A 129,240-nucleotide genomic window follows, 5' to 3' on the forward strand; every position below is an offset into this window, starting at 1 on the left:
TTCAGATCCGGTAGTCGTTGAAGGATTTTTTGAATGCCCAGGTCATATGCGTAAAGATTGGTTGTCATGGAATATGACAAGTCTTGAATGGTTTTTTTAGTTTGTTTAATTTATCTATTTTTGTTCAATCTCTAAAGCTAATTCAAAGAGAAAAATAAAGTACTTTAATTCATTTTAGAGATTCATTTAGATATTTTATTTGTTATTAAGATTGATTAATAACTCAAATAATGTTTGAGCATGATGTTTTAGAAAATTTGACCAAATTAACTTATTTCACTCTCTTTTTTTTAAAGAAAAAAAAAATGGTAACAAAACATTTAATTTTACATAATAAAAATTTAAGAGTAAAAGTAGTATATTAAAATATTGTTTCATAATATGTGGTTTTTTTTTATTTTTTTTTTATTTGTGGTTTAAGTTGACAAAATTATTATAAATAACAATTCTGGTTTAAGTGCCAAGATATGTCATGCAAACATAGCTTTACTTAGGCAAGTAAATTAATGCAAATATACGAATATACAAAGAGAGCGGCCAGGCCAATCAAAACAAAAAGGTAATTCATTTAGTTAGAATTCCAGTTTATTCCAAACACATAAATGAAATTCCAATCCAATTCCTTTTCCAATTTTAAATCCAAATCCTTTCCAAACAGAGCATAGGCGATTTAATGAAACTTACAAAATCTCAAGCGTACCTTTACTTTTATTCGTTAAAAAAATAAAATCCCTAACATGTCCTATTTAAAAGAACCCTTCTTCTTTCTCAACATTACGCTTTGCCTAAGCCTGAAGTCGTGAACCCCCTAACAACAAAAGTAAGCAGCTACAAAATCCTCTCTCAGATTCTTCTCAGGTAAAACTATTTTCTCTCATTTGTTCTTCATTCCAACAGTACGAAACTCAATTGATATATGTGGTATGTGGTTGTTAGTATCTCATTATAAAGATTAATTTTATTTATATACCAAATAAATATTTTCTTTTGTTTTTCTTATATTTTCTCCCAATGCCACCGGCAGCCTCCACTATTATGAACGAATTTCTCATATTCATCATATTTTACATACCTATTTATTTATTTATTTATTTATTATTATTATTATTTTTTGTGATTTTGTAATTGAGTTTTCCAGTTTGAAGTTGATTTTGATGATAAGATATATATATATATATATATAGATAGTGTGTATGTTTTTTTATCGGTATACAATTTAGGGTTGATTAGAACTTCTGACAATTGATTTTGATAATAAGACTCTTCTAAACGTAAACGAGCTTCGAGTCGAGCTCGAATTGCTCTCGAATGTCGCCGCCGAGCCGAGCTCGAGCAAATCACTAATTGGCTCATCTCGGCTCGATTGCAGTATTATCAGTTTCATTGGAACGACACCGCCACGTTGATACGGCACCGTTTTGTCCACCAACGAAATATTTAATCGTTATTTGTTGTCCTCGCAAGACTCTCTCCCCTCTCTCTGAGTCTCTCAATCCGGGAATCAAATATCGGAAGGTAAAAGCCCTAATCTCCATCTTTTCCGAACATCTGTATTATGGTTTTGATTTTCCGATCTCAGTCTGGCAAACAACTTTGTATTGGGGTTTGTTTCTCTTACATTTCTGCAATAAATTTCAATCTTGTAGGGATTTCTATTTATTTATGCTCATGATTTACAGTATCTCCTTAGGATTTTTCACCTCTAATTACTCAACTTTACAATCATCAACCACTACTTATACTTATGAATACGATCCATGAATGATTGTATAATTTACCATATGAGAACCCTAATTTGGTTCAACTTGTAAATATTAATCGTAGCTTTCTTGTTCTTTGTTTTTTTTTTGGCTGTTTTATTGTGCAGTTTTTGTTGCTTATAAGCATTTGTTTGATTGATATGATTTAAAACAATAGTTGTTTCGTTTTTGACAGACATCTTGAGGGTAGTAAGAAGACATGACGACTGCAGCTCGACCCACATGGGCACCTGCTAAGGGGGGTAACGAACAAGGTGGTACTCGAATTTTCGGCCCCTCTCAGAAATATTCGTCCAGGGACCTTGCAGCTCACACAAATTTAAAACCCAGGTTTGAATTTTAGTGAACTATACTCTCTATGGATATGCTTGTGTCCTCTCTTAAGTTCATCACTATTTTTTTTTTTTTGATACCTTTAATTAATGTGTTGATGCGGTCTTAAGGCAATGATCCCAACTTTTATTCACACCAGATAATTTATTTGTGTATAATTTATAGTTTTAGGGGAGTCAACCTTTATGATTTTAACTGAGTTTTGGTACTGTTGTAGATATGAATTAAAATTTATACTTGAATAACCCGTTATTTCTACAAAATATATGCAACTAAGTTACTAACATTTGTGTGTTTTTCAAGTTGCATCCAACTAGTCATCTTCACTGCTTTTCCTACTGATCAGGAGAAGTTGGGATTTGACAATAGTAGCCTAAAAATTGTTGAAGAGAGGAGGGATGGTACAAGATTCCATTGTTGAATTTCATCCCCCTTACCAAACGGAGCATTAGGAAATCTGGTGAGCCAAAATTGTTAAACAATTGTGTGGTTTCCAAAACTAGAGAAGGACCATATATTTAGCTTCTGTCAAGTAGCCTATTATGTTTGGAATTTGCTCATCTTGAATGTTTACTCAATTTGGAGAAGTTTGTTGTCACTTTTTTTTGCCTTGTTATGAAGCATAGAATATCCAATGGAAGTAACAGAACCAGATGTAGAAATGCTTGGGGGGTTAGGCCTTGATGGGTCTCTAACTGTAGCTAGTAGGTTCTACGTGTAAATTTATGTTCTAGACCCTCAGGTCAAACCAAGGCCAACCATCCCAATTTATACCAATCTGGTTTTGGTTATTTATTTGCAACTGAGGAATCACAGTTGTATTACTACTGACATGTCATCACGTGCGTATTTGGCCATTTCTCTTCCTGATGCTTGTCTTTGAGAACCTTTTTCTGACCGATGTGTGTTGTTACAGAAAGGAGGGGCAAGACACCAAGGAGGAATTGCAGAAGAGGAACCTCCGTGAGGAGTTGGAGGAGCGTGAGCGGAGACATTTCTCTTCGAAGGGTAAGGGCTATGTTGGTAGAGAAAATATTTTCCTCTCTTTTTTGTTACTCATATTTTCCTTTACTCTTATTGCCTATTCTGCTGGTCACTAGCATTTTGTCCTTACATAAAATTTAATTGCATATGGTTGCAGAAGACAGAGATCGTAGAAAGGGAGGGCATCTTCTATTGGAAGGTGAATGCTATTTGATCTTTTGGTAGCAGTGCCAATTAAACTATTTATCTGTGTGCGTGCGTGCCTGTGCACATGCCTATCTTATCAACTGACTTTGTACTTTTTACAGGGGCTAGGAGAGATGCAGAAGACCGAATCATTCCGCGCAGTGCAGACGCTGATGATGCTGATGTTGAAGTCAAAAGTGAGGACGAAAGGTGCCACTCTTTGCATATATAACTTAATTAAACACACTTATGATGGCATATTCCTTGTATTTCTGACATGGTTTGATTATATAGCTTATGGCTCATATGTACTTGTTAGTTGTTTTACTATTCCTGATTAGATTTCATTGGCCTTTTCATATTAGCCATTGTATTCATTTGCTATTTGGATTCTGTTGTATTAAAATTTTACTATTTTGTGATCAGTGATGACGAAGACGATGATGATGATGAGGATGACACAGAAGCTCTTTTGGCTGAGCTAGAACAAATAAAGAAGGAAAGAGCAGAAGAGAAACTCCACAAAGTAAGTTTGGTTTCATATCTTCTATGTTTTGGAATTTTTTACTGAAGTCATGAATTTTCAATAGGATGTTTTGTAACGTATTTATGGCAATGTGCTTTTTTTGGGGCACATTATTACAAAATCCAAAAGTTGGCACCATTTTGTTTTTGAGTTTAAATCCAAAAATTGACATTAGTTCATGAGAGTTTTTCCCATTTCCTAAGACAATTATGATAATCATCAGTTAAGGATCACGCCTAACAATTTATGTTTTTGGGCAGTAGTTGAAATGTATTACCACTTGATACTAGGATTGGGAAGATTAGGGTTTGAGATGCAATGAGTGAACTAAAAGAAAAGAGCGAGAAGAAGGTTAATTACGTGCTAAATTATCGAATATTTGAATATTCGGACACTCCCATTCAGTGAATATATCTAGTTCCCAACTAGCATATAAAACGAAAAATTCTACTAGTCAAACCTTTAGTGAAAACATTAGCCAAATGTTTCTTTGATGGATGAAAGGTAGGGGTGCACATGGTCCGGTTCAGTCCGGTTCGTGACGGAACCGGAACCGATCTCAACGGTTCCTTAAAAATGGAACCGGAACCGTTGAGATCTGGAACCACACCGAACCGAACCGGCATTCACGGTTCGGTTCCAAGGAACCGTTGACTGTTGTTGACTGCTACAATGGAAACCTAGAGTTTCTAGGAGCCTTGCAAATCTCCGGCCACCCCTCTTCCTTCCAAGGCTTGATATGAAAGGTCATTCTGGTACACAAAAAAAAAAAAAAATAGAAATAGAATAGGATTTAGTTTGCAAAACAAGAATTACAGTCTTACAGTTTTACAGACCTTGATTAATTGATTTAGAAAAAAAAAATTTAAAACAAAACCCATACATACAAGTTAGCAGTTGCAGAGAGAGGGGGGCAAGCTTGAGAGTTGAGAGACAGCGGCTGAAGCTTGCGAACGGCGAACCCGAACTGGAACAGCGGGCGATGGAAACTGAAAGATATGGGTTTTGATTTTTTGAACAATCTGAAATGATATGCCGATATGGGTTTTGAACTTTTGATTCTTGCAGACAGATAGATAAAGTGAAATATTTGGGTTTTGAACTTCTGGTTCTTGTAGATTTTGTAGTTTGCAGTTGCAGAGAGAGAGAGAGAGAGAGAGAGAGAGAGAGAGAGAAGTTCAGAGTCGAGAATGAGAATAGAGATGGAGGCGATTGGGGAGGCTGAAATGATTTATCCGAAAAATATTTTGTTTTTTTGGTTTAGAATTACTAATAATATAATCAAATATATATAATATATATATTACGGTTCGGAACCGGAACCGAACCGAATCTCAACGGTTCCTCATTTTAGGAACCGGGACCGGAACCTGAACCGTGAGAACGGGAACCGAAGTCTCGGTTCCGGTTCCAGTTCCAGTCCTCCAGTCCCGGTTCCACGGTTCTTTTGTGCGAATCACTCCACCATTCAACTCGGCTTTGACAAAGTGCTTGTCAATTTCAATGTGCTTTGTCTTGTCATACTGAACTGGATTGTGTGCAATATTGATGGCTGCCTAATTACCACAATATTCCATTATCAATGCTGATGTCAGAATGATGTCATCATATGGTCTGATATCAGCACCCCTCTGCTATTTAGTAACACACTAATGAGTATTTTTTTTTTGTCTTTGGGATGGCTTTGGGACTTAGATTTAGGCTCTAATACCAAGTTGAAATGACTTACTAATATACTAGGCTTGGGAAGATTAGGATCTGACATACTAGAGAGAGTGAGAGAAAAGGGTTCAAGAATATTTCTGACATCTCTAATCTGTACACCTCATCTATTTATATAATTATATTATTGAATGACCAACAGTTACAAAAATACTTCAAGTGCTAACTGAATATTTGAATATTACAACAGAAATGAAATTTTTGCATAAATGGCAACTGTCAAGTCATGACAAGGGCAAAATAACCTCGTAAATTCATGCCTTTAGTTGAATTTATTTTCTGAATACATTTGATGTTGCATAATGTAGCTTATTGCTGCAAAACTGCTAATGGCATTGGTTTTTTGCAAATAATTGTTGACGTGCAGGAAAGACAAAAGCAGGAAGAGGACCTGAAAGTGAAAGAAGCAGAATTGATACGAGGAAACCCTCTGCTAAATAATGCAACATCTTTTAATGTCAAAAGAAGGTCAGTTGCCTTAAGATCTGACTACAGCTCTGGTTCTTTAATAAAGTTTAAAGGTGCGTTTATGAATTGAGTCCGGTGCTGCCCTGACTTTATTCTTTTCTTATTCTCGTTGGTTCAGGTGGGATGATGACGTGGTGTTTAAGAACCAAGCTCGTGGTGAAGCCAAGACTCCCAAGCGCTTTATTAATGATACTATTAGGAATGACTTCCACCGCAAATTTCTCCAGAAATACATGAAGTAACTCCATCTATTTAGTGAATGAAAGACAAACTATGGTGTAATGAAGTTCAAAGAATATCTGTTCTTGATTGTTTGTATGTACTAAAAGTAAGCAATGTTTCTGACTAAGAATTTGGTTAAGAATTCTGAAAGTCAACATCTGTCTGACTCCGTGGTTGGATGTTGCTGCTCTCTATGGAATTGGCAATAATTAATTTTATCTTTTGGATTGGTTATATTTGACGTGCATTGGTTACTTGTCTTGGTCAGCATTTACCATTGCTTTTGTACTGAATTGGATATTTGAATGTCGTTGCATTGTGTATAATTTGCAACAATTCATTTTTTTTAGGGGCCGACTTATATGTTTGGCCTTGGTATATCGGTGCATTGCCGGACACCTTTGTGTCACCGGTGTTTTCTTTCCCATGATTTTTCCTTTAGGAACGGGCATGTATTTTGTGATTGAATCATGATTCTCAAATGTTTAGATGTGGAATTCTGAGCATGTTCGGTCAGGTTCTTGATGTGTTCTGCTGCATGGTGATTGTTACTAGCATTTCTTGAAATGAAAAATCCAATACTTACCAAAGGGCAAATAAAATGGGAAGAATATAAAAAACTTGAGAAAGTTGATCATAGGGGAGGAGATTGAGTGCTTAGGAATACTAGGCAAGCACGAGGAGAAAAGAGAGAAAATTATCTTATGCAAATAAATCCATGGAAAATGTACAATTTTTTTGAATAATAAGAGACTACACAACTACTATTTAACACACTAAAAAGAATGGAAAAATAAAAATTTTAAAAGAAAGAAAGAAGAAAAACAACCCAGAGACCAGAGAGAGAGCATATAATCAATAAAACTGGACAAACATGCTATGTAGGAGGAGTGGTTCTGGGAACAGATTGCCAAAAAATTCAAGCCCCTGAAACAACAGCTTCTGCATTTCTTCTGTAGTACAACCCAACATTTCTTCTTGTAAAAATACGCATTAAACTTGCTGTGCATTCTATGTGTCATCTTCCGATGGTTCTTCCAGAACAAATTCCACATATAAATCCTTAAGAGCGATCACAACAGTGGTTATCAGCGGCCCCATTATTGCTCCCTGTGTAGCGATAGACACAAGCCACAATTACCAACATCAGTCACAACATTTTAGTTCACGTTATAGATTCAGTAACATATAAGCCTTCTTTTAGACCATACAAAAATTACCAAATATTTAACTCATAAAGCAGCAAGTGCAGACCATCTATAAGAGAATAACATCTTCGATAATCAACAGTCTTAGAAGATCTAATTCATCTACCTGCACCTTATTCTTCCGCAAGTATTTAAGTCCTCTTTTTCAAGAAATTACAGATGAGATTATTAACTTCCCGTGGCTTCTAGAACACCTAATTTTCTAGGCAGAAAGCCAGTATAATTTTAAAGGTTGATCATTTTTTATTTTATTTTTTTGTGTAAACTTCTAAAGGTTGATCCTTAACTTTATAGATATAACTTCATAGTTATTGCTCTCTGTGTAACTTCATAGATACAAGGTTACAAGCCACAGTTGCCATTAATCACAACATTTTAGTTCACGTTATAGGGTCAGACACACATAAACAAATCTTTTCCTTCAGACCATACAAAAAATATCAAATATTTATACTCATAAAGCAGCAAGTGCGGACCATCTATAAGAGAGTAACATCTTGGATAATCATCAGTTTTAGAGAATCTAACTCATCTCCCTGCACCTTTTTCTTCTGCAAGGATTTAAGTCTTCTTTACAAGAAATTACAGATGAGATTATTAACTTCCCGTGACTTCTAGAACACCTAATTTTCTAGGCAGAAAGTGAGTATAATTTTAAAGGTTGATCCATTTTTTCAAGTCAAGTCTTCTCTACAAGAAATTTCAGATGAGATTATCAACTTCCCGTGACTTCTAGAACACCTAATTTTCTAGGCAGAAAGCCAGTATAATTTTAAAGGTTGATCCATTTTTAAAGTCTCAAGTCTTCTTTAAAAGAAATTACAGATGACATTATTAACTTCCCATGACTTTTAGAACACCTAATTTTCTAGGCACGAAGCCAGTATAATTTTAAAAGTTGATTATTGACTCTATAGTTTTAACTTCAACACTCATTTGGAAAATGACATTCTTAAAACTGTTTAAAAAAACAAAAAAAGAAGAAACTAGCTTAGGGAAATCACAAAGAGCAACTAATCCATGCAGAAATGTGATAAATAAAAAGAAAAAGAAAAGAAAAGGGAACAAATTATTGGCAGTTTACCTCCAATGCAGATGGAAACAATGTCATTCCACCAATGATGCTAAGCCCGGTAATATATGCACTATGACCGGGTATATCCTCTTGAATTTCGGAAATACCGTACTCAATAAGCACAAGATGGATAAAGGACAAGCTGATGGCCAATATATATCTACCATCCAGTACCAACTGCAAAGCCGCCGGAATTGTTGAAAGCCAATAAGGGAAGATTGGCAACAAAGGACTGATGAATGCAAGCACAGTAGACACGTACAAGAAGTGTATCGAGTATAATCTAAACAAAAGCCAAGTGAGACATCCTTGAAAGAAAGCAATCTCAGCAGTAGCTAAGAGAACACCAGAAATAGCTTTATCTAGAACTTCAACACATCGAGTCCTAGCAGATTTTGAAATGGGAAGCATACACATCACTTGCTCTGTTACCCCACCAGACTCTGATGTGATCAAATAATACAAAACCCAAAAGAAAACCATTGATGAAGACACAAAATTGAAGAGACCTGCAGCTCCAGACACAATGGATTGACCAATCGAGAACATGAGCTTCGCGCTGCCACCAAGAACCGATGTGCTACTAGTGAACACACGTTGTGCAACATCCGTTCCTTGACTGACAAACCCTTTTGTCTTCTCAATCAAATCCTCCCTGGTGATTGGTAATTCTCTAAAGATTGCATCCACTTCGGTATAAATCCCCCCCCATTCGCGATTTACAACCCTCTTCCTCAAGCTAAGAAGTTTATCCGTGTATCGGGAAGGAGCCATCAGAGCCTTAGAGCGCCCGGAAGAGTTCAAAGATGGGTTTACCACAAAATGCTTGATACCAGTCACAAACTCTGTCAAATTGTACTGCATTGCCAAACTATCAATCTGCACAAACACAGTCTCATATAACTTGGTAGTGTACATATCCATCATTTCAGGCACATCATTCTCTTCCATCCATTTCTTAACGCCAATCTTCTCTGCATAGTTACTCTCTTCTACATGAGATTTCAGTGAAATTACAGCATCCTTACCCTCAACTCCTATTTTATATGAAAAAAAAATCAAACCTAACAACGATCCGACTATCATCCCAACAATCAACCCAATAGCCACAATTGTCTTCAACCTTTTCAATAGCCCTCTGGTGAAAACTGCGCTCATCGCGCTGCGACGAAAGCTCCGACTCCTTAATGATGAAACAGTAGACATGGTGGAGTCAACAGTATTAGAAGTAAACATGAATCCCAATCCAAGAAGTGATAGTGACCCAAAGCTACCAAATTCTTCATAAGCCACTACAAAAACCCCAAATGAAACAAGCCAACGAATCAATCTCGAGAACCCACTTCGATTCCTCCTCAGACCATCCGATTTCTTCCGTCGGAGAAGAAACCGGAAGCACATTTCACGAATATCGACTAGGGTTCCCACAACGACCCTAAATATTGCTACAGGGATGGCCAATACAGTCTCTGTGAGCCCTAAATTCAAGGGCTCGAACCAAAACCCTTCTAGGGTCTGTTGAATTCCTCTCAAAGGGATGGAACAGAGCACGGCCCAGAGAATGGGTCGCAAGTATTCTCCAAGTAATTTGCACACAGCGTACAGAATAAAGATGGTGAAGGCTAGGCCGGCGTGGGCCATGGCGATGTAGAGAGCGAGACGTACCTGGGCGTCGCCGGAGAGAGGGCTGTGATCCGACTCATGGTTGGTTTTTGTGGACGGCTCCGGCGGCGGCGGTGGTGGCGACGCGTGGTTTTGAGGTGTGGCCTCGGGTTTTCGAATTGAGGCAGATCGGAACATGTCTTGCCATGGGACGGTGGAGGAATTTGAATTGGAGTTGGGGTCTGAATATGGCACCAGCTCCATTTTCGACATGACTTAGAGAGAGGGAGAGAGGCACAGATAGAGGAGGAGGAGGAGGAGGTGGTTTAGAGAGAGAAACAGGGAACAACTGCCTCAAGAGCCGACAGAACCCAGAAACAAGGGGATTCAAATATTCAGATGCAGTTTTATTCTGCTTAGTTGTAGAGAGAGAGAGAGAGAGAGAGAGAGAGAGAGATAGAGAATTGGGGAGGAGAGAGAAAGTAACAGTCAGTCTCGGGGGAGCTGGGTTTCTTCTGCTTCCTGGAATGTGTGGGTGTCATTTGTCAGAAAGCACTTTTGACCAATGACTACAGTGTGTGTGTGAAGTGCACCCGTCGACTGTCGAGAGAGAGAAAGTTGGACCCACATTTATAATAATTGGCTTCGAATTTTATGAGTTGGACCCACATATAGGGTTTTTTATTTATTTTTCACTACTATATAAGATAAGATAACAAATTGTAAATGGGCAAATGAATTTAAACTCGCGCCAATTAGTCGGACCCATGTGAGTCCCAAAAAATATTTTTCTTTTTTTCCGACAAGGAATAACTTTGTCTAAATTTCCCAAATGAAAAAGTGATTTTTTTCTTTTCTAGGCAAACAAAGACAAAGCTAAACAAGATCCGAACTTAGCACATCAACTAGACCGGTGGAAATCCCAACCAAGGTCATTAAGGAAGAGAGAAGAGCCTTTCGACCAACCCAATGTGCCGCTCGATAGTTACTAAAAGTGATTTGTAATAACAATTTGTTTTAAAATTAATGTAACTGCACAAAGAATGTAACTAACGTAATCATAAATAAATGGAACTAATTAAATCAAATAAAAAAACTATTTAGTCAAGTGTTTTTTTCGTAACAACATACATATATTTCAATTATACAAATAGCGGCACGTATCAAAGTTCAAAATATAGCATTATTACAAAAAAGTCATCTGCATGTCAAATAAATCTAAAACTTAAAATGTTGATACCAAATTGATTTGTACCCAATAGGGATAAATATTTATCAAAATTTTTATTCAAGTGCTATTTTATTTGTTAACTTGCTTTCATTTAGACAACCAATAACTTTAAATGGAACTAATTAAACCAAAAAGAATAGTTATTTATTAAAATTTTAATTCAAGTGATTTTTTTATTTGGTTTAATTAGTTCAATTTATTCTGCGTTATGTATCATTACATTATTTATACAATAACTTTAAATCGTTTATGTGTGTTACATTGCTATTACGTTATGTACCGACAACTTTAAATGGTTTAATAAATAATTGAAATGTTTGTATGCTATTACTTCATGTACCGATAACTTCAAATCGTTTAATAAATAATTTTTTTATTTAGTTTAATTTAATTCAAGTGCTTTTCCATTTCTTACCTATAAAAAAAAAATAGGACTAGTAATTAATGTTTACTAATTATGTGAGTTTGAAAATTTCAAAATTTGATTTAATTTTCTTTAACTAAATTTGAACAACCAATTAAATATGAAATCTTTCGTAGTCATGCACAAATTTAGTTAAAAGACCATCCAAATCGAATACTTTTTCGGATTAAGTATTCCACTATTAGAAAAAAGTTCATTACGATTAGAAAATCATAAAGGATAGAATATATATATACACACACACACACATATATCATATTTTTTTTCCCGAGCCGTCCCATTCCATTGCTAGAAAAAGAGAGTGCTCTTGCAGAGAGTAAGAGCTGTCTGCATTAACTAGAATTAATAGTAGTCGAAACAAGGGGACCATGTAGTAGTTCAAAGGAGGTATGCTAATCAAATTATTAATCATCTACTGATCATACATTTATGTAGTGATGTGTCTTAATAATGGAATAGTGTGTATATATATATATATATCAAATTGAATTTAGAAGAGCTCTCTATTGTGATCATTGTCAAAGGAAAACAAAGAGATACTTGAACCATGTGATATATTGTTTGAACTTTGACATTTCCAATATGCAAGACCCGTGGTCGAGTGATCTAGTGATATTTTCTCTTCTTTTAATTTAAAAAGTAAATGAATCGAGTATTTCCAAGTACGGTGTAAGAGTTGATTGTCCGGGGAATAAAATATTTGTATGAGGCCAGTTGTTGAAAGAATTGTTAGGTGCATATAAAAGGCAAAAGTAAACTAACTAGCAGTACTCTGCTGGGATTCCCTTTACACACACACACAAACACTATGCCTAGTGTTTCTGTTTCTGAGAATTTCTTTGTCTCTTCAAGTATTGGATTAACCAGTTCATAAATTGTTTTTCATATTTTTTCAACTATAAAGACCACATTTTGCTAGTGTTCTTCCTAGTCTTACAAAGAAATTGGAACTTCTACAGATTCGGGAAAAAAAAAAAAAAAAAAAAAAAAAAAAAAAATCACTTAAATTACATCAATAATAGTTGCAATTGTATCATTGAATAAAATAAAAAGGGAAGTCACCAAGGTAGAATCTCTAGGAAAATGGCTTTCCATTTTGTGACACCAAATTAGTTGTTCAAAGATGGCATACGTTGATCTTTCTTCGAAGGCAAAGGTAAGCACAAAACCGGTAACCTAGTGCCATGGCCAATAGGACCCAAACTTCCTTCAATCCACCATTCAAGTTCACCGTGTCAAATGAGGGTGAACTCTGCAGAGTTCTGCATCCTCCTTTGCTTTCACACTCGTACAGTTCATCTCCGGAATATTGCACCTTCAACAAGAGTCTAAAGCCATAGAACATGAAAGATAGGTACTTCAGCCACTGCATAAACGGTGGTATGTGCTGCAATGACAAACAACATATCGTCGTTAGTTTCATTCTCGTGTCATGGAGCTAAACCTTGTGAATACTTGCCATTATCGTTTTTTTGCAGAGCAATAAGAACTATGCCAGGAATGTAACTGGAAACAATTTACATTTTTATTCATGTTGAATGCAGATTTTTCGTAGAGCACCTAAAATTTGTTAGCAACCAGAATACTTTATTCCTAGAACAACTCCACTTGTGGCATGCCAGTGATTTATAATTTACAAACAGTCTAAGTCCGGAAAAAGGAGGATTGCAAGCTTGTTAGCCAGCATTAACCTTTTTTTAGTACTATATGAACATTATAACCGACTCCAAATAGTTGGAAAAAAAGCTTTGTTGAGTTGAGTTATATGTTATCATGACTATGGACTTTAACATTTATGAGCAATGAGATAAAAAATAGTCGTTTTTCGTCTAGAAAAAACAAAGAAAAGTAAAGGAAAAACAATCCCTTTTTTTTTTTTTTCAGTAACAGAAATTTGCTTTCACAGATTTTGAGTACCTGAACATAGTAACCTCCGGTAAGGAGAAAGAGCATTAGTATGAGAGAAGCAATCATCCCGGCCCTTTTAATACTCAGAACTGCAGCTCCAAAGAGTTCTCCGGCCCCCTAATTAGAAAAATGATTCAATTTATAAGGTTTTTCCAATGGAACAATAAAATAAAATAGAAATAACTTAGAACTTACTTGGCTTGTAATAGCGATTAACAATATTGCTGCCAATGTTGAGAAGAAGGTAGGGATTGTTCTCTTGAAGCCAGCCATAAAGTATACAATGGCCATGAAAATGGTAGGATAGAAAACATGAGCCACCATGTCACACATGGTGCTGCACGCGTAGTACACGCTTAACCTGTACATATCTGCCTTCCTCTCTTTCACCAAATAGATCTTCTCAAATGGGAAGACGTACACAGCTCCAAATAACGACGAAGATGTCCAGAAAATGCAGATGTAGAACATCAAACCAACCTGCATTTGGGAACAAAATGTCATAGTTTTTAGGTAGAAGGACTGATTTTTTTGAAAAAAAAAAAACCATAGTATTTGATTAATTTTAAGGATTACCTGATCTCGTAGTTGAGCCTCAGTCTTAGTTGTGGACTTCCACCAAAGAAGACCTAATAAGACCGCCACGCCAAGTGCTTGAATTAGTCTTAGCCTATCAAAGTAGTCTCTCCATCTCTCTTTAAATGTTCTCTTGGACAATATCCTGAATTGTTCCCACCAAGTAATAGTCCAATCCTTCTTAATCTGAACTGCTAAGCGAAGATGCTCTGCTGTTTCTGCTGTCCGATGATTCTCCTCCTTTTCTTTTGGCTCCAATTCAATTTTGTATTTGAGTTGTAGATACTAATTTGCCATAGAAATAAATGTTGAAAGAGTGAGTAAAAAGATATAGCAAAAAATATTTGAAAATGAGAAGTGACAAGGCATGTAAAAATGTAAAATTCTCACTTTGATAACAACCCTCTCACATTCAGCAGTGTCTTGTGGTGCATGTAAATCTTCCGGGACCCTAATGTCATTCACTTGTCCGGTTGCTAAATCCAACAAGAACTCAGCAGGATTCATTGCTATTTCTGGGACGAATCTCAGAGACGAGAAGTACTCCATGGAGCCTCTAGCATTACCATAGTACATTGGGTAGCCTTCTGATATCAACAGAACCTTGTCAAACATGTGAAACATCCTGCTCGAGGGCTGGTGGATCGTTGTGATTATCGTCCTTCCTGCCTATAGACATTCTAAATCTTTAGAACATTTCTCATTCATGTCAAGTTCTGTTTTTTGGATTGTTCAGTTGCATGAATAAATCAATTAAAGAAATGCATGCTAGAGGATGAGAATCAAAAAAAGAAGAAAATGGTGAAAACTAGTCACATGTTTTGACTTGCATATACTGAGAGTTAAGTACTAAAATTCAGTATTTGTGAAAATTGAGGAGAGTTTAGTACTAAAATTTTCCGAAAAATAGAATATAATGCAGAAAATTTATGTGGATGTTGATTGGAACTGCAAAGAGCAAGATTCCTATACCTTCGAAACTCCTTGAAGAATCTGAAGAAGTCTATTTGCAGAGGTAGAATCAAGTCCTGAAGTTGGTTCATCGAGCAATAATAGCGAAGGATCAACAAGAATTTCATGCCCTATACTGGTTCTTTTTCTCTCTCCCCCGGATATCCCTTTAATAAATCCTCCTCCTATTCGCGTGTGACGGCATCTAATTTACATAAGAAATTCAGAAATGTATCACATACTTTCATTATCATCTACAAACAAAAATAAATCAAGCCAAAGTTCCACACAAACCTTTCAAGGCCTAATTCCTTAATGATCATCTGTACTCTTTCGTATTTTTGTCTTCGGCTCATACTGCTCGGAAGCCTTAAAAATGCAGCAAAAACTAAGGTTTCTTCCACTGTCAGTTGTGGGAAGAGCACATCATCTTGTGACACAAATCCAATCCTGTGAAGTGAACAAAATGGTAATTGATGCAAATACTATAAATCGTGAGAAATATAAATTATATAGTTTGCTAACCTCCTCTTAAGAGCTGGATTATAAGCAATGTCGTTGTAAGTTATAGTTCCTTTAACATTTTCATGTAACCTCCCTCCTATAATCTTTAGTAATGTAGTTTTCCCGCTACCGGAAGGGCCCATCAGAGCAAGAATTTCCCCAGGGCCAATACTTCCTGTTATACCCTTCAATATCTGCTTGTAATTATCTTGTTCCATGTTCAGCTGTGAGGCCACCTTTGACACTACTGCCTTCACAGGGTTGGTAGGAGAAGATTGGCTAATTCTCACCTTATATTCCACATCTTCAAACTGCAATGAAAGGAAAAACAGAATATTTGTGTGTCTATATACATATATATACACATGATCTAGTAATTAATGCAGCAATTTAATATAGTTATCATATTGTAAAAAGCACAATTATGTACATATGAACACAAAGTGCATTACAAATTGATTTTCCAAAACATTTTAGGCATAATTCCTAGTGTCGTGTTGTCTAGTATTCTGAAATTTACTTATCTGCACAAAACCATCAATATTTTGGCTAATATCTTGAAAATAAGAAACCAAATGTAAAAGATACACAACCTTGAGAAATATAGGAAGGGAATGATCTTTATTTGTCATTGAAATTTACTTTTTCATATTGTAAAAGGCACAATTATGTAGAGATAAACACAAAGTGCATTACACTGTGAATTCCCAAAACAATTTAGGCATAATTTATGGTGTCATGTTGTCTAGTATTCTGAAATTTACTCTCCTGCACAAAACATCAATATTTTTGACTAGGAAAAAAGATGTAATTGACACCAACTGATTCCCCGACCACTCACATGGCTATACAATATGGTAGAGTTCACATATGCCTTTGTGAGTAGTCGGGAGAACCGACTGTCCTCAAATATAGCAGTACTCTTTTTGACTAATATCCTGAAAATAGGAAACCAAATGTAAAGGCACACTACCTTAAGAAATTTAGGAAGGGGGTGATTTTTATATGATCATATATGTGTGTCCATATATATATACATACATACATACATACATGATCTTGATATTGTAAAAAGTACAAATACGTAAGCATGAACACAAAGTGCATTACAAATTGAATTCCCAAAATATTTTGATAATTATTTCTGGTGTCATGTTGTCTACTATTATGAAATTTACTTGTCTGCACAAAAGCATCAATATTTTTGACTAATATAATGAAAATAAGAAACCAAATGTAAAAGACACACTACCTTGAGAAATATAGGAAGAGGGTGATCTTTGTTTGTCATTGAAGTATCATCTTCAATATCAATCTGAGAGTTCCTATTCCCAAGGTAGGTTTGAGACATGAACTCAATGTTGTGACCAAAGGCATTGCTCCCTGCAATATGCAAAGAACCCATGGTTGGAAGGGACAATGCAAGGTCTTGAATTTCATCTTGTCTCTCCATCTCCATGTTTTTTAATAACACACTACTCAAAGGCTCAATCTTCTTTTTACTTAACAGGGGTCATGAAAATATGGAATGTGGGTAGTAGTGAATCAATTGTGACAAACCAAAAGCTTGCCTAAATAATGAGGAAGAAAGTTTGCTGTTGAGCCACATGCTTTCTGTGCTTTGACTTTAGGAACAGGATCTTAAAGAGGACCCCCCAAAATTAGAAGGAAAAAAAAATTGAAACATACCCTTGGTACCCCCCATTTCTTGCCTTGAGAAAATGCCAAGGACATGAATAGGGAAAAAGGAATATCTATATATATATATATTGGGAGTATTCTGAAAAAAATCTAACTAAACTATATTTACCATGGTAGATTGTGAAATTTATTTCAATCTTAAATTTTCATAGTTATTAAGTACATAATGGTTACAATTCTAATTTTATAAATAGAGCCTCCATAATCTCATGAACCAGATATTATAGAGCATAATATTATAAGCAAAATCTACACAAATATAAGTCCATAGAAGAAAAGAAAAAAAATACAGGGGGAGTGAGATTATACCAGGAAAACTCCAGAAACCAGAAGGAATTTGCAGATATTCATTGCATACGCAATCAAATAAAGTTTTATTAGTCTATCCTGTGAACATTACCAATGGACATCTACGGCAGAAGACCTACTTAGATTTTGAATTTTAGTTGATAGGAAATAAGGAAAGAATGATACTGATAGTATATTATAGGGTAAAATGTACAAAAAAAAAAAAAAACAGAATCAGCAGTTAATCCTTGAAGTATGCATTTTTGTTGCACCTAGTCCCATCTGACACTGTTCCGGTGGGATCTTACCATTAAAGTGACCCCATATCATACAATATAATTTTAATGACCATAATACCCTCGTGAGTATAAAAAGACACTAATGTTCCTTATTGTAACTATTAAACTCAAACACCTTCTAAACACCTCAAACACACCCTTATGTCTACACACACACACACACACACACACTAATAAAAACCATGTGCGATACACGTGATCAAAAGTTATTTTATAATTTTAATTAAAAATTATAGAGAATTATCAAAATAAATTTTATTTTTAAATAATTAATTAGCAACTTGTTTGAGTAATTACAATTTTAAATATTAATGAAATCAAATGTATTATTATTATTTTTTTTTGCATATTCATGAATCATGAGTAATAGATAGTATTCTAAGAGGAAAGATTAAAATTTAAGGAGTTACAAAATTTTACTTAAATAATTATTAACTATGATATAAATACTAGTTTTAGATAAATATTAAAATTCATAATTTTTAAACCATTAGTCATAATTGTAAATCATAATAGGTCAACAACATAAAATGGTAAAAGATAAAAAGTAAAACTTCTTAAGTAACTATAAGTGTATAAAATAGTTCTAACTGCTTTTTTGACTTTGGGTGTGAAGTTTTAATAGATTTTTTTGGTTTTTTTGTTTGGACAAGGTAGCTCTAGGGACTTTTTTATTACAATATAAGTTTGACAATGGAGTGATTTTACTGGTGATAATTTAAATCCACTATTTGTGAATGTTGAATTGTGAATAGCTGAAAAAATGAAGTATGAGACAAATATTGTGAAAAAATCACAAATATAATTGAATTTGTGACTTTGTGTACTTTGATTTGCACATATAAAATGTAAATAAGATAATATGATTCATTTCTTTGGTTAGGAGATAATTCAATTTCAAATATAATTATTGATTATAATTTTCATATAAATTATAAATACATCAAATTAAAAAAATAAAGTTCCGAATAGTATTGAAAAGAAATATATTGATTTTAGTGAACTATATTTTATTTAGTGAGAGATTAAACTTGTAACAGTAGAAAATAAAATTACTTTTTGGATTAAATTAAGTAAAATCATATAGAAAAAAAAAAAAAAAAAAACCTTGTGTCATAGTTTAAAAATCTATATTTCCTTTTAAGAAATGCAAGTTTATACTAATTCCTTTGTGCATGGAAAAATCAATAAGAAAACAAAATTTGAGAGATACCTAATATTTGAGATTGGCAAGATTCATGGTCAAAAAAAGCCAGCAGAGGAAATTGAAATAATATTATTTGATCAAACTTGATGGTCGTGTGTATATAAATGATATGCCATATTGGTGGAACGAGTTCTATTGTTTAAAAAGAGTTTATCTTTAAGTAGAATTTGGGTTAAATTAATAGTTAAAGAAGGAATAAATATTAATTATCTCATTTAATTCATATAAAAATTATAATAGATGAAGAAATAGGTTGTTAGAAAAGTAAATCGTAATAAAGAAGCAAATTGGTAGGAAACGAAGAAAATTTATATATATGTACCGATCTCACCAGTTTTTTTATATTTTATTTTATTTTTAAATACTATGCAAATTTATAGTAAAATAATATAATTAGGATCCTACTCTATCCCTTCTATCTCTTTTATGTTGTAATAGAAACTCTTTATTATTTATTATTTATTATTTATTATTTATTATTTTATTTTTATGTAAAATGTATAAATTTGTTATGTATTATATTATGGGAATAATTTATAAAGAATTCAATTATTAAACTTTTTATATATTTCCTTATCTAATTAGGATAAACTAAATTATTTATTTTCTTTATATATTTCTTTACCTAATTTGGTTTCCTTTTATTAAAAACCTCATAATAAATAGGTGATTTAAGTTTTATAAAAATTCTTATAAACACCATATATCAAATAAATAAAAAAAATTCATAATAAATAGGTAATTTGTGTTATAATTTTAAAGAGATAAAAACATTATTTTTTAATTAAACTTTTTAATAGGAATTCAATTATTAAACTTTTTAATAGGAATTCATTATTAAACTTTTTATATATTTCTTTATTTTATTTTCTTTAAATATATCCTTGTTTAATTATTATTATTTTATTTAAAAACTCATAATAAATAGATAAATAGATAATTTGTGTTAGAATTTTATAGAAACTTTTTTAAAAACTCTTTTTATATCAATTAATAAATATTTTTATATATTAATTAATAAATACTAAAATACTAAAATATTGAAACTCTTTACACTTTTAATAATAGTATTAATATAGATATTGATATAGATATAGATGTAAATTCATGATTGGGAAAAAACTAAAAAATAAAAATATTTTTATATATTAATTAATAAATACTAAAATATTAAAACTCTTTACACTTTTAATAATAATAATAATAATATTAATATAGATATAGATATAGATATAGATATAAATTACTGTTGACCATCTTCCCAACGCGCATGATTGGGAAAAAAATAAAAAAATTCGTGGTGGAATTAAAAAAAATTCAGAATTGGGACTGGAATTTGAAGAATTCTTAGACAAAAGCACATAATCGTTATTGTGCGAAGATTTTGACAATGGCTTATATGCTTTAACATGTCCCCAAACCCTAGCCCTTGTATATAGCTCCCTCTTTCTGTGTGCGCATATATATATATATATATAGCTCGTGTGTTCATGTAAATTGCAGAACAATGGAAGGTTTTTTTAGAGGAAGCTAAAAAAACATGTACAGTACATATAACTGTATATATATATATATATATATATATATATGAATTGAAAAAGATGAACAGTGGCGAAGGGCATAAGGTTGTGTTTGGGTGTGGTTATTTTTATTTTTGGCTGAAGATAAGATTTGCTTTGTTGTCACTTTTTGATTGGTTTATAAAATTATCAACAAGAGTAATTTTTTATCTTTTAATATTTCGGATCAAGTAGTAATTTATATAAGAGTAATTTTTTATCTTTTAATATTTCGGATCAAGTCGTAATTTAAGGGGCTTGTTGTAATATGCCAATAACTCACGAGATTAATGTCCAAGTTAAGCACGCTTAACTACAGAGTTCTGATGGGTTCACGGCCATCACGGCTTTAAAACGCGTTGTGTCACCGAAGGGTGTTGAATCTACATATAGTACTTGCCCCATCCACACCCAGACGATGTGGGATTGTGCACCTGTAGCTCGCCCAGTGTGGTAACTTACTGGTACCCCCTGCACACGCTCACACACACTCGCCCACAAAATCGCCACATATATATATATATATTTTCTCCAAACAGTAAGCCTCAAGCACAAGAGGAAAAATCCTCGTTGAGGACAGAAACAAGCCATGACGGCCAAACTTGCAAATGCAAGTCTCCCTCCCCTTGATGAAAAGCCCACTTACCCACTTGATGAGTAACTTTGTTACATAATCTAGGACACATAAGAGTTTAAATCCTAAATTACTAAATAACAGAGAGTCAATATTCTGAATAATAGCCATACAAAAAGAGTTAGATGGTCGCAAATTTACCACGAATTGACAATTCACTTCAACGTCAACATAAGCGTAATCGGACTGACAAAGCAACTGCAGACCTTTTCTTAAGACCAGAGCTTCCGCAGCCTCTGCACTGAAAACTGTATCAAAAAACACGGATGCCACCTTGATAGCCTCTCCTTTTGCCCTACATTATATATGGTATATTGTATTAGCATATAAAAAAAATTTATATATGTACCGTATGGTATTTATTAGGAGTATATTTACGGTAAACGTTCGGTAACATTTTTTACTATTGTTGATGGAGTGAGGACTAAACTGACGTGGCTTAATCAGAGCCACTAGTTACCGACTGGATTTTTGTCGCTGTGTAAGTCCAAAATTTGCTCAATCGGTGTGCATCTTCCCAAACTCTGATATGGTTCTCATACGGAGTCAAACTCAAATCCAAATCCAAATCACAACAATTCTCTTCTTTTAGTTGACAATTACCGTTTGGTTAACGTCAAATATCCATAAAGGAGAAAAATGAAAGTTTCCAGGAAAATAAAATTTCCGAAGCTAAAATTTGTTCGTACACGAAAATTCACTTTTTTACAAAAATTGTGCATTTTATATATACTTTCCTATGTTTTGAATTGTTTTATTTATTTATTTATTTATTTATATATATATATAAAATTATGTATTACTAATTTAATTTATATATATATATATATATATATATATATATTTATGTCTGCATCCAAAATTAATTAATTTTTTCTTTTTATTATTGAATTAATTTTTTTCATTTTTTTTTCAAAATGTCAAATAAGTAAGATAAATATATTTTTTCTATATATTGATATTGATAATGATTAAGAGTTACGTTGATAGTAAGAGTGTGAGGTGAAAACTAATCTATATTATTTTATCACAATTTGTTTCATACCTAATATCAAACATTATCTTGAAATGAATAATTGATGATTCTTAAATAGTCTACTTAATCAGTCCACTTTTAATTTTCTCAGCTCCTGTGAAGTGAAAAAGTTATAATTAGATATAAAGTATTAAAGAAAAAACAGATATTTGAACTTTGATGTTTCACTTTACCTAAAAAACTTATTTTTTTAAAATAAATATTTGAACTTTGATCTTTCATTTTACCAAAAGCTTATTTTTCTTACCTTAAAAAATAAAATATCAAGAATTCAACTCTACACATAAAAAAGTGAATATAGAGAGAGAGGAAAAAGCAAAAAAATTATATTATGATATAACATACTATTCTATTCCATATTTCACTATTTTTTTTGCTAAAATAAATAATTAAATATAAATAATATTCATCTAACATAAATTTATTTATTTATTATACTATTTTCTAATTTATTTATTTATTATACTATTTTCTTGCTAAAATAAATAATATTCATCTAACATAAATTTATTTATAAAAATATTTTCGATAAATAGAAGATATCAATATGAAAGGAAAATGATTCTTGCACCAAATAGTTCTAGTGAATTATTAGACTTATTCTTTTAATTGATTAATTAAACTATCACTTAATTATGTTTGATATAAATAATTAATTAAAAATTCACTTCAAGTATTTAGTATGAGTAGCATTACTCATATGAAATCATACAAAGGAAAAGGAAAATGTGACGGAGACACTATACACGTATAAATTACGACAGAGACACTATATAAGGACAGAAGGAAGTAAAATTGTCAAATTTGTTTGGTACGGTGGCAAAGAAAAAATAATTGAAAAAAAAAAAAGAGTTGGAAAATATTTTCATAAATTTATTATTATATTTTTTTATATTTAAAAAAATAAATTTATAGACCTCAAAATTTATAGGCCCATGGATGATGGGCACCAGAAAAACAAATAAATTTTTAGGGCAAATAATTTCAGCCTCCCCAAACACCTCCATCTCTATTCTCGTTCTCAACTCTGAACTTGCCCCCCCCCTCTCTCTCTCTCTCTCTGTGCAACTGCAAATTACAAAATCTACAAGAATCAGAAGTTCAAAACCATATATTTCAGAACCAACAGTGAAGTAGTTAGGTCCGACGGCTTCCATGAGTGGTGAGGAGGTCTGGTCAGCCACAAAATTGAAATTAGCTCCATCCATGTAACTATCTGCCACACTTGATTCATCGCCGGACTGAACTTCGACGCCCACTCGCCGTCACGCGCGCATGCGAGTAGATCTAACGCGTCTTTCACGCGCACACGCGAGTAGATCCAACGCGTCTTTTACGTGCTCTCGCGCCTCTTCTTCTCCGGCGACAGCAATTCTACTCTCAACATCAACTCTTGGCCATCTAGCACCAGACCCGAAACTGGTTCGGCCTCAATTCCGCTCCTTAACGCAAAGGTTGCAGTGAATTTTGGCGCCCTAAAATCAAGGGTAAATTTGGTATAACATTAGTCTCTCCTGCTCACTCCTTCCCTTTCCATCCATTTCCTCCTATTTTTGGGAGGTTTACAAAAGTTACTTTTAAGTCTATTTCTATCTCTCCAAAACCGTCTATTTTCTTTCCTTTCCTTCCAACTTTCAATACCAAACACTTTTTTTTATCACCCTCCATAACCTTTCTTTTTTTTTCCTCCCATTTCTACTCTACCAAACTGGGCCTTAGGTTTAGGGCTCTGTGGGAGGACGAAAGAAGACGAAAGGGGCCGGCTTTCTGTAAGGTGTTTGTTGATGGTAGTTCGTGAGCAGGATGAGGAGTTCGTTCCACGCATGCCAAGAGATCTGAGATCAGTATCCAAGTGGAGATCCAAGCAACACAAAGGATTCTCTAGGTACGGAGATTGAGAAAAGAAAGGCTGACCTCGGTACCATGCAAACTCGAGCTTGTCAGAGGATAAGTATTAATGTGGTGGTTCTTCCTGTTTTAAAGGCTGATCAACACCCCTATTTATAGTGTTTACTTCCTCGGTCAATGCCTTTTAGTCCTTTGGCTGAGCCTGCTTTTATCTAAAGGTTCGATGGCTTCTTCGTCAGACGGATGAGACATTGATGGATGGGCCGCGACGCTTTCCTCTTCGATCAAAGGAGGTAACGGCGCTCCCTAATTAATGCGGGTCTTATCAAATATCTTTCGTAATTAATGCATTTCTTATCCTTCATCGCTCGAGCTTAGGTACCGGGTATCTTTTCCCCCTTGTGCTGGCCTCGGACTGAGGCGACCCCTTAAATCTCAGCTACCTATCCACATATCCTCAGATTCCTGTGCTTCAGTGGGGATAGGCCCCTTTCGAGGTTCTGCCTTCATGACCTCTCAGGTTCCCATCCCAGTTCTATCCCGAGGTCTTCTTTGCAAAGAAGGGAAATGTGTAAACAGGTTTGTCGAGGTTCCCCTTTCAGAAAGCAACCTTAAGCGAGCCAGGGGGGGAGGAGCCCATCCGACTGGAGCGGGGCACGTCCGCGGTAGAGGAAGGGTAGCGACCCCTTCCTCGGCCAGTAATCTCCGTTATTGGATTGGTAGCTCGAGAATACCTAATCCACCTTGGGCACGCCAGGTCACTGGCCAGTCGTGCCTATGTTGCAGATGTGGCGCCACGTAATCAGGTATTGTGGCGCGGTCATCAACATTTTGCCCCCTGCTCGAGGTTCCTGAGAGGGGAGCTCGAGCAAGTTACTTTTTTTTTATCCTTATTACTATAATTTCTGTCGAAGGGTCACATCATTTCAATGCCGAGGAGAAATGTCGGTTCAAGAGGTCATGTCGCTTCAGTTTCCTAGCTTATGTGTCAAAATTTTATTGGCACGTCGAACTGTGACGCTTCGGATACCGAGCCCTATCGCTTCGCCAGCAAGGGGCGCGACGCTTGGGGTGCTGGGCCCCCACTATTTAAACCAAAACTCATTCCTTATGCATAGTGCAAATTATACCCCTTCTCAAACTTCTCAAGACCCTCACTCGAAAAAAAGAGCTTCAGTCATGGCCTTGCGTGACGATGTTCCCAATGTTCCTCCCTTGGCAGAATGGCGAGTCGCTCTTTACTTTGGCTCGAATGATACTTTTTGGTCGAACAGTGATGAATTGAGCGAGGTGGACAAGACCCCAGGAGGCATGTTCCTTTTTGAGGGCGAGCCTTACGCACAGGTAGGAATGCCCATTCCTGCTAACTCGGTGCTAAGGTTCAGAGTTGAGCGCGGCGACTTTCCTCATTCCAATCTTAGCTTTACCAGCCAGACCGGCCACGGCCGAGGGTGGGAGCAGTGGACAGATGCCGTACTTTCTGATGCTGAATTTTTTGAGACTTTAAAGGTCTCCAAGATCACTGATGCAATCCGCAACACCCGCGAGTTGACCATTCCGCGAGACATCCATGATCTCGCTCTCCTCGTGTCTCGATGGAGCCTCGACACCCATACTTTTGTCACTTCGTGGGGGGAGTTCACCCTTACCATAGAGGACGTTGTGCAGCTCATGTGCTTAAACGTATTTGGTGAGCACAACCCGGGCTCCTGGACACTTTCTGAAGACGAGGTCAAACTTGCTACCAAGCTACGCAGTGGCGTTACCGCTGTCGGCAAGATTGCTTCACGTTACCAAGATGATGGTCTTCGCGAGGAGTTTCTGGAGATTGGAAAAAAATGCACTTTTGTGTCGCTCCTCCGTTACTACTTTCGGGACTTTCCTCCTCCAGACTAAGAGGGAGATGCTTCCTTCAATGGTCCTAAGTGTAAAGACTTGGCTCGCCTCGTAGCTTTCCTCCTATCTTGGCTATCGAGGTTCATCTTCCCAGGTCCCCCCGATGATGGCCCCTGTCCTGATCTCATCCCCTTAGCCGTGAGATTGTCCTATGGTAACAGCTTCCCCTTGGCCTCCTTGTTCCTTGGCACACTCTATCATGAGCTTGACTAGGTCGTATGAGTGTAGTTTCTCTTGTTAACACCATCTTCCTGCAGATGTTCCTTTATGAGCACTTTCCTCGGTATGGTCCTCGCCCAAAAGCGCTTCCTCGAGACAAGGGGCTGAAACGATCCTTTCAATGGCACAAACAAACTACAAAAAAGAAGCTGGTGGAGTACATTGACCGCGAGAGTTGTTACCTAGCTCACCCTTACATCCATGGTCCTCAGGTGGAATGCTGCGCCTCGAGAGATGGCATGGTTATCTCAGGTAAGTCATTAAGGTGTACCCCAGCTTTGACAATCATTGCCATGTCTTCGGCGGGTTACCTTCCCGCCCTTCTTCCTCCTAACTCTGGAGTGGGTAAGGTTTACAATCCCCATAGGGTAGCTCGACAATTTGGGTTTGATCAGGGGCTTCCTCGGGACTATGGGTATGGAGCTCGCCAAGATCATAGTACTTATGCCCTGGGCTTCTTACGTTTTCTGGATTCCGAGGAGGCAGAACTCTTGGGGGATCGCCAAATCCTTCACATTCCTTCTTCCTCGCGGGTAAGGCGATGGGGGCCTCAGACGAGAGCGTATTGGAAGGAGGTAATAACTTCCTTTAGGTAGTTTGTGAGTAGTACTCCAACCCCTGTTCCCGCTCGCTCTTTGCTAAAAGGCGATACCTCCTTTCGCTCTTTTAAGAACACTTCTATATCTGCTCGCAGGAAGCTTTGTAATACCACTGGCCTACTACCTCTGGTCCCTCCAAGTATCGCGGCGTCTACGATAGCTCTCCGGGCTACCAAGACAAAGCGAGACAAATGCAAGATTGATCAGGACGTCAGCTCTTTTGTGCCCGCGATCACCTCTACTAAGAGAGCCAAGGTAGGCGCAAGCATTCTTTACTTGCAACTTCTTTGCACTTTTTAAATTAACCATCTCTTTATATATATATATATAGGGCACCACCAAAGAAGCTCCCCTCGCTCCAGTCTCCATCCCTTCCTCGGGGGCTTCCGTCCCCTCAGCTTGAGCTGGGGTTGCCCTGAGTACGAGGTCTCAGTCCGCGCCCCTTGAGAAAGCTCCGGCTGCGGCCGCACCTGGTAATACTATAGTCCAAGCTCTTGAAGCACCTGCTGGCTTAGCTATTCCTTTCGATCCCCTCCATACTCTCGCGAGTGTCCTTGAAGATCCTGAGCAAGCAGCACGGGCGGTACTAGCATCTGACTTCAACCCTCCCGTGCTTCCTCGCCGCGGGGTAGGGAAGGAATTAATCCCCTTGGCTCGAGGCTTAGGCCGGCTTAATGAGGACACGGGAGAGGTTAATACGGATGCAGACCCTGCCATGGGGATCTTTAATTTTGAAAGGAGTCAGAGCCACTCTCCTTCTAATGCAGGTATCGTTCTTTCATTCCTATTCTTCCAACTCACTTTATTCCTATTCTTTCAACTTACTTCTGCATGTACCACAGATGTCGAGGCAGCCACGTTTGATGCAGCCGAGGCCGCCGTAGGTTCTGAGGGTCATTACTCCGGCCGCGATGATGAGAACAGCGATACCAGTTCACAGGTCAAGGTCGTCCATATGTTGCCTCGAGAACCCATTGCCGAGTTGCAAAAGATGGTCGAATCGGCTCTCCAGTCCCTTCCTTCCTCTGAAGATGATAGTCTGGACAAGACTGGAAGCTCGAACTTCGGCGGTTCTTCCAGAGATGAGGTCTCGGGCCCTCGTGGTTCAAAGCAACCGGGGGAACAGGGTGCTGGTCAAGTTGGAGCTATAGTCGCATCCGAACCAGAGCTTAACACGATTCCAGACACAGGGAATTATTCTGGTGAAGAAAGGGAAGAACCCGAACAAAACATTGTTGGGCTAGATCGTGGGGCACATGCTACCTCGCACGTGTCGTGGGGTGGGGCCAATGTTTCCCTAAGTGAAGCGGAGATCCTGGACGAGGTGATGGTTAAACATCCTCAAACTTTTTGCAATCTCGAGGGGATGTTGCTTCTATTTCTGGAATTCACATACAAAACAACGTGCGAACTAGTGGTGAGTCTTCACGAGGCCAGGGGTCGTTCTTTAAGCAAGGAGAAACTCAGTTCCTTAAATCGCCTATTTACTAATCTGAAGTGAGCACAAATCGACGTAGCTTGGGCTGAGGACATTTTTGCACGAATCAAGGCGTTTGTGGAGCGCAAAAGAATGGTGGAGGAGATTAAAGATCTTCGTGATTAGACCGAGGAGGAAAAAGAGATTCTTCAGTCCAAGAGGGCTCGACTGGCCGAGTTACAAGAACAAGTGAGCGTGCGGGAGCAACATATTATTTCTCTAAATGCCGAGATCGAACGCCAGCTATCCTTGCTCGGCCCCGCTACTCTAGTGTTAGATGATTTGCCTTGAGATTGTAAAAAAATTTGTAGTGAGAACCGTTTGTAGCCCATTTGAGGGCCCCTTTTATGTTATTAATGAACCAGTCTTTTCTTGCTTTGTTCCAACTTCCCCCCCGCTTTTTGTCGCAATGCCATGGAAGTTATTATAAATCAATTCTCTGCCAGTTTCTTTTTTTGTTTTGGGGTAAACTGTAGACAGACCTTCCCTGGGGAGAGGTGATATTGTAGTTGTGACCTCTCCCCAAGGTGAGGTGGGTAAAGGATTTTTAAACGACCTCTATCATAGGTGAGGTCAACCAGAAGTTTGATTTGTGAAAAGAAAGAAAAAAGAAAATCATGCTTAATCATTGGATATTAAGTGAACAGCAAACATGATTCTTCTTACAAAAGCAGGTTTGATGTTACAAAAGCCACTTACAGTCCTAGGACCTCGAATGAGGCTTACAAATTAAGAGTAATACTTTTTCAACCACTTGGCGTTGAACGTGCCCAGTACCTTGTTACTCCCCATTCTTCCATGTCATAATATCACTGGGGTTAGCAGCTTTGACTTCGAAGGGGCCTTCCCACTTAGGGGTAAACTTAGGCGCGGACAAGTTTCGCATCACATGTGTTGCGGTCTTTAAGACTAGATCACCTTCTTGAAACGCCCGAGGACGCACAGTGGCGTTATACGCCCGAGCCACCCTTCTTTGATAGACTACCATTTTATTCCTTGCCTGTTTTCTCTGCTGCTGAAGCGCCTCGAGCTCACCTACCCGGGGGTCGAATTGTAGTTGGCTTCGCTTAACCAGACTTCCAGATGGAATTGCTATTTCGATTGGGAGCACCGCCTCTGTGCCATATACTAATGAAAAGGGGGTAGCGCCTGTGGCTCCCCTTGTGGTAGTTCGGTATGCCCATAGCGCTAACGATAACTGCTCATCCCATTTGTTATGTTACTCCTTCAATGTTTGTGATACACCTCGGATCCGAGACACGGGTTGATCAAGTCCGACCCGAGTCTGAGGGATATCAAACAATTAAAGTATTTTGAATCGAACACGGAATACAAAATTGATTTAAGAAATAAAAATTTAAAAGCTGAAAGGAACTAGAAGTAAATATCCTCCAAATATAATTATAAAAATCCAAGCTTCAAAACCTCTGTAATTTTACAACTCGGGAATCCATCTATTGGACCCCTTATAAAATTCTCAACTAGGAGTTTAAATCATAGAAATAAATTCTACAGCTAACATAGAGAAGATTCCTTCATAGTCGGAGGAATGAATATCTGTATCTGCTCTGCACGTCCAAGCTCTAACCCTGGAACTGACGAACACCTGAAAAATAAAGGAGTGGGTCAGGCCCACATGCAAGTCCTGATCTACTACAATCCAAACATTAATTCGATACGCAGATACATCCTAGAAAGACTCAACAATATCTAGAGTAGTCCATATATGTATAAGTACACACTATAGGACGCTCACTAGTCCAAAAAGGTCTGTCTCAGCCTGAATAGAGATACCATGCAAATCGCACATACTGTGGTCATGTGTATCTAGACCTACCAGGGAACAACACCTCTGTCCAGCTATCCATCCTAGGCAATATACGCACCCTAACCATGGTCCTGAGACTCAAGCTCATACCATGGCCCATATAATAAATATATAAAGTTCGTACTCCTAATACAAAATATCATCCATCTGTATAGTGGTCTGATATATGTATAACAAATCCATCCTGAAACCATGGTAGGTCATTCAATTTATTTGGTTGACATGACATAAGTAGGTGATGGACTTAACCTTTATGATTAATCCATACCTTAATCCAATTTGGGTAGGACTTAGTGTTTTGAGCTAATCCATTCCCAATATGACACCGTCCCATACCGGTTTATATACATCCATTTAAGTAGGACTTAACCTTTGTATGGTTAATCCAACTCCTTCCAAATTAGGTAGGACTTAGTGTTTATACTAATCCATACCTAGTATGCCACCGTCCCATACCGGTGCATACAATCCTCCAGTTCCATAGTTAATAACACAGCATAAACATGTATCAACTAATTTCCAAAAGAAACATAAATATAGTTTAACATATTTATAACCAATTTATGCATCCAATATACCATTTAAATATCACATTACAGTGCTTTATATATATATGAAAAGACTGTACATGTAGTTCCTCCAGTTAATATAGTTGACGGAACAGTAATAAATACCAATCCACCATACTTCAAGATTTGCATATAACAGTTTAACATGTGTACAACACATTAATCATCCTACATAAGGTTTAGAAATCCCTTTCCAGTCCCATTTTATTGAGTAAGACTGAAACCTACCACTCCTCCTGCACAACCATATCTGATGCAATAGTTGATAAATTTAAAACATCCATTAATTCCATTTAAGCATACTTAATCTTCTAGATAGACAAACATATGTTTATAACATAGTTGAACATGCTTAACAAATTTAAACATGCAAAAGAACCCAAAACTTTGCTCAAAGCAGTAAACAGTTTACAAAGATTTCAAAGACAACTTCACATATGCAGTTTCTTCGTTTAACCTTAGGTTGCTTCAAGGTTCAACACAATACCATTAACAATACTTCCAACCATTTTTACATCTCTGGAACTATTATACAACCCAATTTTACCCACTGAAACAACCCAGTCATCTTCCCATAGGTCCAGAAACAACCCAAAATCACGCAGAAGCAAGAAAAGAAGCTGGAGCCGCCTCCAGAATATTGGAGCCGCCTCCCTTCTTGGTAGAGCCGGCTCCTCCCTTATTAGAGCCGGCTCTACCCTTGTGGAGCCGGCTCCAATCCCTTGTGGAGCCGGCTCTCACACCCCTAGAGCCGGCTCCCTCCTTTGGTGAGCCGGCTCTCCTCCTTTGAGAGCCGTAATTCCTTCTCTGGTTGTCTTCCTCGCCTCCGGCTAAGTTCAAAACCTATTTAGTATTTTAAAACCTTGTTCCAGTGTTTATACACTATCCTAGATTACATGAGAAACCCCCCAACATGCATCAATAATCCCAATTAACCAAGCTTGAACCCAAGACACAGCATGCATCAGTTCACAGTTCTTTAAAAATTTGCACAGTTTGATTCACGAGATTTATTTCCGTTTGAACATGTATACAAGATAAATTTAATCATTAATCTGTTTTTAATCTTGGTTTAATCCTTAGAGTCTTTCTAAGCCTGTACAGAACACAGATTAAAGGGATAGAGTGGAAACAGAACTTGCCTTCAGTTTCAGACTGTGGAACTGTAGACCTCTGTCAACTCCGGCAACGATGGTTGTCTTAACTCCCTCTGCTGCTCCTAATTCAATCCCCAACCTTCTCCTTGAATTCTTCCTTCAATCCCTAAAGGTTTTCTCTGAAACTCTTTGTTTTTCCCTCTCTGAAAACCTGATACGTGAGTGCAGGTTGTGTGATGTTTGTTTGCTAAACCCTAAACCCACATGAAGAAATATATTTATAGGCTAAATTCTCCAACCCTAATCCGTATATAGCTAGAGCCCTAATGCAAGCCCTTAGTCGGCCCATGCAATTGTCCAAGTTACAATACACGGCGACTTAATACAACCTAGGTCGGCTACAGTAACTCCAACCCTAACTGACATATACGTAAATCAACTTAATTATATAATTTAACATTTAAATAACTTCCACAGAAATATAATCCTAATCTAAAATAAATTAACAGTTAACTTAACCCAATTCCAAATAATCCAATAACAAAAACAATAATATTAATAAAAGAAAACAATTAATTCAAATAAAAGGACAAACAAGCAGATAATCAATTATCAAGCAAATAATCCAATAAAATGACACATAATAAAATAAAATGCAATTAAATACAATAATTAAATTCCAGAACTGTCCTTTTAAAATTAGGGGTATTACAATGTTCTACTTAGGATTCGAATCAGTGTCTTGTTAGTGGTCTTTGCTTGTCCGTTACCTTTAGGATAGTACGGAGTCGACTCACGGTGGGCCACTCGATACCTTTGAAGGAGTGCTCGTACCTTGCTGTTAACGAAGGGGGTTCCATTGTTTGATACAATGACCCGAGGTACACCGAATCGGCATATGATGTTTTCCTTAACAAAGTTTACTACCACTTGCCCAGTCGCTGTCGACAGAACTACCGCTTCGACCCATTTGGTACACACTTCTGTTGCTACAAGTATCCATTTCATCTTTCTAGACTTTAGTGAAATGGGTACTATCAAATCCATTGCCCATGTGTGAAAGGGCCAAGGAGCCTCCGTGGGCTGTAGTTCCACTGCTGGCGCGTGGATGGCATGACTATGGACTTGGCATTCTCGGCATTTTTGGGCGTAGCTTCTACTGTCAGTTTGCATCGTGGGCCAGTAATAACCCAACTGTATAATGCGATGGTATAGCCTCTTCCACCCTTGGTGTTCGTCCTCATGCACTTGCTTCAGAACTTCGCGAGCTTCGGCTGAATTGACACACCGCTTAGCTCTGCCGTCAAAGCCGCGCCTCATCAACTCACCATTACAGATAAAAAAACGATTGGCCTCCCTCTTTAGCAGCGCAGCTTCTTTAGGGTCCTGTGGGAGCGTCCGCTTTTCAAGGTACTCCACATACTTCAATCTCCAGTCTTCTTCAATATGGCTACACAACGGGATCCCTAGAACACTTCTCGGCTATTAAGACATGCCTTTTGTACAGCCGCCGCATCCTTTGCCATGCGCGGCCAGTAATACCCCTGCCTTTGTATTCTCTGGTACAAACTCAAGGAATTGTCGCCGCAGGTGTGCCTGTGAATTTCATCCAATACTTTTCCCGCCTCTTATTCTCCGATGCATCTTGCCAAGGTTCCACCAGGCGCTCTAAAGTACAACACTCCAAAATACAGCGCAAAATTTTTTAGTTCCGACAAAGGAACCTCGCCCGTGCCGCACTTCAGCTACGATTCATAGTGAGTTTGCCAATCTTCCTTGTCTTCATTACTCGTGCATTTTATATCGTGTAGACATGACTCATTATTCCTGTGAATACGGATGTTTACTGATTCCCCTATAATCTCGACCTTGGATGCCAGAGTGGCCAGGGCGTCCGGATGCCGGTTAGCAGCCCTCGGTGTGTGGGTTATTCGGAGCTCACTAAAATGACCATTGAGCTTCTAGATAATGGTTCTATATGCTGCCAAAGCCGGCTCTTTGATAGCATAAGAGCCATCTAGTTGTTTTACCACCAAGTTTGAATCCCCTTGCACATGCAACCGCTTGATTTTAGCTTCCCGGGCTGCCAAAAGACCCAGTACCAAAGCTTCATACTCTACTGTGTTATTGGAACATCCGAAGGTGAGCTTGTATGAAAGATTTCGGGCTTTCCCCTCTTCAGGGGTTAACACTAGTCCTACGCCGCCTCCTGTAGAGGTTGATGATCCATCAAATGACAAAGTCCAGATCATGTTCTCATCCACACAACAAATTGACTCGAACTCATCGAGGGGAAGGTCATCCTGCACCGGCTCAAAATTTCCAGAAGGGAATTGGGCTATCAGATCTGCCAAGGCCTGACTTAGGATGGCCCGAGGTGCTAGACATTGGATATCGAACTCGGCTAACATTAAAAGCCACCGTGCCACTCGCCCCGAAATGATTGGTCGCGAGAGCAGATATCTCAATGGGTCACACTTGGTGATGAGATGAATGGTATGGGCTAAAAAATAATGGCGGAATTTCTTGGCTGCAAAGGCGAGGGAGAGACAATGACGCTCTATCAGAGAATAGCGTGTCTCGGCACCTTGCACAACTCGGCTGATGTAATACAGGGGGCGCTCTTGACCGTCCTTTTCCTAAGCGAGGAGCGCCCCAATAGAGTGCTCTGTCGAGGTAATATAGAGTCTGAGGGGAATCCCTATCTGAGGGGCTATCATGGTGGTTGGCGAGGAGAGCAGTTTCCTGAGATGATCGAGAGCTTGTTGGTGTTCCTCGTTCCATCTGAACTCGGATTTTTCCTTCCATCTGAACTCGGATTTTTCCTTCATCAGAGTGCCAAAAGCATGTGTTACCTCTGCGAGCGCCGATATGAAGCGTCGTAAATACGAGGCCCTTCCTACTAAACTCTTCAGTTGCTTGAGGGATTGCGGCGGGGGCATTTCTATGATAGATTGGGCCTTGCTTTGCTCGATGTCGATCCCTTGATGATGCATTATGAAGCCCAAGAAACGGCCAGCCTCAACCTTAAAGGTACATTTCAGTGGATTCATCCTTAGCTTAAACTTCCGACATCTTTCGAAAACACTTCTCAGATTAGTCAAATGCTCACTACGAGCTCGGGATTTCACCACCAGATCATCCACATAGTCCTCCATTTGCCTGTGCAACATGTCATGAAAAAAAGCTGTCATGGCCCGCTGGTAAGTAGCCCCTGCATTCTTCAAGCCGAAGGGCATGACTGTAAAATAAAAGTTTCCCATTGGGGTGCGGAATGCTGTTTTCTCTGCATCACACTGCGCTATTCTAATTTGATTATATCCGCTGTATCCATCCATGAACGAGAACATTTCATGCCCTGAGGTTGAGTCTACCAAGTTGTCAATTATAGGCAGTGGAAAATCATCTTTTGGACATGCTTTGTTCAGATCTCTGAAGTCAACACAAACTCTAATTTTTCCATTCTTCTTTTTCACTGGAACCACATTCGCCAACCACGTGGGATGTTGAATTGGTTTGATAAAGCTGGCACGCAAAAGCTTCTGCACCTCCTCCTTTATCTGCAACTCAAGCTCTGGCCGAAAACTCCTTTGCGCCTGCTTAACCGGGCGTGCATCCGGTCTCACATTAAGGTGGTGAGCCACTACCTGAGGATCTAGTCCAGGCATTTCCTCATATATCCAGGCAAAGACATCTTTGAATTCTTTGAGCAGGGCTACCAGTGCCGCTTTTTCACTTCCTTCCAACTTTTTATACACATAGATTACCCGAGAGGGACCGTCGTTGGCTAAATTAACTTCCTCTATTTCTTCTTGACTGAGCCGAGCAGATTCGCCTGACTCCATTTTGGCCTTCTCCTCAAAGTTCGGAGATTCTACCTGACACGACTCCACTCGGGGGCGCAATCTCGCCCTAGATAGTGCCCTCCGACACCGTCATAAGCGGTATGCCACTCTCCCGTCGGCCAAACATATCCTTTTGCAGACAGCTGGCTTCCTCCGGCTAGTAGCCGCTCCTGGCATTTTCTCCTCCTTTTGTTGGTCAACATCCTCCCACTTCGGTAGAGGAAAGGCCCTTAATGGTTGTGGTTCCTCTGCATCTTCTAACTTGTTAAAGAATCCAACCTCTACCATGTGAGACTCTCTTTTAGTAAATAGTCGATCAGAGCAGCGGACCATCACCTGTTTCCCGTTCCAGAACCCCTTCATGCATTGGTGATACGAGGATAGTACAATCCCGAACTTGTGTATCCAACTTTGACCCATGAGCAAGTGGTAAGAGGTATCCAAATCAATGACGTGAAATTTCACCGAACTTTTAAACTTCCCAATGGCCAACTCGGCCGTCACGTGCCCTTCAGTTATTCGAATATCACTTCCAAACCTGGCGATCTCTATTGGCCTTCGGATAAGTTTCTCGTCCAGTAGACCACTGCGACGAAAGACTTCCAGAGGCATGATATTGAAGGACGAACCATTATCCAGAAACGCCCGCTTGAGCTCGACCCCATTGAGCGAAGACGTGATGTACAATGGCCTGTTGTGAGGAGTAGGGGCACATTTGTCTTCCTCTGTAAAGACCAAAGCTGACCCAGTTGACCTTTGTGATACAGGGAGTGACGCGATAGACGCCACCTCCTTGACACCCTCCTTCGCTGCTAGCCACAGAAATTTTGCTATTTCCTTCTGGGCAAAAGGAGAAAAATCCATCTTTTGGAGAATATTCTCGACAGGAGCCACTTCTAACAAGTGAAAGGCCTCGAGGTCATCTCCCTGCACTAGCGCGATCTCGGCCGCACCACCCTTGGTCCCTTCCATTTCGGTCTCCATGTCGGACACCATCATTGCCACTCCACGGTCATGCGCAGGGAAAGGCTCTTCCCTCACATCTCTGGGGGGAAGAATGAGTTCACCGTTAGCAATTCGTCTGTGAAAGGTATTCCGCAACGCCCAGCAATCATAAGTAAGATGACGAGTATGCCGATGATACATGCAGTACTTGGGGTGGGCCATTTCTTCCGTGGTGGGCTCATGAGCGACCTCTGGCAGCCTGATGTCTCCGTGCTGGATCCATTTCTTGATGACGGTTTCCACCTCTTCAGGGGTACATGGGAACGGGGGAGGCGCTTCATCCGGATTCTTTGCTCGAGGGGCCCGGGATGGTCTCGCGTTCTTCTTTCCGGGGGGCTCGTCTGCGGCCGAGACTTGGGGTCTACGTTTACCCCGATACTTTTCTTGCGCAGCACCCTGCGCACAAATAGCAAGATTGCTTGCCAAGTTTCGAAATGCCTCAATTAAGTCAGCAAAGGTGAGGAGCTTCAGATTAATGAGGTGAATGCGGTAAGACCCCTGCATGCCTTGTATGCAAATCTTGGCCAGCGCTTCCTCTTCATGCGTTTCATAACATTCCATAGCCCGATCATGAAATCTGTGGACATATGAGAGCAAATCCTCCCCAGGGCCCTGGACTTCTTTAGTCAGGGAGAGGGTTGTCACCCTCTCTTCTGCTTGAAAGAATTTGGATTGAAAGATGGTAGCCAGCTGGCTCCAAGTGGTAAGTGACCCAGACTCCAAATTCGCGTACCACTTGTAAGCCCTATCCGTGAGAGTTTTTGAAAACTCCCTAAGACGTAGAGTATGATCATTTCCGAAGGGCCCCAAGGCCTCAATAAACCGTACCACATGCTCTCGCGGGTTCCCTTTCCTTCCATCAAACTTGCTAAACTTAGGGGTCAAATACCCCGGGGGGTAAGGGAGAAGCGCGATGGATTGTGCGTAAGGTGGTTCAGGGGCTGCCTCCTGCATCAGCACATTCTTTTCATTTTGCAACAGCGTTTGCAAGTCCGCCATAGTTACATATGGCGACCACTGCACATGGTCCTGTTGATGTCCGAATCCTTCCGAGCTCGTGTCTCTGTGACGAGCCTCCCTCCGACCGGTACTCGGCATACTTAACCTTGCGGGTGCCGTGAGAGGAGTACTAAAAAGGGTTCGGCGAGCCCGCGGCGGTGTATCTCGCGACCGCCTGCGTCGACCGGTGGCTTGTCTTGCCTCGACTGATGACGAGAATGTCTGTCGCGCCGGATCGCCCGGGGTTGCATGTTCCCCAGTAAGCTCATCAGGGAGGTTGTCATTCGGATTTGCACTTCGCTGAAGTGCTCCTTGGTCAGCAATCTGCCGCAGCAAGGTCACTACCTCCCTCTGAGTGCTTTCGAGCTGCTCCATTCTATGCGACAGTGCGTTATGGGCTTCGACTAGTGCATCAGGGTAGATAATCCTAGTTCCAGGGAAGTACGACCCAGGCATACTTACAGACCCATCGTAGCCCTCGCTTAGGGCAGGGCTGGTTTGAGAGGGCGGACTGATCTCTCGTATGCTTGACATGGGTGAACCGCTCCTCCCTAGTGAAGTCGCCAAAATGTTGATGGTAGTTCGTGAGTAGGATGAGGAGTTCGTTCCACGTATGCCAAGAGATCTGAGATCAGTATCCAAGTGGAGATCTAAGCAACACAAGGAATTCTTTAGGTACGGAGATTGAGAAAAGGAAGGCCGACCTCGGTACCATGCAAACTCGAGCTTGTTAGAGGATAAGTATTAATGTGGTGGTTCTTCCTGCTTTAAAGGCTGATCAACACCCCTATTTATAGTGTTTACTTCCTCGGTCAATGCCTTTTAGCCCTTTGGTTGAGCCCGCTCTTATCCAAAGGTTCGATGGCTTCTTCGTCTGACGGATGAGACATTGATGGATGGGCCGCGGCGCTTTCCCCTCCAGTCAAAGGAGGTAACGGCGCTCCCTAATTAATGCGGGTCTTATCAAATGTCTTTCATAATTAATGTGTTTCTTATCCTTCATCGCTCGAGCTTAGGTACCGAGTATCTTTTCCCCCTTGTGCTGGCCTTGGACTAAGGCGACCCCTTAGATCTCAGCCACCTATCCACATGTCCTCAGATTCCCGTGCTTCAGTGGGGATAGGCCCCTTTTGAGGTCCTGCCTTCATGACCTCGCAGGTTCCCATCCCAGTTCTATCCTGAGGTCTTCTTTGCCAAGAAGGGAAATGTGTAAACAGGTTTATCGAGTTTCCCCTTTCAGAGAGCAACCTTAAGCGAGCCAGGGGGGGGAGGAGCCCATCCGACTGGAGCTGGGCGCATCCGCGGTAGAGGAAGGGTAGCGACCCCTTCCTCGGCTAGTAATCTCCGTTATTGGATTGGTAGCTCGAGAATACCTAATCCACCGTGGGCAAGCCAGGTTAGCACTGGCCAGTCGTGCCTATGTTGCAGAGGTGGCGCCACGTAATCAGGTAGTGTGGCGCGGTCATCAACAGTGTCGAAGACGAAGCTTTCTTGTAGCAGCTGTTAAAATGCGAAAGAAGACGAAAGGGACCGCCTTTCTGTAAAGTGTCGAAGTCGAAGCTTTCTTGCGTCAGCGTCAGTCCACCAGTAAGTTCTCTCTTCTTCTTCTCAGTCCACCAACGCTTCGATCTCTCCCTTTTTTGGATGTTAATCGGAGTTGGGTGGGACGGGGATAGGGATTGGGATTGAGATTTTTGAAATAGGGATTGGGGGCGGGGATGGGGTTCCTCTCTTAATTTATATGATTTTTTCTTTTTCTTTTTTTGAATGAATAATATATAAAAAATAGGAAAAATTAAAAAAGGCTGAAACTTGATAGCTTAATATTTTGTTGGTCCAAGGTTATCTTGTTGAACTGCTTATATCTTAATATTTTGCTAATGTGCCTTGTACTTGAAAACTCTAGCGTCTTTGTGTTCAATTGCTCTGCACACTCAAAAGGATAGTTTCTTGATTAGATTTTTTTGGATAATTTATCTTTGTTTCTGTGTTTTAATGAATTGTATGTTGCTAAGTGATCTTTTAAATATATGGAAATCAATTTCACTAAACATTATTTATTCATATTACTCAGAAGACCGTCATAATTGCTCTATCTTTGGCCTTTTAGAAAGCCCCTTCTATTACAGTTTCTAATTGCTTCGTCTTTTGTAATATACTACCATGAAGTTTTTTTGAAACCTACTAAACTGCCTGCCATGGTATATATTCCCAAAAGGTTTTAAATTGTTGGATGCTCTAGTTATATTTATGGATCTGATCCATTCACCTTGATATTTGTTTTCACTAAACATTATTTATTCATATTACTTAGAAGACCGTCATAATTGCTCTATCTTTTGCCTTTTAGAAAGCCCCTTCTATTTCAGTTTCTAATTGCCTCGTCTTTTGTAATATACTACCATGAATTTTTTTGAAACCTACTAAACTGCCTGCCATGGTATATATTCCCAAAAGGTTTTAAATTGTTGGATGCTCTAGTTATATTTATGGATCTGATCCATTCATCTTGATATTTGTTTGTTAGTGCTCTTCTTTATTTGAACAAGATCTATGATAGTGCTCACCAATTTCATGATTACTAATGACTTGGCTTGATTCCCCTTTTTCTTCAATTCCCTTTTTCTTCAATTAAGATCTATGATAGACATTAGAGACCTGATAGACATAAAAGATCTCTATCTAATGTAGTGTTAATATGGTAAGTATTATTTTACAAGGGTATATTTTTAAAAAAAATTCAGCTAATTGTATTAAAAAAAAGATTTCATTCTTTATGCCTGAAACACTAATTGTTTGGTTTTTATCTATCATTTTTATTGATATTGATAAAAATTGAAACATAAATTCTCTTTTGGGACATTAACTACATATTGTTATTTTCTTGTAAGTAAAAAGCCCTTGGAAGGGAGCTATCCCAAAGAACAACTGCACAAAAAAATTACATCTCAACAGCCTCAAACTATCCCAAAAATCAATAAAATCATCCCTATAACCTGAAAAAGAGAGAGGGATCAGAATATGGTACTTTATCGCCCATTCCAGAGCTTCAACACCATCTAAGACCACCTATTCATCTCACACCAAAGCCTCCACCAAACACAAAGAGACCTTGCCCTCCATCATTCGAAACCTCAAGCACTTCAATCGGCATGACTCATGCACCACAAAGATTTCAAAGAATATAACCCGGACACATCTTTTATAAGATTAGATTTTAGTGATATATAGAATAAATTCTCTTATGGCTCTCTCATCAGCCTTTTCGGATATGATTAAAAGTCTCTATTCCAAAACTTTCAGGCCATCTCTAAAAATGGATGCTCTCCTATACTTTTTTAGTGAGGTGATTTACGTATTCGTTTTCTGTGTTTTATTTTTTCTTTGTATGTAGACATATCATTTATGTCTTAAAGACTTAAAATTGATTTCTATCTTTCTAATTTAATTCAAGTGATATCATTAATTTTAAACTAGTAATATATATACATGGTCAAAAAAAATTATGACATGGATAGACCTTACCTCTTTAGTTTTTTAACTATCTTTTTCTTCCCCACCCCAATCTAGAGGCTCAGCCACGAAACGGAATGTTAAGCAGAAATTAGTATACTTTATTTACTTTTAAGCATTACACATTTTAGGTTGAGGTGTAATCATACCTGGAGATACAATTTTTTTACCTGGTAGGTGGTGATACAAAGTGATTTAGACTTTGACAAAGATATTGTTTTGTTATTTTATCTAGCCACCTCAATAAAATCTTGTTCTACGTAATTGGGTTTGGGTTTATATAACTTATAAAAGGTATAATTTTTGGTTTTTATTGTTTTCACAGATGGATCATGAAAATCAGTGTACCATGCAACTTTTATCTTGGTTGTTAGTCGAGTTCAACAATTGCAGACAGCGCTATAATGGTAAGTACTTTATATTTCTTGCTCGAATGGTTAAATTTGAACTTTAACTATATACACAAGTTAAAACATATTATTAGTCTATAAAATTAAACGCTCAAAAAGATTTTCAACTAAATATAATTATTCATAAAAAAATATTATCTTTATTGACAATCGCATTTTGCTATATATGCCTTTCAGACATATTATATATTAGTATGATATTGATGTTACTTTTTATGTTATCAAGATAATTTATTTTCCTTGAAAATTACTAAAGAAATTAAATCATCAAATTTGTTCTATTTGTTGTAGAAATGTTAATTTCTCATGCACGTGGAATCCATCGCAAAAGGGGTTCGAAGTTTTGAATAAGAATGTGGAACTCCAAAAAGAAGTTTATTTATGTGCTTAGTTTAATTATTTCAATTATTTTTTAAGACACATGTTAACTTTTTATGGGTCTTTTTTCCAACTGGGGGCTTAGGCGTACCTTAAGCTTAATTGAGTTGTTGGGAGTGAATGATTTGTGGCCTCAAGCTTGTGATTGAAAATTTTTCACTCCGCCAATATATATATAGCACCTATTACTTAATGCTGCTGTTGTCATTATCAGAGTGAATTGCAAAAGACAGTTATTACCTAAAGGACCTGAACTACATTGACCAGGGGCGGAGCCAATTAAGGCTCAAAGGATACGTGGCCCCTCTGTCTTTGCTCCAACTTACTATACATAGGTACATATTTTTACTATATATATATATTTATTTATTTATTTATATGGTAATTTTAAATAGTACCCCCTAAAATTTTCAAATTCTTCTAATTTTCTTTTGGAAAAAAAAAAATTACATATATCCCCCTTCTTCAAGTACATCATATATTTTTCCTTTTCTAATTTTTGTTTCATTTTTCAAAAAATTTCTTTTTTAACTTATGTATAATTATGTATTTTTTTATTTTTTTTTCACTTATTTATTTTTATTGATGACATTTTTATTGTATTTAATTAAAATATTATTAATCAGTATTTTGATTATTATATTTGTAACTATATTTTTTTTACAGTATTTATTTAACATATTATTTTACAACTATTTTTTTTTCTTGTTTGTCTTTTTTATTTAAAATTAATAATATTTATTATATTTATTGATTTTTTTTTCAACAAGTGCATTGTGCCCCCTTTGAAATAAAATCCTGCCTCCGCCCCTGACATTTACGACGACGAGCAACCGCTTGAATTAACACAATTGCTTACATATAGACCCTCACCATAAATTCTCTGACAAAAATATAGTAGAAATAAATCCTCATTTGCTGGGTACATTTGATATATTTTTATTGTTCAGGAAAATTTTTTTATTACAAAATTAACTTTTTGGATTTATGTAATTTTTGTTTTTGCTGTGTTTAATAGTTCACCATACAAGAATAATTGTGTAACTCAAATTTCCATTTGCCACAATTTTAATACTTTTGGGACATTATTAACCTTACCTTTGAGCGCAGGATATAAAGAAAATTCTTGGCCGAACATCCATTTCCGTCACTGCCGTCAGGTTACTTGGGTTTTTGCCGAGTTCTCGAAGTTGTAGATTTGACCCACCGATTAGGGCCGTATCTTGCTTATCTTGGAGTAAAAAATATAAGTTGAAGCTTCAATCATTGATCTCCAAAGAAGGTCGGCTCCGATTAATTCTGCTATTGCTGCTTCTTTTGTTTTTGTTGGGATGTATATGGGTTTTAAGTCGTCAAAATTGTATAAGAGCGACGAATTCAAGTGGTTTCGGGATAATGATAATCATTGGAGTATGATTTTGGGGTTGGCAATTCATTCTGGCATTCTCTTCATACTATAGTACCAGTGGTTACCATGACTCATGGGGATCCTAATAGGATGAATGCTCAGCACATGTCTACGTTGAATGTCAACACGGGTGGTACTGGCCAGATTATCATCACAGTTCCTGAAGGGTGTTCTATTTTATATCCTCCGGCTCCTCAACAATCTGGGACGGGTGCTATGAACATTAGGAAGGAAGTTCTGGTGCTCTTCAGGCTCCTGTTGAGGAACCATCGCAGCAGGATTTTAAGGAGCCACATTTGTCTCCTGTTGAGGAACCCCTCTCAGCAGGATCTTAACGAGACATATGGGCGACAATTGGAGCCTGAAGAGCACCAGAACTTCCTTCCTGATGTTCATAGCACCTGTCCCAGATTGTTGAGGAGTCGGAGAATATAAAACAGAACACCCTTCAGGAACTGCGATGATTATCTGGCCAGTACCACCCGTGTTGACATTCAAGGTAGACGTGCTGAACAATCATCCTATTAGGATCCCCATGAATTAAACCAATGCCAGAATGAATTGCCAACCCCAAAATCCTAATCCAATGATTATCATTATCCCGAAACCATTTGAATTCGTCGCTCTTATACAATTTTGACGACTTACAAACCATATACATCCCAACAAAAACAAAGAAGCAATAATAGCAGAAATTAATCGGAGTCGACCTTCTTTGGAGATCAATGAGTGAAGCTTTAATTTATATTTTTTACTCCAAGATAAGCAAGATACATTAGGGGCCTAATCGGTAGGTTGAATCTACCGCTTCGAGAACTCAGCAAAAACCTAGGAAACTTGACGGCAGTGACGGAAGGGGATGTTTGGCCCCTGACAGAGACGGGGTTGGATGGTGCCTCCTCGGCAGAGACGATGGACGGTTGACGGCGAAAGGTTAAGGATCCAGCCCCTCAGCAACCGCCATGATCAAAACACTCTAGCACAAAATTTGTTTAAAAACCTAAATAGTATATCGAGTACTCAAACCCTAGGCTCTGTTTGGAACCAAATCCTTTATTTGGATTTAAAATTGGAAATGGAATTTCATATCAAAATTTTATACTTCTTTTACTCTTAAATTTTTTATTACTATTATAAATATAAATATATACATAAAAATATACAAACAATAATATGTAAAATTACTTGATGTTTTGTTACCATATATATATATATTTTAAAAAGAGTGAAATAAGTCAATTTGGTCAAAATTTTCAAAAAATTATGCTCAAACATTATTTGAGTTATTTAACCAATCCTAATAACAAATAAAATATCTAAATGGAGTAAAATATTTTATTTTTCTCTCTGAATTAGCTTCAAGATTGAACAAAAATAAATAAATAAATAAAACAAGCTAAAAAAAATTCATTCAAGACTTCATAGTTATTTTCCATGACAACCAATCTTTATGCATATGAACTGGGCATCCAAAAAATCCTTTAGCAGCTACCGGTCTGAAATTAGAAAATCATAACCAGCAAATAAAAATGTTTTGTCAATTCTCTCCATCGATTGTAGCTCTGAAAACACTTCTTCTTTCGAATAAAATCGTCGTCTGTCTTTCTTAGCCACCGTATTTGCTTTCTCAGCCACAACATTTGCTTTATCAAGAGCACTTGCAATTTTGTTCATCGTGCCTGTAATATTTTTGATATTGTTGTTAAGCCCTTTTTGGTTGTCTATTTTTCTTTTTACCCTTTGACGAAGTTGTAGATGCAGATGGAACATAAGCAGTAGAGGATTGTTGAATTGTATATTTGTTTTCAAAATTTTCAAGATCAATCTGCTTCTACCCAGTGAGTCATCAATGTCCTCAATTGTCTTTCCTTCATTTGCCAAACGACGTTCCTTTTCTTCATTTGCCCAACAACAATTTTTTTCTTTTGCACTTTCAGCTACTCCCCCGTAGCCCGATCTTTTTCAAAAATTTCACAAAGCATATTAAGGCATGGAAGTGTCACATTGCGTACTTTTTTTGCATCAGGACTAGACTGTTATTATAAAAATACTTCACAAGTTAAAACTATAGTATCAGAAAATTTGTGTTGCAGCTGTTATTATAAAAATACTTCACAAGTTAAAACTATAATATAAGAGCACTTTATCTTTATTCACTATCATAAGAAATCGTGTATGGATGGCATCAACAGCTACATCATAAGCGGAAGGGTTGAAATTCCTATCAGGCTTTTGTCGTCGTAGTTTCTATTCATGCAACTGTTCAAAAAAATACAAATCCATTTGAAATTTCCACACCAAATATCCATTTGAATTTGTTCTTTCATCTCCTTCTTATATATCCATTTTTTGGGCTGTTACAATCCATCATCAATAGGTGTAGGCTAACAAATCATGAAAAGATAAAAAAAAAACATTCAATGCATCACTCTCTTAAAAGATTTAAACAATTCTATGTTAATGTCAAACAATAACTAAGAATTATCATTCATTTATTGACTATAAATAAAGATAAATAAGAAATTACATTTAAACAGGTGGAGAAAATTAAAATTTGATACCAAACAAATCAAAAGATTATTTTAATATATAAAAATAAGACTACAACTAACAAGCCAACACAATTTCTATTTGTGTCTCAAAGCCATATTGTGGTTCAGTACCACTAGCCAAAATTGTATTTCTCTTTTTAACTATGCCGAATACTTTTTCAATTGCATTACGTAAAGAAGCATGTCTATAGTTAAATATTTCTCTTGGTGTCTGTGGTCCACGAGTTGAGTATTCTTTTAAGTGATAACGCGTTCCTCGATAAGGAGCAATAAATTTGAATTTCAATGTATATCCAGCGTCAACTAGATAATATTTGCCTAAAAAAAAAAAAAATTTTAAATTACATATTTATATTAGTTGTAAAATAAAAATAATAATTAATTTACCTTTAGAACCTCTAATTTGTCTTCTCTACTTAACACATCATCCAAAATTTTAGATCTAGCCACATCATGTTTTGAAACTTTGACACAAAAGTGTGTTCCATCAATAGCTCCAACGCAGTCATATCATATTGGATATCTTTAAAATTTTCAACCAATGTAATGTAAAATTATATAAAATTTAATTAAATTTTAAATTACTTGAAAGTACGGATAGAATCTATTGTTATTCCTTATTTATGGAGAAATTATTGTTCCATCCGGTTGGATAAAAAATTTATCTTCCAATGATAGTATAGCCCTCAAAACCTTGTGAAAATGACGACTAATAGTCTTAGTAGATCGATGAAAGAAGAATCACAATTGTTGTGTGGTTCCTAACATTATGAGCTAGAATATGAAGAAACTTTGCCACCTGTTCCTCAATGCAACTATATGCGTTGTCGGTAAGGCGTCTAGTTCCTCGAAGAATCTCAACTAACTTAGCAAATGTATTTGGCCCTATACGTAAAATGTCACGACTTCTTTCATTATTAATTATCTTTTCCATTAATTTTTTTCCTGACTTATTCTCTCTCTCTCTCTCCAGCATTTTTCAAAATTGATCTATTTAAGTAGTTTGCATGTTGATAGTATGTCAATCTAGATGGGCCACACAAGCAACCATCACCCCAACTGCCATTTGCTTCATTCGTTTTGGTTCTTCCATATTATCCATCTACAAATTTTAATCGAAGTAAGTAACATAGTAACAAAATAAAAGTACAACTAACATCACTTACTCTTTATAATTTATTAAAATTACAACAAACTATGTAGCAAGAACAGAGTCCCATTGCAGCACTCTAAACTTTACGAACTGGCTTCCTTTTTCAACATTAGAATACTGGACTTATCTTTCTTATGGGGATATGAATGAGCCTAGGAAATATTAGATGTTTTGGTAAAATTAAGATACTTTAGAAAAGTTGTTACTCACTTCGTCACAAATCCCATGAAATTTTGCCAATTTTTCCCGGATTTGTTACAACTACGATATAAACTATCAAATCCGATGAAATCTAATTCTTGTTAGAATTCCTTCATTTCCAAACAACATAAATTCCATTCTAAAATCAAACCGTTGGTGCCTAGTTTTTTTATTTTCCCCGGGGTTTTTCTGATGCTGGCATTTTAAGAATTGGTTAAAAATGAATAACTAATTATTTACTTATATTCGTACTATGTATACAACAACCCTAAATATATTAATTTTAAAATTATCTCCTTTTTTTTTTTTTCTTTCTTTTTTTTTACCTCTTTAAATTCCTTTAGTTTGGTTAGGTGAAAACAACTAGAAAAGAAAGGAAAGAAAAATTTAAATTTTTCTTAGAGTTTGGATAGATAGAAAGACAAACCTAATGGAAAATTTAGTTTTCGTATTGATTATTTTCCCTCAAAAAAATTTCCCAAAAAAACACGCAAAATTTTATATTCACGTGAAAGAAGCGCGACTATTTATTTGTAGTTCTTATTTTACCTAATAACTTAATCGTGGAAAGTTCTCTCAAAACAACTTCTATTTGAGGTAAGTTCGCAACGCAAATTATACACTTATATATGCATAATATTAATGATAATTTGGGTAAACTTGCTCAAAATAAATCCTGCTTCTAAATAGAATTTTTTTTTTTTAATTATCTGTTCTATATTGCAATTCTAGCCACCCATGATCCGTATATATATATATATATGGTAAAATATTTGATTTTTCTCCCAAATAGTAGTATTGCCTCTTCATCCCTAATTTTTTATTTTTTAAAAATTTATTTATCTTAAACTAATAATTAGTTTTACCTAAGAAAATATTATGAAGCCTTATTATAAATATAAATAATAGAAATGAATATAAACAATTACATATTTGAATTTAATAATCTATCATTTTACTTCCTAAGGATAGTTTTGGTATGCATAATCACTTTCTTTTCACTTTCATGCTATCCAAACTAACAAACTAATATTTTTTTACAATTTTCTTGGAATTAGGCTCCTTTTAGTTAGATGAAAAAAAAAAAATGAAGTGAATGAAAAGAAAAGGGATTGTCTAGCATGCATTTAGTTATGATAAAAATTTATCCAAAGAAAATTGTAGAAAAATATTAGTTTGTTAGTTTGGATAGCATGAAAGTGAAAAGAAAGTAGATTGCATGAAAGTGAAAAAAAGAAAAAGAAAAGTAATTATGTATACCAAAACTACCCTTATGAAGGAAAATGATGGATTATTAAATTTAAATATATAATTGTTTATATTCATTTCTATTTTTTATATTTAGAATAAGGCTTTATAATATTATTTTAGGTAAAACTAATTATTAGTTTAAGATAAACAAATTTAAAAAATAAAAAATTAAAGATGAAGAGGCAATAGTACTGTTTGGGAGAAAAATCAAATATTTCACCATTTTTAAATATATATATATATATATATATATATATATATATATATCCAAACGGGATTATGAGCGACTAGAATTACAACATAGAATAGACGAATAAAAATAAAAAATAAAAAATTCTATTTAGAAGCAGGATCTATTATAACCAAGTTTACCTAAATTATCATTGAAATTCTGTATATATAACTATATAATTTGCATTTAAAAATTTTCTCTTTCCTTTCTTTTCTAGCTGTTTTCACTTAACCAAACAAAGCCAATCTTTCTAAAAAAAAAATAAATTTCCCAATGCTCTAATGCTGAGTTTGGTGTACAAGAATGATATGTTTATTCCAACCCTATGTAATTTAAAGTGGGAATGACCATTCCATTGGAATGAAAATCCATTACATAACCAAACATATGGAATGGCCTATCCATTCCCAAGAATTTTTTTTAAAAAAAAATCAACTTTCCAAAAAACCCTCATGTTTTAAGTTTAAAAATCACCATCACCTTCCACCTTTCACCACCACCACCACTACCATCACCTTCCACCACCATCACCGCCCACCGCTTTCCACTACCGCCACTGCCACTGCAACTGCTTTTCACCACCGACACCACCTTTGCCACAACCACCGCCACCATCGCCTTTCACCACCCTTACTGCCGCCACCACCACTGCCGCCATCGCCATCCATCACCACCGCTGCCATCGCCCCTTCCATTACCACTATCTTTCACCATTGCCACTATTTTACACCACCGCTACCGCTACCGCTGCCATTGCCTTTCACCACCTTCCACCACCACCACTGCCACCACCACTTTCCACCACCACCACCGCCATCGTCTTCCACCACCTTCCATCACCACCACCGCCACCACCTTTTACCACCTTCCACCACCACCACTGCCACTGCCTTCCACCATCACCGCCACCATCGCCTTCCATCAACACCACCGCTACCGCATTCCACCATCGCCACCTCCACTGCCTTCCACTACCACCACAGTCACCTCCATTAGCTTCCTCCACTGCCACCTACACCACTATCTCTTTACACCACTACCACCACACTAGTTCCACCGCCTTCCACCACTGCCACTTTTCACCACCACCTTCCACCACTGTCGCTTTTCACCACCACCGTCGCCACCTTCCAACACCACCACCTATACCACTACCGCTTTCCACCTCCACCGCCACTACCACCCTTTATTTTTAAAAAATTATAGAAGAATGTCATTTTGTTAATTTAATTTATTTGTTACTAACAGAGATATCTTGGAGAACTCAATTTGAAATTTATTCAATTCTAAATTTAAAATTGATTCAACCAAACATTAGAATGGTTATTATTATTATTATATTTCTACGCATTTTATATTTACAACCAAACAATAGAATGAGAATTTCCCCTCGGCCATTACTTCTTGTTATACCCTTCAGTATCTGCTTGTAATTATCTTGTTCCATGTTCAGTTCTGAGGCCACCTTTGACACTACTGCCTTCACAGGGTTGGTAGGAGAAGATTGGCTTATTCTCACCTTATATTCCACATCTTCAAACTGCAATGAAAAGAAAAGCAGAATATTTGTGTGTCTATATACATTTATATACATATGATCTAGTAATTAATGCAGCAATTTAATGAATTTGTCATGTTGTAAAAAGCACAATTATGTACATATGAACACAAAGTGCATTACAAATTGATTTTCCAAAACATTTTAGGCATAATTTCTAGTGTCATGTTGTCTAGTATTATGACATTTACTTATCTGCACAAAACCATCAATATTTTGACTAATATCTTGAAAATAAGAAACCAAATGTAAAAGGCACACTACCTTGAGAAATATAGAAAGGGGATGATCTTTATTTGTCATTGAAATTTACTTTTTCATATTGTAAAAGGCACAATTATGTAGAGATGAACACAAAGTGCATTACATTGTGAATTCCCAAAACAATTTAGGCATAATTTCTAGTGTCATGGTGTCTAGTATTCTGAAATTTACTCACCTGCACAAAACCATCAATATTTTTTACTAGGAAAAAAATGTAATTGACGACAACCGACTCCCCGACCACTCACATGGATACACAATATGGTAGAGCCTACACATGCCTCTGTGAGTAGTCGGGAGAGCCGACTGTCCTCAAATATAACAGTACTCTTTTGAATAATATCCTGAAAATAGGAAACCAAATGTAAAGACACACTACCTTAAGAAAGTTAGGAAGGGGGTGATCTTTATATGATCATATATGTGTGTCCATATATATATATATATACACACACATGATCTTGATATTGTAAAAAGTACAAATATGTACACATGAACACAAAGTGCATTACAAATTGAATTCCCAAAATATTTTGAGCATTATTTCTAGTGTCATGTTGTCTAGTATTATGAAATTTACTTGTCTGCACAAAAACATCAATATTTTTGACTAGTATAATGAAAATAAGAAACCAAATGTAAAAGACACACTACCTTGAGAAATATAGGAAGAGGGTGATCTTTGTTTGTCATTGAAGTATCATCTTCAATATCAATCTGAGAGTTCCTATTCCCAAGGTAGGTTTGAGACATGAACTCAATGTTGTGACCAAAGGCATTGCTCCCTGCAATATGCACAGAGCCCATGGTTGGAAGGGACAACGAAAGGTCTTGAATTTCATCTTGTCTCTCCATCTCCATGTTTTTAATAACACACCACTCCAAGTCTCTGGCAGCTCAATCTTCTTTTCATTTAACAGGGGTCATGAAAATATGGAATGTGGGTAGTAGTGAATCAATTGTGACAAACCAAAAGCTTGCTTAAATAATGAGGAAGGAAGTTAGCTGTTGAGCCACATGCTTTATGTGCTTTGACTTTAGGAACAGGATCTTAAAGAGAACCCCCCAAAATTAGAAGGACAAAAAATTGAAACATACTCTTGGTACCCCCATTTTGCCTTGAGAAAATGCCAAGGACATGAATAGGGAAAAAAGGAATATATATATATATATATATATATATATATATATATGAGTATTCTAATAAAAATCTAACAAAACTATATTTACCATGGTAGATTGTGAAATTTATTTCAATCTTAAATTTTCATAGTTATTAAGTACATAATGGTTACAATTCTAATTTTGTAAATAGAGCCTCCATTATCTCATGAAGCAGATCTTCTCTTGTGTCGTTTCATTATGCATTGCGTCTTATGTTTTTACCTTGTTTATGTAACAAATTATATCACTTACGCAACAAGTTAACAACTACGTTATATCGCTATTTCATAATATTGCACCATGATGCATAGTATTGCACTAATGTGCTCATATATTATATATAGGTATATTTTCCATCATACTCTTTTTCTTTTACTATTTTAATTTGTGTGATTCTAGGCAGCAAAACACATATAGACTTCGACAAGTGTAACTCAACCGAACCGAATCAAGCTTCAATTTGTGCAAGTTTGCCTTGTTCCTTTGTGGTTCAACTTGGGATTATTTTGAGCTTGAATAGCATAGCTCTGGCTCAGGTCATCATTATTTTTAATAAGTTTAAAATTAATTTGTCATTATCTTAAAAAGTTTGGGCTCGACTCAACTCGGCGCATTTAATTAAAAAAATCAACTTCGATGTCATATTCATATTTGGGCTCTATTTGAAGTTGAACAGGTATTTAAAATCGCTTTGATTGATTCATCATGAGCTTCACGAGCCCGCCCCCGTCCCCCGACCCCTTATCCTTGTCCCCGCCCCATCCCCGGCCCCGGCCCCGATTAACATATATTATTTTTTTAAAAAAAAAACATAATTTTTCTTACTTTCATATATATACTAAATCTAATTTAGTAATAAATTATTAATATAAGGGTATATTAGTAATTTAACACTTAATCGGGACGGGTTTATCCCATCCCCTACCCCGTTCCCGACGGATTTTGAAAATTTACCCCCATCCCCATCCCCGTTTACATAAAAGGGTCCCCATCCCCGCTTTAAACCCCGGGGGGGGGGGGGGGGGCGAGGACCCGACGGGAATGAAGAATTTGCCATCCTTAGTCATGAGCCTATATTTATAAATACATACAAGTCTGCATAAGTTTAATGTTCACGAGTCAAGACTAATGATGTCCGGAATTGACATGTTTACTAAATAAATTAAAAAATTTAGTTTGAATTCAACTCGTTTACTTGATTAATGAACTCCGGTTGAGTTTTAAACAAGTCGTTCTTTAACTATTCAAACTAACATGATTAGTTTGTAATAATAGGATAGACGCTCACCTATAAGTGTACAGGGAGAGGACAACTATCAACTTTTAAAGGATTTTTTTTTTTTCCCTTGTCTCTTTATAATGCCAACTTTCTTTAATTAATATTTATTTTAATTTATATTTCTATCATTCATTTCATTGTGAATTTCATCTCTTAATTTTGTTTAGCTATGCTCTGTGTACATGCTATGTGTCAAGAAGAGAGTAACCCAACTTGTAACATTTTAATATCCAATATATTGCATATATAACTAATAACTATTTGTGCTTATGATTTGTTTATTTTTACTGAATTTTTGTAATGTATATTTTTTCCTTTTTTTGAAAAATAAAAAAATAAAGGATACTCGTGTGGTGCTGCTGTGCTTTGTGAATAAAACGACGCGGTATTAACTACCACCGCGCGCACATACACAGAGAGAGGAGGACGGACCCTCTTCACACAGACACAGAGAGAGATAGAGAGAGAGAGAGGGGAAGGAAGAGAGAGGAAAGAGAAATGGAGGAATCGCAAGAAATTTTGTTGAAATCTCTGGCGAACTCTGGGGTTACAATCCCAACCGGCGTGTCTTCGATCCGAGACCTCACGCCGGCCACTTTGGCCTCCATCTGCGCTCAGTCACTGCGCCTCATCGACGATACGACGTCGTTCCCCACCTCTTTACCTGACTCCACCACCCACCAGTTCAAGCTCTCTTCAGATCTCGCCGACGCCTTCAAAAACCTAGGTTTCGTCGGAGACATGAGTTTCCACAAGGTATCATCACCATCTATTACAATTATCCATTATATATATCTATATAGAAATCGGTTGTTTAGAATTAGATTTTCTTTTCTTTTCCTGCACTTTTTCGGCAAACAAACGAAAGATTAGTGGCATTTATTGGATGAAATTCAAATTTAGAATAACTTATTAACTTCAGTTACATACTTAACTTTGTTTTCCAGTTTCAACAATTCCATTTCAAGAATGGGTAACAAATACTTCTGCACAAAATTATTCTCTAGTTAGCAGCCATGTCCATAAAGTAAACAAGAAATTCAGATGTCTGCAATTTAATTTCATTTTTGAACAACTTGCCTTCCTTTTCTCATAGAATTCAAGTCTTATAGGATAGAATTCCTCAAGAACTGCAGAAGGAAGAAATGAATTTACTATACGGCGAAGTTATAATATAAAAGATAAAGTAAATTAGCCTATGGTATTAATTTCATACTTTGTATAGGGGTGTCATATTTCTTGATCACGCCTTCTCGGTTGAACAGGCCCATGTCACTTGTCTTGATCGTAGTAGTAAGCTTAAATTTCTCAAGCAAACCCTCAACCTTTGCCATGCTCAAGTTCTCCGCAGGTAAGATGACTTCAAAATATACAGTTGTGACATCATTGCGCTCTATGTAATCCTACAACATGAAAACTTTGCTATAATTATTCCAATTTTCCAGTACACTTTTTGTTTATATTACTGAGAGAGAGTTGGGAGTGTTTGTACCAACAATAAGAAAATAAAATAACAGAGCCTTGTATCCCTTCCTCCCACATGATAGTTCAAGGTGTTCAACTTCCTATTGGGAGGTTTGTGTGTGTGATACTGTGTGAGTTGTAGTTTTGGTACCAGCAATAAAGGAAAAAACAATACCTTGATGAATGAATCATTCCCTGTCATCATCGATCCCAGAAAGTTTATATAATCTTGAGTCGATACTCCAAATTAGAACAAACAAAATTAAGTATCTCTCTTATAAAGACAAGGAAGAACGAACAACTCTTTATACTAAACCTTAGGTTTAGAATTAGATTTTCTTTCCCTTTTCCTGTTTGTTTTTTTTCTCAGCAATCAAACAGAAGATTAGTGACATTTATTGAATTAGATCGAATTCAGAAGAACTTATTTTAATTGATTATTTTCATCTTGAAACGATACCATTTAGGACTTAAAGTTTTGTTTTTTATTTTGATTTCAAGGTTAATGACTTTGAACATAACAGGGATATTCAATTGTAGCTCTCTTATAAAGACGAAGAAGAAAAAACAACTCTTTATATCAAACCTTAACAGGCATTATCCCAAATGGTTTGATCTCTCCCCTTTGAGAGTTCGAGCCCTGCTAGGGGTAATATAGTGGGTGTGTGCGCATTTACGTGAACTTTTGGTGAGAGAGAAGAAAAAAAAAAAAAAAAAAAAAACTTAATAGCCATTATGATTCACAAATGTTACCGCTGTGTCACACTCACAGTGACTTTGATTTCGTCTGCATTCAATCTCTTTCTTCTCCTACTAAGTGTGGAGGGAGATGGTGATGGGGTTCTGACTCACTGCCTATTTGGTTCACTTTTCTGAAAACAATTTTCTGTAACAATTTTTTTTTTATTTGACGATGTTTGAAAACTTTAAATTAAAAAAGAAAACGAAAACGAAACAAGGCTTGTTTTTGCAGATCTGTCTGAAAACTGCTTTCAGATAACTGAATCAAACAATCCCATTGTTTTTCTTGTTTTGCTTATTGTGTAGCTATGTATGTTTAATTGGATTTACCATATTGGGCTGATTATGCTTAAATCCACACTTGTTGGCAGTGCCTCCTTTTATTCTGAATCTGGTTATGATTGTTCTTATTGTTCTCAAATTATTTTTAATTACAGAATATGTGTGTTGCTTGCGGCAGTTCCTGTATCCATCTGAAGATGACTTGTATAAGTTGGTGAGATTCTTGGTGGAGAAGCTTTCTGAATTATCAGAAGTTGGAGAATCTGCTGATACACCTGGTATCAATACTAATGCAACAACAAAGGAAGTTCACTTTAAAGAAACCCCGAAGGACTGGATAGAGAAGGCTGATAGGCAAGGAGTAGATCTGAATGAACGGGAAGTTAGAACCAGACTAAAAGATCTGGGTCTGCAAACTGAAGTGCCAGTCCCCTCAAATTCTAAAGCTGAAGATGCGTTTGTCCGTGGACCCTGTGAGACTCATCCTATGCTACAAAAGACGGATGAGACAGCTGCTGTTGACATACCCAGATACAGGATGCAAGATTCCAGTGAGGAGGAAGCGATAAGTATGATAAACAGCAAAAGTTCATTGGAAGAATTGGAGGATTCAAGAACTAATGCATCTGTTGATGAAGAAACTACAGTTCAAAGAGATGATGACCATGTTTCTGACCCTGAGCAGAAACTAGTTTCTCTAAGAGAACAGGCCTGCAAGGTATAAATGTGTAATATAACTATATACATATTTGAATTATTATGAACTCGAAGATGTACATGAGTGACTAGTATAGCTCTGGGCAAGCGGATGAAATAATGCTATGTTTTTTGTTAGGGTATATACTTTCTGTCAAGATGGAAATGTGTGTGTGCATGCATATGTATGTATATGTTGACAGTTTTTAGTTGCTTGATGCTTAATTGTACAGATAAGATGTGAGATTGAAAAATTACGAAGTCAAGAAAAAGTGCTCAAGGGGGAGGTATCCGCAAAGACCTTAGAATCAGAGCATCTAGAAGAAGAGCATGAGTTGTTGAAAGCAGCGGCAGAAATGGCATTTGATGAGCAACATCCAGCTGAGTTTTACGTTGTGCAGTTCAATGAGCAAATAGATGCAAGGCGGCAAAAGCTTGTGGAGCTGGACTCACAGTGGTAGGATATTATTGTTTCTATTCGTGTTCTTGAAAATTTAATCTCACTTCATTTCTGTACTTGAGAAAGTGATGCTAAATATGACAGTGAGATATTTCTCCCTCCAATCTGCTTTGCTGGGATTCTAGAATGTATAGAGCCCCCAAATTATTGTGCGGAGACTCTCATTGCTCTATGTTTTTGTTATTTTTCTGCTTCAAAATCATTGTAGTGAAAACAAGTTATTGACTTTCTAACAGAACTAGGGCTTCTTACCCCTAGTTTGCTAGTTACCATGGACTTACCATAAATATCCGTTTGTTATTTTACAAATTTGATCTGTTAAGGGTATTGACCTATTTTATGCACAAGATACGTAAGTTTCGTGTGTTGATATATATATATATATATATATATATATTAATCTCAAGATCAAGTGGTAGTGAGTGGTTAAAGTTAATTTTTTATAGGATATCAATTTTTTTTAGCCTTCCTGACCTCAAATTGCAGTAATAATTTGGTGCTGCGTTGTGATGCTAACAATAACAGTAACATTTGGCATCAAAATATCTTCGGAGCTTTTTTATGATGCAATTTTCACGGGTATGGACATAGTAAAAAAAAATTATTCCCTTTTCATGGAATAATAAATGTAGGAAAAAGTCAATAACACTTCATTTGCTCTGAATCTCATGGCGATCCTTCTTCAATAGAATTTTTTTATGGTTTCTTTTTCTAATCTATCATGGGTCTAGCCATGAAAAATAACGCTTATAGAGAATGTAGCATATAATGCTAGCTTCACAAGTTCACATGCAAGTATTGACTTGACCTAAACATATACTGCAGGGATACCCTTAGAAAACCTTTGGAAGAGAAAAGGAGAAGTCTTGAGGAGGTTCTTTCTGCAACAAAACCAGAGACTCAAGAAAAGCTTCAAAAATTGAAAGATATTGAGCTGGATATACAGCATGTCTTATCTGAAACTAAAAGGAGGTATGTTACTGACAACCAGGGTACTATTTTGGATTACTGAAATGTGAAATGTTGCCAGTCCAGGTTTTGATAGCTGCGTTGATAGTTCGGTTTTGAAGTGGCTTAATTCCTGGTTCATCAAATTAAACTTACACTTGATAAATTTTGAGTTTTGTAGTTGAGATTAGAGAGATCTTATGGGCTTTATTGTCTTAATGAAGCCAAAGATAGGTATTTACTTGGTAAATGATAACTACAATGGAACAGCAAAAAATAGTTGGAGAATGAAGTTACTTAACACTGAGAAATCTTGTATTAGGCACGAACATTTAGCACTTATCTTTTTTGCCTATTTAGCACTTGGACCAAATGGCCATTTGTAGCAAGAGGTCTGATGGTTTATCTTGGGTAGGGACTATTTCATTCATTCCTTTCCTGTGATATTTGAAGTATTTGCATGATTGTACTTTTAAATTTTGTGTTATTCTTGTGTAATGAAAAAGACATTTCATTGTGAGATATAACCATAATTAGCAAACATTCCAGACTACATGATAAAGATGGCATTGAAAGTAAGCCCTCCATTGGCTGACTGTATCTTTGTTTAAGTTAAATAATCAAAGTTCCACATCTGTAGTAATTGGTCAATGTAACTGTTCCTAGCCTGGGTGTCACAGAGAGGAGGAACATTGTAAACTTTCAGCAGACCTTCAGAAAAAGCCCAAGTTGGCATCTAGGAGATCTTATATTCAGCGGGTCATGGAGATCACTAAGAACAGCAGGAAGCAGGATGCAGATATAGAGCGGATTCTAAAAGAAACGAGGGAGCTTCAGTTAGAGAGTAACTCTATTCAAGAGCGCCTTCATCGAACTTATGCAGTGGTTGATGAAACCGTGTTCAGGTATCAACTGTGCAATGGTGCAGGTTTTGTTTTATTTCCCTGTCCTAATTTTGTTTGTGTAATTTAACTGGTTTTCAGAACCATTTTTCGAGACTACTTCCTTTGTCTGCTTAACTGAAAACTGAAAAAAGAAGCATTTATAATATGTAGGGAAGCAAAGAAAGATCCAGTAGCACGGGAATGTTACAGACTCCTCACCAGCATCCATGAGAGCTTCGAACATATCTCAGAAAAAATCCTCGCCACTGATAGGACGCAAAGGGAAGTGGCTGAACATGAAGCCAAACTTGCAGCTTTGACCTCCCGAAGCATAAACATTGACAAGCTACAAGCAGATCTTGATGCCATCAGAAAGGAAAACGAATTCCTTGAGCAACATGATACTCAAAATATTAAAGCTCATCCTCTCTAAAACCTTTCTTTCATCTGCAAATAGAGATCAATACTTGATTGTAATCATTTCAAAATATGAATAACACTGTAAACATTTTCATTCCCATTTATTTCCACAAAAAGAAAAGAAAATATAAATTATGAATCCGCTGATTAATTCATTCTCATTATTTGCAGAAATTTTACGTTCTCACTTTTTGTGAATTGATTATGGAATGAGTTAAATTGAAAACTAGAGTTTTCCTGAAATGCTGTTTGGTTGAAAGTAAAATTTATGTCATGAACATGTTTGACAGTTTATTACTCTCTTTTGAAAACTTGAAGTAAAATCCTGTCGTCTGCATGTTTGACAGGAAAAGGACCTTTCTTGTATTGTTTGACACTTTGGGACTGTGAAAGGAAAAGTGACCATTCACTTTGAACAGTGTAACCATGAAAATCAACAAAGTACATGTGACATCCTAATTTGGCTGGTTCTAAGAAAAGTGACCATTCACTTTGAACAGTGTAACCATGAAAATACATGTGACATTGGCATGTGATTGCTCTAACAAAGATTGAATGGTTGAGAAATTATTACACTGTTTGAGATTATTGGTCCGATCAATTAGTAGATAAATAAAAACTAAAAATTAATACATTTTTTTATTTATCAGTTAATAAGTAATAGGTCCGGGATCAATTTCTCGCAAACTATACAAATGTTCTAGGAGGGTACAAGTTATGTAAATTCACATAGGACCGACCTATTTACAATGTATGTGGTTTTGACTGTTTCTTAAAGACCTTAAGTGCCTGACAAATGTCTGCATAATCTCTGCATTCTGTACAATTGAGTTTTCACTTTAACCTAAACTCTTGGATTATAATATAAACACTAAAGTTAAAATATATCTTTATTTTTTTATATAAGATATTTTATTATTACCGACCTTTTGAGGATGTAACCAATCATGGGTCGCCAATAGAACCATGTCATTTTACAATTGGTCTTTGTTGTCCAATATGCTAACACCAAGGTGATTATAACAAAGTTTATATTAATTTATTGATTATTCAATTTTTTTTTTCCGGGAACAGTGTCCTCCTCCAAATAAACCTGTTCCCATTATACTTATCTCCTCCTTTCTTCTTCTTCTAATTAACATTTTCACATTTTTTTCTCATCAGTATTTTGTATTCATTGCTAATATAATGGTTTTTTTCAGCTTAATATTTTCTTGACAGATGCTTATCATTAGGTGGGGATGGGATTGATCAACTCTTTGTTTGGGAAAAATGTCAGAAGATTTATCAAGCGAAGAGACAGTGATGCAGGCGAAGCAGGTTTTATTTATGTATTTATTTTTTTATGTTTTTTATTATTATTATTTTTTGTTATGTTAGTTATATATATGATATATATATATATATATATATATATATATATATGATTGAATGTGTTTGGCAATATGTACAATGTATTTGATGTTTCATATGTTGTATGGATTTGATTTGTTCAGAATATCTAGATGCATGCATAGGTTTATACATTTCTTAACACAAACGAGATTTTGGTTCTTATTTCTAAAGTTTGAGATCATTTCATAGTAGGCAGTTTTTTATGGGTTATTTACATTTATCATTCTTGCTACTATTTTAGTGGAATGCTGAGCCATTTGAACGAGTTCGTTAATTTTTTTTTTCTTTTATTCATAACCCTCTTTTTTTTTTGTTTCCTCTCTATTTTTACTTCAATTGATTTCCACTCTTAAGTTATCTTAATTAGTTCTTGATTATTTTATTAGTTCATATTTAATGCTCCACATCCCATAAGATTCTAATAATTTGATGAAAAGGGTTTTGCTTGCTTGAGACATAATGATTGTATTTTAATCTTCTTTTGATCCAAAATGTTACGGAGTACCTTTTTTTTTTAACTTTAATCTTTGGCTTTCATGTAAAATTATCATTTTTAATGTATGTTATTCATATTTATTCTTTTAATAGTGGGTAATGGTTGCTCATAACCTAGACATTGACGACATCAATGGTCCATATTCCATATGATTCTGTTAATTCGATAAAAATAGGTTTGTGAGTGAAATCTTATATATTTTGATCTCATTTTTTATTTTTTCTAGTTTTTGGTTCTTATGTGTGTCTCTGTCTCTGTCTCTCTTTTCTTTCCTTTAATTCTCATTTGATTTTCTTATCTTTTTTCAACATATCATTATTATTTTTTTCAATAGTGGGTACTAGGTCTCATAATCTAATCAAATTAATGGCATTATTTTGTTGTTTTACCGTAAAAAGTTTTTATTGAATTTCATATGAGAATTTTAAAGGTTATTAAAGGTTTTAGGATTTTAGGTTATTCAAGAAAGCAATGAACACTATGCATGGTTTAATTCTTGTTGGCCTGGTAAATGAAAATTTGTTATTTTGAGTTCATGTTCCATTATATAAATTTTTTTTGTAGAATATATCACTTTTTCAGATTTAAAAATTTCAAGTTAATAAAAAATTTCAAGTGACTTTTTCATTGCACTAGTTGGTCTTTTTCTAGTTTCCTTTCTGTTTGGAGATATACTTATATATATATATATATATATATTTTTTTTTCTTCCCTTTTTTGGTAAGCAAGTCACTCGCACACGCTCACAATTGACTCTTCTCGGGACTTGACCCCTCAGCTTTTAACTTAAAAAGTAGACGAGATACCACTGAGCTGGAGGTAAGCTCTTTGTGGTAATTTTTGCAAAGGATTTTAGATGTGCAAGCAGCAAATAAACGTCTGTGAGATTGTGTTTTACTCACTGCTCATTTTCTTCTTCTTCTACTTTTATTTTACTTAAAATCATTCCATCTCAGGTAGAGCATTGGAAGACCTCAGAGGTTCTCTTTATAATGAACTCCGAACTTCAGAAGGAGCCAAGCGTCAACAACAGAGATGTTGCGGGCCTGTTGTGGCAATGTCCTTCAATTTCATGGTTGCAGTCGGAATAATTATGGCGAACAAATTAGTTTGTACTCCTTCCTTTTCTTCTTATTTGTGACAATTTTTTGTACCCTTTGGTGGATATAGCAATGTACATTGTTACCGGAATAAGAGATTGAAATTTCGTTTAATGTTCATTCAATCTGATATATATATATATATATATTTTTGATAAGTCATTCAATCTGATATATATATATATATATATATATATATATATATATATATATATATATTTGATAAGTCATTCAATCTGATATATGGTTTCATTGGTGCTTATAGGTCATGGGGAAAGTCGGGTTTAATTTCCCAATTTTTTTAACATTAATCCACTACGCTTCTGCTTGGCTTTTACTTGCCATTTTCAAGGCATTCTCATTGCTTCCGGTATCTCCTCCTTCTAGAACTACTCCTTTCTCGTCTCTCTTCTCGTTGGGTGCTGTCATGGCTCTTGCATCTGGCCTTGCCAATACAAGTCTAAAGCATAACAGGTTTTAATGCCGACCTTTTAGCTTAACATTTTCTGAATACACCATACTTAATATCACTTTTTTCGGTTTTCTAACGATTCAGCTCATATGCAGTGTTGGTTTCTACCAGATGGCTAAAATCGCGGTCACTCCAACCATTGTTCTTGCAGAGTTCATTCTCTTCAGGAAAACTGTTTCTACCAATAAGGTGATTTATAAACCTTCCTCCATCCTCTTCCCCTGCATCTCATACTATTCATTTTACTTATATAATAAGCAGAACGAAAACATAGGATTCATGTAGCCGACCCCAAGTAATTGGGAAAAGGCTCGAATAATGTTGTTGTTGTTTTATAAATTTTCAAGTTATTTATGAGAAAGCCTGCACTATGTTTTGCAGATTCTGGCTCTAGTCATTGTCTCAGCAGGTGTGGCAGTTGCAACTGTAACGGATTTAGAATTCAATTTCTTTGGCGCCTGCATTGCAGTCGCGTGGATAATCCCAAGCGCCGTAAATAAAATCCTCTGGTCTAATCTGCAGCAGAAAGGCAACTGGACTGCCCTTGCGTAAGTAATGCGCGCCTTTTAACATCTTTCCATTTCTTTAGTGATCAAAAGACTAAGTGCCCCGGTACACGGATATATGAACAGCAGCATTTGAATGTAGGTTAATGTGGAAGACTACCCCTGTCACCGTCTTCTTCTTACTAGCTCTGATGCCATGGTTGGACCCTCCCGGGGTATTATCCTTCAAGTGGAACCTTAGTAACTCAACTACTGTCGTTGTATCAGCTGTCCTCGGTTTTCTCTTGCAATGGTCCGGAGCTTTGGCACTTGGGTGAGGATCTATTCTTCTCCATCCAGTTTTTTCTTTCAACGTGAATAAGAAAATACCAAAGAGTGCACACGTTATACATGTGAATACCTTGCTTTTCTTTTTAGATTTTACAACCATAGTCAGCTAATTGTAACTAGGATTATCTGTTGTGTTGTTGCAGAGCCACTTCTGCAACCTCTCATGTTGTTTTAGGCCAATTTAAAACTTGTGTCATTTTACTTGGAGGGTACTTGGTTTTTAATTCAGATCCAGGGTTTGTGAGCATTTGTGGGGCTTTTACAGCTCTATGTGGAATGTCAGTCTACACATCACTTAACTTGAGGGAGTCGAGTGAGGCTGCGACTAACCAGCTTCCGAAGAATCTTCCAAAGCCAATTTCATCTTCTCCTTCCAAACCCAAGTATTCTGAAGACAACAACAACACAGAGAAGTCAAATGTAAATGATACCTCAAACATTGTTTGAATTAAACAAGCTTATAGAAACGAGACGGTAAGTGTGTGGTCGCCGACGCAAGGGTTTTATCTCCTCTATGATATCATTACCCGTAGCTATGTACAGATTTGAGTACTTACAGTGGTTTTTATCTCTTCTATGCTATCATTTAGACTTAGCTATGTACAGATTTGGTTCTTACAATTTTCACCAAGGCAGGCTCAATTGACAGGCCATATATTTTTTTTTTATAAGTAGGGTTTAGTTCATACTCACTTCTTTTTCTCTTTCTTTCTTTCTTTGTCTCCAGGGAACACATTACGTGAATGAAAGGATCCTTCTTGACCTATGTGCCATTCAGTTGCATTTTTGTGTGTGTTCTTCTATAGTCACCCTTTATAGTTCTCTCGAGTGTTACAATGGATGGCTCACATTTGCATATAGCATAGTTTTTAGAAAAATAATTTAGGTACCGAATTTGACAGTTACCGAATTTAATTCAATTTATGTGAGTAGAGTGGTAAATCCCACCCTATCTAGTATATTCCAATTTGTCAAATGTTTCATTGTAATTTTCATGTAATACCACCCCACCCTACTTGAATTCGGTCTATCAATCACTGTTTTTATTATGGATTTTGATTAATGCCAAATAAAAAATAAAAAATAAAAACCTTTGAGTTCGTGGCTTGACGAAATGGAAAAGTTCAAAATTGAAAACAGTTCAGAGTATGTTTACTTCAACTTGTATTTCTTGCTAATTCAGCATTAACAAAATGAATAAAAAGCCGCATCAGGCAATTGATTATATATGGATAGAAATGCCGCCAATGTTGTCGTTCCAATTACAGTGTATAATCCATACATTCTTTCCTATCAAAATTTGATATACAGGTCAGTGGGGAAAGAATGGAATGTCCCACCTGTCTGAATATTCTATAACCTCAAAGTCATCGACTACGAACGAAGAACTAACTATTCACTTGCAAGAGCAAGTTTAAAGATTAAGAGACGACCAAAACCAGCATAAGCGATACTAGATGTACAACTAACTTGATCTTTTCATACACTCACCAAAGTAACTTTTCTCCATCCACGAGGGTTCTGGGCCGCAATTTTAATTTATATTTACATGTAGGATCAAGCCTTTGTTTCATAATTCTCCCAAATGCTTTCCTCATTTAACAATTACGATTCCAACCGAGTGCATGTTGAGACTGCGGAAAAACAGGAGGGGGTCCCACAGTTTCAACCGGTCCACCCATAGCCTGAGATGGTATCAATTGTGGAGGAGCAGTTGATGAAGCAACCATTGTCGGTGCCGGATGATACACCCCAGTATAGGCGCCATGGCCAACCTGCGCAGGTGAGAACATGAAATGCTGTCCTTGATGTAAGTTGTAGAAAGAATTGGCCTGCAAATTGGATATATTATCTCGGCCAGATGGAGAAACCCAGAGTAGTGGACCTTCAGTCTGCAAAAACGAGAAAAAGAAAGCAACTGCTGACTGATGTGGCTCAATAATTTTCGCATTGAAAAAATAACATGACACTTTGCAAGATTAACTGTTACAGATGGATAATACATAAGCTATTGAGTATTAGCCATGACTACAGCTTGTGTATTAGTCATAGACAACGTAGTCACAGCCATAGGTCCACGCAATCAACAAAAAAAAATTACTTAAATTCATACTGCAGAAGAATTATGGCATATAATAATAACACAAGAAAACACACTTTCTGCTCAGCAGAAGGAACATATAAGATTGTTGAAAACTTGAAAAATGTAAAACCTTCGATCAAACTCACATAGACATGGAAACCCTGAGAATATATGCATATTGCACTGTGGAGAGGTGTAAAGACCGACAGAAATGAAAGTAGTACAATAAACATATATAGAAAAGCGTGAAATAACTGAAAAGATGATTGAAACCAAAATTTGAAATTCTCAGCCAAGGAGATCAACAAGACCACAAGTTTTTCTAATCCATATACAACATAAGAATCATCATTTTATTATTGACTCAATGCATAGCACTGGCAGTTGGCACACACATGCTGGAACTATTACTAAATTATTCTTTGACGAGTCTTACATGCACCAAAAAAGAATAACTATGTTATTTTAGGGTAAATCGCATAAAACCACCCTCCACTTCAATTTTTGGCACAAAACCTCTCTACAATTTTTTTTTTTTTTTTTTTACCAAACATTCAATTGTTGTAAAGTGATGTTATAAATGACAAAAATTGTTCCCCTTGATATAAATTTAAGAAAATGGAGCCCTTGAGATTAAAATTAATACAAATAACTCATTGAGCATAGTGTTGTTAAAAATTATTTCCGAAAATAATAATAATAATAATGGTGCATCTATAACAAAATGAAAATACCTTGGAACAATTTTTAAATATTAAAAAGGAAAAGAAAACATAAAATGAAAATCATTTTTTAGAATACCCATTTTTTCTTAAATTTATATTGGGGGGCATGTTCATCATTAAAACACACTTTAATGGAGATTAACTTTTAAAATTTTCTTCAAGTTGGATTTTTAAAAAATTAGAAAGGAAAATAGAACCTATTATAAAAATCATTTTAAAGGAAACCTATTTTTTTAAAATTTATATTAAGGGCCATTTTTGTCAATATAACATCACTATGCAACAATTGGATGTTCAGGGGATTTAGTTCAATTTTTTTTTTTTTTTGGTTGCCAAAAAGTGAAAGTAAAGGGGGTTTTATGCAATTTGGCCCTATTATTTAACTGCAGAGCTGGTTAAATGTCATGCTGCAGAATTAATATATAATATTATAACAACTTCTATATTAGTTTAAGTGAGGAAGGTATCAGGAATGGCAGGGAGAACCAGAACAAACCTGTTGAACCTTTGTGTAAAGGTTATTTTCCTTCAATGTGGCTGCTGCAGGATCTTCATTACCAGCAGAACTCCCAGAAATCACGGCTGAATTGGTATTGTAACCAACAGGGGTGTTATATAAACCATAGCCAAGTGGAAGTCCTAAGTGGGACAGATTTACAGCATTAGTTCCCGGCTTGCCCTGTGGAATATTGGCTAATTTGACCCCTGGGGCAGCAGCTGTTGGGGGTAGATATGCATTGCCAGTTGAAGGCTGCTGAGGGAAAACACCAGGGCCCAAAAACTGGTGTGAATAATGGGGCATAAAACCAGGAAAATAGGGGCCATAGGGAAAGTAGTTAGGAGGATATGGCTGCCGGAAGACCGGATGAGGAGATACAGCTGTAGAACTCTGCACGCCTCCTGCAGGTTGAGTCACTGGGGGGGTTGAACCTGATGTAGAAAGAGCCAGAGCATTCCCACCCTACAGTTTGGCATGGATACATTAAAATTAGAGTATAAATAACAAAAAGATGTTTGTTTGTGGAAAAGAAATAAAATATAGTTGACAATCTCATTCTAAGATACTGTGGAAATGCAAGGACAATGAAAGCATCAGTCTGTGCTTGTTAAAGGGTAATGAAAAATGATGGTATTTCTGGTAGCCACCTTAATCTAGTTTTTGAATTGTCCCTATCCAAAGAATAAAAATGAGAGTTTTCAGGTCACTTGAGACCCAAGTACGAGTAGCTTAGGCCCTTCGCTTGTGCATGCACTAGCACACACTTTAACAGTTTGTGATTATGCAGTTATTGCAATTTCTCTGATAAAATAGTGTGAGCAACCAAAATTAACATGTAGGCACAACCAGACCAATTAAGATCCGTCAACACGGGTTCCTTGCACAAGAAAAAATCACAGTACTATCAATCTCGTCGGCTTTCATGTTCATATAATGTGAACTTCATCTCCACTGCTATCTAAGGGTTGATTGTTCTCACAAGATAAATGCTTTTTCTTCTCAATCACCTCATGTCATTCTCAAAAAATATCAAATGAAATCATCTCCAGAAAGATTAAAAGACAGCTGCCTGCATATGACCCATATAATATACCACATAGAACTTATTGCCACTGCTCGATACACCATCCACTACAATATTAGGTGTAAATTTTTACAGTTGACCTAAAATTTGGTCAGTCTGCTATTAGGCAAGGAGAATCAAGATCTAATTAGAAAGATGCAGTTCTCAGCTGACATTTTTACAGTTAACCTACATCTTTTCGCATAAGCAATTTATCAAATATATTGAAGTGACCACCTAGAATCTTCATTGTAAATGGAAATATATAATGAAAAAACAAATACATAAAATATTGATAAACAAATGGCAATAACAAGCAAGCAATATCACATGCCTGAGTCTCAGGTCCTTCAGATTGCACGAGCTGGCTCCCTGGCATTGGTGAACTAAAAGCAAAAGTATAGTTTGGGGTAGTCTGAACAAGTGGGTACTGAGGTCCTAGAGGCAATACCATCTCTTGCTTCAACTGGTCATAATTCGAAACAGCACCAGCTGAGATGTTGTCTTCCAATGGTGATAGATTTTCAGGCACACGAGGAGATTGTGGATGATCAAAAGATTCTCCTTCTTGGGAAATTGAGCTTGGATTGCTGCACCCAGTTGTATAATAGAAATGTGAGATGGAAAAGTAACAGAACGACAAATGTAAAATGAACACAAGTACAATGTGCATAGATCACCAGTAAATAGAAGGGATGAAAAGCCAAAAATCAAGCAATTCAAATAAGAAATTCCAGGTGACCAATCCTATGAAACATATACCACCAGCTTTTAAAACCACAATATATGGAACCAATCTGGGAATCATTTCGATCATTGAAAAGAAATATGTGTGCTCCATGGATGCATTTGTCATGATTAAGCTTAAAATAATAAAAATAAAAAACAGAGAGAAAGAAGAAGAATAAAACGAAGATAACTTAGAAACTAAGACTTCAAATTTTATTATAATGTATACTGACCTCTGGGAAACTTCCCTAGCAACTTCATCATTTTCTTGGATGGAATTAGCTTCAGGGACTTGGAGATCCAAACTTCCAAAAGTCAATCCATTCTTAAATGCTTCAGGGACTTGGAGATGGTCAGGAAAGATAACAAGCTTCTCCAACTTCATATCAAGCTTTGAAGTTGCTTCCTTCAAAGCTGAGACATTCAGTGGAGGTAGTGACTGAGAACTTGCTTCAACTGCAATAGTTGCCTCAGATTTAACCACTGTTTGGAAGTAAGGGCAAAGTTAAAATGCCAAAAATAAAAACAAAATTAAGCATTTAAAACCACAAACAGAAGATAGATTCCTGAACATCACTGACAAGGAAAAAGGAAAAAATCACCAAGGAAATATATACAGCTAGATACTTTTAGTTGATGCAACCTTGCCCATCTTTTAGTAAAATGAATCTTTGGAATGTTACAAAAGATGGTGCATTGGATTTCCATTTGGGACAATTATTTTGGGACAGCCAAAAATGGGAAGGTGGATGCTTAAAATGGGACGGAAGGGAGTACATCAAGAGGGAAGTGTTTAGGATGGCTTAAGGAGGATGAAATCAGGAAGGGCTTTTGGATCGATGGCGTTCCTATCGAGGTTTGAAGTGTTTAGGGGAGGATGGCTTGTCTTGGTTAACAAAATTGTTTAATAAGATAATAACAACTAAAAGAATGTCTGATGAGTGACACAAAAATGATTTAGCACCTATCTATAAAAATAAAGGGGACAAAGTTGTAATAATTATCGTGGTATTAAATTAATGAGTCATAATATGAAATTTTGGAAGAGAGTAATCGAGCAATGCCTAAGACGGGAGACTGAAGTGTCGAAAAATCAATTTGGATTTATGCCAAAAAGGTCAACTGTGGATACTATTTACTTATTGAGGAGACTAATGGAAAGATAGAGAGAAGAAAAAAGATCTTCATAGGAAAGCCTATGATAGGGTACCTAGAGATCTAACATGGAGGGTTTTAGAAAAGAAAGGAATCGCAAAAGGAAAATATTGACACAAGAAAGAATTTGACTACAGTTAGAACGACTGTAGGGAAAACAAGCGAATTTTCAATAACTGAAACTTACATCAAGGGCCACAAAGAAGTAACAAATCGGGAAAAACAATAAAAAAAATTATGCTAAGGTTTAATAAAGGGTTAAGATATTAGTCACGCGAGGCATATATCAAATAGACCAAGACATAAATGGGGTAGACATGCACACTTTATATAAGAATTACTCTAAAAACATGTAACATGTTATGCGTAGAAGCATATTAATCAAATAGACCAAGAAATAAATGGGGTAAACAAGCACACTTACTATAAGAAATACTGGAAAAACATGTAACATATGATGAGTTGAAGCAGATTACCTTTTGGAGGGCTGATTAGTTGCTTGGGTGTCTGACAATCCTGATTGGAATCGATAACCGAACAACCATCATCCATTGGCGGAGATAAGGGCTGTGAAGGCTCAAGAAGCTGACTATTTTTGACTTCCTGGGATATTCTTGGCCTCATTCCATTGGTAGAGTTCACAGTTACTGCCACTGCTTGAATACCGTTTGCAACATCATGAGCAGAACTTGACCTGCGCCCAGTTGGGACACTGACACCAGATTTAGCAGCTATACTTTGGTTTCTGACTTGACGTTTTATTGTACCCACTGCATTAGAGACCCGGGAATTCTGAACTGGGACAATGATGGGATCTGATGCAGAAGAGTAGACACCTGATACAGATGTTGCAACAGGATTTGGCAACTCACTGAAACTTGATGTGGACTTTCCTTCTTCAATGCTATCTCCAGGTGCAACGGGGGCAGGAGGTTGTTTTGCATCAAAAGTTGGTGGAGGTGGTGCGGTTCTCTCCTCATTAGCATCAGTCGTTGAACTACCTTTAGGGAGGTTGCTATTATTAACAGCAGATGATTGGGGGGCACGTTCATGACTAGAACTGTAAACATATGAACAAATTTTGGGTCATTGACCGCACCATAAAAAAACTGTACAGATATTAGCAACTTTCAAATTGATATATAAGTCATCAACTTCTTGCAAAGTAATGTGAAAAACAGCTAACTGTACAGAAACTTGTTTACTGAAAAGTAAAAAATTAACATTTGTTAAATGTAGGAAATAATTATTTACCTGGAGAAATGAGGTGTTGGATTATTTTCTGCTTTCTGTGAAACTGGTAAAGGCCTAGAACCTCTCATTGATTGGTTGACCCCATTTTCCTTTCGAGCACTCACATTCCTTCCGCCAACAGCATCTGCCAGTCGTTTTAAGTAACATAAAGTAGGAGTGCAATAAATCATTAGTTGAAAAAAAACAATGCAATATGAAGCAATTTCTACTTGTACTAAAACAGGATTAATTTCTATTCAAAGAAGATAAGGTGGGCATCATACAAAAGAAATTTAAAGATCTCACAAGTATTGCAAAAGAAGCCCAACAGATAAAATATAATAAGAGAATCTAAAGTAGCAAATGGAGAAACTCCCTATCACCCATAGGAGCCCAAAATGCATCTCAAGTCAAATAAATCAACTGCAATATCACTAAGTTTTTTTTTTTTTTTCTAATCCTTTTTCACTTTTTATCGGTTAGGTAAGTGAGACACACACATTTCACAAATTGCCCACCACGGGACTCGAACCACTCACATCCCTTTTGAGGGAGGAGAGGTTATACCATTGGGCTAATCCTTTTTCACACTGTGCAATATAACAGTCATCAATCCACTTAATGCCATAATAAATTACCTTCTACATACATCTTTAAGGAGCTCAAACTTTTAGGTTTATGAGTTCATAACAGAAGTGAAAATGAATCTAAATTCATGACATCTCAAAACCCACTCAACAAGGGTTCACAAAAGAAAATTTTTACGAAATCCCAGTTTTGGTTATGGAACTGCCTAGATGTGGGGGTTTTCCATGCTTGGTGAACCAGAAAAGCAAATGTAGAACTGTAAGTCATCAATCCAAACAAGGTGAATGGAAGCTCATTCTTAAACAAGTGATTGAATTCCAAGAAGACGGCAATCCAAAGTTCCAAATTAGAAGTGAAAGCATACCATAAGAGATATAAGAAGAAGAATAGTCCCCTCGACCACCCCTAGCACCTCGCCCCTGCATTCCTGGTGCATACATAGAGTCTTCAGAGGTTCTGCTGCTCACGATCTGCAGTAGGATAAAAACAGTAACTATCAAATGGGCAAAGTTAGCTAACTATAGAAACAAGAATCTGACACTATGGTAATATTAGCATCCAAAAGAGGAGATAAAAGGTACTTATAAAAAAAAAAAATGGAGACAAAAGGTTAAACTGCAGAGGCCAAAGTATCTTTGGCATTCCCAGTTGAAGGGCTAGCTTAGGATAGTCATGGTACATCTGATTCTAATTCTGACATTAACATGATACAATATTAGTAAAAAATAAAGACCTGAACAACACTCCCACATACCAATTGGCGTTATATAATTTAATGTGTATGCATGCATGTCTGTGAGTGTGTTTGTGATGACTTCTATTGCCCCTAAAATATGCAGGGCTATGGTATGGCATTTTTCATTTTGTAATACCGTTGTGCCATTTTGGCTCCAATCACATGTTGACTCTGTTGGGCATACCACCTATCTAAAGCTCTATAAACCTCCAAGGCAAAATTTTGGGCTATTAAATAATTATTTAAATCTTAAAATCCCAAAAATTCCATTATATATGTCCAAACGAACTAAAAACATTTATTAACTATTAAACCGCCATAGATGTACATCATATATGCTCAATTTGATCAAATATATCCCACCCAACGGGGTAGGTGAGTTGGTATAAGGCCTCTAGGGCTGTGGTCTTGTGTTCAACTTGTGGAGGCGTCAAGCCTCAACTCCAGCCTTAACCAAAAACAGTGGTTTGGGGTTGATCGAGGTATACCAGCTACCAAAGCGGGAGAAGAAAAAAACTCTACAGCAGTCTACACAGACAACTAGTATCTGTAGGTAAAAAAATTGGTAGGTCAGGGCTTTGGCGCTGTTGGATACCCTATATGTCAAAGGGTATTGCTGGCAACTCAATATTTGACTTCAGGTGGAAAAACAACCCATAACAAGACTTTAAAAAAAAAATAAAAAAAAAAAAAAAAAGTTAACCTGCCGAAACAAGCAACGTGGCTGAGATAGAGCAAATCAACTTTATTTCATTGCAGAGAGCCGAAGGGATAGTTAAAGACCTAGGGAAGTAAAATAGAAGAAAGTTCCAACAATAATGGACATGCCTTATTGCAAATCCTACATGCAAACTAATCAAGAAGTTATATGAAAGCATTGATCAATCATTTTCCAGTTAAGTAGATCAATTGGCCATTTGTACACAATCAAATCACAGTTATCCTAATGATTTCTGACATTGATCCACATAGAGGGACATAAACATGACATACAAAATCAAGTGATTTTATAAAGCATCTATTAGAATTATGAACTTTGATCATTATTTTCAGCCAAAGGAGGAGAAAAATATTTTTCTGGACCATAAAAGAAAACACTTAATGCTTAGGCTTACCACTTTTCTCCGATCACGTTTCTTTTTTACCTCGTGAAATGTATCTGCAAAACCAAGCAGTACACTGGTTATCCTGATGAACAAGAAAGTGATAGAATAAGTAGACAATGAAGTACATATTTCCTAGCAAAACATGATGATTTGCCTGATTGCATGCCAAAAATAACAAATTCTGGAGATTCCATAATGATAGAAGAAATGATAGCTGGGGAGACACTGAAATAACTAAATAACAATGATATATGCAACTATAATTTTCAAGATATGCGCACACAGTAGAAAACTACACATTACTTGAGGGTTGATGCTACACTGTAAAAACATATACATTAAACATGTGTTAATAAATCCTATGATAGCCAAACTTTTTACAGAAAAATAAGACAAAAATAGTGATGAATTATTGTCAGAATGACAGAACTGTTAATAATATTTTCAATTTTCCAAAAGCATAAAGCTCAAGACCTGGCTGGAATCGCAAGAAATAATTAACACAACCATAATCTGTAAAACATTCAACCAAGGATCTTTAAAACATTTAGGGATTTCCGTCATATCTGACAACCGGGATAAGCAGGACACAATTAATCTTATGATCTCAATGTTAAATACGACAATAGCATATTTGCAGCCACCACAACAGAGATCTTTAAACAAAGGAGAGAAGGACCAGAAAAGCAATAAAAAACAGGTAACGAAAAAATAAATAAATAACTGTTTTATTTATGATGCACAGTAAGCTAAAAAATCAAAACAAAAGCAATAAGATGTTATTGTCAGTTAAAAAAAAAAAAAACTAAAGCCCAAGCCGTGATATCAAAAGCAAACATACAATTTCATAAAAAAAAAATCCCTTTGCTTGCTGAGGAAAAAAAAAAAGGAACTTGAAAATAAGGAATTCAATTTTTTCCTTCTTAGTTTTGTGACCCATGTAACCAAACCCACTGTGGCAAACACATTTATAAGCTTAGTCTTTGATATATTTTTTTTCAATTTTCACATACAAACAAATATTCGATTTACTTTCATTCTTTTCTCAAAGTTCTCACAACAAGCAATCCGAAAAATAACCCATAAAACCTAGAGATCACAGCCATTATAATACAATTGTACAACAATAACCCATGACATAAACAGGGCTCTTCTGATATCAGTGAATCAATAGTCCAGTACGAAAAACTACACAAGAACGAAGCAATACGTACAAACATATATATACACACACACACAAAAACACAGACTTGAATATTTATACACAACAGTACCAAGATACAAGAGCCTTTGAGCGGTCTCGTTAGGATCCATATTGCACTCCTTGAGCATTGTGTATATGTCATCGTCGCTGTGTTTTCTGGCGACCTCTTTGATGTCTTGGATCGTTTGCCGTAGAACGCTCGGAATCGAAACCCTAGAACCGCCGCTCATATTTTTCAAAAGAAAAGGGAGAGAGGAGCAAGACTAGAGAGAGAGAGAGAGAGAGGAGTGATTACAACAGGAACCCCATTTTAATATAGAACAACGGAGTGGTGATTATATAATGTATATACAAAGTGTTTATATAGATTAAAAAAAAGAAGGGTATTTCAGACTTTTTAGTGCTTTAAGCATAAACTATGTAATGCGGAGTATTAATTGGATTATGATACCTTGCAACGAGTTCATTCAATTATTTATTATTGTAGGATACACTTGTAGACGTTTATATTACAAAGATGATTTGGATTTACTTGTTGTACAGTACAATGGTATTATGCAAAGAGTGCAAGGAAGTTTTTTTCTAAGTCTAGGTGATTCTGAAAAATATATTTCATATTTATTCATGATACTCTCTTTTGACTAATCATAACATGACATGTAAATAAAAAATTAAATAAAATTAATATATTTATTTGATTGTCAAATTGTGATTGATAGGAGGACAGCATAATAATTTCTTTCCACAAATTTGACAAATTATTTTTATTGTTTAGGTTGGATTGAAAATTCTAACAGAAGTCATATAAGGGCAAGAGCGATTTTAAGAGTAGAAGTGTGAAAATCATAAAATTTAAGTTTAGAGCAAAAATATTACAAAGTATGATACGAGGAAGGTACCCGTAGTATAAAAAGAATATATATTAAAAAGAATTATGTGACTTAAATTATAATTCCGTATCAATATTAAAGTGAGCTTCAATTCAATGTGAATTGTTATTGTAATTGCTAAATAAATATCAACAGCTCAGGTTTAATCAATGTGAGTGACCCAGTTTGAACTCAATATTAAGTCAACGTGTATCATGTGTCAAGATTATCTAAAGTTTTAATTTATCAACAAGTCAAGGTTGCAACCCTAGAAGTGTGAATGCATTATTAGGGACATATAAGTAAATTCCTATCTCTTCCCAATAAATAAATAAATTCCTATCCCTACCAAATAAATAAATTTATCTCTCCCTCTACAATTCGTGTTAGTGAGCATTTTGCACTCAGACTATAAGAAGTTTTATTCCATCTTATTTATTTAATACTTTTAATTCCTCATAGGATATAAGTATATTTTCTGTACCCTCTCAACAAAAACTAAATAGCCTCAAGGAAGTAGCTTAATGGTAAAGATTTTTACTTCATAATTCAGACAGAATTTTGATAAGGAGCCTGACATCACCATCGATGAAAAACAATATATAAATTATGTCACTTTAATTCACCGGTACAATTATTGATCTTGATTACATTTTCAGGTAAAATACTTTTAATTATAAAATTGAAAAAAAAAAATAATCTTTATACAAATTTTAAAATTCTAAATTTTAGCATCTATCAAATTATTTATTGCACTAAAAATTGTACAATTAGGACGTGCTCTTTTGGTGTCATTAAACCAATAAATGTCATCTGGTTGAAAAGAAGAATCGAGAAAAAATATGTTAAGAGGAGGGATAGAAGAAACTCCACACTTGCATGCCACGATGAAACATCGCTTTTGGATTGAAAAAAAAAAAAGGAGGAGGAAAGAAACAAAAGTTAATTTACAAATATGTAATATCAAATTTAACTTTTATTCTTTTTTTGGTAGAAAATAAAAAATTTAAATGAGAGGGAGAAAAAAAGGGATGGATGATATATCCTTAAAGAAGATATTATGTCATTTCTTTTTTAGCTCGATTTGATAAAAGAGAAGAGAATAAACATATAATTTATTGTATTAGTTAGAAGAGAAGGAAATAGAGAGTTCTAAATTGTTTTTACCATTATACCACTCCACTATCTATAATATTGTATTTCATAAAGAATTTATTATAATTAAGGCCATTGATTATTTGAAGTGGAATCAATGATATTAATTGTTTTACGAGAAATCAAACTAACAAGTGAGTCTGAATTATACTACTACAAAAACATTTCTCACCCGGCCATCTTTTCTACTAACCTACTCTGTAAAAATTAAGTAGCAAAAATTTTAAGATTTAAAATTTAAGTGCTAATTATAAATTTTTTTTTTTTTTTTTTTCCCTTCTTAATAGTTGTTTGAATTTTCCAAGTATTTTAGTGTTTGACCATGATAAAGGACTTGGAAGTGGTCACATTCTTCTCAATACTGTTTGAATTTTATTTTCTTAATACGTTCTCTCCCTCACTCGTCCTCTCTTCTGATGCATATATTTGGCGAAGGACCCCAGTCCCAGGTTCGATTCTCTACCTCCCTATCACATTTCATATTCTTTAAATAAATTTATATATTCAAATTTACGATTGTTTTTCCTTCTTCTTTTTTTTCATTATCGAATTGCGGAAAGATATATTCATCGGAGGTTTAGCAAGAGAAACGACCTATGGTTAGTAACAAACCCATCTTCTCTCCCCTTAGCTATAACTGTGTGTGTGTTACCCATCTTCTCTCCCCTTAGCTATATAACTATATGTGTGTGTGTGTAGTTGCGTGTGTTTATGGGTTCAAAAAAAAAAAACTCATTAAACAATAAGTGGGGTTATTTTTTTTATTAATTTTTTTTCATAGACTTTTGAATTTGAATATCTATGCTCATTGTTTATGTTTTTTTCCTTGGAGCTGTTTGTTTTGTAAATCAGTAAAAACTAATATGTTATCATGAACAAATCTAACCTTTAGTGTGTTAGTGCCTCCGATAAATTTTGAAGTGTCAAGCTTCGAATATCTGCATTTACTGATCTAACTTTTAATCCATCTTGCCTTATTAAAAAAAAAAAAAAAAAATCCATGAACAAAAAATAGCAGTGGTTAAATGTGGACAGTAGCTTTATTAAGTTTGGTTTTCGACTTGACCAATGTATGGTGCGATACATTTACAGTTTTGTGGGAAACATCATTCTTGGTTTGTGACTTCTGTTTTATTCTTGACTTTAGTTTTTTTCTACAAATCCATAGCCCATGTCACGAACACATCCTGAAGTTCAAGGCTATGGATTTTCTTCTTGAGATAGTCCCGCAAGTGGAAAACAGTTGTGTTTAATTGGTCACAATTATTTCACCTTGACAAATAGATGCGTCAATTTCAATTTCAAAGAAAGATACCAACGGATCAGTAACCTAGCGATATCAGACCCTTACCGCCTAAGGTGCGTCAATTTCAATTTCAAAGAAAAATACCAAAACCTAGCGCTCCTAAAGAGATGTTAAGGGTTCAAGTCTCCACGAAGACGTGTGTGAATATCAACTGTGAAAATGTCACCCATTTTTATTTATTTGGGTAAAAAGGTAATGTCACGTATGTTATTCAATTACAACACCAAAATTTTACAACGAGGCTCCTATTCGATACTAAAGTTCAAAATATGACAAAATTTAACTTTGGTTTTGTTGTTTTTATTATTATTTTTTTTCTTTCCTTTTTTTAAAAAAGATGGTATTAACAATTAATTAAAGATAATTTAAACGCCCCTTATCAAGCAACACGTATCATGCAGAAAAAACAATGAAGAGGATCCAAATCCGCACTTGATACTGTGTTGTCCTCGACTCCTCGCATTTGAGAGAACCAAACAATTAAAATCAGATAAAAGAACTTGAGAATGTTTTCTGTTTTTGTATTGTCCTCGATTCATATTCAAAGGCTCGAAATTAAACGAAATATTAGTGTAGTCCTTGCAGAATTGACGTTTAAGCATGACCCAAGAGACTTGATAAATTATTCGACCATAAGTTGAGACTTTAGTGCATCGCCGCCCATCAGCGTTTAAAACAGGTGCCTGATAGGTATTTCTTCGTTGTGATTGTAGAAAAAAAAAACGAACTCCCCAAAACCACAGCTTAGTTTTAACTAATAATTTGAGAAGTAAAAGTAAATCAAGCTTGAGTTTTGACTGATTATATGACACGAAAAAGAAAATGAAGGAAACATGAAAGAAAATAATCGCATGTACAATACACGTGAATACAATAACATAATTTAGAAAATATTATAAAATGGATTACAAAGTTCTGATAAATTTTAGCATTTCCACAAGGCGAAGTGGATGCCATAGAAAAAAAAATGCTGCCAAAAAATTGAGACCCGCATAGCAATTGAATCTCAGTATGCCTTCTCAAAGCTAAAGATACAATTTTTATCCCATTGAAACATATTGTCAATGGGATATAATGAATGCCAGAGGTCAGTTCGTGTTCAGCAAAGCAGAGTATAATTATATTTTTACATCACAGGTCAAGAACACAGAGAGTTAACAAGAAGAAAAATCTATTATCCTTCCATCATCATCAATAAAATATACTGCAACTAAAACTGGACAACTCGGAAATTTTCTCAAATAAAAAAGGAATTCGAATGCATATGCAAAAGAACAAACAGATGGTTCATTTACACTGGCCATCGATGTTAAATGCACTACCAGTGCTGCACGATTTATCTTAAGCGCCAATTTGTGCTGTATAATGGCAGAAATGACCATTAATGTTAAACACAATACCAGTGCTGTACGATTTATCTTAAGCACCAGTTTATGCCATATAATGGCAGAAAACATATTTGTCTTAACACAAAAGGAGGAGCCGAAGCCTCATTTTCAAGGGAGGTCAAACTATCTTTAGCTCTTATATCATAATCACTTATCCAACATCCTAAGAAAGGACTCACAGATCATATAGCAGCTCCAACAGCCTGAAGTCTGGTTTCATGCTTTTGACATAGACAACTCAATAATAGACTATCAGACCTAAATGTTAAAGCAAATCTGTAATGGCTGGCTCAAACATAGTGTTATCTGCTTGAAAATCCCTATCTTAGACCGAGACTGAACAGAAGCAGTGACGATAACCCAAATCAAAAGCTAAAGTAAACACAAAACTAAATAAAATTAACACTGAAGAAATGTCTAAACTAAATAAAACTTAAGAAGAATGTAATAAGCTCCAGAATAGGATGTGCTACAGTCTACACAACAAGCTAGAGAGAAATTAATCTATAAAACCACAACCAGACAAGTACTTAATAGAAGCAATCTAGAAAGTTTGTCCAAGGCATATAATAAAAAGACAAGTCTAACGCAACTATTCAAGCATTAAAAGCTTCCACTTGCAATAACAGGAGACACCTCTAGTACTTGTGAGGAAGTATCTATTGATGCAGTACATGAGATGCCAAAAACTAGAGGAAATTGTGGAAAACTTCTATGGCAAAGCTTAAATGTAACTGCATGAATCCTCTTTCTATCTTGCATAAGGATTGTACCGACTACGGCCACTATATCCTCCCCTTCCAAACAGCCCACCTGCTCCACCATAACTAGGACCAGGACCAGAGTCATAACCACCAACATAGCTTGAACCTCCATAACTCCCATAGCCTTCACCTCGGCCATATCCACCTAATCCACTTCCACTGTAGCCTCCACTAAAACCGCCACTGTAGGGCCCAAAGCGACCAGGATAACCAAGGGAAGATTCACCTCGGTAGCCTCCTAAGCTACTGTTGCCAAAACCTCCATAACCACCACCAAATTCATCCCCGCCACTGCCATACCCACCAAATCCACCAAGCCTACTGCCAAAACGACCAGGTGTTCTATAGGGACCAGGGCCAAAACCACTATCAAAACCCCCATAGGAGCCGCCAAATACACCAAAGTCATCATTGAAAGAACGAGCCCTAGAGTTGCTACCATATGAAGGAGCAGATGGTGGGTTTGAGGCTTTCTTTGGTTCTGCTTTCTTGATCTCCACCTACAACAAAGCAACTTAGTTAACCTAAATTACGCAGGTAGCAATCTAACATAATAATCCTTTCCTGATAAGATCTATACCTGTAACGAGCCCAACCTAACATTAGAGATAAACCTTGTTAAAGTAGTTACTATAAGCGAGATTGCACATAGCAACACTCTTCATCAATACTGTTAAAAAAAATAGAGCAAGCAGTGTTGCATGCTCCTTGATAAACATGCATCTATTTACATAATGGTTTCTTGGGAGCCGTGAAAATAAGCTAACCTGGGTACCCGCCATATCAATCATATTTCCTTTGGATAATAATTCATCAACAACTTCCTCACTGTCAAATATTATAAATCCAAAACCTCGAGAACGGTTGGTCTCATGATCACGTACAATCTGGTGTTCAACAACCTTCCCATACTCGGAGAAGAAATTCTTCAACTCATCTGCTCAACTCAACAATACCCAGAAAAGGAAAACAAGTTAAAAAGAACTCAGAGCAACAAGTCAAGATGATTGCATATTTTAACAACATAACCGGTAAACCTTCATTGACTGTTGATGGCACACCACCCACAAATATTTTCTTCGTTTTGAAATCCTTTGATTGCCCAGATCCTCTTGGAATGGTTCTTTTGATCTCAACCTGTCCCATTTTCACACAGAAAGAAACAAGATGAATAAAGAGTATATAAGAGTTAATGGCATGCAACATCCTAAACAGATAAAAATCAGATATTGAATCAATAACTGCAACTTGCAATTTACATTAAGTGCAAACCAAGATGTTGACAAAGAGACTTACCTGTTTCCCATTGATGATGTGGTCTTCTTCAATAACATTGTCAACAACCGAAGGATCAGCATAGGTTATAAATCCAAAACCCCTTGGCTGACCCGTGTACCTATCTTTCATTATCACTGAGTCCGTAATTTCCCCATATCTTCCAAAATGCTTGTTAAATGTAGCTGTATTTAAATAAAAACAACCCCAACTCAGCAAATAAATAGTACCCACCACTCAAATCACCACATCATGTACAATGTTGCTATGTAATATTTTTTTTTATAAGTAAAATGTTGCTATGTAATATGGAATCACTTATTATCAAATTGGCAAACAACAAGCAAGTTAAGAACTCATAAACACACAACACACACAATAAAAGTATAAACCAGTGAATCCCTCAACCAAAACAAATCCTGTAACCAAGATATCACTGTCACATATCACATATCAGTATTCAAATTTAAAAAAAAAAAAAAACCCAACTGAACAAAGAAATAGTAACCAACTCTAAGATCACCACATCAAGTAAAACGTTTTTATGTAACATGGCATCACTTAACATCAAATCGGTAAACTGTAAGCTAGTTAATAACTCATATACACACAACATGAAAAATAAAACAATAAATCAATGAATCCCTAAACCAAAACAAAGCCTGTAACCAAGATATCACTGTCACATTGCTGTATTTAAATATAAAAACAACTCCAACTAAGCAAATAAATAGTACCCACCCTAGATAAATTGTTCCAAAATATGCTGCCAGACATCGAAAAAAGAATAGAATTTGCCCTCTTTTCATCCAAGCAACAGGGCAGAAATCAACACTCAAATCACAACATCAACTAAAATGTTTTTTTATGTAATATAACATCACTTGTCATCAATTTTGGGAACCATATGCAAGTTAAGAACTCATAAACGCACAACATGAACAATAAAACTACAAACCAATAAAAACCCTAAACCAAAACGAAGCCTTTAACCAATATATCACTCTCCCAATTACAGATATTGGAGAAAAAACAATAGAACTACAAATTTATCTGACCTTACCCCCAAAAAAAAAAAAAATTTAACTACAAAATTATCTGAAAGCCCACACACTTAAAAGAAGATAGAAAAAAGCAATTGAACCATATATATATAGTTATAGCTGAGAAGTTGGGTTGGTAACGGACCATATGTCGTGTCTCTTGCTAAGCCTCCGATGAAGATCTTCCTGCAATTCGATAATGAAAATAAAATTAAAAAAGAAAAAAGAACAAAAAAATATCATAAATTTGCTAATCTTAATTTATTTAAGGAATTTGAAACGTGATAGGAAGGTAAAGAATCGAACCCAGGACTGGCTCCATCGCCTGTGTGTGGATTATCGTTCTTCGATTTCGAACCCATTCTCAAGTGTTGATATCAGAAGAAGAGGTTCAGAAAAAGCTAGGGTTTGAGATGAGAAGACGAGAGAGAGATATTATCGATCTGGTGGGTTGATAAAAAAAAATAATAATAATAAATGGGATGCTAGAGTGTGAAATTACATAACTACCACCTAACAGTTAAGGATGAAAATTTGGGCTTATAGGCGACAGGCCCGAGCTCTCTGCATAGTTAGCGGACATGGGCTGAAAATGAGGCCCAATTAAGCCCAATCTCACATGAGCAACTTCGTAATTTCACACTACAGCACTCTACCATCATTTGTTCTCTTTCAAAACTCTAGCTTCGACACTTGTTCAGTTTGGCTGTCTTCTAGCCACTGAATTTCTTTACCCATTTTTCTGTTTTTCGAATCAAGAAAAAAATGAAAAAACGAATTGTGTTCTAGGGCTCCGGTCGCTCCTCGAATGCTCGAAGTCGAAGGATAAGATTTGGGTTTGTGTTTGGGAGATTAGCTTCAGTTTCATAAGGAGCGGCGCCGAAAAGATTACGAGTAAGCAACTCATCCAATAATTCCAATTTACGGTACTGGTCGTTTTTTGCTTTTTCCAATCTGAAATTGGTTTTTTTTTTCTTGATTCCGCGTGTTTATGGAATCTTTTATCTCCTTTTTGATCAATTTGAATCTAATTTCATTGGTCTGGTTGATTATTGAATTTTGAAAATTTATGGGATGCTTGAAATAGAAGATTTACCCCTTACCTTAGAGGCTTAGAACAAAAAAGGCAGGATAAATTGGATAATCAAAGTGGAATTTATAGCTGGCCGCTTGTTATTCCACATAGTGTATTGCTTGAAATCATGCAGGTTACAAGGCAATCATTCTGGCTTCATTTATATTAATTCTTTCTTTTCAAGGAATGTTGATTGAACCTTGCCTTGGACTTAAATGATTTTGCAGAGAAAACTGAGAAAGGGCTGTTATATATATATGAAGAGAATTTAAGTCATACCTAATATTCCAAGAAAGAACTATGAATTGAAGATTGTGTTAATAATTCGGGTGTTTTTTTGAGCTGGGTATTTGTCTTCTAGGATGCATGTGAAAGTGAAAGAAAGAGTTAAGAGTACTAGTGTGAATTGGGTGTTTAATATTAAATAGAAAGTGAGATTGTTTGCTTTGGTTTTGACAAAGTTCGACATCTGTATAAGAGGTCATGAAGTTGATTGGGTAGAGTTTGTCTTGTTTAAGTCTGTTGAGTTGTATGGAATTATGGATTTAATTGACAACTAGTAACATCTATATACGAAGGTCTGATGAGCTGCAGGGAGGTGTTAATGAAGTTTAGAGGGAGTAAGTGACAGAGATGGAACGTGGGGGCATCGGATGACCTTTGTGTGTGTGTGTGTGTGTGTGTGTGTGTGTGTGTGTGTGTGTGCTACTGCAATGAGTACAATATATGTGTGTGTGTGTGTGTGTGTGTACACATAGAATTTGATAAGGGATTTCTCTGTTTAGGGTATTCTGTAATTCCATAGAATTGATAAAGGAATAATGAATTCCAAGAAAATAAACCAGTACATTATTTATTTGGATGCCTTGAAAATAATCGTTTGCTATAGTTTTGACAACTAAGGGTATATTTGCATGGATAATCAAAGTGGAATTCAATCTTCCGTACAGACTAAAACATCCATTCTTTTTCTGATTATGCACACTGCTCAAACGCACAATTATTTATTGATGGCGATAGATTTATAGTTATTAATTAGTTATCTTATGCACACTGCACAGGCACGCACAATTATTTATTGGTGGTAATAGATTTATAGTTATTAGTTAGTTGCCTTATGCACACTGCACAGGCGCACAATTATTTGTTGGTGGTGATAAATTTATAGTGATGTTTATAGTTATTAGTTAGTTGTCTTATGCACATGGCACATACACATAATTATATTAGTTGTATAATTTGAAAATATCCTGTGAAACTTAAAGGGCCTCGCATTTGAAAGTTCGCCTAGGGCCTCTCAAAATTTTGGAAATCTCAGGGCCGGCCCTGCTTGGGGTTCTTATTTCTATTGGGATTTTGAGAGAATAAAAGAACCAAGCCACATATTTATAAAAAAAAAAAATGGAGGGGGAAAAAAAAAAAATTTGAACCAATCCTACTATACTGTTCTTTTAATGTGGCAGCTTCTTACCTGCAGTGATTGTGGCCCCAGATTTGTGCTTTCTTGTTGTACAGATTTTGGCCCTGACCTCCATTGGTCAAAGCTCAAATTTGGGTTTTTTTTTTTTTTTGAATTGTATTAGAGTAAAATTCATGGAGAGAGGTATTGACAAAAATATATTTTTTATCAGATAGGCACAAAAGCACATCATAAGACCAGCATTACTGAAAAGTCATTGTTAAAGTGTATAAGTATGGCACATACTGTTTCCAAACAGTAGAATGTAACTGCAACAAGAAAACTGTTTTGATTAGCGCATCCCAGAACAATCTGCTTTTCCTAATGCCAGCACTTTTTTTATAACAACGCCAAACAGTAACTGAGTTAATTAGTTGTATAATCGCCTAATGACATCTGGGGTTCCAAATGATGATTTATCTAAGAATCAAAAGTCTCCTTTCTTAGGATCACTGATTTATTGACTTTCTAATTATTGGTTGCATTTAACGGTTCTGTATGACATTTTGTAATGAACTGAATTGGATTTCTTCAACAGTTTTTAAAAGATTTATGGCTTTTATTGCAGTTTGGTGGTCGACTCTTTTATAGCCTGTGATCTGTATATGGTGATGTAGGCTTTCAAGGTCTTTTTATAAGATTTGCTTGCTTGCTTTTGTTTTAAGTTAGATTTTCCTCCCAACTTAACAGTTAGCATGGGTTTCAAGATTTATCTGATCAGATATTTAACCAACTTAATATTCTTTTTAATTCATTTTGTTAACCAAGTATGGTATTTGTTTTAATTTTATAGCCTACCTTGCCTTCACTGCATATATTTTGTGGACTCCCTTTTGTGGTTCAAAGTCTTGTTGTCCATTATTTCTGTGAAGCGTTGAGGTTTGGTTCTTAAACTAAATCTTCATCTGATGCAGAAATGCAAATTTTATGTGTCAGTCACATTGATGGAAATATGAGCCATGCAAGAGATTGTATAAGAAGTTGGGTGAGACATAAAATGGAGTTTTCTGGATCCAACTGGGAATCCCTCTATCTTGGCGTCTAATTGAGTAAGGTGCATACTTTAGTTCCCCATGCTGATATAAATTCTTATTTTTTGTGCACAACTATCATTATTTCCTTTAGGAAAATAAATCAGGATTAGCATTAATATACATCCAAGTAATATGTCTTCTTCAGCTGCGGTTTGGTTCCTTGTTGGCCATTGATTCGTTTTCCTGATAGATAGTGGTATTTGGACAATTTTCTTGGAGTGTTTTTTTTTTTTTTTTCCCCCTAAACAATTTTCTTGGAGTTCCCTAGATTTATTTGTGAAATGAGCTGGTGATAAGTTGCTGAATGGCTGAAGATATTACACTCAATTACTATTCCAAATAGCGGGGCGCGAACACTCAACCTCCCCTTTGGGAAGGAGAGACATCTGGGCTAAAGCCCATTGGTATCTTGTATTGGTTGATTGATCTTGTTTCCCCATAAATGTATCATGTATATGTGATGAGCTGAGCAAATGGTTGTGAACACTTGTGGCTCTTGCCATGTCTATTATGCATATGTGTTGATTTATCTAAAATCAAGCAACTTTAACCAACATGTATTTTTGTTTTTCCAAGGTGTTGAGGTGACTAAATTACTACAACCATAGATGGAAGTTCTGACGTTCTGCATCTTGTTTTAAAGAAAACAATAATGTTTCATATAGTCAAATTGGATAGATTCAGTCAACTTCTGCAAGTTCCTCAAAAGCTCACATTGTTTATAACCCTTGCTTTTGAATCAACCTGCTCCCTGCCTCATAGTACTTTAGAAAAAGAAACTCCTGTTGAGAGAATTACCAGAATTATTAATGACCATCAATTCCCTGATCAACCACTTCAACCTACTCTTTCTCTCCATATACCACCATCTGCCCTTTCCACCCCCTTTGTGGAAAATGTACTTGGTCGCCTCTTTGCAGCACATTCCAATGGCCTAAAAGCATTCGAGTTCTTCAAATTCTCTCTCCGCCACTCCCGGTCCTATCCAAGTTCAGATGCTTTTGAGAAGACGCTCCACATCCTTACGCGAATGCGCTATTTTGATAAAGCGTGGGAATTGATTGAAGAGATCCAACGAACGCACCCTTCCTTGCTAACCCTCAAGTCAATGAGCATCATTTTATCTAGAATTGCGAAATTTCAATCCTATGAAGAAACCCTTGAAGCCTTTGAGAGGATGGAGAAGGATATATTTGTTGGGAGAAAGTTTGGTACCGATGAGTTCAATGTACTACTAAGGGCATTCTGCACACAGAGGCAGATGAAAGAGGCAAGGTCTGTGTTCAACAAGATGCATTATCGATTTTCTCCAAACACCAAGACCATGAATATATTGCTCTTGGGGTTCAAGGAATCAGGAGATGTTACTACAGTAGAACTTTTCTACCATGAGATGGTTCGAAGAGGCTTTATGCCAAATAGTGTAACTTATAGTATCAGAATCGATGCTTACTGTAAGAAAGGTTGTTTCAGTGATGGTTTGAGACTTCTTGAAGAGATGGAACATAAGAATTGCTTGCCCTCTGTAGAAATTATTACTACTTTGATACATGGTGCAGGGGTTGCCCGAAACACAGCCAAAGCAAGGCAGTTGTTCAATGAATTACCGATGAGGAACTTACAACCTGATATTGGGGCTTATAATTCCCTCATGAGCTCTCTCATTAGATCCAGAGACATGAAGTCTGCAGCTGGCTTGATGGACGAGATGGAACAGAAAGGTATTGGACACGACAATGTTACCTACCATACTATGTTCTTAGGATTGATAAGATTGGAAGGCATTGATGGTGTTTCTAAGCTCTATCACAAGATGAAAGAGAGAAATTTTGTGCCCAAAACACGAACAGGGGTGATGTTAATGAAATACTTTTGTGAAAACAGCAGGCTCGATTTTGGGTTGGATTTGTGGGAGTACCTAGTGGAGAGAGGGTACTGCCCTCACGGTCATGCATTGGCTCTTCTGGTCACGGCATTGTGCTCCCGTGGGAGAGTGCATGAAGCTTTCAAGTGCTCAAAACAAATGTTGGAGAGAGGCAGGCAAATGAGCGACGCAGTTTTCCGGATGTTGGAGAGGTCCTTGCTGCAGGCAGGGGATGTAGACGAGTTGAGTAAGCTTCAGCAAATGGCACGGAGATTACAAAATGTTTTGCCCCCCTCAGGAGGGCATGATACTGGCATACCATCACCTCTAATATAAAGTAATGTTATTTAGCTAAAGTTTTAATTAGAAGTAGTTTTAAAATTTGTTGTAATGTCTGTAGGAACATAACCTGAAATTTGTTGGCAGGAGCTAGTTTTATTTTGCTCCTTCCTCACTGGTATTGCATCGCTTTGATAAAATGCATCAAAATTTTAATACCTGAATTTGATAAAGAAAATGAAAGTCCACAACTTGATAATTCAAACAAGTAAAGTAAACAAATTTTAATTACGGAAGTGATATAATATAAAATTACTTCATTTGTTTTTTTTTTTAAATAGAATAAATTGATGCATGGTTTGTTCCAAAGAATACCTAAGGCCTTGCTTGGAATGTAACTGTGAAAACAGTTTTCTGTTTTCAGAGTTACAAAAAAGTGAAAACTTCAAAATAAGTCTGCTTGGATCTGTTTTATAAATGGAAACTGTGGGTTTCTCACTCCGACGTGCTCTCACTCTGTAGGTTTCTTCAAGCCAAGATCTGCTTTTATTCTCTACCGTTGGATCCCAATCGTGTCTCTGTGTTCAGGTGAATTTTTCTCTCTATTCACAAAATGTGAAACTGTTGTATGCATCCCAACATGTATAAGGTAAAAGAGAAACTAATTAGGGTTTTTCTTTGATATGACAAAATTGATACATCCCAACATTAGGGATTTTCTTTGGCTGTCTCATACTTTCCGATTTAGGTTGAGATTTGATTGTTTGATTTGGTTGGGTTTGATTTGGTTGATTGGGTGGGTCTGACCATGGGTTTTATATGGTTTATCTTTTAAGGGTCCTTATCCTTTTACACGGTTTAATCTCTTAAACTTGTCATACTTGAACTAGAAGTATTTGGTTAGTGTTGGAGAACTAATCAAATGAATTGTTGAATTTTCTTGCTCTGTTTTGTTATTTTTCTAGGTGGGTAAAAGAAAAATGTGTTGAACATGTGTATATGCTATTGTATGTATGTCTAGAATAATATTTTTTTCAAATTGACCTTTGTTTTCATGTGCTTAGTAATTCCAACCTAGCTGAGCCTTGTAGGCTATGTAGACATGGAACAAAATGAATTATTTTCTAAGCATCCTTAATTCCACTTACTTGGATTATATAGATTAAAAAGTCGGATCATTCAGTGATTAGCACTTTATAATATACTTTTTTTCTTCTTATAGAAAGGCATAGCAATGAGATGAGATTGAAAAACTAAAATTGAAAGTTTGACTTATTCATAATGATTGCTTAAGGTCTTGATTTATTCTTAAACACTCCTTAAAATCAAATTTATAATTCCTTGATCTACTCTTTCCTTTACATCAGGTACTGAAGATATTAAGAAGGGAGCAATGCATGGATGAATGGGCGAATTCTGAGTTTGGGAGGAATAATTTTGAAAACCGAAAAAGTAATGATGATGAAGTTTTATCCAGATTAAGCGCCAAGTCCGGTGTGGGTGTCGTGTTCCTTGATGTGGAGGGCAATTCCACATCTTTCAGTGGCATGGATCAAAGCAACGGACTTTCCCTAGAGAATTACTTGAAAGGAAGATGGAGTCTTTCATCGAGCTTAGATTTGCTTCTTTGTATTTTATTTAAATAGCTTTTATTTGTTTATAAGAAATTTATGCTACCACCTCAGCTAGGAAGGTGTGGAGTTTATCCCTGTACAATCAAGGAAATAAGAAATTTGCACCCATGATGAGGTGGTTTATGAATAGAAGAAACCTAGGATACAAGATGGGTTCAAGTTTGGAACACAAAATGTGTGGGTTTGATTGTGTACCTTATTTTTTGTTTCTTGTTTCGAAAACTATTTTCAATAAATACCACAAAACAGATTTCTGAATTTTGATTTTCTGAAAATTGTTTTGTAATTTTTTCAGTTGAACACATTTTTAAATTCAAAAAAGTGGAAACGTTTTCCGTTCTCTTAAAACTATTCTTGAAACAGTTATCAGAGTTACATTCTAAACAAATCCTTACTCTTCAATTTTTAAAAAAATTTAAAGTAAATTACACCAATACCCCCTGAGGTTAGGTCATTTTTCAGTTAGATGGAGATTTTGATTTTAATTTTCACTTACATTCCAAATTACTTTTTGTGTTCTTATTTACCCCCACTTGTTTAAATCAAATTTAATATAAAATATCTATAACATTAATTTTCAAAAATACCCCCCTACAACAAAACCCACCTAATCAGACTCTCTCAATCAAAAGTCTTCTGCCAAATCCACTACACAGTAATAAAATCGTCAAGGATTGCGGCTATTACAGTGCCACCTCAAAACCGCCACCACCATCCCTATGGCAAGTGAAAAAATTCATAAATAAGTTCCTAATCTAATGTATAACACCATGTACACAGATATTTGGATCAATATGGATTGCCGGTGGGATACGGGGTTGTATGGTTGTTGACTGGAGGTGGCGGTAGTGGGGCGAGGTGGAGAGGGGGTTGTAGTCGAAGACTGAGCAGGTGGCGCCGGATGCTGGCGTTGACGGCGAGGATCTAGGCCATGGTGAGGACTGTGGCGGTACCGGCTTGGAGCTCCGTCGTGATGGTGGTGTTCCGTCGGCCATTGCGCGTCACCTTAACGCATCACCATTTCAGCAAGAATCACCATCGAAGTCGCAGCAGACAGACGTCCACCATCACTAACGACTTTTTCTCTTAGACCACGGTGGTGTGTCAGATCTACTTGCACCAACACTAAGGGCGCGTTTCTTCACGTGTCGCCGATGGAGCTGTAAATTATGGTCTCGCTCTGGTCAAATCCTGAAGTGCCGGTGCTCTCTCTATCTCATAGTGCCAACGTAGTTGTGGTTTCTCATAGTGCCGCCACCGTCGTGAACCTCCACAAGCCGCCGTCACACTGCTTCCTAAACCTTGCCGTCGTCTCAGCTGTGAACCACCTTTCTTCTTCCGCCGCTGAGTTAGTGTCGCCACCGCAACCACCGTTCCGATAGATGAAACAGAGGATCAGGAGTTTTAATTGGTATGGAAATCTCACCGCAGTACCAGTGGCCACACTCAGCTCGGGCAGGAACGATGAAGGCAGGCGTCGAAACAAATTGAACAACAGTCGTCGGAATGAGGAGTGTTAGAGTCTCTGTAACTAGGATAGGGTTTGGAGCGCGGTGGTGGATGAATTGAGTGGGTTATTTATTTTATATGTTAATCATAATGGGAAAAGGATTTAGTTTTGATATGTTAAAATAGACACATAAGATTTTAGGATTAGGAGTTTTTTTTCACGTTAGAAAAATATAAGGGAGTCAGATAGAGAGGAAAAAAGGGCTAACAAAGTAGAAAGCAGATCAGAGAAAGAGGAGGCCGGATTTAGAAGAGACAGGCGAGTTCTTCTCGGCTAATTGAATTGTTTCATCATAAAAGCATCTGCAGCTCTTTCAAGCGTACCAATATCCTTGTTTTGGGAAGGGGCATCCCACCCCCTATGCACAAATAGGACCATTTGGTAAGACTTTGGCTGATTTGGTGCTTCTTCTTTAATGCTTGAGGCTAATCTGTCTCGTTTATTTCTTTCGTTCCGCAACCCAGATTGAACAACCGGGAGCAATTTACTTACGATACTTAATTGACATTCATAAAAAGTATCTAATGAATTATTACTGAGCGGTCATTTAGGGGCCTTAGCTGGTGATCCGGGCTGTTTCTCTCTCGACGATGAAGCTTATCCCCCATCGTCTCACTGGCCGACCTTGACCCCCGTTATTTTATTTTGAGGTCATATCTAGTATTCAGAGTTTGCCTCGATTTGGTTATTTTGTATGTGTGTATACACGTGTGTAATTTTGTGTATATATATAAATATATATAAAATAAGTTTGGCTGTTTCCAACATCTATATAGATTGGGGACGATGATGTTATAACGTGAGGAGGAAGAGGAAGTAGAAATTCTACGTGGGGTAGTTTGGTCACAAAAATAGTAAACGGAAGATCAAATGGCAACATAATCATTTAACAGTTCAAAAGTATTATAGCCAGCCAAAAATTGACAATAGGAGTCTAAGTGAATGTAAAATCGCTAATTCAAATATATGTAAAATTTAAAATCAAAATATTAATCTAGTTATAAAATGATTTAACCTCGGGAATCTTAGTGTAATTTATCCCAAAATTTAAGTGTGGTGTGAAACTCTTTTTCACATAGAATATCACATTCCTCTTAAGTAGCTTTTTTAAATTTTAATAAATGTTACTACAAAACAAATACTACATTTATCAACAAAATCGTATATCATTAATCTTTAAGAATATTAATGAAATTATGAAATTTATCTTACTTTAATTTCTAATTAAACAATTAAATTGAAAAAAAAAAAAAAAAACCATTAAATTGGGATGGAAGAATTAAAATATTAGGTAACCACCTGAATCTATCCTGAATTTTTAATCCAAGCATAAGTCACTCTAAAACTATTAATCTGATTAAAACCCGAATTCAAAATAAATAAATAAAATTTGGGGTTTTGGGTTGAGCATGTCAGATCAGAGGTTGAATTGGCCCGGGCTTCTCAACCCGCCCAAGTTACCTGAACTGGCACTGTGTGTGGCAATTTCTGTGCCTACGTTAAAACCCTAAACCCTTCTCTGTCTACTGTGTGTGAGCCACACTCTCTCTCTAAACTCGAAACCCTAGTACAATACAGGAATCTGCAGGAGAGATAGCAACGATGGCTAAGGTTCCAATTTGTGATTTACCAGACGTGCCAAAGGGCCAACTTCCACCACACCTTCAGCTCCAGAGGACTCGCGTTTTCTGCAATTCCGATGCTCCCACTCAAGTATTCTTCTTCTTAATCTCATCTATCTTATCTTATATATTATAGTACTAGCCTCGCATATATTAATTTCTGGGTTTTTTTGTTTAAAGCTCTGATCTTCATCGTTGAATTGTTTGATTGGGGTCTTACACTTCTTCGGTTGTGTATATATATATATATATGTACGAGATTATGCATATCAGAATTCTGACATTTTGGGGGGTTTCTGTGAGTAAAGACAGAAAATATACACTATTCTGGTGCTTATGCATCCATGGGAGTTGATAACAGCTTGCGGTTCGACCACTTCCGCAATAACTTTAAAGTAGTAGTGAATCGACTTACAGAGGATGACATGGAGTTCGATTTGATTGGGATTGATGCTTCACTTGCTAATGCTATTCGGAGAATCCTCATAGCTGAGGTGGGTTATTGTTAAACTAAATTCCATTCTATTTATGTTCCATTGAATACTTATAGAGTGTCTATTATATGTATGTTGTTGATTGGGGTACAATGTCATCACGAAATGTTCCAAAAAAATTTCTTGATGGGTTTATTTTTCACTGCCAAGTGCGTGTTTTTTTCAATAAGGTTCTTACGATTTTTTATTTGGGTTAACAAACCCCCCACAACACACACAATTTGGTATCCTTTTCTGTATAGAAGGCAAGGGATTTGTTTGTTCACTTTCTGTTCTTACTGCCTTTTATATTGTTGATAAATAAGCGTGCACAGATTCTCACAGACATAACACATCTCTCTGTGCGCACATGCTGTGCATTGTGGCTTCATTAGCTTTGATATGGTGCTAAAGGTATGCAATTCATCCTTCTTCACTGGTTATGCATGCAGCTTCCCACAATGGCTATTGAAAAAGTTCTTATTGCAAACAATACATCAGTGGTCCAAGATGAGGTGCTTGCCCACAGGTTGGGTCTTATTCCGATCAAGGCTGACCCAAGGCTTTTTGATTATATGTCAGGTTTTGTCTCGCATTTTGTGGTCTTTCACAATTTTTTTTTTTTTTTTTTTGGGGTGGTGGTGTTGTTTCCAATTGTGCTAAGAGAAAAGTTCTTCTCCGTTGTTTTTTAGAGAATGATGTACCTAATGAAAAGAACACCATCGTTTTCAAACTCAAAGTTGATTGCATACGAGGTAGTCCACGTCTTACAGGTATAATTAATTTTCTCAATGGGTTGTGCCCAAAGCTTCATTTTTCTATTGCCAACCATTCTTACTTCCTGTAAATTGTTGTGATGATGTTGCCATGGATAATGCAGTTAAATCAGAGGAGCTGAAGTGGTTACCACAAGGGAGTGAGTTCGAACTGGCCACACAAGATACTTCAAATTCAACCTCAAAACCAAAAACCTACACTTCATTTTCTTGCAGCCAAGACTCTTTGCCAGAATTTTCCAACAATTCCATTGGCCCCAAACATCCAGATATTATTGTAGCTAAACTTGGACCTGGCCAGGTATTGTTTATATTATTTCACTTTTTTGTCGGTTATTACATTCTAGTTTTAGTCAGTGCAAACAGAAACCTTATGCCAACTTTATTTTGACCTACAAAATTCTGACACTTGGCTACTAAGATGCATTTTGTTGTGAAGAATTAAAAAAATATATTAAATCTAATTTATAAATGTAATAATGTCTTGATGGCATCCATGCAGCTCATTTCTGGTTTATTTAAATCCTATGTAATTAATATTGGACTGCCAATTGGTTGAGTATTACTGGAAGAACACAGCTTATTGTATCTAGGTTGTCTTGGATATGTGGCTGGCCAATTTTAATTTTTATATCCAAGGTCATAAATCTAGGAATGCATGCTACAACTGTACTCTTTAATATTAAAAAAATGTATAATTCAACAAAACAATATATTGGGAACCTATAGAAATCTATAAATGTTTTGCAGGTTATGGGCTGTTGGTTCAGACCTTAAGTTCAAGGAATGACTTCGGTTGTTGAGTGACTAGAGTTTAAACCCAAGTTGAAATAAAACAATTTTATTCTTGATGTATTTAATGTAAATTTTGAATAAGTGGATATTGGGGATGGGACTAGATTCTGGAGACTTAGTTTAATTACTAAAAATTTGAGGCTTCAATTGCTTATCATCGTATTGCACAGGGACACTTTAGATGTTCCTTCTGTAAGAATCGTAGGAAAAAAATTAATTCCTAGACAACTATCACGTCTTGAAATATCTTGTGGTTAAGAATTGTATCTATTAAGCCCGGCGGAAGGTAGCTAGAAGAATTTTCTAATCTTGTAAAAGGAGGTGCTCTCCAACTATTGTTGTATAAGTTGAAGACTCAAAGGAATAAACGTTGTGTGTTATTGCTTAATAAGTTAATATCCCTTTCTTCCAATTAGCATTGGCCCTCTTGGAGATCCAAGAAGACCTTTTTCCAGAATTGTACATCCATTGTTATAGGCTTTAAAAGATGCTTGTAGCTATTATTTGACCAATTTATAGTAAATGCAGCTTCACCAACTTACATAAATCATCTACTTTTGGACTTTAATACATTTTTTTATTTTTTAAAATTTAGATATCTCTACAACTCTTCATGCATTAGACTGTCAAACCATGGCAAACATTCAGCTACTGGATGCACCACAAAAAAAATTTCCCTGAATATGCACCACAAATTCATTGGTTCTTCTTCGCTAATATCTCATATTCACATGGCCCCTTAAATAGCTTATTTATGGCCCTGTCAATCTGAAATTAACTTTACTGCTGAAGAAAGACCTTTTTTTCTCCCCGAATACTGCTGGCATTCGTTATAGCCCAAACAATCGATTTTCTTTGAAGTTCTCATTTAATTTATCAACTTGCTTCTTTTGCAGGGAATTGAGCTAGAAGCACATGCTGTTAAAGGCATGGGTAAAACACACGCGAAGTGGTCCCCTGTGGCCACAGCTTGGTATAGAATGCTCCCAGAGGTGATGCAAACTCTTAATTATTACTATTATCATTATAATAGTCAGCAGGGAGATGATATTTGCTTCCACTTTTCACCACTTTCACTCCACTTGATTTATTTTTAATAACTGAAATGACAAAATTACCCCTAAAAGTGGAGTGTAATTGTACTTTTTCTAATAATGTGGAGTGTAAATGTATTTTTGAAGGGTAATTATGTCATTTTCTTTTTCGAAAAAAGTAAGTGGAGTACAAATATCATCACCCTAAGTAGTATTGTTATTATTATTGCAACTACATCTGAAAGCTGCAACTCCAGGTATTCGTGAAAGGAGCTTCATTATAAGTTCTACATGTTTACCTATATAGGTTGAATTGAAGCAAGAAGTTGAAGATGAAAAAGCAGAAGAGCTTGTGAAGAAATGTCCTGTTAATGTATTTGACATAGAAGACATTGGTAAAGGTAAAGCGATCCTATTCACAATGTTATTTAATAATAGGGGTCATAACTTATCACTTGTGCAATTTTAAAAGATCGGGCTGGCAAGCGTGAGAGTGCAGGTTTGAATCTGAGGTCAGCCACTGTGTGCGATTTCACTCAGGTCTGAAATCAACCCATCTCTACGTGCATCCTCGTTTAACGGGGACCAGCATTCTGTACTGGTATAAAAGAAAGCATTTCTGCTTCAGATATGCCTTAAGATTATGGATCATGTCCCACTAATAAAGAGAACTCATATTAGATTATCTCTGTCTGGTAGTTCGGCTGCATATGATATTGGCTATTGCATTGCCCTGATTAATTATTTGGCCGTTGAGTAGGTAAGAAGAGGGCAACTGTGGTTCGGCCACGAGCCTGTACGCTCTGCAGGGAATGTATCCGAGGGGAAGGATGGGAGGATTATGTGGCACTGCGACGTGTGAAGGATCATTTCATCTGTAAGTAATGTAGTGTGTATGCATCATTTACAGATAGTCTAATCATCTCCCAGGATGTGAAATAGTGATAGCATATTGAATGGTTAGCAATCGGGCATACTTCTAAATGTGCCACCACAATACTTGTGGCATAACATTGGAAAAAATATATATGTATATATTATTTATTCATTTATCTTTTTTAGGGTTACAAGAAAGATCCATAATTCTATAAAATAATTTCATTTCAACAAGAAAAGGAGCCTATAAGCTACCAAATCTTTCTAAAATACCTATCATCTTGACCGTATACCCAGGAATTGATATGATATCTAATGGTCTTTCCTTTCTTAATTATCCATGTTATATATGGAAAATATTTTAATTGGTGATCGTAAGTAAACTTAATTGATGGACTTCATAGTTAACTTCTAATACCTTCACTAATGCTTAAACGTAAGAAAATGTACACACAACAGTTGGAAGGCTCTTTAACCTTGAAACTTGAAGTTATATTTTTTTTTTTCCTTAGTTGGTACTCACACACACATGCCTCTACTGAGGCTTGAAACCCTGACCTCCCTTTGGGAAGTAAGGGCCTGATACCGCTAGGTCACTGGCCCGTTGGTGAAACTTGAAGTTATTGACACATCTTCTTTACCGTTTTATACTTAAGCAAGGATAGGCTTGCATCTGCTTCATTTTTAATTCGAAGTGGCCCATCAATAACATGGTGGAGCACAGGAATGCGTGGGAATTTGAAATTTGGATATAGTATTAAATGAGGCCTACCTATATTCTTTTCAACATCAATAATTTAACAAGGTAGATTCCTATTGAATGATAGACACTTCACCAAAGAGATATAAAAGATTATCAGATCATAAATTTGTTGGATAATCTATTAGCTGTGCTCATTTTTATTTTTTCATCTCAATCATCATCTTTTTGCCTTCATCCCCACATGAATGGCTCCACCTAATGAGATTTTTTGTCACGAAATAAAGAGGAAACATGGTTGATTTATTTATTTATTTATTTATTTTACTATAGTTTGTGTTGCTGAACCTTGGACAGTTGGCATTTGGTCACTCATATGTTGGTTCAATTGTTTTTCTTAAGCTTCCTTCTACTGATACAGTTATTATTTGCTGTTTTAAAATGTTTTTCGGTTCTTTACATATATATAAAATTTAACAATGTAAGTTTCATTTGTTTTCCCTCTCTAGTTACTATAGAATCTGCTGGAGCATTACCCCCTGAAGTGCTGTTCACTGAAGCTGTGAAGATCTTGGAGGATAAGTGTGAACGTGTGATAACTGAGCTTTCATGATGTTTGTTCTTAAAAAAATGAATGCATGATTCTGAATGATGAGAGAGGGGTTGAAAGGAAGGCGCTTGTGCACGCACCCCCTCTAGATAGATTATTACGTTGATTCTTTTTATTTTCCATTTTTAAATATATGTTTAAATGTAGCATGGTACTATAAGAATTCACCGGGCATAGTGCTGTAATTGTTGTCACTGAAACTTTGTTTTATGACTGTAGTTTGAACTGTCCCCGGCTAGATTCGTTAACAGCTCACTAATTTGTAATTTGTAATTTGTAACTGATTGTTTTTGAAAAAAAACAATTTTGATCGTGTGTTTGAGAATGGATTTGAGAGTTTGACTTGTGTTAAATTAAGCATGAGCCAAACTGAGATGACATTGTTGGGTTAAAGGGAGGCCAAAGACCTTGTATATGCAATGTGTACTGCATAAATCTACATTGTGAATGCAATAGCATTTTAATAACATCATAAGATTTCGATCTTATTACGTTGCTCTTCGGGATTGGATTAATGTTTATCAGGAACATTTGGAAGCATTTCTATATCATATTTGTCAATTGGAGCTTGTCAAATTTCCCATCCTTGAGACTGTCCTTTTATGGAAGAATGATATTTATTATCTTCAACATGCTTGCTTAAAGCTCTTTTGTATTGTAGCCATCATGCATGGTCTCAACATGTTTTCCAACTAAGAGTGGGAAAACCAAGAATGAAACTACACCTTTGAATCTTTATTTCACCAGGAGGGCTTTCTTCCCTCGGTCATATCGTGCGAGACCGGGAAGCGCCGGGGATTGTACACAGGGAGATGATGATGATGAGTTTGTGCCTTGTGGTGCTTGTATTAATAGTGGATGATCATTTGGTTTTCTATTGTTGATATTGAACAGTACCAAATGATAAAAAAATGTTAAAATACTGCTGCTTTCTATTCAAATTGTAAATGAAGTGATTAAAATTGAAATGTATTTGGATATATAATTGGATTAAACCTTGCAAGTTTTAGGATTTAAATTTATACAAATTTTAGCCTGGAAAAGGGGAAGGGGGAGGGGGAGGGGGAGGGAAAAAATGGAAAGAGGAAGGGGGGAAAAAGAATGCGGTGAACGTGGATCGAACACGTGACCTTCAGATCTTCAGTCTGACGCTCTCCCAACTGAGCTATCCCCGCTGATGTGAATGCTTTCTCGATTATCCTAGTATCTAACTCTCTGAAAAGGTAAGATGGAGGAGTTCCCAAAAACAAGGAAATTATAAGATGAATAGGGATTTGGGATGTAATACCAAAAGTATCCTTCTATAAACCGATTTTCAAGTTTCTCATCCTACAAACCTCTTTCACAACTCTGTCATAAATTATGTTTTCTTTCAAATTCCTTTTTACAAATTTCAATTTATTCCAAATATAAAAAAGAATTCTATTTTAATTACAATCCAATATCTTTTCCCGTTCCAATTTTAATTTTCTTTCAAATTTCAATTTATTCCAAACATCAAAAAGAATTCTATTTTAGTTACCATCCAATAACACTCCTCTAAAGCAAAATTAAGAAAAGAAATTCGACCCACTTGCCAGCTGCTTTTATTTTGTATTTTTAGTTATGAAATTCGAAAAAAGAGAGGTCGAAAATGTGAATGGTAATGTTTTTAGTTTTGTAAAAGTTGACAACACTTCCAACAAAGTGCAGAATCATGAAACAATAAAATCACGCTTCGAAGTGTTTTAAACGCAAAGCACTATACCATTCAAAAAAAAAAAAGCAAGGCACTATAAAGCAGGCAACACACACGTACACACATCACTACACATATATATCAATATACATATACACATACATTTGTTACAACTCCCTGCTGTGGGGCTTCTCTCTTTTGTCTCGGATTTAGTTAACCAGTCCACTCACACGTGGAAGTCTGATAGTAAGCTTATCCTTCAGATCCCTTTAAGTGTCACCGGCAGGTGGATTCCAAAGTGTGGAGTGCTTCTAAGGACGGCCGTTTCTCTGTCAAAAGTGCCTACCATGTTGCGGTTTCTATTCTTGTCAAGAACACTGGCCCTCCTTTAACTGAGGGAAGCAGTTTTGAAGCGGATTCCTGCCGTATGTGGACTTTGGTCGGGTCGATTCGGGCCAATAGGAAGATTCAACTTTTTATATGGCAATGCTTACATGATCGTATTCCGGTCAATAAAGCTCTTGCCATTCGGGGTTCGTCTGTCTCTTCTTTTTGTCCCATCTGTGACTCGGCTATTGAGACGGTGGACCACCTTCTATGCACTTGTCCTTTTGCAATTCTGGTATGGAAGCTCAGCCCTTTTCGACTTGATTTTAGTGCTCATCAGCCTACTGTCTGGAAAAAGCGGTGGATGTCCATGTGTGATGGTTGGCTGGAGCTTGATAATTCTATGGCTTGCATTGGTCTTGCTGCCTTTCTTTGTTGGTCTATTTGGAAATGCAGGAACGACTCGGTTTTTAAGCGTCGGCGCTGGGATCCTTTTGACGCAGTTCAACGTGCTCTCTTTGCCTTTCAGGAATTTTTGGAGGTGTCGCGGCAACATTCACTTTTATCTTTGCCGCTTTCTCCTGTCTCTCCTCCCCCATCGTCTTGGTCAGTTCCGGAGGTGGGATGTTTTAAACTCAACTTTGATGCTAGCTTTTCCAAGTCCAGCGGTTTGTGTGGGGGAGGTATGGTCCTGCGGAATTATTTTGGTCTCCCCGTTAAGGTGGCCTCTGTTTTCATTTTGGTCTCCCCATTTAGAGCGGCTGTTGTTCTCCTTAAATGCTGGGACTACCATGATGTTGCTGGCAGTCATGCGGCTGCAGTCGCCTCGGGTTTGAACAGGCCCTGAGATTGAAAAAATCTGGAGAGGCTTAGGCAGACTTAAAATGTGAGGACTTCCGTACATAAAGTGATATGTTTGTCCTATTTATTTTTTATTTTTTTTTTTTTTTTGGTAAGGCCCCTTGTTGTATTTGGTTAGACTTTTTTTATTTTTTTGGCAGCCCATCGCTCCTGAGGCCCTTTGCTGCAGTTAAATTTTTTTTTTTTTTGGTGGCCCAACATTCATGGCCTATAAATTTTGATTTGCTGTATTTGATTGTAAGTTTTTTTTTTTTTGGCCCATCATACATGGGCCTATAAATTTGGAGGCCCCTTATATTCTGAGGCCCTAGGCGACAGCCTTGGGCCAGGGCCCGCCTGGGTTTGTAATAGTGTTGCTCATTTAGTGAGTAAATATGCTTTGAAGGCCAAGGTTGACGATTTAGAGTGGAGTATTTGGCCCCGTGATTGTTACATGCTCTACTCTCAGATTATGTTTTTTTTTTGCTTCTACGTGAGTTCGCTATTGTTTGTGAAAAAATAATAATAATAAATAAATAAATTGTTTGTGAAAAAAAAATAATAATAAATAAATAAAACATACATTTGTTAATAAACAACCTGTAACATACACATTTTCTCTTTATACTTAAAACTTCCCCAAAAAAAATACCAAACAAACAAACATTACCAAACATATTTTATTTTTCGAAAACACTAACAGTATATATATGTGTATGTATGTATGTATGTATACATACACATTCATCATATCATCAATCAAGTTGAATTGGAATATTCAAACCTCTGATTTGAATGTTTTGTGGAGGCTACAAACTTTTAGCATTCTTTTGATTAAGAACCTGGTGAGTTTTCGTCATTGGCTAATCTCTATAACCACAGAAAAAAAAGTTCTTAGCAAGGTATTCACATGGACTTTTCCATCATAGAAGAACGTAAAACAAACTCAAACCAACTACTAGTTTATTCATACAAAATCAATCTTCTTACACTTCCTTCCACTTCTACCCATGAAATTCAATATCCCTACCCAAACAGACCCAAAAAGAACAGAAAACTGATTCAAAAACCAAGGTATTAACAGGGTTTCTCTCAACCATCTTAGTAGCACAGAAGTTTCACAAACACAAGCATCACACAAGCTGCTGCTTTTCAACAGGCAGATACGATGGTGACCCACCCTCAACTTGGTTCTTCTTCCTCTGAAAGATGCCGCTAAGATTAGGCAAAAGTACTTTCTTAGAAGTATAAGTTCTTTCTTTTTCATACTTTCGGGTTTCAATGACCTTTTCTGGTGGATTCTGCTTTTCAGTATGGTAGTTAACGGGGGATGATGCTGACAACATTTCTGTTTCTGCCAGAATTCGGGATGCAGCTTCAGCCGCCTTCTTTTGCTCTCGTTCACGCCACCTTCGAAGCTCCCCCTCGACTGCCTTCTTGGCTGCCTCAGCCATCTCGGCCCTCTTCAATGCCTCCTGAGTTGCAGCTTTTATATCATCAATCTCCTTTTGTGTTGCCTCCAACCTATTGAGGGCTTCATTTTCACTGGCTTTTACAGCTTCTGCCTGAGCCATTGCAGCAGCTACTTTCATTTCCGCTAGTTTGTCAGATTCCTCAACTTTCCTGTTCAATGACTCGAATTCTTCTCTTGAGATTGTGATTTGGACATCAGATTCGGAGGTTGATGCACGTGCTGCATTCGTTCTCTCCGACAAGATCTTAATCTGATCAACGGCCCTTCCCTCGGCTGCTTTTGCTTCTTCAGCTTCCTCCAGTGCAACTCTTAGCTTCTTCTCTGCTTCTTCTAGTGCAATTCTGGTGGCTTCAGCTTCCTTCTTCAGCTCTTCTGCATTCTTCTTCATCTCTTCTGCTTCATGTTTGGCATTTTCCCTTTCTGATGATAGCTGGTTGAGCGTCGAGATCATTTCTTCTAAAGCACCTCTTACTTTGGATTCTTCTGCAATGGCTGCTTCAAGCACAGACTCACTTTTCCGGAGCTCAACGTGCAAATTCCCTGCAATGGATTCCGTTTCTGCTTCTTTCTCCTTCAATTCAGAATGCTCTCTCTTCTCATTCTCCAAGTCCAGCTTCAGAGACTCCAGCAAGCTTTGAAGGGACTTTTCCTCTTCAGCTACTTTATGCAACGACTCCTTAGCATCGTCCAGCTCGGAAGTGACAGTCCTCAAAGAATCAAGATCTGAAGCCTTTGCACATTCAATATCTTTTCGAATAGATCCAATCTCAGTCAATGTTTCAGCCAGCTGGACCTCAAGATTTTTTGTGACTTCAGGATCACACTCTTTTTTCAGCAGAAGCAATTTCTTTGCAGACTCTTCAAGAGTAGCTTTATATGACTGCTTTTGAACATCCTTCTTAGAATATATCTCTGTTTGCTCTTGGTGGGCCTGCAGTGTTGCAAGCTTCACCTGACCTATTGACTCCTGTAAAGCAGTAATTTCTTTCGAAATCTCACCAGCTCTTTCCATGTTCGTTTTGGCTGCGTGCTCAGCTTCTGTTACTTGCTCGAAAGCTGTAGCTTTTGCTTCCAGGGATGCATCACAATCCTGACGGATTTGCCTTAGCTCTTGTTTTGCAGTGTCGAGTTCAGTGAGTGCAACCATGTACTGTTCTCTAGCACTTTCTAAGTCCTGTTTCCAGGCACCGTCAGTTCGTGCAGGATCACCACTGTTTGCTTCTTCAAGTTGCTTTGCTTGACTCTTTGCAGCTTCAGTTGCTTTAATTGCAGATTCCTTTGACTCAATAACAGTTTTAAGCTTTTGCGTTAGATCCTCAACTGTTTTTCTAGCCTTTTCAAGCTCTAGAAGTGATTGGGTCTTCGTAGTTTCAGCATTCTTCAGTTGTTCCTTCAATTTATTTAATTCTTTTTGGGACAAATGAAGCTGTGTCTCTTTCGCCAATACCCTCTGCAATAAAGCACCAAAAAAACATAAAGAAGAAAAAAAAAAATTTAAGTAATGAATTGCCCTCTAAAATGGATCAGAAGCAAAATGACCAGGTATCAGTGCACTTATAAATATATAAATATAAAAAATAATATAAATAAATAAATAAAATGATTCAAGTATCAGTGCAATTTACCATAGTACAACCTCTCTAAAAGTAACTAAAAGTATGTTAGTGTGATGATACCCATACCACCCAACTAAATCCCACTATCCTCACTCAAAGATGCCCTTGGCACTAGATAGTGTTAAAGTGGAGACTTTACAAATGTTTGAGTGCACTTGTGTAATGATAAATTATTGGACTGACAATCGTGAAAAACACAGGCTCGAGCCTGAGAGCAACTATTTTGTATAAATTAATACCAAAGAGACTCTCCAGTCCACCCTCCCATCATCCCACGTAGGCTATAGAACAAGACTAAATAATGACCTTAATTTTACAAGCGTTTGGTGAAAGAAAAGGATATCGGCATTCATTCATTCATTCATAAAAAATATATATGTAATAATAAAACCAAAATCAAAAGATGCTTGTTTTTAGAACAAATTTCCATTAAAACATAGATAACCTATAAATTTTTCTAATACAGTAATGCTACCCAATGACTGTTGCTGGCTGCTACAGAAGTACATACGCACAACCACATTTGCATGCATGCAAAACTTTCAGAGACAAATTTTTTAATGAGACCAAATTATATGAAAATTATTCAAATAATTTACATATAACATTGTTCAGAATGGCTATAAACATTTTCCTTTGTCCATCTTCTCTTGCTAATTTACCAATAACAAGTTTTTTTTTTTTTTATTTATTTTTTGAAATATGGAAACATCGCAGTACAAATTTGCAGAAAAAGAGATTTGGAATTGCATCAATACAAATTTGCAGTAAATGAGATGTAGAATTGCATTGACTAAAAAATTTGTACTTCATTAGATAATAAGGCTGAGCCCAAGCATATCTTTCTAGGCCACTGAACAACCAGTACTCAGCGCTTGGGTACAAGATATTTTCTGTAGTGTAAAATTCATAAACTAACAAGATGACACAATCAACCACAAAAATCCATGCACTTTAACTTCAAAAGAATTGATTATAGTTTGACACCTGGTGAAAATACAATTAAGTTTCTCAGGATATGTGGGTGATCCATGTAAATGTTATTGTCTGAACATCGGAAGAAATTTATATATATATATATAGCTTCAGACATTTAAAAAACAAGTATCAGAAATACCTCTGCAGAATGAGGTTTTGCCTTCTTAATGGGAAATTTTTCCCCAGAAAAAGTGCCTTCACCAAATAAAGTGACAGCATCTTTGACAGATTGAAATGGTGCCCTGGTGTCTATCTCTCCAACTAGAACTTTAGGAGAGTCCGTAGTATTAAGACAATCTTTTGTGCCCATACTGCTTTATTTAATATAGTTCTCCAACGCCTACCTGTTAAGAACAATCAGAAACAATAAGATGTCAAGCTTATTTACAAATAACTGAAATATATAAGTGACGCCTCAAAAGTGCTTTAGCATAAAGTTAATTCTTGCATCCCGAAACTTGGATATATATTCCACATCAAGTATGAGAAAGGAAGAGCTGGAAATATGTAATGGCAAAAGCTACATTCACAGGTTTACCAATTGAGAGTAGGCATTTACTAATACATTCCCGTAGTGGCAAGCACTGTCCAATACACATGCAAGCAAATAAATCTAAATTGACTTTAAAGCCTACTTCTGAGTTCTGAAGTTAAGTTCAAGAACAAACGGAGATTTTGATGCCTCGGACAGGCAAACATGATAGCTTACACTCTCTCAAGCATATATAGGTTACACTACGGAACTGAAATTTTCAATATTACTTGTTCACTTCTTATTCTGAGTGCACACGCTCATTTCTTATATTTAACGCATTTTCCTAAAATCCTCTCTTGAGACAAAATTAAATGTTTTTTTCAAATTGAAGCCATCTCCCTCCCTCACTCCATCCCTCTCCCTCCCTCCCCAAAAAGAAATTTAATCATATGATGTTAGGTTTATTGAATTTGATTACATACTTTTAGTAGTTCTGTATTGATATAAACAAAGTGTAGAATAAAAAACAGAAGCAGCAAATGTAAACGATTATTATTAAAACCAGAACTAACGAAGAGATTTTGGCAGAACTGACAAGAAGCACAAAAAGAATTAATAAGAAATGTTTTTGCGACTTTAGAAGTCTCAAAAAATCCTCTTCCATGAAAATCCAAAGATGATTTCCAGAGTCCAAACAACATATTTCCCTCTATGCAACTTCAGGTAAAACCATGAAAGGAGGCGGAATATCTTAAATTGACAGTCTTAATACCTCAAAGGGATTAATTTTAGTAACTCGCTTGAAATTCCTTGAGAGCAAGAGTTAAGGCCGCAATAACTTGAAAGTGGGAGGAACAGACAGCAGAGAAATTTTTTACTTTCCAAGTTCTGTATTCCAAACATTAAACACTTGGCCTTAATCCTACTAGCATTGCATATGAATTATTTAGGTATTTTGGCATGGCAAAAAATACAATGTTTTGCGAGACTAAAGATGGCTGAGATATTTGAAACCATAAAGATATACAAGTTTCTTACGATAATCTTGGGTGAATCACATTGCATAAATACACAGAATTTACTCTGCATAATGTATTTTGTACAAGTTACCTTAGCGAGTTACATTCCATCAATATACATAGAGAGTTCACTAAATCACATTTCAGCAGGCATATAGTTGCTAACCATAATAATGGTGATCATTTGGAATTTCCCTTTTTTATGATTATATATATGTTAAAATTTGTAATGACACAAATGTCAAAATTCTGCAATCAATTTCACCACCATGCAAATTAATTAGAGACAAGACACTTCTTTGGATATGTTAACCCACCACCAATTTCTAGCTTTCAGAATCCGACATATGTGAAACATGATTGGCAGTAAGAAACACCTTCCTAATCTGGCTTATATGAGGAATCTATAGTCCCTACACACAAGAGAATCCTTCAAGAAACGACACATCAAGTCTACCCACATCGTACATGAAAGTTTCTTATCATTCAAACACTCTAGAGAGCATCCAAACAAATTAGTTCTTTGTGTTACCTACAATGAAGAGACTTCACTGGATCACATCTCATCAGCATATATAGTTGCTAACCAGAATAACGGTAATCATTTGGAATTTCCCTTTTTTTATGATTATATATGTTAAAATTTGTAATGACACAAATGTCAAAATTCTGCAATCAATTTCACCACCATGCAAATTAATTAGAGAAAAGACACTTCTTTGGATATGTTAACCCACCATCAATTTCAAGTTTTCAGAATCCGACATATGTGAAACATGATTGGTAGTAAGAAACACCTTCCTAATCTGGCTTATATGAGGAATCTATTGTCCCAACTCACAAGAGAGTCCTTCAAGAAACGACACATCAAGTCTGCCCACATCGTACATGAAAGTTTCTTATCATTCAAACACTCTAGAGAGCATCCAAACAAATTATTTCTTTGTGTTACCTACAATGAAGAGATATTACAGAAACATTTATATTGTTAAATGTACCCATCATACTCTCATAAGCACATGGTCATATGAAACCACATAATGATTGCCCATGTCACCATTATAATTCGATTATCCACTTGTTCAGCTTAGTTTCTCAGGATACAACAATATACAACTTCAATGATTCCAAAAACTACTAACTTCAAAACAAAAAAAAAAATTATCTTATTCCAGGAAAAAAGTAAAAAGGCATCTGTTAGATTCAAGAAACAAGATCATCTCAGATTCCATGAAGCAATGGTCTTCGTTTTGTATTTGGGTCTTTTCCACATCATTTCTCCAACTGATTTTTCCACATGCTTCTAATACTCTAATTTTTCTACTTTTATTTATTTATTACAGTAATACTCTACTTTTTCCATATGCCTCTAATACTCCTTCATAATTGTGCTTGCTTATCAAAATCAGCAATATATTTCTCCCTATATAATTTTAATATCCAAAAGAATATTATCAAATAAGTGAAAAGGCAAGGCCTAGTAATGCAATGTAGATACCATACATATGTGCCTTCAAACATATAATAAACAGTCCACACAATCCATTAAAGAAAGCCAAGAAGGAGATAAATAAGGGAATGCTAAATCAACAACTTCTAAATAAGAGTCTAATCAAGCTTTAAAGGAATTATCTAGTAAGTGCACTAACATTCTAAATGAGTTTGTTTTATTCTCTAGCCAAATCATTATCTAATAAGTAAATCAACAACCAATTCTGGCATTAAATAAGAACCCCAAGCAAGAAAATCAGGTAAGGTCACATTGGTAGAAGTTAAGAGTAGAAGGAAGAAAAGGAGGGAGGAAAGAGATGCCCTATACAGTTTCCATTGCTGGACAGAAAGTAAAAGGGAAGGGAAGGAAGAAATAAGGAGAGGACTTCCTTCTGCACCCACTAAATCCTTTCTGCCCAAAGATCGTCAAGAAGTTAGCAAATTCCAATATGTAAGGGTATAAAGGTAAAATAAAAACGGACATCTTTCCTTTCATCCTCATTTTTTTCCCCCTCAACCAAACAAAGCAAGGAAAAAGACATTCCCTGCTAATACGATTTCCACTTTCCTACCCTCCCTTCCAGTTCTTGATCCCCCCTGTACCAAATGGAGCATTAAATCTAAGGCCAATGAATAGTGGAGAAAAAATTGATTTCACTCCTAACGAGTTGATCGTTTGTCAAGCATTTCTTCCTAGTTTCCAAAGAAAACAATGGAGCACCTTAGATGCTCTATCCATCCAAACCCTTTCGCCCAAGAAAGCAATTCTCCCTACCCTAAAAGCACCAAAAAAAAAAAAAAGATAAGACAATCTCATTGAGAAAAGGCTACAATTACAAAAGGTACTAAAATATTAGGACATATATATTCCTTTGAGTGAGCAAATAAAATAATCAACTAAACAAGCCTCGTTTAACTGAAATAGCATGTAAATGCAAATTGTTTGCTTTAAAAGAGAGGTTATTCATGAATTGTTTTTCCATATGTAAGTTCTTTTTCCATTAGATTCCTTAAAACACACTCCTCTAGAAAACTCAACCAGAACTTCACCAATTGTTTCCTAAAGTCCACGTCACCTATTTAGGATGCCAATCTCCCTTTCTTTCTCATATTTCTACTCTATTACTCGTATCCTTAATGTCACGTTCTGATTCCTAACGACGCCATGAGCATAGAAGACATGCATGCTGGTTGGCTAAGAACATTCATTGACTGGGAATGGTTCCAGAGAAGGGGCGTGTAGGACCACAGGATGGTACCTCTTCAGAGTTCAGGCAGGTCGACTCGGTTCAGTTCGAGGTGCTTGTCGCTAGTCGTGGACTTGACTATGAAGAAGGGAGTTGGCCATCCCTGCACAAACTGGTAGGGAGCTGGAGCCGTTCCCCTGATGAGACCAAGGCAGGTCGAAACCAGTCAGTATGTATCCTTGGGAGGGCAGGTCGTGGTGGCTGACCAGGGCGCTTGCACGAACTGAAGCAACGCCTTAGTGCCGCACGGACCGTGCCGCTGCGCCAAATCTCTAGGCCCGTGACAAATGGTATCAGAGCAGGACTTGGGGTAAAGCACAGAGATGTACCCCCTTGTCGATCCGGGGGTCTTGAGAATGAAGTGGGTGCACTAAAGCGTCGGTGGGCAATCAATGTTGTTGGAGGAGAGCCTCCATCTCCCCATGAAGATGCGTCCTTTGAAGCCGAAGGGCCGCGCGCATCGGATGGCAGGAGGGCCGAGCGCACCAAAGTTCTTGCAAGTTCAAGAGGCATGTAAACCGTTGCGAAGGGCGGGTATCAAGTCAGCTGGAGGGCCCTTGTTTGCTCGGGGTGTCGCGGAGGCGGCATAACGTGGGGTTGCGTCCCGAAGAAGTGGGTGTCCCTTTAGCCCGAAACCCTATCATTGGGCGAGTGCAGCCAAGGGTTGTACAAGGAAGCGATGGTGGGCAGGTGAGCATACCACTTGGAGGAGAGAAACTTTGGAATGTTGGACGCAGTGGAGTCAGTGCCGTACTGCGACGAGGGTGTCGCAGGATTTGGGTGGGGGAGAATGTCACGTTCTGATTTCTAACGACGCCATGAGCATAGAAGACACGCATGCTGGTTGGCTAAGAACATTCATTGACTGGGAATGGTTCCAGGGAAGGGCCGTGCAGGACCACAGGATGGTACTTCTTCAGAGTTCAGGCAGGACGACTCGGTTCAATTCTCGCTAGTCGTGGACTTAACTATGAAGAAGGGAGTTAGGCCCGCACAAACTGGTCGGGAGCTGGAGCCGTTCCCCTGATGAGACCAAGGCAGGTCGAAACCAGTCAGCATGTATCCTTGGGAGGGCAGGTCGTGGTGGCTGACCAGGGCGCTTGCGCAAGCTAAAGCAACGCCTTGGTGTCGCACGGGCCGTGCCGCTGCGCCAAATCTCTAGGCCCATGACATTAAGCTCTCTTTCATCACCAAACCTCAAAAGTCACTTTTCGAAAATAGATTCATGATTTGTCATTAGCTAAAGCCAAACCCCTAACTTTTGAGAAATTAAAGTAGAATCCCAATCAACAAAGTGGGACTTAATCTCCTTGCTTATCCAAAAGTCCATTGATGAACTTCTTGCAATAAATGCAACTGACCAACAAATTTGGACTTAATCTCCTTGCTTATCCAAAAGTCCCTTGACCAACTACTTGCAATAAATGCAAGTGACATAGGAATTTTGGAAGTCACCACTTTTTTTTTTCTTTTTTGATAAATAAAATTTTTTAAAAAACGCTGAAAAGGGGAGCGGATCCCAATAAAATTTTATAGGAATTTTGGAAGTCACCACTTTACAATGGAAAAGAAATGTTTTCATGTTCTTATCCAAAACAACACACCAATATGCTTATCGAACTCCATAATCCTACCAAAGACCCAAACTTCCCTCTTTCCATCTTAAAGTACTCTCTCACTGTACAACAATTTTCACAACCTCCAAATTCGACCAATTAAGAGAATGGCAATATCTAGAAGTCCTTTCATGCAAACAACCAAGAGCTCTTGAAAATTCATATTAATAGCTCATTGAGCAGAAGATCAAACTATTACTAACAAGAAGGCTTCATAATGCCAGACTAAATTGAAATAAAAAAAGAAACACGTGCATGGCATATGAAAAACTTGATTTTCAATGATTAAACCTTCATTTAAACAATAAGCTACAATTTTTTTGTAAGTGGAAAAATCATATTATGTTTTAGCATTGAACAATAATTGACCAATGCAACACTAAATTCACAATGAAACAAATGCATTCAAGGACACCACTATAAACCATGTACTACTCTTTCTTTTTGTCATTACCTTACAAATCCTATTTATGTCCGACTGCTCCATTGCAATCCATATCTTACTTTTCTTTAAAACAACCTTGTATTACCAATTCTTATGGATTATTGAATTGCTGCTAAATTCTTTCCACATAACTTGTTAGAACTATCTTTTACAATTCTAGGTCCAAGTGCTTCAAACTTAGTGAAAGTAACTTACCAACCTTGCTTAGAGTCGGACTCAGGGGTCACAAAATTTCTAGTTCAATGAAAAAGACTGACTGTATCATTACTCTGAGAAGTTATTGCGAACAGTATAAGATTTTTGCCTCGCTCTAAGAACATATTAAGATCACAAGTCTCCTAAAAAATAAGAAATGTTATTCACTACCTTAAACCAGATACTGGGAAAGACCAGAAAGTATGCAACAATAGAAGAAAGAGAGAGAGCATTCAATTTAGAATCTACAATCAACCAAATTGAAAACTATCAAAAACCAAAGTCTAAAAATAATTTTGATAAGACACATCTTACTCTAATAGAGCGTGATTCCAACCTACAGTCTCCAAGATAATTATTACAAACAAAATAATCATATTACAGAGCCAGTAATCATTAATGAAATAATATAACTTCCTAAGAAGTCATAACTAGTGGAAATGCACAAATTAAAGCGATATATTCCTATGGATACTTGGGAAGATTAAATAAGACTTTAATAAGTCCATATGTTCCCCGTTCTTTATTTCTTGTTTCTAAAACCTGTTTTAAACTCTAAAAATGAAAACAGTGAAACACTTAGGAATAACCTCTTTTTGGCATTTTGCATACATGCTCCAAGCATAATCCAAAATTGGGTGTGTCTACCTAACCCAAATAAAATAAAATAAAATAAAAGAAGAATATTGCATAACATAAATTAACTGAAAGTAAAAAAAGAACGATCCAATCCATGATTTTGCAGCCATTTTTGGAAGAAATAATCATATTCTTCAATCAATTACAAGTCTCAACATCAAAGAACTTTCCTATAATTCAACATGGAATTAAACAAGAAAACTCTTCAAGCATGGAATTTACACAAAGTGCCACATAAACTCCAATCCTTTGTTTTACAGACAAAATAAGCATGAATAAACACTGAAACAAATCCTTTGTTTTACAGACAAAATAAGCATGAATAAACACTGAAACAACATATCAGTTCACTAAAAAGTAATTCATCTGTGCAATCCTATTGACACTTTATATTAGCCAAAGTTCTGAGAAAGGAATAAATTTAATTAAGACTTCAAGAAAGAAAAAAGATATATATATATATATAGAAAGAAAGAAAGAAAAAAAAAAAAAAAAAAAAAAGTCGATCACCTCCATTAGTAGGAATGGAAAGTTCAATTTCATTAATACGTTTGCTAACAAGTTCCAATTTAAATATGAAGTCTGATTAGTGAAACAAGCATAATGTGGGCCAAGTATACCTGGTTAATCCTGTTAACTATTCCACCAGATGGGCCAAATATTATCACGATAAACTTCAATGGTTCCAGTATACGAGTTCAAATCAAACCCTACCTTTAAATCACATCAAACATCATATGGTCAGATTCTTGAACCTCGTAACAGTTCTTAATTTTTCACCACTTTGAAAAAAGAATCACATATTATATTATACAATACAAGAAAATTTATAGTGAAAACGATAGGTTGAGTAAAAGAAAAAAATCAAATGAACTGTCATAGCAGACATCTAACAATATATATGAAGCAAAAGAGGTTGAAAACTAGTATTAGCTTACTTCAAACACCTAGTCGTGTGAGAGCGATAAGAGAAACGCATCATAAACCCTAGAAATGATCAAGTATCAAAATCTCAAGAAGTCTTTCAATCTTCATAAATTATAGCGAAGAGCGACGATTCTCGCTCATCTTCTTCACCGATCTTCATCCTCTCTCAGAAGTCAACAACCTTGAGAATCTCCTAAAACACGGCACACAACACCACCAAGCACAGTCCAAGACTTTGTTAAAAAGTATCCAAGAAAATCCAATAACAATTTTCCAGCTAAGGAAAATATGTTTTCAAGAATCGAAGGAACTGTGTAAAACCGCTTTTGAATTGAATACTACTAATAGATAGGGTTTCTTGAAGAATCGAAACGGTAAAGACAGTTGCAGTAGAGAGAGAAACTGGAGAGAGAAATGAAGAGAGGGATTTGAAAGCTCGAAAGGCTGTCGAGAGACAAATTTTATATCAGCAAATCATCAGTAGGATAGAGAGAGAGAGAGAGAGAGAGAGAGTGATATGCCATGTCAGCAATTGGCACCGTCCAAAGACCTGCCTGATTGGTACTAGGGGGTATAAGCAAAAAATTAGGTGAGTCTAATCTCATCCGTTCTAAGTGGTTAAGAAGTGGGCCCATTTTAGGGCCCATTGGATTCCACGAAAAGTGAAAACTTTCAACGTTTATAAAAATATACAGTATATGATAGGAAAAAAAAAAACTTTCAACAAAAGTCAGAAGAAAACCCTGAATAAAAAAATTGGAAGAAAATGAGAAAATGGGTTTATTTGGTTAAAAAATTTCTTTTTAGCAGTTTTTAGAAATTGTTTTATGAAAATATACTGTAGATATAAAGAATAGTGATCTCAAAACTCTTTCTATTTTTGTAATTCTTAAAAATTGTTATTTAAATCAAATCAAAATTATCATTTGTTTTCTTTAGTTTTTTTAAAACACCTATCGAAATCGCTATGAAATCTCATCTCACATGAGTTGCACTGCAAATGCACTAAACTAAATTGTTTATGAACATTATAGGATAGATATGTTCCTTCATTAAGTAAATAAGTGAGTTTAATTTAATTATTTTTATATATTATTTTTTATATATGGTTTTAGTAAATGAGTCTATCTCAAACATTGTTAGAGTCAGTTTTGTGTAGGTTTCTGAAAACTAAATAAGTTTATAAACATGTTCATAATTATAGTTCTCGTGTGTTTTGTGTAGGCAATAAATCCAAGTTACGTCTATTTGATTTAGTTTATTTGTAACGGTAATAACATAAGTCATATAATTTTTTTAAATGGGTGATACTTTAACACTTCGCGCGTTAATCCGCTCTTGAACTTCGTGTATGCTCTTGCTCCAATTTCATTAAGTGTGATTTAAATTTGGGTCTTCATTCTTCTGCCCTCGCACAAAACAAACCTCCTTGCATATCTGTGTTCTATTTTTATTCTGACATTTTTTTGTACCAGCATGAGTATGTGTGTGTATGCTCCAAACATGCGTGTCTGGTTTTTGAAAAATTATTGAGAATGGTCTCCCCAGAAGGAGTTCCATCCAGTATCTTCCAATTTCACAAGACGTGATTCCCACTCATTCTGTCCCACTGAGATATTTATACAGATTTGGGAAACTTACACATGTATATATATATTATTTCACTTCCTTTTCGATCTTATCACTAAAAAGTGGCATAATATTTTTGATGAATTCCACTTATATTCCCTTCAGTTAGTTTGTATTACACTTATGTTTCTTATATTTTGAATCATTACAGGTATCTCCCTCTTATATTTGTGTAACAAATTGACCTGTGTCATCAATTTCACTACAGTCAAAGATGATCAACGCTAATATAGCAAGTTTTTTGACTATACCTTTGAAATTATTGTGCAAAACACTTTTGTCAAATATTTGTTGTGTAAAAAGACAAGTATATCCCTAACTAAAGAAAATTATATTGTCAAAAATGTTGAGTTGGGGGTATATTTATCTTTTTGCACAATAGGTATTGAATTAAAAGTGTCTTGATAGCAATTTGGAGAACATAATTGTCAAATGAAGCAAAAAAAACTTACCACAACTTGCTTTTAGTGAATTTGATACACACATGTAACTAGAATAGAGGTAACTATAATTATCCAAAACACAGGAGAAGATAAGTGTAATAACTTATAAACCATAACTAGAGGGTAGATAAGTGTAATTTATCATGATATATTTAATAAATATTAATGAAAACTTTAGCATTTCAATTATGGAATGAACATTCAATTTTGGAAAAGGAGAAGTTTAGATGAATAATATTTAATTTCACATCTAGAATGGCTTTATCCAATTTATAGTAAAAATTTGTTTTACTGAATCTGAAAAAAGAAAAAGAAAAATTGCACTTGAATTGTTTACTTTTAATTTAATTGAATACTTAGTTGAATTATAATTTCATTAGTCAAATAATCTGATTATTAAGAAGCTTCCGAATAACTAATTGGGATGAAAAGTCATGAATGAATAAGACAATCCACAATACCTGTTTTTATTAGTTTGTCTTCAATAATGTTACTATTTCAGACATTTGTTAAGTCGCTTCAATCAGAATTTTCTTCAATAGACTAAAGTACAAACCATTTTTCTTTATTTATTTATTTTTTTTTTTTTTTGGGAAGGTAAGTTAGTTATATAAATAAGTACAAAAGATTACAATCCATTTGCAGAGGAAGCCCACGATCGTGGACCAGCCAGCAACTGCAGTAAAAGGTTACAATCCAAGAGCAAACAAAAGTAAAACAACAGGCCCAGGCCCGACAATATAGCATAGGACATTTTTAGTCTAAGTGAACCTTAGACTATACATGTATCAGCCATATCATCCATCCGGTGATTAGAGATTAGGGTTTGCCTACACCCCTAAATCACCCGATCTGGAGGCTCTGGAGGTGGACGAATGAAGGCCGGTAGATCCCACTCCAGTTGCCGAACAAGGGTAGTGATCTCCCTAAAAATGGCAATTTGTGAAGATTTACGATTGTTGAAGATCCGATTATTACGCTCAAGCCAGATTCTGTTGATGGTTGTGTTGACCCTAAAATCGGTTCCTAAGATCCGATCTTAATTTGATGTAAACCAGGCGTGCCAGAACCAAATATATGGTTCAAATGTAAATTGTCAACTATAGTCCCTTTGAGAAAGTTGACTTTCAAGTGATTGCGAGGAAAAAAGAGAACAATAAAAACTCCTCTTTGAGTTTAGAATTGCCTTAGTTAAAAGGACTTTATCAGTGAAAAATTATAGTAAAGATTGAGAGAATAGAAAGGGGAGGAAAATAGATATAGCAAGAAGAGAGAGAGAAAGTGAGATAAAAGGAAAGAGAGAGAACGAGAATAAGAAGATAGGGATAAAGAGAAAGAAGAAATAGCAAAGATGCTATTATTGGAATAGCTTGAGAAAACAAACAAATAATAATAATGATTCTGAGGGTGCTGGACCTCTTACAAAGCATGCTTATAGCATTATTTGTAGACGTAAAACAAACTCCTATATGCAAGTATTTTACTTGCATTACAACTCTATCACTTAATCAACTATTAATTCAAAATAAACTAATCATATAGATAACATAATTATGCAACTAAAACTAACCAAAAAATAAGCCTTAAAACAATTATCTTTATCCACAACTTATTCAAAATACTCTTCCCATCTTTGCATGTAATTTCAACTTCAATCTACGTGGAATATCACCCTTCTCTACTGTCACGTCATCAATACAAAATTTACCAAAATGGGTGTCAACAAGTTGTGGAAAGCAAGAGCTTATTGATTGATGATCTGAGCCCCTTATTCAACCACTGAGCTGAAGCTTAATCAACAATATTATTCCAACAATTTCATTCCAAGAAGATGAGGGAAAGTGAAATCTACCCTTACTTTGTAGTGAAATCAAAATGGGTATGAGAAGAACAGGTGGTTATGGGATTCCTCCACCAAATTGCAGAAGAGACAACATCTTGAACCATGGAATGATTTTATGCAGCTTCGATCAAGAGTAGGCAATTTGTTTTGTACAACAAGCCAAAGAAAGAATTTGCATCTTGGTACTGAGAGATTGCTCCAGATGAGATGGGCCCACGGTTTCAGCTGGTGAGGAAGTGATAGCCACTCAATTGTGTGCTTAAGTGAGAAAAAACCTGTTGGTGATGGCGCCCAAGCCAACGTATCAACAGACGAGCTTGGTGTGGAAATACTAGCTAGGTCCAGGAAAATGCCAGTGAGAGCTTAAGGGAAGATCCAATGGCCATCATGAAGAAAGGATGCAAGCTTCTGATCAGGTAACATGGGTGAGTTAGCGATAAAATCCCTTGAGACTATCAAGGAAAGGGGGCCATCACCAAGCCAAATATCATCCCAGAAAAAAATTGTAGATCCATTCCCAACCTTCCATCTAATCATCGATCTTGCCACACCTCTTAGATGGAGGATTTTATTCCAATTGCTAGAGCAAGGCTGTGGGATATTCATTGTCCAAAAGCAGCGCTCCCTAATAAGTTGTACTCTAAACCACTACGCCTACAGACTATTCCTGTGATTGGTCAAAAGATTCCAAATATGTCTCAGTCCTGCAGCCACATTAACGACGTCTAAATTTCTGAAACCCAGTCCACCACACTCCTTAGGAAGACAGCATGCTGCCCAAAGTGTGCTTAAAATCAGTGCCTGACCATAGGAAATTCCTTAATAGGTTGTTCATCTCAGCGAGCACAGCCTTAGGTATAACGAATAGGCTAGACCAGTAATTAATCATACTATAGAGCACGGATTGGATTAGCTGAATTCTGCCAGCATACGAAAGAAAATTAGAAGTCCAATGACTTATCCTCTTAGTGATTCTTTCAACAAGTCCTCTACAGTCATCAGAGGTGAATCTAGAGGAGATAAGTGGGACTCCTAAGTACCTTATAGGAAGTGATCCACATTCAAACCCAAGAAGGGACTGTATATTATCCTTGAGAACATCATCTACCCCAGATACAAAAAAAGAACTCTTCAGGCTATTAATACAGAGGCCTGAAAAAAACAAAAACACTACATTTGATAATTAACTTCAATGTTATAAAACAACTTATTCATGGTATACACTACATTTGATGTGTGACACTTGTCTGCCACATGTCCTGCCATTTTCATGCCACTAGATTCTTGTGTCGTTCAAGACATGTGCAAGTGTAAAACTCAGGATGGTGTAGCCATACTATATAAGTGATACTTTCACAGGTTCGAAATTTGACCCCAAACATGGCCTTGGCTAACAAAATTGAAAATCGTCCTCCCTAACCCCACATCAGGCGAACATAAGAGCACATTGAGAGAGAAATTAACTTAATACTGTGTTTCAATCTCACGAAGACTCCCGCCGTCGCATGTCGGATGCCCACGCTCTGAAAGTGTATAAGATCGTCGAAGAATGCATAGAGTTCGACGACGGCTCGTGTGATATTAGAGAGAAATGTCCTAGTGTAACCCAGCAAGTTCATCACTTCAAGTGTATCATTGTATCAAGTAGAAAGTGAGTTTTCTGTGGTGTGAGAGCACCTTTATGTTTGGTTTTGTAGAGGGCAACATGTAGTTTTTTAATCTACTAGGCAAGGTTGGACTAAGGGATTACTGAGAACCAATCATAAAAGTTTTTTAAATGAAAAAAATTTACATGTTGGAAGTCATTTTGCATATAGGTAGCATGATACACAGTTTTACAATTTGATCAAAGTGTTCATATAGTTATACACAAAAGATGAGGTTCAGTACAAATAAAAAGTATAAGAAGAAATATTATTTTACTGAGAACCAATCATAAAAGATTTTTAAATGAAAAAAAGTTACAAGTTGGAAGTCAGTTTAAATATAGGTAGGCATGATACACAATTTAAACAACTAGATCAATTGGGTTTCAATTCAGTTTGCATATAGTTCTAAAAAAAAACTGAGGTTCAGTAACTAATGATAATATATTTTTAAATGAAAAAAAGTTACAAGCTGAAAGTCACTTTGCATATATGTAGCATGATACACGGTTTTGCAATTTGATCAATTAATTTCAATTCAGTTTTCATATAGTTATACACAATAACTCAAGTTCAATACAAATAAAAAGTATAAGAAGATATATTAAAACTCTTATTGAGAACCAATCAAAAAAGAATTTTATATAAAAAATAGTTACAAGTTGGAAGTCAGTTTGCATATTGGTAACATGATAAACAGTTTTAACAAATAGTTCAATTTGGTTTCATTTTCAGTTTGCATTTTGTTGTACACAAAAACTGAGTTTCAGTAACCAATGACAAAAGATTTTTACATAAAAAAAATTTACAAGTTGAATCGAACTAACCAATTTGTAATTTCAACACCAACAAGATCATTAGACACAACATATAAAAAATGAATCGAAGTAACCAATCTGTATATTCAGAAAAATGGAAGACAGAAAAAAAACCCAAATTTATACACAGCATAAAACAAAAATTTATCCTACACAAATCTATAAATTCAGAAGTAGTGTTGAAATTATTACTTTTAGGACGAATTAAAGGTCAGTGACAACGTCATGCCACTGCAACACTCATACTCTATAAACGAACAACCCAACACAAACACAAAAAATTTAATTAAAGTGACAATAATGTGAAAAACAGTTGAAATTTCATTTCAGAAGTAAGGTATCCAAATCGAAGACACAAAATAGACCCAAAGTTATACACAACATAAAACAAAATTGAATCAAAGTACCAAAAAATTTTTTTTTTTGGAAGAAGGGTTTCCAAATCTAAGACAGAAATACCAAAATTATACACAACATAATAAAATATGAAACGAAGTAAAGAAAACTTGAAAGACCGAAGTACGATTTTCAAATCCAAGCACAAATTCAACCCAAAATAAGACAGAAGATAATAAAATCTTAATCGAAGTGACAAAACTTGAATTTCCAAAGTACGGTTTTCAGATCCAAGCACAAATTCAACCAAAAATAAGACACAAGATAGTAAAATCTGAATCGAAGTGACAAAACTTAAATTTTCGAAGTACAGTTTCCAGATCCAAGCACAAAGTCGACCCAAAATGTTACACAACATAACAAAAAACTCATCCGAGTAATAAAACTGAAACCCTCACCACTAGGGTTTCAGATCCAAGCAAAAAAACCAAGACGAAATAGGAAAAAATTACCATCAAGACGAACAAGAACAGAATGGAGTTATGTTTACCGATTGGAGCCTGCAAGAACGTCGTTTGTAGCGACGGGATGGTTAAAGCTCGATGCACAGTGGAATAGCCTCCGAATCGCCCTAGGGTTTGCTCTCGTTTGCTTTTACATTTATAGCTGGATATGGAAATATTGCTTCAAGTATTTTGGGCCCAATGATTCCACTAATAGACTACAGTATATGAAGCATTTTACCGTTACAGTTCTGGAAGCAACAAGAAGCATCATTTTGATACTTCTAAAAATAGGCCCATTTTCGGAAATGTTTTAGCACTGTTTGGAAGCGTAACAGTTTTCACCAAACATGCATAAGTAGTGCACTAGACTCTTATGTCGTTCAAGACATGTGCAAGTGTAAAACTCAGGACGGTGCAGCCGTACTATATAAGTGATACCTTCACAAGTTCGAAATTTTACCCCAAACATGGCCTTCGCTAACAAAACTGAACACCCTCCTCCCCAACCCCACATCAGGCGAACAGAAGAGCAAATTGAGAGATAAATTAACGTCAATACTGTGTTTCAATCTCACCAACACTCCAGCCGTCGCATGTCGGATGCCCACACTCTAAAAGTGTATAAGATCGTCGGAGAATGCATAGAGTTCAACAATGGCTCGTGTGATATTGGAGAGAAATGTCTAGGTGTAACCCAGCAAGCTGATCACTTCTAGTGTATCATTGTATCAAGTATAAAGTAAGTTTTTTTTTTTTTTTGGAAACAGGAACTCCCCTGGGCAGGGCCCCTTAGGGACCCACCCCGAGTTACAAACCTGCGCCACGCACACCGGCCCCTCAACACGCGCAACAGTCAATCGAGAGAAATAGATGGCTTGGGAAGAGTCAAACATCGGCCATTTCAAACCTGTCTCCAAGTTCCAACCATCACAGCTATGCCCCCGGGGGCAGAAAGTGAGTTTTCTGTAGTGTGAAAGCACCTTTATGTTTGGTTTTGTGAAGGGCAACATGTAGTTTTTTAATCTATTAGACAAGGTTGGACCAAGGGATATGACTTTTTTGTAATTTATTATTTTTTAAAAATAAATTTGTGAATAGTGATTGTTATGATACCAAAAATAAAGTATTTTAGTGGCTATCTATCTTTTTTGATATATTTATTTCTCTAAAAACTCACTATTAACCACGGTCTTCTAATTGGGCTTGCCAATCCTCGGACGGGCTCAGGCCCGCCAAAATTTGGGCTTAAAATTTTTTATCTAGCTGTACTACTTGTTGCAACTTAATATTATTGCTGTTTGGTTTCTCCATGTACATGTTGTATGAAGAATACCACGACAGATATGTCTTTCTATAAAAGACACAATTTTACTAGTAGAATTATGTCTTTATAAAAAAGACATGATGTTCTAGAATGTCACCTTTCTATGCTATAAATATACCGAAGATGAACTTACACTAAACATATTCCTTCTCTTTTTTATAATTTTTCACAAATATTTCAAGGAGTTGTTTTGTCTGCTTGTCTCTTATTATGTTGACCATTCTTATCCCTCTCTCTTTCATTTACTATCCCATTTACACCAGCATGCCACTATGCACCATTATTCATCACATTTTAGTTTCTCCTCTTTTTTAATGAATCAAAAACTCATAAATAGTGATTAGTATATAATTTTAGATATTTTAATTATAGAAACCGTAAGACTAAAATGTGTGACAAAAAGAAAAAAAAAATCAAGTGAATGCACTTTTATTATAAAGTATTTTTATCTTTTAAATTAATATATATGTGTATATGTAAATGAAGTAATGATACCATCATACCAACAAAAATTTATGTTTCACAAGTTTTTTTGTTTTTTGGGAGGTATGTTCCACAAAATTTGAGTTTTCAAGAATAAGACTGAAATGGTCATAGTTAAAATTTTATATAAATTTCAAAAAGATATAAGTTAAATTAATTTTCAAACTCTATATATTTTTTTTTGGATTAGAATTAAAAAATAAAGACCAGTCCATAGTATAAACTAATAACTAACCCATCAATTCACATTATCTCAATCTAAAGAATCAACCAATATATCAATCATATCATTGTAGCAACTGAATCTTTTTATTTAAGCATGTAAAAATATTTAATTAATAATTTAATTTTTTTACCATTATTTACAAAAAATTTACACTGTGCAAAACAATATATTTTTTTCACCGTCCACAACAACAAAAACTCTAAAAACAAAATGTTAAAAAAACATATTATTCATGCTACAAACTGTATTGGATGTGTGACACATGTCTACCACATGTCCTGCCATTCTCATGCCACCGGACTCTCGTCCTCAAGACATGTCCACGTGTAAATCACGAAGGTGCAGCCGAATTATATAAGTAATTCCAGTACCGTTTGAAAGTTGAGAACATCCCAAACATGGCCTTCACTAACTGAACACCGTCCTCCCCAACCCCACATGATCAGGCCATCAGAAGATATGATTCTTGTAATGAAACCAAAAATAAAGTATTTTACCGGCTATCTATATTTGTTGATATATTTATTTCTGGAAAAATCATAGTATTTTCAACTTTAGAATTGGAAAACAAGAAAATGAATATATATATATATATATATATATATATATATTTGCTTTCATTTTACACTTGCTTTCTTTTAGCTTCATTTTCCAATATTGTTTTCTTTCAAACCAAAAGTAGTAGTGATCTTAGCAAAATTTTCCCTTTAGTAAGTAGCCAGTAATCTTTAGTCAAATTACTTCCGAAATATATATATATATATATATATAGTCAAATTATATTTGGAGACAACACACTCACATATTGGGAGGGACGGATAAAAATGAAATATTATAGACAACTAAGACAAGTCACAACACACTCAATAATGAATTTTTTTTATAGTAATTTCAGAGGACAATATTGGAAAATAAATCACTTTCCCCAAAGTCATTTTGTTGTTTTTACCTACAACTAATAACACTTGGCTTATATTTTTCTTGAATCAATGTTTTCATGAAAATGAAAATATAGAATTAATGTGAAATGCACGCGATTGAATATTGATATTATGAATTGAATTTTAATCTTTTAAAATTTCATTAAAATATTTTTTATATTTTATATAAAAATGCATGTATTTTTCAATCGAAAATATTATTGATGTAAATATAATGTATTACCAATAGTAATACTTCCTATACGTACGAAAAACTCTTAATTTTATCTGCCTTGAAATAAAATATTAGTTGTATGTGCGCTTGCCGCTGCCACCAGCTTTAAAAATAAAAAATAACACACCTCAAATTTGGGCTTGGACGGTCTCAGGCCTTCCAAAATTTGGTGAGGCTTCTATTCTAAATAACCTAACTCTATGTCATTCTTGGAGGCCCAATTACCCGCATAGACTAACAAACAAAGCAAGGTCTTCTATTGTGTTTCAAAAACCATTCATTTGGGCTTAATGTATTTGTCTAAATGCTACTTTATATCGAAGCAACGACACTAAACAATATCGAAAATATGTTGCATTTCTAATTTAATATTGTTGTTGTGTGACTTCTAGATATATGCGTTGGATGTGCATTTTTTAAGTTTAATGATACAACCTTAAAAGAAAAATATAACAAATATGTCTTTCTAGAAAAAAATACAATTTTACTGGTAGATTTATCACATAATGTTCTGAAATGTCACATTACATGTATAAATATACTAAATATGAACTTACATTAAACATATTCCTTCTCTTTCTAATCATTATTTTCTTTAGAAAGCAGGAGTTGTTTTGTTTGCTTGTTTATTATTATGTATGGTATTCTAGCAATGTGATACCCTTTTTTATTGGGTTTGGTGATAGTCACAAGCTCTTCACGTTTTCTTTCTCAAGAATGATTTCATTAACTCTATCTGACATGAAACTCAGTCGATGATTTGATTCTATCTCACCATGTTATGAATAGGAAACGCATGTGTAGATTCTAATAAGTATCTTCCATTCATAGTTTTATAATCTCTTACGCCGTACAAAAATGAGTATTTTACAAGATATATTTCGCCAAATTTTATTATAAAAATATATTAATTCAGCCAAATTTTATCATACGAAACACCAAGAAATTATATTAATTAAATTTTTTACCACATTATTTTCTTATTAACCTTGACAAAAAAAACAAATGACATAATTCAGAACCACCATTTCGGCTCAAATAGTTGTATTAAAAAACAAGTAATGGAAGTATTAAAACAATGTCCGACTTATTTCCTTCTCTATCCTTGTTTAATATATATATAAAGGCGTGATTATCGTGAACAAGGAATTTTATCCCCACCATAGTATTATAAACCCCTAAATATTAATTAATTTGTAGATTTTGTCTCAAATATTAAAAAAATTTGGAAAATGTTCTATTACCTATTAATTGTTAATTAATTTACAAAATTTGCATCTAAATCTATTAAAAATTTTAATTGGCCCCTCCATTATTTTTAACAGATATATTGACCAGCTAATTTTTTTTGAAAATTCTATTAATAACCCCTAAATATGAATAAATTTGTAGATTTTGTCTCAAATATTAATTAAAAATTTCAATGGGCCCTCCAATGTTTTTCCAGCATATATTGACCCAAAATAAAGAGTTCGAAAATAAATTTAATTTGTGTCTCATTGAAATTTAAATATTTTTCAACTTGCACTCTTTTAACTATACTTTTAAAAGCTCAAATATTAAGAAACAAAAATTTAAGCTTATTATTATTATAGTCATTTTTTTTTTGGTAAATAATTATTATAATTGTTATATCAACACATTATTATTTTATTTATATATACACGTACAATATCTATAATATTAATTCAAGAGAGAAAAAAAAGAATAAAATAATTAATCTTCCCTTGTGTTTGGTAAAAATGCATGAAGTATTTTTTTGTCAAACATTTTTGTAAAATGATATTTACAAGAAAATATCTAAAATTATATAACAATCTTTATTGTCAAGTCCTAAAAATATTTGGAAAGAAGATAAACTAAAGTATTGTGAAACTCTCAATAACAATAATAATAATAATATCATCTATATACTTTTAGTTATTACTTTCTAAATAAAAAATTTTATAACTATTTGTATCTTGTTTAATAACTCAATAATAATCTTGTTGACTTTTTTTTTTTTTGGTTAAAAACTGAGTTAAAATTTATTATATTGTTGAATTGTGGAATCTACTTAATTTTCTTCTTCCAAAAATTAGATTTTTGAAAAATTAAAACAATTGATAAAAAAAATTTGATTTTTTAACAATGCTTATTTCTTTACATTTCTTCTCCAAAATTTTCTTCTAGCATCAATATTTTATTTTATTTTATTTTTTTTGTGTCCAAGTTGTATTTTTTTCATTTTTGAATTTTCTCAAGATATATATACTATGACCAGTATTTAAAAATAAATTATATTATAACTGATTTATAAGTGTTGTTTTAAATTTTTATTATATAGTTCAAATCCGGCCTCCCAACCTTAAATTCCTGGCTCCGCCCCTGATTACGTGAATGTCAAATAAATTAAAATTTACAATTTCTTACTTAGAGTAATGATCAAAAGTAATGATCATGTTACAACTTTTATATTTCAGTAATTCTTATAGGCAAACCAAATCACACGTAGAAGACAATGTATCTTTTTTTTTTTTTTTTGGCCAAATGATAAGCAGCGTGCATTATAAAAAATGACCAAATCTATGAAGATGCATCAATAAGAACAAATATCTATTTTAATTTTAGTTGAACGTAAAAAAAATAATAAATTTTTTGTTTCAAATTATCCAATGACTGGTACAAAAACTATACAACACCTCATTTTAATTTTATGCACGATGGATAGAAATGAGTCAATATCCAAAAAGAGACCTTTAAATAAAAATTAGTCAATATTCAAAGAGAGAAGCCTTCTTGTGATAAGAACTTTGAGGTTTGTTCAGAAAGAAAAGAAAAGTTCTTTCCTTTATTTATTTTATCATAGTAAAGAGGGAATTCGAACTGATGTTCTTAGGGAGTTGAGGATTATACCAATTAGATCGTTAAATAACACTCACTTTTATTTTTCTTCCTTCAAACACACAAACCCACAAAATGTTGATTATATATATATATATATATATATATATATATTTGGGTAATGTTAGTTTAGGAAACTTTTAAACCAGGAGAAAGGTGATTTAGAAAATTTTAAAAAGGTAGAATAACGATTTTGTAACTTTTGTTGGATTAAGAAATGATAATGGTATGTTCGTAATATCACTGTAGGATTATATCGGATGGTCATGTTCATAAAACTTCCTGTTCTATACTCTACAGTAAGCAATAGATCATTGTATATTAAACTACTAAACTAAACTACACACGAGGGAACTGAACATTTCAGTCAACTAAACTACTAAGTAACGACTGACTCAACTTATTCAACACTTCTATTATTATTATTATTATGGGTTAACTTTAGTTCCACTCTCGAACTTTGTCCAAATTTCAAGGAGATCCTCGCATTTACAAAAATTCAGTCACACCCTTTACTTTTTCTGACACACATCAATTTCTCCCCTCGGTCAATGGTCAAAGCTAGTCAGAGACACTTTTTGCCACATTAACAAAAAATTAAATTTTAATGCCTAAATTACCCCTCAACCGTTATGTTTGGCTACAAACTATATATCATCTTTAAATTATATCAAAATCTCTCCTTAACAGTGTCTGACAGGGGTCTGACTGAATTTTTGCAAATGTAAAGGAGTCTCCTTTAAGTTAACCTATTATAATTATTGATTTATTTGTAAGATGATTATATATCTTCACACAAGTCAGAGTCTATTTATTTGTCCATTTTGTTGCCACCCATTAGAACTTATATTTAATTTTGAGTGTTATTATCTTGTGCAAAAGTTCCAACTTCCATTAAACAACTTTGACATTTTATGTATCATATTAGTGATATTCTCATTTCATTTTTCTCCAATTGCAATACATTTATAATTTTTTTTTTATGGAAAATGACAAGAAATTATTTGAATTTATTAATGCACAATTCTTTAATTTATAATATCGTAACTACCTTTTATACAACTTTATTTATTTATTTATTTTACCTTATTTACTTTCTTTACTAATTTTTTTTCTTTCTTTTTGTTTTTTGTGGAGATCCTCTCAAAGAAAATAATTTATGTTATACAAATAATTACTTTTGGCAGTCAAAAGGGATAATTTATTCCATAATGATTTTTTTTTATTTTTTATTTTACAATTGAAATATATATTTATTCAACAAAATTGACTTTTTTTTCTTTCAAGAGAGGTAACTTTATTTTTTGGTAATAGATAATTTTTTAAATGGTTACTTTTTATTTTTTTTATCCGGCCAAAAGAGACAATTTATTCAACATAACAAAAAAAAATTTTGATCCCTTAAAAAAAATTATTCAAATTTTATTCTATTTTTTTTGGGTCAAAAGATGCTTAAAATATCAAAGATTAGAGATAAGGAGAGAAAAAAATGAAAGAATAGCTGTGTCATTTAAAAAGTAATAATTATTTATTGTAAAGGTAAAGTTAAAATTATCATTTCATTTAAGATTATAATGCAAATGTTATATAAATTGTCAATAACAATTTATTTTATTATTATTATTATTATTATTTTCAAAAACAATTTGACAAATATTTAGTTCTAAATGGTACTGGACTCGTATAAAAGTTTCTTACCACACTTTTAACCCTTGACAATTTCATATATTCAAATTATATTTAAGTATTATTTTTTTTTTGGGTAAAACAATTCACTGGTCCAATTGTTGCAGAAGCCAGTTCAACCAGTCTAAGATGGTTATTAATCGGTCCAACTTGTCTAATTCAAATAGGACTTTATAGCAAATACTCGCACTTGAAATCCTTTCAGACCTATTAACAGTTAGTTTCTCCAAGAATAATAGTTTCGATATACATAATAATTAATTTTTGTTATAAATTTAGAAAAAATATAGAGCAAGGAGAAAAATAGAATTCTCTATTATTTTCTTATTAACCTTGACAAAAAAAAAAAAAAAAAAAAAACAAACAAATGACATAATTCAGAACCACCATTTGGGCTCAAATAGTTGTATTAAAAAGAAGTAATAGAAGTATTAAAACAATGTCTGACTTATTTTCTTCCCTATCCTTGTTTAACATATATATATATATAAAGGCGTGATAATCCAGGCGTGATAATCGTCGAACAAGGAATTTTATCCACACCACGTGTAGTATTATAAATCCACCATTCTCCTTTTCTAATCCAACAAAATTGCCATTCTACCTATTTGTTTATTCAAAATTTTCTAAATTAATTTTACCAAAAAAAAAAAAAAAAAAAAAAAAAAACCACATAAACTATCCACTATCAACACAATTTGTAAGTCTGCAAGATCACATATAAAAATTTGATAGTTTAGTTAATTGATAGTTTTATTTTACATTGGAGGGTTGTCCTCTATGTTTATAGGGTAAAAAAATTTGCTGCGTGGACATCAAATAAATTAAAACTTAAAATTTCTTACTTAGAGTATAATGGTCAATTTATTATTTTTTTTAGGCCAAAAGTAATGATCATGTTACAATTTTTATACTTCAGTAATTCTTATAGGCAAACCAAATCACACGTAGAAGACAATGTACCTTTTCTTTTTTGGCCAACTGTTAAGCAGTGTGCATTATAAAAAATGACCAAATCTATGAAGATACATCAATAAGAATAAATATCTATTTTAATTTTAGTTGAACGTAAAAAAAATAATAAATTTTTTGTTTCAAATTATCCAATGACTTAAATAAAAACTGCAATACCTCATTTTAATTTTATGCAATATGGATAGAAGAGGGAGTAGTGAGTGAAAGTTATTCACCTTTAAATAAAAATGAGACTATATCCAAATAGAGAAGCCTTCTTGTGATTAGAACTTTGAGTTTTTTAGGTATTTTTTTTTTCTTTATTTATTTTATTAT

General features: G+C 35.7%; 11 protein-coding genes and 1 non-coding gene across 20 annotated transcripts; 5 read left to right on the forward strand and 7 right to left on the reverse strand.

Annotated features, from left to right (window-relative positions):
- Positions 1-1,360: 1,360 nt before the first annotated feature.
- LOC132312403 (uncharacterized) lies at positions 1,361-6,435 on the forward strand. The gene is made up of 8 exons (XM_059810761.1): positions 1,361-1,515; positions 1,936-2,090; positions 3,010-3,101; positions 3,235-3,276; positions 3,386-3,473; positions 3,690-3,789; positions 5,879-5,979; positions 6,098-6,435. Exons 2-8 carry the CDS (start codon positions 1,960-1,962, stop codon positions 6,219-6,221), a joined length of 678 nt encoding a protein of 225 aa, XP_059666744.1. The 5' UTR covers positions 1,361-1,515; positions 1,936-1,959; the 3' UTR covers positions 6,222-6,435.
- A 445-nt stretch (positions 6,436-6,880) lies between these two features.
- LOC132312402 (uncharacterized) lies at positions 6,881-10,631 on the reverse strand. The gene is made up of 2 exons (XM_059810760.1): positions 8,494-10,631; positions 6,881-7,311 (listed from the first exon to the last, which is right to left on the reverse strand). Exons 1-2 carry the CDS (start codon positions 10,357-10,359, stop codon positions 7,213-7,215), a joined length of 1,965 nt encoding a protein of 654 aa, XP_059666743.1. The 5' UTR covers positions 10,360-10,631; the 3' UTR covers positions 6,881-7,212.
- Positions 10,632-12,675: 2,044 nt separating this feature from the next.
- Positions 12,676-17,139, reverse strand: LOC132314975 (ABC transporter G family member 26). Its single transcript, XM_059813735.1, has 9 exons — positions 16,933-17,139; positions 15,702-15,991; positions 15,471-15,626; positions 15,198-15,381; positions 14,616-14,894; positions 14,226-14,510; positions 13,845-14,129; positions 13,659-13,766; positions 12,676-13,128 (listed from the first exon to the last, which is right to left on the reverse strand). Exons 1-9 carry the CDS (start codon positions 17,137-17,139, stop codon positions 12,859-12,861), a joined length of 2,064 nt encoding a protein of 687 aa, XP_059669718.1. The 3' UTR covers positions 12,676-12,858.
- An 18,733-nt stretch (positions 17,140-35,872) lies between these two features.
- Positions 35,873-38,320, reverse strand: LOC132314449 (uncharacterized). Its single transcript, XM_059813312.1, has one exon. It carries the CDS (start codon positions 38,318-38,320, stop codon positions 35,873-35,875), a length of 2,448 nt encoding a protein of 815 aa, XP_059669295.1.
- Positions 38,321-53,556: 15,236 nt separating this feature from the next.
- LOC132312404 (uncharacterized) lies at positions 53,557-59,199 on the forward strand. Of its 2 annotated transcripts, XM_059810763.1 has the most exons (7): positions 53,808-53,905; positions 54,415-54,500; positions 55,792-56,354; positions 56,566-56,789; positions 57,618-57,764; positions 58,421-58,645; positions 58,796-59,199. In XM_059810763.1, exons 2-7 carry the CDS (start codon positions 54,419-54,421, stop codon positions 59,055-59,057), a joined length of 1,503 nt encoding a protein of 500 aa, XP_059666746.1. In that variant the 5' UTR covers positions 53,808-53,905; positions 54,415-54,418; the 3' UTR covers positions 59,058-59,199. The 2 variants fall into 2 exon arrangements, with proteins under 2 accessions (XP_059666745.1, XP_059666746.1); XM_059810762.1 differs by lacking the exon at positions 54,415-54,500 and having other exon boundaries at positions 53,557-53,905; positions 55,815-56,354.
- Positions 59,200-60,008: 809 nt separating this feature from the next.
- Positions 60,009-63,808, forward strand: LOC132312405 (nucleotide-sugar uncharacterized transporter 2). 2 transcript variants are annotated; one of them, XM_059810764.1, is made up of 7 exons: positions 60,009-60,391; positions 61,892-62,043; positions 62,301-62,509; positions 62,603-62,696; positions 62,889-63,055; positions 63,156-63,326; positions 63,487-63,808. In XM_059810764.1, the coding sequence occupies exons 1-7, from the start codon at positions 60,286-60,288 to the stop codon at positions 63,788-63,790; spliced, it is 1,203 nt and encodes a 400-aa protein (XP_059666747.1). In that variant the 5' UTR covers positions 60,009-60,285; the 3' UTR covers positions 63,791-63,808. The 2 variants fall into 2 exon arrangements, with proteins under 2 accessions (XP_059666747.1, XP_059666748.1); XM_059810765.1 differs by having other exon boundaries at positions 60,009-60,364.
- Positions 63,809-64,537: 729 nt separating this feature from the next.
- Positions 64,538-74,794, reverse strand: LOC132314450 (GBF-interacting protein 1-like). The gene is made up of 9 exons (XM_059813314.1): positions 74,535-74,794; positions 73,270-73,313; positions 71,783-71,888; positions 70,852-70,975; positions 70,074-70,657; positions 68,676-68,925; positions 67,907-68,303; positions 66,648-67,112; positions 64,538-65,235 (listed from the first exon to the last, which is right to left on the reverse strand). Exons 1-9 carry the CDS (start codon positions 74,692-74,694, stop codon positions 64,942-64,944), a joined length of 2,424 nt encoding a protein of 807 aa, XP_059669297.1. The 5' UTR covers positions 74,695-74,794; the 3' UTR covers positions 64,538-64,941.
- A 4,802-nt stretch (positions 74,795-79,596) lies between these two features.
- On the reverse strand, positions 79,597-82,730 carry LOC132312406 (heterogeneous nuclear ribonucleoprotein 1). The gene is made up of 6 exons (XM_059810766.1): positions 82,571-82,730; positions 82,410-82,450; positions 81,243-81,406; positions 80,984-81,083; positions 80,714-80,883; positions 79,597-80,446 (listed from the first exon to the last, which is right to left on the reverse strand). Exons 1-6 carry the CDS (start codon positions 82,624-82,626, stop codon positions 79,934-79,936), a joined length of 1,044 nt encoding a protein of 347 aa, XP_059666749.1. The 5' UTR covers positions 82,627-82,730; the 3' UTR covers positions 79,597-79,933.
- A 220-nt stretch (positions 82,731-82,950) lies between these two features.
- On the forward strand, positions 82,951-89,783 carry LOC132312407 (pentatricopeptide repeat-containing protein At3g61360). 6 transcript variants are annotated; one of them, XM_059810769.1, is made up of 5 exons: positions 82,951-83,190; positions 85,713-85,852; positions 86,409-88,033; positions 88,498-88,563; positions 89,343-89,783. In XM_059810769.1, exon 3 carries the CDS (start codon positions 86,485-86,487, stop codon positions 88,030-88,032), a length of 1,548 nt encoding a protein of 515 aa, XP_059666752.1. In that variant the 5' UTR covers positions 82,951-83,190; positions 85,713-85,852; positions 86,409-86,484; the 3' UTR covers position 88,033; positions 88,498-88,563; positions 89,343-89,783. The 6 variants fall into 6 exon arrangements, with proteins under 6 accessions (XP_059666752.1, XP_059666755.1, XP_059666751.1 ...); XM_059810772.1 differs by having other exon boundaries at positions 85,735-85,852; XM_059810768.1 differs by having other exon boundaries at positions 82,951-83,158.
- Positions 89,784-92,548: 2,765 nt separating this feature from the next.
- Positions 92,549-98,330, forward strand: LOC132312408 (uncharacterized). The gene is made up of 9 exons (XM_059810774.1): positions 92,549-92,832; positions 93,050-93,235; positions 93,667-93,796; positions 93,907-93,987; positions 94,095-94,291; positions 95,682-95,777; positions 96,127-96,220; positions 96,580-96,696; positions 97,905-98,330. Exons 1-9 carry the CDS (start codon positions 92,722-92,724, stop codon positions 98,006-98,008), a joined length of 1,116 nt encoding a protein of 371 aa, XP_059666757.1. The 5' UTR covers positions 92,549-92,721; the 3' UTR covers positions 98,009-98,330.
- A 777-nt stretch (positions 98,331-99,107) lies between these two features.
- On the reverse strand, positions 99,108-99,180 carry TRNAF-GAA (transfer RNA phenylalanine (anticodon GAA)). The gene has a single exon. It is a non-coding gene; the product is annotated as a tRNA-Phe (tRNA).
- Positions 99,181-101,786: 2,606 nt separating this feature from the next.
- Positions 101,787-113,482, reverse strand: LOC132312409 (WEB family protein At5g55860-like). Of its 2 annotated transcripts, XM_059810775.1 has the most exons (4): positions 112,984-113,482; positions 112,666-112,759; positions 105,058-105,262; positions 101,787-103,774 (listed from the first exon to the last, which is right to left on the reverse strand). In XM_059810775.1, the coding sequence occupies exons 3-4, from the start codon at positions 105,226-105,228 to the stop codon at positions 101,984-101,986; spliced, it is 1,962 nt and encodes a 653-aa protein (XP_059666758.1). In that variant the 5' UTR covers positions 105,229-105,262; positions 112,666-112,759; positions 112,984-113,482; the 3' UTR covers positions 101,787-101,983. The 2 variants fall into 2 exon arrangements, with proteins under 2 accessions (XP_059666758.1, XP_059666759.1); XM_059810776.1 differs by lacking the exon at positions 112,666-112,759.
- Positions 113,483-129,240: the final 15,758 nt, after the last annotated feature.

Source organism: Cornus florida, unplaced genomic scaffold (genome assembly GCF_030987335.1).
Source record: "Cornus florida cultivar Cherokee Brave unplaced genomic scaffold, ASM3098733v1 CherokeeBrave_3.0.0_Hap2_Chr06, whole genome shotgun sequence".
NCBI lineage: Eukaryota > Viridiplantae > Streptophyta > Magnoliopsida > Cornales > Cornaceae > Cornus > Cornus florida.

Excerpts from the sequence above, each read along its gene's own strand:
- LOC132312409 (XM_059810776.1), bottom strand. The coding sequence starts at position 105,228 with ATGGGCACAAAAGATTGTCTTAATACTACGGACTCTCCTAAAGTTCTA. Across the intron at positions 103,775-105,057 it reads CAAAACCTCATTCTGCAGAG|AGGGTATTGGCGAAAGAGAC; the intron begins GTATTTCTGATA and ends GCTTTATTGCAG.
- LOC132314975 (XM_059813735.1), bottom strand. The coding sequence starts at position 17,139 with ATGGAGATGGAGAGACAAGATGAAATTCAAGACCTTGCATTGTCCCTT. Across the intron at positions 15,992-16,932 it reads CTCTTCCTATATTTCTCAAG|TTTGAAGATGTGGAATATAA; the intron begins GTAGTGTGTCTT and ends CTTTCATTGCAG. Across the intron at positions 15,627-15,701 it reads AATCCAGCTCTTAAGAGGAG|GATTGGATTTGTGTCACAAG; the intron begins GTTAGCAAACTA and ends TTCACTTCACAG.
- LOC132312403 (XM_059810761.1), top strand. The coding sequence starts at position 1,960 with ATGACGACTGCAGCTCGACCCACATGGGCACCTGCTAAGGGGGGTAAC. Across the intron at positions 2,091-3,009 it reads CACACAAATTTAAAACCCAG|AAAGGAGGGGCAAGACACCA; the intron begins GTTTGAATTTTA and ends GTGTTGTTACAG. Across the intron at positions 5,980-6,097 it reads TCTTTTAATGTCAAAAGAAG|GTGGGATGATGACGTGGTGT; the intron begins GTCAGTTGCCTT and ends TCGTTGGTTCAG.
- LOC132312405 (XM_059810764.1), top strand. The coding sequence starts at position 60,286 with ATGGGATTGATCAACTCTTTGTTTGGGAAAAATGTCAGAAGATTTATC. Across the intron at positions 62,044-62,300 it reads TAATTATGGCGAACAAATTA|GTCATGGGGAAAGTCGGGTT; the intron begins GTTTGTACTCCT and ends TGGTGCTTATAG. Across the intron at positions 62,697-62,888 it reads AAACTGTTTCTACCAATAAG|ATTCTGGCTCTAGTCATTGT; the intron begins GTGATTTATAAA and ends TATGTTTTGCAG.
- LOC132314449 (XM_059813312.1), bottom strand. The coding sequence starts at position 38,320 with ATGTCAAGCATACGAGAGATCAGTCCGCCCTCTCAAACCAGCCCTGCC.
- LOC132312402 (XM_059810760.1), bottom strand. The coding sequence starts at position 10,359 with ATGTCGAAAATGGAGCTGGTGCCATATTCAGACCCCAACTCCAATTCA. Across the intron at positions 7,312-8,493 it reads TGTTTCCATCTGCATTGGAG|GGAGCAATAATGGGGCCGCT; the intron begins GTAAACTGCCAA and ends ATCGCTACACAG.
- LOC132312407 (XM_059810769.1), top strand. The coding sequence starts at position 86,485 with ATGTTTCATATAGTCAAATTGGATAGATTCAGTCAACTTCTGCAAGTT.
- LOC132312406 (XM_059810766.1), bottom strand. The coding sequence starts at position 82,626 with ATGGGTTCGAAATCGAAGAACGATAATCCACACACAGGCGATGGAGCC. Across the intron at positions 80,884-80,983 it reads GCCATCAACAGTCAATGAAG|ATGAGTTGAAGAATTTCTTC; the intron begins GTTTACCGGTTA and ends TGAGTTGAGCAG. Across the intron at positions 80,447-80,713 it reads TTGATATGGCGGGTACCCAG|GTGGAGATCAAGAAAGCAGA; the intron begins GTTAGCTTATTT and ends GCTTTGTTGTAG.
- LOC132314450 (XM_059813314.1), bottom strand. The coding sequence starts at position 74,694 with ATGAGCGGCGGTTCTAGGGTTTCGATTCCGAGCGTTCTACGGCAAACG. Across the intron at positions 68,304-68,675 it reads GCTAGGGAAGTTTCCCAGAG|CAATCCAAGCTCAATTTCCC; the intron begins GTCAGTATACAT and ends AACTGGGTGCAG. Across the intron at positions 65,236-66,647 it reads TTTACACAAAGGTTCAACAG|ACTGAAGGTCCACTACTCTG; the intron begins GTTTGTTCTGGT and ends TCGTTTTTGCAG.
- LOC132312404 (XM_059810762.1), top strand. The coding sequence starts at position 53,648 with ATGGAGGAATCGCAAGAAATTTTGTTGAAATCTCTGGCGAACTCTGGG. Across the intron at positions 53,906-55,814 it reads GAGACATGAGTTTCCACAAG|TTCCTGTATCCATCTGAAGA; the intron begins GTATCATCACCA and ends TGCTTGCGGCAG. Across the intron at positions 56,355-56,565 it reads TAAGAGAACAGGCCTGCAAG|ATAAGATGTGAGATTGAAAA; the intron begins GTATAAATGTGT and ends TTAATTGTACAG.
- LOC132312408 (XM_059810774.1), top strand. The coding sequence starts at position 92,722 with ATGGCTAAGGTTCCAATTTGTGATTTACCAGACGTGCCAAAGGGCCAA. Across the intron at positions 92,833-93,049 it reads ATTCCGATGCTCCCACTCAA|ACAGAAAATATACACTATTC; the intron begins GTATTCTTCTTC and ends CTGTGAGTAAAG. Across the intron at positions 93,988-94,094 it reads AGGTAGTCCACGTCTTACAG|TTAAATCAGAGGAGCTGAAG; the intron begins GTATAATTAATT and ends TGGATAATGCAG.